This window comes from Trichechus manatus, unplaced genomic scaffold (assembly GCF_000243295.1).
Source record: "Trichechus manatus latirostris isolate Lorelei unplaced genomic scaffold, TriManLat1.0 scaffold00001, whole genome shotgun sequence".
NCBI classification, from domain to species: Eukaryota; Metazoa; Chordata; class Mammalia; order Sirenia; family Trichechidae; genus Trichechus; species Trichechus manatus.
The window spans coordinates 15,062,295-15,166,841 of NW_004443937.1; the positions used below are offsets into that span (position 1 = coordinate 15,062,295).

Sequence of the window (104,547 nt, forward strand, 5' to 3'; positions counted from 1 at the left end):
ATGCTCTTGTGTGTGTGTGTGTGTGTGTGTGTGTATGCATGTGCGTGTGTGCATGTGAGGGTGTGTGTCAAAGTGCGTGTGTGAGATCATGTGCATGCTAGAAACTCCTTTGGCAGGCTGGGAAGTCTGTAGGTTTTTAAATGTCAATTAGGTTGAAATTAACCAAACTAAACCCTCTGCGGGTGAGTCGAATCAGACTCACGTTGTTGTTGCTATGTGCCATCGAGTCAGTTCCAACTCATAGCAACCCGACGTCCAATAGAACAAAACCCTACCTTGTCCTGCGCCATCCTCACAGCCGTTCGGTTTGAGCCAATTGTTGCAGCCACTGTGTCAGTCCATCTCGTTGAGGGTCTTCTTTTTCGCTGACCCTCAACTTTACCAGGCATGATGTCCTTCTCACCTCTAAGACAGAGTGGAACTGTCCCGTAGGATTTCCAAGAAGCAGCTGGTGGATTCGAATTGCCGACCTTTTGGTTAGCAGCCGAACACTTAACCACTGCACCACCAGGGCTCCAGATTGAAATTACAGTTATCAAAATACTAAAACCCAGCTCTGTGATATGGCACTACGTGGCTTCTTTCTTAGCACCACAAGTAATGCGGTCTCGCGTGATGAACCTGAACGGTACTTTGAGATATATGTAACGCGATAAGAACGCAGCTAATGCTAAAAGGGCTTGTTGCCTGCGCTCCTACTTAAAGGAACAGGTACATTTCTATTAGAGGTTAGTAACAAGCTAAGTTGTCATTTTTGGTGTATCCATGCTCAAGGACCCCCTGATATCTTTCCAGGGAAGTTTTTCCTCTGAGTTGCTCTAGGGCACAGCCCGCAGACCCCCTGCCCTGCCCCAGGCCTGCCCAGCTCAGGCCAGCACACCACCACCACCACCCCGCCCCACTCCCCCTTGCTCGGGGCCTGTGAGACCGCCCACAGCCCCACACTCCACCTCCAGGTATCGCTGCGCATACACCGTGGCCCAGAGGAACTTCCGGATTCACCAATGGCCAGCTCTGCACGGCTCTAAGGGTAGCTCCCAGAGTGACCTTTCCCGTCCCCTGCAACTTCACATCAGAACTTCCAGCTGCGCCCCAACGCTACTCACCTTGGTGCCTGAGCATGCGGGTTCCTCTGCCTGTAACACCTCCCCTGTCTCTCTACCTGAGTAACACTCACTGGACCATCAAAGCCCACTGGAGGCAACACCTCCTCCAGGAAGCCTTCACTGACCTGGTTTAGGAGCCCCTCAGAGTGTCCACAGCCCCCTGTGGCCTTGTCATCATTACACTGACTGTACAGCATGTCATACCTGTTTCTGGGTCCAACTCCCCACCAGACTGGGAGCTGGCTGGGGTACAGTGATGAGCTCTGCAGTCAGGCACACCTGGATTTGAATCCCTTCTTAACCTTAGGCAAGTCGTGTGCTCTCTCTGAGTCCCAGCACACCTGGGTTTGAATCCCTTCTTAACCTTAGGCAAGTCGTGTGCTCTCTCTGAGTCCCAGCACCCACCTCTGTGAAGTGGGAACAGAAGCCCTCCATCCCAGGGCTGTAGGGTGATGGGATGAGATCTTAGCAGTCAGAGCCCCAAGAACAGAGCCTGGCACATGCCAGGTGCTGCTGGGTAAACGGTGATGAGATGGAGACATCTCACCCTGGCAATCAGTGGTGGTCCCACCCAAGGCAGGGCAGGCCAGGCCAGAAAACCTCTTTGCAGAAAGATTCTTGTTATGGAAATTCTTGGCTTCAGGGATGGGGCAGAGCTGCAGGCCCCAGAGAGACCCAATCCTGAAGCCAGGGACACACCTGCTGGTCAGGGGAGGGGGGCTGCTGTGTCACCCCGAGCAAGTCCCCTCAAGGACCACGTCACTCTCAATGCCAATGCCCTCCTCCATCTAGTCCCCCAGCCTCCTGACCTCTGCTCCCACTATGCCCTACCCTCCAGCCACACTGGGTCATGGTCAGGGCCCCTGGTGTGCCCTGTGAGGTCCCACAACCCTCCCTGCTACCACAAACACCTTTCTACCACACCCACCCGTCCAAACGCAGCCCTCTCCATTGGTAGAGGGCAGAGTGGTCTGGGCTGGGGCTGCAGCCACCAGGGGGCACCACTGCCCGTAGATTCGCCAGACTCCTCCCGGAGGCTGGAAGGAGCTGTTTCCAAACGACTAGGCTTTTAGAGTACCCTGGAAGCCAGGTTGGGGCTCTACTCTGGAGAAACTGAGGCAGCTCTCTGAGGCTGCAGCCCGGGGAGCATGATGGGGAGAACACCCGTCTCATAAAATCAGAGTCTAAATGAGACTGAACTTCAAAGGCCCATCCCATGCCTAGGACCTTCCAGGCTCACATACCTCCTGTGACAGGGTGATCACCACCTCCACCCAGGCTGCCCGGCCCATCGCAGGACAGCTCTGCCTGCAAGGAGAGAGTTCTGCAATGGTTCTAGCCTATTCTGGAAAAGCCAGGTGGTCTTCAGAGATCAAAAAAATTTAAGAGAACAGCTTTACCTCAGTAAGCCACAAGGAACAAGGAAGCCTGGGGTTTCCAGAAAAGCTCAAAATCTAAAAGTGTATGTGAAATTTCTCAGTGTTTACATGTTACCTCAAAACTTTTCTAAATATTCTACAGCCAAGCAATGGAGGTCCTGGTTTATGGTGTAGCTCAGTGACTTAATGAAGCAAACCTCAGGGTACCCCTCCCCTTCCCTTGCATGGGACAATGGGGAGATAGCCCTGCTTACCCATCAGCAGCCCTGCCACTGTCAGGAAGTGGGGTCACTGAGGGAGAGCTAGCTCCATAGGAGATGAGGCCACCTTCTGGAGAGCGGCCTGATAAAATGTGGCCAGACCAGGGATACCAACACCCTGTGACCCAGCAATTCCCTCCTGTTCACGTGTCAAGGGAAGTCCTCAAACAGGTCCCAGGGGCCTGAGGATGTTCACTGTGCTGGAGTCTTCGGAGGCATCATCACCAGGGAAAGTGGAGGGCCGGCAGCAGAGAGCAGCAACAGACTGGACGGACACACGCAATAGCAACTGTAAACCATTGTGCTGAGTGCAAAACAAGAAACTGGAAGACATGGATAACACAGACTGTTTCAGCCTATTAAAAATACTTGCACGGAAGAGTATAGTATGGAAAGAGAGAGAAAAGAGCACGGTTACGGTGGAGAAACCTGACAAACACGACCTCAGCCAGGTAATCAAGGTCAACCTCAACAGTGAGAAGTCATGTGGATAGTATGTATCTGTGATGGGTTGAATTGTGAACCCCAAAAAATACATGCTGAAGTCCTAAGCCCTGTACCAGTGAATGTGACCTTGTTTGGAAATTGGGTCTTTGAAGATATTACCAGCTAAGTTAACATGAGATCATAAATTAGGGTGGGCCCTGATCCAATATGACTTGTGTCCTTATAAAATGAGAAGAGGCACAGGGACAGAGACATACAGAGGAAAGACGGACATGTGAAGACAGGCAGAGATTGGAGTGACGTGTCCACAAGCCAAGGAGGACTCAGGATTGCCGGGAACCACCAGAAGCTGGAAGAGATAAGGAAGGATCTTCCCCTAGATACATCAGAGAGAGCATGGCCCTGCCAACACCTTAATTTTGGACTTCTAGCCTCCAGAACCGGGAGAGGATAAATTTGTTGTTTTAAGCCACCCAGTTTGTGACAAATTGTTACAGGAGCCCTACAAAACCAATACAGTCCCCTTGATATGAGATGATAAGAATGGCACTTTATCTCTGTGCTTTTCCTCCTGAAAATCCCATAACCCCAGTCTAATCACAAAGAAGACACGAGACAAATCCCAATGGAGAGTTTGTCTCACCAGTGCTGCCTGACCAATGCTCCTCGAAACTGTCATGGTCATCCAAAACAAGGGAAGTCTGAGAGACTGTCACAGCCAACAGGAGCCTAAAGAGACGTGACAAGTAAATATAATGTGGTGTCCTGGATGGAATCCAAAAAAAAAAAAAAACTGAACCCATTGCTGTTGAGTCGATTCTGACTCATAGCAACCCTATAGGACAGAGTAGAACTGCCCCATAGGGTTTCTAAGGAGCAGCTGATTGATTCAAACTGTTGACCTTTTAGTTAGCAGCCGAGCTCTTCACCACTTTGCCACCTGGGGCAGAAAAAAGAGATTTGATGAAAACTAAGGAAAGCAGAATAAAGTGTGGACTTCTGTTGTTGTTATCGTTAGGTGCTGTTGAGTGGGTTCTGACTCATAGCAACCCGATGTACAACAGGACTTCAGTTAATAATAATATATCAGTATTGGCTCATTCATTGTGACAAATGTGTATATTAACGTAAGACGTTAAAAATAGAGGAAACTGGGGTGGGAGTGGAGGATTGGGCTGTCTCTATACTATCTTTGCAACTTTCTATAAATCCAAAACTAGTCTACAATAAAACGTTGATCTTAAAAATGCATGCACACCAAGCCACACCACACATTCTCTAAAGCTACTCCCAACACAGAGATACACAGCAAAGATGTTAGGATGGAAGCCTGAAAGGGGGTTGGAGCACGGACAGCCCCCAGGGACAGTGGTGTGGATGAGCGCCAGCCCTCTGCCCCAAGGTCTGAAAAACGACGGAACAGAGAGGCCAGCTGAGCTCAGGTGCCTTCCACACAGCCCTGTGTATGTGTGTATAGAAATACCCACCAGCCTTCTTGACCCCCAGGAGGGAGACCCAGGGAACAAGATGGCAGAGAATCTGGCATGAACTCTCCCACTGCAGCTGTGCCATCTCGAGCTGAGTCCCAAGTTGGCTGTGCCCGGAGAAGGTGCTGGCCCAACAGGCACCAGGAAGGCCTTGGCAGCAGGGGCTGTAGGTGGGCTGGGTCCTGCCAAGAGGCTGTGGGACTAACCCTGAGTGTGTGTTGTGCCTGAGTGTGTGCGCATGTGCCCACGTGTGTGCACACTTGTATGTGCATATTGTGCATGAGTGTGTGTATGCTTGTGTGCATACATGTGTATATGTCAGAATTGTGTGTGTGCATGCGTGTGAGAGAATTGTGTGTGTGTGTGTGTGAGAGAGAGAGAATTGTGTGTGCAAGTATGTGTGGTTCCAATGCATGGTCCCCTGGTGCCCCGTGGCTAAGTGCTGTCTCTATCCAGGCTCACAGCATGCCACAAGCTGTTTCTCAAAGGGTAGATGGCATGGCCTTGCTCCAGAACCCCAGGGGCCTTCACTGAGTCTCCCACTGGGGCTTGCCACAAGTGCCATGTTGCATCTCTTCCCACTACCAACACCGCGAGCACCAGACAGTCCATGGTTTGGCCCAAGTGGCAGGGCTGACTGCGTCATTGCCTGGACCTGCTGCAGAGCACCCTGTCTGCTCTGGGCCCCACTCAACACTGGTAGAACCTTCCATGCCAACCTCACAGTTGGCCATCACTTTTTCCAGGTCACTAAGAGCCACGCTTGCAGTGAGTTTGCCCCATCCCTTGAGTTCCTTAAAACCAACAGCCAAACTCACTGTGGTTCCACGTGTTACTGAGTATAACTGCTCCGTAGGGTTTTCTTAGCTGTAGTCTTTACAGAAGCAGATCACCAGGACTGCCTTCTGCGGAACCACTGGGTGGGTTCAAACCATCAGCCTTTAGGTTAGTAGTTGAGCGCAAAGCATCTGCACCACCTAAGGATCTCATCAGAGTGTTACATCCTGTGTCCCCCAGTCAATGAAGTTGTGCCTCTGCAGCCTCCCATTCCCGCCCTGTTGATTAGGCACCACTGGTATTTCAAATGCCATTACAGTCACCCATGGTGAGCAGGTTTCAGTGGTGCTTCCAGACTAGGAGAGACTAGGAAGAAAGGCCTGGCTATCTCCTACCAAAAGTCAGCCAATGAAAATCCTATGGATCGTAACAGAATATTGTCTGACACAGTGCTGGCAGATTAGCCCCCAAGGTTGGAAGGCACACAAAATACACAGTGGCCACACCAATGGATTCGAGCTTACCAGCAACCGTGAAGATGGTGCAGGACCAGGCAACATTTTGTCTTGTTGTATACGGGGTCACCGAGAGTCAGAGCCGACTAGACAGCAGCTAATGATAATATAATACAGTGGCCTGGGGGCTGGGAGAGGAGGTGGGGCAGTCCCTGAGGGGGACTAGAAGGGGTGAGGCTTCTGCAGCCTCTTTCACCACAGTAGAGGCAGCTTCTACTAGGGAAGGGAAGGGAAGGGCTCCTCCACACCTCCAGAGGGTCCAGAGGGGTGCAGAGTCAACATCCTCAGGAGCATCCATCCCAATGTGCCTGTCCATGTTCAGGATCCCACACTCCACACTAGGGCCCTGAACTTCACACGAAGGCCTCGGCTGAGTGGTCAGACATCTCTGGAGCTCTGTGGTTCCATAAGCTGGTCTCCAGCCTACTGCTTAGCTGTGTCTGCCCGTCCATGGCAGGACACAGGTGCCTCCGTGTGAGCTGCCACTAGGCCCCCTGGCTCTCACTGTTAGCCATGAACTGCTTATTAACAGTCCGCACTCTCTCATTATCCCTCTGCAGAGCATCAACACAACTTTGCAGTAACCAACCATTATGGGTTGAATTGTGTCCTCCCCCAAAAGATATGTTGACATCCTAATCCCGGTGCCTGTGAATGTGACCTTGTTTGGAAATAGGGTCTTTGAAGATGTTATCAGATGGGTTAACATGAGGTCATACTGGAGTAGTGGGTCCTGATCCTGTGTGAGTGTTGTCCTTATAAAAGAGAAGAGACACAAAAGGAAAACGCCATGTGACCACAGAGGCAAAATTGAAGTGATGCATCTACAGGTCAAGAAACGCCAAGAATTGCCAGCCCTCCCCAGAAGCTAGGAGAGAGGCCTGAACAGATTCTCCCTCAGAGCCCTCAGCAGGAAACAACACAGCTGACACCATGACGTCGGGCTCCCAGCCTCAGAATGGCAAGACAATGAACTTCCGTTCTTAGAGGCCGGCCTGTTAGTGGTACATTTTTCCAGCAGCCCTGGGAGCCGAATGCACCAGCCACTTCTGCTGTCTTACAGGCACTGTTCCCACCCTCTTCAAACATCTGCACCACTGCACTACCACAGCCTTCCCTGCCACTGGGACATTTCCCCGGGTCACCACTGGTGGAACCTTCAGCAATTATGCTGCCTCCTCACGGCAGGGACTATCTGTGCCCCGACCACCACCCAGGGCAGGCCAGCCTCCTCATCACCAGCTGGGCAGTGGTGAGTCTGAACCAACCCCCATAGCATGGCGCACCTGGGTGCCACTTGCATTAGTCTGGGTTCTCCTAAAAGCATAGGCCATGGTGGGATTAAACAGGAAGGATTTGATTCGGGGAGATGTCTGTGAGAGAAAATGGGGAGGGAGCAGGCAAAACTGGAGAGCCATCGACACAGGTCTGACCCCGAGGGAAAGAGAGGGAAGGTGGCTGGGCAGAAGCATCCCAGCCTGCATGCAGTCTGAGGGGGGATCTGGCTAGACTGTTGGGGAGCCCTTGGCTCCAAGGCCATCAGAGGAGTCTGGTGTCTCTCTCGTGCTCCCTCGATGCCTGGGAGCGGCCAGGAGGAGTGACTTGGTGCAAACTGGGCGACGGATTTCAGAGTGCAGCAGCTGGAGGTCTGCGAGGGCTCCCTCCCATGACCATCCACCCTCCAGGCAAGCAGGTTTCTCCTCTCTTTACCATGGTCCCAACACCTCACACAGCATCCAGCACATAGCATAGAAGATGCACAAAAGGTCACCACTGAATGGCGGGCAGGACAGCGAAGCTTCATGCGTGCCCAGCAGTGGCACCCTCTGGATGCAGGTCCTGCTGCCTGATCCCTGTCTTTGGAAGGTCAGTATCCTTGGTGCTCACCCTCTCCTGGCCACACTCTGTCGGAGCTGGCTCAGTGTCCAATCACACAAACCAGATACTTCCCATTTCTCCTGCCCTCCACACGAAACGGTTGCTGCGATTGGACTGAGCGTGTCCCTCTGACAGCTTCAGGGAAATGGAACTGGACCCACATTTGCTCTCAGGCCGTTTCTCCTCACTGATTCTTGTTTCTAAGCGGAAAGAAACTTGGGACACCCCTAGGGGGCGCTCTGGGCCCAGGCTGGGACCCTGAGACTGGAGATTGATGATTTCAGAGCTGGGGGCACAGCCTGAGAGCTGCACTGGAGGCCCTGTGGGCTTCAGGCTGTCCTGGGCTCAACCCTGACAATCACTGTAGGGCCTCATGGAAAACTCCACCGCTCTCAGAGTCCCTGTTTCCGTGTGTCACGTGGAAACTCACAGGCTGCCAGCATTGAACCTGATGGTGTTTCTAATAAGAATGACACAGCCTCCTAGTCTCTGCAAAAACGGTAGACTCATGGTTGCTGTTAGTTGCTGTTGAGTCCATTCTGACTCATGGTGACCCCATGTGCACAGAGTGGAACGGCTCCATAGGGTTTTCAAGGCTGTGAACTTTCGAAAGCAGATCACCAGGCCTATCTTCCAAGGCACCTCTAAGTATGGGCTCTTTAAATCCAAGATCAACTAGATTTTCTCTTAACCAGTTGCTGTCGAGTCAACTCCAACTCATGACAAGCCCATGTGTATCAGAGTAGAACTGTGCACCATAGGGTTTTCAATGGCTGATTTTTCGGAAGCGGATCGCCAAGGCTTTCTTCTGAGGCGCCTCTGGGTGTACTTGAACCTCCAACCTTTCGATTAGCAGCCAAGTACGTTAACTATTTGCACCACCCAGGGACTCCTTTACAATCTTAGGAGCATGGAATTCTAGACTCACTGGGCCTTAAAATCTCTAAGGTCAGAAGGAAATGTTTTGCAGAGTCCCCAGGTGGGCCGGGCTCTAAGCTGGACGCCTTACGGGTCTGCTCATTTTATCTGCATGGCAGGCTTGTGGGAAGAAAGTGCCCCATTCACAGATGAAGTGGTGTCGCTTGCCTGAGGTCGCACAGGGTAAGCATGGACGGGAGGACCAAGCAGGACAGCTGCCCCGTGTCCTGTGGCATTCTTAACCCTCAACCCTGCCCTCCTCTTGAATGGAGTCCCATTTCTTACTGCCTAATACAGTGACCTTGGACAACAGGAGTGTTAGTTCTGGGTTCCTCTGCCAGGAAACAGAGGTGCAGCTGGGCCCTGAGGAGGAAGTCCCCGTTTCTGCTGCTCGTCCTCAGCACGGGGCTGGGTCAGGGAGGAGGAGACAGGGAGGAGCCAGGAGGCAGAGGCTGCAGCCATCTCCCCATCCAGGGTAGGCTAACGGGGAAACAGGCTTCATTCGGCTCACACCTGATTTTCTAAAGGTTTTCATTAATTCCCATCTTAAAATCAAGGAGTTTTAAACTCAAGTGTAGTTTGTAAAGTTGTCTTGAAAGATCAGAATGCCTGGCCACCTGAGCCCACGTCCACAGAAGGCACCGTCACGGGAGCCACACGGTTGCCCCTTCACAGGGCGGTGCTCCACTCTCTGGTTGCCCCAGTCCAACAGGCCCCTTCCCGCCTTCAGTTCTGACGGCTGCTCACAGTAAGGAGCTCATTTTATATCACGCCAGAGCTGGTGTGTACGCCAAGTATGTGTGCTCCACATGTGCACGCGCATGCACACAGACACATCCATTGTTCTGTGGACCAATTCTTACCTTTCCTAAATGTGCAGCACCGTGACACTGTCTGTCCATTACACTCTTTAAGCACTGGCTGCGACCCACTACACTCATCTCAAGACCCACAGGGGTTTTGGCATGCCATCTGGAACCCACCAGCTTGGAGAAACAGCCAGGGACAGGGCAAGAACACGTGCGTGGGGTCCTCATATTGGGGTCCGCAGGCCCATTCTGACTTGATATGCACCTTGGGCATGTCCCCTCCCCCTCAGGGCCTCAGTTTCCCCAGTGCCAGTAGTCCCCTTTGCCCCAGCCTAGAAGCCCCAGAACCCTGCACTGGAGAAGGGAAGCTGAGTCCTCACCTCCTCCAGGCCGCCCCAGTCCACTGTCTGACCTACAGGGCCAGGATGGAGTCCTGGAGAGCATCTGAGGTGACAGACAAGGCGGGGGGCACACTGGGAGAGGAGGAGGGAGGAGGAGAAGTAGGAAGAGAAGAAAGTATCACAAAGTGAGCATCTGTCTGCACTTCTGTTCTCCCATCCTCGAGGTGAGCTCCTTTTTTTAGGCTAATCGTGCAAGACGTGAAGAAACGTCCTGATCCGCACTCTGACATGAGGGCTAGGCTAGGGACCATGTGACATTCAGCCATCGTTGTCAAACTCAAACATGTCAAGGTAAGGGACCATGAGGTTTTTACTTTGTTTTTTTTTTACAATGCACATGTGCTACATTTATAGTTAAAACAAAAAACAGAAAAAAAAAATGACAATGATTTGTTTAAAAAGGTAAAGAACTAATCACAGTGGAAGATGAAACGAAATGTCCACTTTGGGACAGGTCATCCAGTTGAGTCTGAAAGCCCCAGCGTGGTAGTTTGTTTCCTTTCTGCAGTAGTCACCCAGCCTGGGTTTTCAACTCCACCTGCAGGGCCTGGGCAGTGACCTCGAAGCCATCGTCAAAGCTCCACTCAGCACACAACTAAACACACGACCCACTGCCAACTCCCTCCGTGTGGGGCATGCGAGAGGCCCAGGAACCCAAGAGGAATCAAGTCAGCAAAATTAAGTTAATTTACAAAGTTATAGTAAAAACCACCACAATAATAACCCAACCCCACCTGTGTGGTTTAGAAACAGAAAAGAGAGCTTGCCCAGTGCAGTGAGGGCAGCAGCCCAGGGCACACAGCATGGGGCTACTACAGGGGCCCGAGGCCTCGGTGGCCTTCAGGGTGGCCAGCCTCACAGGGCAAAGGTGGTGAAGAAGATGTGTATCTTGGCCAGGAAGGTGGTGACCGAGCCCTGTCGCCACAGCTTCATCTCCACGTCCAGGGCGAAGTCTCGGGGCTCGCGCACGGAGCGCTGCAGGTAGACGACGCCCGTGTAGGCGTTGAGCCGGCGTGTGCCGAAGTAGCCCTCCTCATTGCCCTTGGTAATGGTCAGGGAGATGGTGTCCCCCGTGAAGGCAGGTGCCGGGCCGATGCGGAAGATGTGCGCAGGCACCAGGAGGCCCGTCTGGAAGTTGAGCTGGTAGTGCGTGATGCGCGCTGGCGAGTTCTGGCACTCCATCAGGTCGTGGCACGTGGTCCGCTCACACTTCCTGTGGGGACGGCAAGACACGCGGGGCGTGGTCAGCAGGGCCCCAAGAGGCACGTCTGCTCCCAGGCCCTCCCACCCCTGACCATCCACCCCTACCCACTCTGCCCATCCCCGTGCATGTTATCGGGCCTTGGTGCAGGCTCACAGCCTGGGGGCCCAGGCTCAGGTGCCAGCTCTACCACTTACTACAGGACCAGTTGCCATGGAGTTGACTTTGACTAATGGCAACCCCAAGTGTGTCAGAGTAGAACTGTGCTTCACATGGTCTTCAGTGGCTGATCTTTCAGAATTAGGTCACCAGGACTCTCTTCTCTGGGTAGATCTGAACCTCCAACCTTTTGGTTAGCAGCTGAGCGCTTAACCGTTTGCATCAACCAGGGACCCTACCACTTACTAGCCAGTGTTAAGTCACATCACCTCTCTAGGTCTCTGTTCGCTCATCTGTAAGACGGGGTTAACAACAACCTCATGGTTTCACTGGAGGATGGGGCAAGTTTATAAACACGCAGCGCTTAGCACAGTACCTGACATGGTTTGTGGGCAGCTCTTGTCCATTTACATGTGCGCACCTTCCTTCTTTCCTTTATTTCCTTCCATCCACCCATCCATTCATTCACTGACCATCATTCATTTCTACCTTTTGTCATTCCTACCTTCCTTCCTATCCACTTCCTTCATTTTTATTGTCCTTTTCTTTCAAAGTTTTTTTTATCTTGCACACTGCTCAGCTGTGTAGATTCCCTAGCTATGGTGGTTTTATTGTTTTAATTTTTGTTAAATTCCGCTTCTTCCACAATAGACTCGCCCAAGCCATTTGCTCTCCTGACTTGGGAGGAGCTGCTTTTCCGGGAGGAAGCCTCTCCGAGCATGAGGGTGGAGTGGCGCCTGCTCCTGCTAGAAGGCTGGAGGCTCGGCCATGCTGGATGACGATGAGGAGAGAACATCTGTCAACCTCCAGGGTGGCCGAGGCCTCAGATCTCTAAGCATTCACAGCCACAATCCAGTCTCTTCCTGGCCCTGTGAGCCACTGTTATCTCCATTATTAAATCACTGACTAAAAAACTTCCTGCTTCCAAAAAAAGATACTGCTCAGGCACTCGGGGGCTCAGAAGCTCTGTAGAATCACTCCGAACGGAGTTCCCTAACTGGCATGCCACAAGTAACAACCTCAACAACAGCACTTATTTCAGTCAGGCACTGTGCTAAGATGTGACATGAATACTCACAACCCCCCCTGGAGTGTGCTATTATCATCCTCATGTGACAGATGGGGCACATGAGGCCCAGAGAGCTGAGGTCACTTGCCCAGGCTCCCAGACATATTCACCTGAGTGTCCCAAGATATGTGCATGTAGACACTCACCGGGGCCACAGGGGCGCCCGGTAGATAATGACGACACAGCTACACTAGGAAAGACCATGCAGTCACTCAAACCGGGAGGTGGCCTGCACGTGCTGATGTACAAGACGGCATGAAAGGGACAGGCCAGCTGCAGACAAACAAGCCCAGCTGTGCACAAGCAGTGCTGTGCAGGTTTGGTTTATGCTGGGATGGAAGAGCAGATGGACAGACCTCCACCTGTTAGCAGTCACACAAATGCCACTTACTGGAGAGGTCAGGGACAAGAATTTTTCACTTTGGCTTGTATACTTTTACTGGTTGAATATTTTTATCGGCATATACAGCCGATCCTCGTTATTCATGGACTCCGTATTGGAGAATTCACCTAGTCGCTACTATTGATGTGTAACCCCAAAATCAACGCTCATGGCCCTTTCATAGTTATTCGGCGACACACACAGAGCAGCAAAATGCAAGCTGCCCAACATGCACGTTCCCAGCTGACGGCAAACAAGGCACCTCTGCTGTCTTGCCTCAGCTCTCACACTGCAAACAAGTGTCCTTTACACCGTTTATTTAGTGCCAGGTTTTTTGCATTTTTGTGCGTTTTGCTGGCGATTTCGCTGTTTAAAATGGCCCCAAGCATAGTGCTGAAGTGCTGTCTAGCGTTATTAAGAACAAAAAGACTGTGGTGTGCCTTATGGAGAAAATCCGTGTGTGTTCTATTCAGGCTTCATTCAGGCATGAGTTATAGGGCCATGGGCCACAAATTCAACGCCAGTGAACTATCTACATTAAAATAAGGTGTCTTTAAACAGAAACACACACAAAACAAGGTTATATATCTGTGAGATGAAGAAAATGTTGTGATTAGAGGCTCGCAGGAACCTAACTCTGTATTTCCCCTGGAACAATGGTTCAGTATGCACTAATTCAGTGTTTGTGGCAACTTTATAGAACGTAACTACCATAAATAAAGAGAAGCAACTGCATCACGTTGAAATTTAAATCTGGGAAATACTTTACAAAATAAAATGGGAGACAAACTGTATTATACTAAGAACAAGAGAACATTAAGAGAATACATGTTTAGAAAAGAAAGGTTGAGAAATACAGCAAAACATCAAGAGTGTCAATCAGGCAGGCCTGCAAGAAGCTCTGTGCCTGCCTCCAGGTGTTCCCGCCCTGTGCAGGCCCCTCCCAGTGGCCTCTCAGTGCTGGACTGTGTGGCTAGTGGCAGAAGTGAAGGGATGTCACTTCCAAGGTCAAGTTTGGTCCTTGCCTGAGCTCTGTCTGATCACTCTCTCTCTCGGGGAAGCCATGTGTGAGCAGCATCTATGGGGCAGGGAACTGAGGCCTCCTGCCCACAGCCACAGGAGGGAGCAGTGACCACGTGCAGCCTGCCAACAGCCAGACCGTGGCTTCATGAGAGACCCTGAGCCAGAACCACCCAGCAAAGCCATTCCTGGATTCCTAGCCCTCAGGAACCATGAGACAGTAAATGTTTGTCATTTTAAACTGCTAATTACTGGGAAATTTTGTTACACAGCAATAGATAGCAAATAAGTAATCTGTGTATGTGTGTGTGCACACGTGTTAGAGAGAAAGTGAGTGAGAGAGAGGGGAAGGAGATGAGATTTCCTGGGAACCTTTTCCTCTGCGTACGCTATACTCTGAGCTTCCTGCAAAGCACACTTATCTGCTTTTGGTAAATGAGGACCAAGGCCCAGGCATTTAGGGGCTGTGAACAGTGGGAGATGGTCCAGGCAGGGCCTCCCCTGCACAGCACAGCATTTGTGTGGGGCCAGGCCAGGCCAGGAGGGGCACTCACGTTTCAGAAACACGGACGTAGTTTGGCGGGCACTCAAAGCGCAAGCAGCGGAAGCTGCCCTGGATGTTGTGGCAGGTCTCAGTTTCAGAGCAGTTGTGGGTGCCGAGCGCACACTCATCCAGATCTGGAGGGAGGAGAGGAGGGGCACAGTGAGGGATCCCCCCGGCTGTGGCACCCCAGCCTGAACCACCCCCACCCCTACTGGAATCCTGGGTCCCAGAGCAGCTGGTCCTGACTTGGGGACCTACAGGCTCATGAGCTACCCTGCACCACACATGCCCGTCTGGTCCCTTTTGCATCCAGCAGCCAAGGCCTTGCTTTGAAATGCAAATCATCTTATGTCACATCCTCAGATGGCATTCCAGGCTCCCAGAGTCAAAGCTAAGTCCCTGCCATAGATGCCACACCAACGGATGCAGGGCCTCTGAGCCCTTCCCCTCCCCTGGACTCCTGCAGGCTGCCCCAACACCTGGACCTCATGCCCACCTCAGGGCCTTTGCACATGCTGTGCCCTTTGCTGGAACTTTCCCCACATCATCCCACATGGCTCCTTCTCATGTTTCAGAACTCAGCTCCCAACCACCCTACATGTCCGCTCCCCATTGCTCTCCATCCCACCCCATTTCATTATTTTCCTGCTACTTGTCACAAACTGAAGCACACCTAAGCTATTCTGTACATCTGCCCTGTTTCCACCCACCCCCTACTCATCATGACGTCCAGGAGGGAAGGGGTTTTTGTCTTTCTTGCTCCGGCAGCATCCTCACTACTAGGAGAGTGCCTGGCCCAGAGCTGGGGCTCAATCCATATTGCTGGATGAAAGCACACAACCCATCACTTGTACACAGAGTCCAAGATGCACAGGTACAAATGTCCTCATGAACTGCAGACGTGCTCATGCTTCATGTACACATCCCACAAGTGCAAACACCAACAGGCACGTACACACCCTGAAGGGCACACAAGCACACAGAGGCCCATTCAGGACACTGAGGCATAGACACACATGTGACATGCATGGGCAAGCAGCTCTGACAAAGAAGCAAGAGAAGCAAGCGTGTGCATACAGGAATGAGAGAGTATGTGTATGTGTGTGCGAGAGAGAGATCTGCAGGCCAACCTGTAAGAAAAAAGGCCAAATAAATGGATACCAAAGGACCCCTTCTGTGAGGTCAGCTGCTCAGCTCAGAGAGGGCAGCCTCAGGGGGCCCCAGGTGCTGTCCCCTGGTGGCAGGGCCTGTCAGGGGCAGGGATAGAAACCCCGGGCTGCCCTGGGGGGCTCTGGGTCTTGTCCACTTCTCCATGTGGACCATGTATGGGATGGTTTCCTCACTGAATCCTCACCCTAGCCCTGTGAGCTGAGGACCACTGGCCTCCTCTGACAGAGAAGGGAACCAAGGCTCAGAGAGGGGGCCAGCTTTGCTGAAGGCCACACAGCAGGCAGCGGGGCAGCTTGGGTGGGAAGCCAGGTCTGCCTGACACCAAAGTCTGGGATCTGATCACTATGCCAAGTTGATTCCCAACAACAACATAACAATAATAACAGCCAGCCTGCACCCAGAGTTTCCTACAGGATGTCCACAACACCCCATGGGCAGGCCCTGGGACCCCATCTCACAGCTGAGCCCGGGGCACATGCCACCGCAGGGGCAGAGTGGGCTCAACCCGCAGCCTGCTCCAGACCGGGCCTGTCTGTCCCACGCCCTGCTGCAGGAGTCAGCCCACATTGGTTCACCTCTCAAGGCCTTACTTTCCTCTTGTGCAAAATGGGTCATGATCCCAATTTCCCAGGGTGGCAACAAAGACGGATGAGGGAACACATGGAAAGAAGCCAGATGGGGCGGGGCCCAGGATGGGTGGGTCACTGTCCTGTGGCTAGTTAATTAACTGACTCCATGTCAAGGGAGGTCCCCTTCTGTTCCTCAACCTATGACCTGGCCACCCAGTCGGGTGAGCAGGAAGTTCTGACCTCAGGAGCCTGGGTGTGGGGCAGGGGTAGGAGTGGGGCAGGAATGGGGTGGCATGCCCTGAGCAGGAGCTGACGGAGTTCACGGTCAGTGGCTGTGGCTGCAGCCCGGCCTCACCAAGCTCACAGAAGCTGTTGCAGGACCCCCGTGGCTGCAGCCTCTCCAGGAGAGCTCAGGCTAGGGGATGTGCAAGGTGGGGATGAGGCTGTCTGTCCAAGGATGTCATTGCAGCCTCACCCATGGCATCAGCCTCAACTCAGGTGCCCAGAAATAGGGAACAAAGCAAAAAAACACAGAAACATAGAAACGTTACAGAACACAACCTCCAGAAGAGGTCTCCAAAGGCTTTTGAAAGACCTGAGAAAACAAGCACAGTATGTCCATAGTAATTGTAATAGTCATTGCTCAAAGTCACCCCTTATCAAGTGGAGCGCTGAGAAGGGCTTCACATACACTTACCTAAGAAAAAGGCAGGATTCAAGATTATTTCCAGTATGATTTGAATTAGCATTATATTTCCTGCATGTATGTTTGCATATATACGGCATGGGAGCAGCAGTTAAGAAATCAAACGACGTACTGATTGGCCAAGTCTGCTGCAAAAGACCTCTTTAAAGTGTTAAAAAGCAAAGATGTCACTTTGAGGACTAAGGTGCACCTGACCCAAGCCATGGTATTTTCAATCACCTCATATGCATGCGAAAGCTGGACAATGAATAAAGAAGACCAAAGAAGAACTAATGCCTTCGAATTGTGGTGCTAGAGAAGAATATCGAATGTACCATGGACTGCCAGAAGAATGAACAAATCTGTCTTGGAAGAAGTACAGTCACAATACCTCTTAGAAGCGAGGATGGCGAGACTTTGTCTCACATACTTTGGACATGTTATCAGGAGGGGCCAGTCCCTGGAGAAGGACATCATGCTCGGTAAAGTAGACGGTCAGTGAAAAAGAGGAAGACCCTCAACGAGATGGACTGACACAGTGGCTGCAACAATGGACTCAAGCATAACAATTGTGAGGATGGCACAGAATTGGGTAGTGTTTCGTTCTGTTGTTCACAGGATCGCCATGAGTCAGAACCAACTCAATGGCACCTAACAACATGTTTGCATAAAGGAATGCTGGAAGGAGATGCATCTGTATATTAGCAGGAGCTGCCTCTTGGTTCAGTCACATGGTCATGTGTTCCATGAGCACCTCCACTCTAGGTGCTGGGGCACAGGACAGACATGACCCTACCTTCATGGAATGCATGCTATAGTGGGGGGATGGCTGAATCTGCATTTCTGAATCTCTCTCTGTCCTTTCGTTTAGTATTGAATAGGGGTAGGATACTAAAGGAGACAGTAACAAGCCTATTCCTTCCCCATGGCCACCCTCCCGTTTGAGCTGTAGGACCTCACTGCCGTCTAAGTCAGAACAGGGCCAGAAAGCGCAAAGGGGGAGCTGGAGGTGCAAGGAGGACTGGAGGGTGGGGACCAGGCCTCGCCAGGTCTTCTGGCCTCAGAGAGGCAGCTCCCTCACTCCCAACCTTCACATCCACCAGCAACAGAGCAGTCTGCAAGGGGGCAGGAGAAAGGGATGCAGACAGCAAGAGGGGCAGTGAGCCCAGGCACCTGCGGGCCCTGGGCTGGAGCCAGCACTGGATCCCACTACAAAGAACCCAGGTGTGCATAGCAGGCGTGTGCCCAGGACCCCGTGCTCTCCAGTCAGGCAGAGCTCAGCACAGGCCCAGGGAAGGAGGGCCAGAGAGGAACTATCCTTCAAGAGCAAAAACCACTGAAGTGTCTGGCTGAGTGTTCCACGATCAGGGCCTCAGTGTGGAGGATGAAATCACACTCTAGAAACATAAAACCACATTGCCTGCACAGCTGAGTTTATGACAGGTAAAATCCTTACCTTTTACAGCATCCACACGTATTTTTTAAATGACAAACCAGAAGGCTTTGCAGTGAGGAGACCCAGGCCAGCCTCTCAAGCCCCTGCGGGCCCCCAGGTCAGGAGCCACATGGTGTCACACAGGGCCTTTGGGATTTTTCCCCTCACAGCAGGGACAGTAAGGAATGCTAGTACACTGGGATTAAGTGCATACACAGAGACTGGGGTCACACTCACCAGGCACAGTGCTCTCCAACCTAGTGCATGCCAGGCCATTCCGCCCCACCCTACCCTGTATTCTAGTCTACAGTACTAAGAAGACAAACAGCTGCTGAGATCTACTAGATGGACTTCAGGATCCATGCATGGGTAGCAGCCACCAGCCTGCACACACCAGTCTGACTCTGTCCTCTGCTGGGCGCTGACTCTGACCCCTGGACACCAGGACCCGCCTTCATGGACCAGAATGCCACCCAGGGCTGGGGAAGGACCCTGGCCATAGCCAGACAGCTGCAGCCTCAGGAGCTCCGGGCCCTCGGCTCCCCTAGCACAGGAAGATGTGGCCTGTGGCCACCAGGAGAGGGGCAGAGGCCTCAGCTCTGGGCGCTGTAGGGATGGTTCTCCCAGGGCTGCTGAGTGTCCCTCCTGCATCCTGCCAGGTGGCTTTGAGGCCCCTTGGGCTTGCCCTAGAGGCTTGCCAGGCCTAATTTCAGTGGCCTCGGTAAACCCCGATGGGACTGAACTTAGAATCCTGGGTGTTCCAGCTTAGAAGAAACATTAGACATCACAGAATCTGGTCCCCATCTAGGCAGGAATCCCCTCTATTGTAAATTTACCAGGCAGCAGCCCAGCCCCTACCTGCATGTCCCCAGGGATAGGAAACCCCTCCCTCTTGGGCACCCCTTCCCTCCCTGAACAGCTTCCACTAGGAGAAGGCATGTGGGGCAGGGATATGCCTCCATGACTCCTTCCCCACTCGCATGGGTCCTCCTACCCTCTGGTCCACAGACCACCTGCTGCTCCTGTCCCCGGGGAGCACCGCAGAGAGTTGGGGAGAGCGACTGGGACCCCTAAGGCTGCTTTTCCCCTGCCTCCTTTAGAACTACCTACAGTACCCTCTCCCCCTCCCAGGGCAGGGCCCAGCGCTGAGCCCAAGCCCGGAAGACTCTTAGCTGGGCTGAACAGCAGGAAGACTATCACCTTCCTCATGCCAGGCATAGACCTTAGCTAATGTGGCCACCAGTGGCCTGGCCATTCTGTGCTTATGCACTTGGTGTGAGAGCTCCAAGTACAGAGCAGGCCGTGTGAGGCTCCCCATGCGGGCGGGGGGGACACTTGCTCACCCTTGCAGGACCTCCCGTTGGCTGTTACAGCGTAGCCCCGCTCTGGACACGCACACTGGTAGCTCCCGGGCACGTTGAGGCAGCGGAAGGTGCAGAGAATGCTGGCGCCCTGCGCGCACTCGTCGATGTCTGCCAGAGAGAGGAGTGGTGTCTCAGGAGCCCTGCCCACCCACAAGGCCCAGCCGCCGACAGTCTACTTGCCCCGTCGCAGCCACAGAGCTGAGAGGCCCACTTCACAGATGAGGACAACAGCTCAGAGAGGTGGCCAAGGCAACAGAGCTGCACAGGACTCCCTCCCAGTGCTCACCCCGGGACTGTTCTGCAACTTCCGCTATCAGCTAAGGGACAACAGGTGGCAGTGAGGAGCCGGGCACTCTCACAGACCTGACTTAATCTAACCCTCCATCCCCCTGAGGTCAGGGTCATTATCCCCATTCTACAGAGGAGGAGCCTGAGGCTCAGACTGGGGAAATAATTTGCCAAAGTCATGCAGCCAAGAAACAGCGTGGCTGGAACTCAAACTCAGATCTGACACTAGCATTATGTGTGACCTGAGTCTGGAACATGTGGGAGGGGTGCCCACGGGCCCCTGGGAAAGGAGAGGTACCTCTGCAGGTATGCCCATCCTCGGCCAGCTGGTAGCCCTGGCGGCAGTAGCACTGGTAGGAGCCGTAGATGTTGGCACACTCCTGGCTGCAGCGCTGGGACTCACACTCGTTTACATCTGCAGGAGACCAGCTGTCACAGCTGGGCCTTCCCAGCCTTCCCCCACCTCAAGCCTGGCCTTACAGCCTCCCCTCGGGGTAGATGGGGAAAAGAGGCCCAGGAAGGGCAAGGCACCCGCCCAGGGCATACAGCTGAGGTAGGAACAGAGCGGGGCTTGCCGGTGGGTTCCTGGCCAGCTGCTAGGAGGAGGCAGTCACAGACTGGGCTCAGACTCCCAACATGGGAACCCTATGAGGGTCCACAGCACTTGGCACCGATGTCTCCTGGAGGTGTTGCCCAGGGCACTGACAAGGACCTCCTCGGGGTATGGGGCTCATCTGGCACTACATTGGCTCGAGAGCACGCACCAGAGTATGGAATGAATGTACAAGCATGTGAGTGTATGAGAGGGTGTGCAAGTGAGGGAAGCAGCTAATGCCTTGACTCTGAGCTCTTTGCAAGCAGGGACTTGTCTCTCTATTCATTCAGTAAAGGACTACCAGGCCCCTACGATGTGCCAGGTCTGTGCTGGGCCGGGGACATAGCTGTGAACAAGACAGCAAAAGTCTCCCCCTCATGGAGCTGACTTTCATGTTGAGGGTGTCATGGACTGAACTGTGTCCCTCAAAAATATGTATATCAATTTGGCTAGGCCATGATTCCCAGTACTGTGTGATTGATTCTCTACCATTTTGTCATCTGATGTGATTTTCCTATATGTTGTAAATCCCATCTCTATGATGTTAATGAGATGGGATTAATGGCAGTTATGTTAATGAGGCAGGACTCAATCTACAAGATTAGACTGTCTCTTAAATCTCTTTTGAGACATTAAAGAGAGAAGCGAGCAGAGAAACATGGAGACCTCATACCACCAAGAAACAAGAGCCAGGAGAATAGCGTGTCCTTTGGACCCAGGGTCCCTGTGCTGAGAAGCTCCTTGACCAGGGGAAGATTGATGACAAGGACTTTCCCTCAGGACCAACAGAGAGAGAAAGACTTCCTCTGGAGCTGGCACCCTGAATTCAGACTTCTAGCCTACTAGACTGTGAGAGAACAAACTTGTCTTTGTTAAAGCCATCCACTTGTGGTATTTCTGTATACCAGCGCTAGATAACTAAGATGGGGGAGTAGATAAACAAGTAAAATAACTAGTGTTAGAAGCTGGCATGTGCCGTGGAGAGAAATAAAGCAGAGAAGGGGCAGGGGTATGTTTGCGCAGCTGCAGTTTAAGTAGGGTGATCAGAGTGAGTCACTAAGAAGGAAGGTGCATGTGGGCGTCTAGGGGAGGGCACACCAGAGGGCAGAGCACGAGCAAAGGCCCTGAGATGGGAGTGTGCTGGTGTGCCAGCACAGCGAGGAGGCAGGCAAGGCCAGAGAGGACTGTGCGAGGGGAGGGCGAGAGGGGTGTAGTCAGGTCATGCGGGGCTTTGTGGGCCACTGCCGGACCCATGTCTCAACCCTCAGGATCTGGCAACATCTATGGTGCTCACAAAAAAATGATGAAATGAATGAATGCCTTCTCTCCTCTCCTGGTGTCTAAGCTGTTTGGGGGCCAGGGACCATACCAGATTCACCTCTAGCATCCAGCCAGCCTAAGGACTAAGGAATGAATGAATGACTCTATGAACTACACAGGGGAGACAAAGGCCTCCATCCCCACAGCCCTCAGCCCATGGCCTGGCTTGGAGGTGCTCACATGTGCTCATAACATGCATGCACAAATGAGTGAATGAACGAATGGATGAGTGAATGAATGAATGAATGCATGAATGAGTGGATGCATAAATGAAAGTGACAGATTTTTTTTCAGAGCCTAATCTCATCTGACATAACCAGGCCTTGTTACGCTCTCCTGCTCCTGGACTGGGCCTGACCCCTGGGATCTCCCGCGGGCAGGTGACTGGGTAGGGGCGGATGGCCTCTCCAGGGGTCTCAGGGACTCCTTCCACCAGGCAGCAATGAGGAAGGACCTCCAGGTTGGGGAGGGGCTGGGAAAAACAGCGCCAGGTCAATGGGGCCTTTGCTCACCCCTGCCCCTTCACTGACCAGCCTCAGGGCTTCTCCCACACCAGTCCCTGATGGACCCGGCCCAACTGCACAGGCGACATGTGGGGAAAGCCCTTCACACAGTCCCTCCATCAGCCCTGAGTCCATCCTCACAAAGATGAGAGCATGAACCTCTAATGCCAGCCCGTGAGCAGGTCCAGCTTGTGGACATGCTTGGCTTAGCCCATAGTGAGTTTTTTAAAAATTTTGTATCAGCAACATGTAAAATCCAGGAGATTTCACATAAATATCTAGGCTTCTGGAATCTCGGGAAGACTAGGGATCAGCACCCAGGCCTGCACTAGAGCGGCCCCATCTGCCCCTGGGCTCTCCTGTTGGGCCCTTTCTGGGGCTTCACCCACTTTCAGCCCCTGCCTGGACCATCACCAGCTGAGACCAGAACCAGAGCCTGCTCTACTGAAGGCTGGGCCAAGCCCTGAGGCCCGAGGTCACCTGCCATCCCTGTCTGCAAGGAGCTCCCACTGGGGCTGCTGATGACAGAGAGACCCAGCCCCTGTGGTCTGTGGCAGCCAGGACCCCGCCTGCAGGGGGGAAGCAGTCTGACCTGCTGAGCCAGGGAGGGTTTGGACAGACGAGGGATGGGAGAAATGGTACAGTGGGAGGTGCCAAGGGTCAAGGTGTGAGGGTGGCTGGCGCCAGGCCTGCAGGTGGGACCAGGCTGGGTGGGGTCAGAGGTCAGGGCCAGTCAGCAGTACCTTCGCAGTGCTTGCCGTCGGCGGCCAGCAGGAAGCCGGAGGCGCAGGAGCACCGGTAGGAGCCAGGCGTGTTCTCACAGGTGTGCTGGCACATGACACCCCGGGAAGCCCAGCACTCATTTATGTCTGCAGGTGGGCGGGCAGGCAGGTGGGCAGCGTGAGGCCTCCCTCCACCCTCAGGCACCTCCCCAGGCTATGGAGGGAGCTGGGTGGGGAGAGGGAACCAGGCAGAAAGACAGGAAGAGACCAGGACAGGGGAGGCAGAGGCAAAGAGACAGGGAGGGAGGGACAGACAGAGATGGAAAGAAGTAGAGAACAGTAGAAAGCCAGACAAACATGGGACACAAAGGCTGAGAGAGGTGGTCAAGCCCAGAGACCGGCCTGGAATGCCTGGGAAGGGACCCAGAGGGGTGGTCTTGGGCAGGTCGGCACCACTCAGCAATGGCTGGCAGCAGTCACCCAGCCCAGAGATGGCGAGGTGGAGGGGAACAGTGGGCACGGCCCCCAGCCCCACATACCAACGCAGGCCCGGCCAAAGGCATCACGCTGGAAGCCGGGTTTACAGTCGCAGCGGTAGGAGCCGGGCAGGTTGTGGCACACCTGGCTGTTGCTGCAGCGGTGCACACCTGTCTCACACTCGTTCACGTCTGCAGAAGAGTGGAGTGGGCTCCTTGAGGCCTAGGGCTCCCCCTCTGCATGGCCCCCCATGGGCACTGGGGAATCCGAGCAGGCTGGGCAGGTCACAGTGGGGTGGGGGCCGGTCTTACCCACACATTTGGTGCCATCTTCACTGGCGTGGTAGCCGCGCCCACAAAGCAGTGGGTTCCTCTGGCACGTGTAGGAACCCACCGTGTTGATGCAGCTGAAGCCCGGCTTACAAGGCTCGGACAGCGACGTGCACTCGTTGATGTCTGTGGAGGTGGGTGAGGGTGATGCCACCTCCCCACCCCAGCACCTGGGCCCAGGGCCATGTGCCAGGCAGCCAGGGCAGCCAGGCCCTGGTCAAGGCTGCTGGGCCAGACTGTCCCACCCCGTTTCCCCCTGACACAAGGGGCTCAGCTTCCCAGGACCCAAAGCACCTGTGGGCAGATTCCTACATGCGTCTCACATCTGCCCCTGATGCAGACGCTAGAGTGAGATCACAGCTAAGGTCTAGGATAATTACAACACAGTGCACCTCTGTTCTCCAGTCTCCAAAAGCTATGTGTCCTACCCAGAAATGAATCCCAACACCTCACCCCAGTGTACAGGGCTCCGCCGACCTCTGTAACCTCTTCCTCCCACCCTCCGCCACGCACTCCACCGCAGCCCCACTGGGCCCCTCACCGTCTCCAACACCCCCACACAGTCCCACCACAGGGCCTTTGCACATGCCGGTCCCCTTCCCCAGCACAGACCACCCTTCATAGCTGGCTCCGTCACTGGTCCCGGCCCAAACGTCCTGCTCAGTGAGGTCCTTTCAGACCAGGTAGGCATCTCCTCTTTAAGTGTTTATCCCTGCTTGTTTTATTGTTTATCAAAGTACCTGTGAATAACTGGTACTTTCATAAATGTGTCTGCTTATGTAGTCCTCCCGAACATCTTGTTAAACTGCAGTAGCATCCCAACATCTAGAACCCTGGCACTCAGTAGATGCCCAGGAAATGTTATTAATGACTGAATCACAGAGGAACTGTTTGGAGCAGGCAGACCTCCCCACCTTGCCTTGAGCCAGGCTGGGTGGGTGGTACCAGGGCCGACTACAGGAACTCTCAGGCCTGGTCCCAGCCTGGGGGGTTTTCTGCATCCTGGGACACCAACAGGTCACACAGTGAGTAGCGTCAGAGAGGCGCCTTGGGGAGAGCTCCAGCTCCCAGAGTTGCCAGGGCGACCCCCACCAAGTCTTGATAAAGCTTTCTGACACATTAGCAACCTCCCAGCACCTCGGTTCCTCCCTAGAGCAGGGGGCACCATCTCACAGGCGGTTATTGTGAGGAGAGCAGTGTCGTGGTCTGCAGTATACTGCCTGTCGCCCAGCCCACGCCTGCCTTCCCCCCACTGCTCCCACCCCTGATGGTTCCTACTCAAAGCCTCGCCTGTCCTGCAGGGGGTGCCGGTGCCCACCTCTGCGCAGGCCAGGGCCACGCTTTCGGGGAGGGCAGGGCCTCCTGCCTCCTGGCCAGCGGCTTTTTGGAAGAGGCTGAAGTAGGGCAGGGAGGGCATGGGATCTCAGACCCACTTGGGGACCACAGCTAGGCCAGCATGTGTCAAACTGCAAGTCTCAACCCATCAGCGGAGCATGAAATCAGCCCAGAAGTTCTCAATGCGCAAGATGTGAAAACAGAAAATTTGTGTGTATCACATGCAGTCAGGGGAAGTGTTGTCTTGTGAAATCTGTGTTCTAGTTGTGTGTGTGTATGCACCAGGTCATGATACAACATAAATTTCACACTGTTGGTTGTGATTTTAAAAAATTTGTGAAATACATTCATCAAGTTAACCCCACAGATGGGTAAATTGTGGCCCCCAAGAGAAGTAAGAGCCCCAAGAGATGCCTCATGTCTCCTCCCCATTAGCCCCTCCAGGCGCCCAGCTCAGGGCCTGGAACGGAGAGTCAGCCAAAGTCAGACAGCTCATGCCCACTGCACGGGAGGGTGCCAAAGCTGGGTGAGGTGCAGCACAGCAGGCTATGCTCCCTGAAGCCCTCAGAGCATCCCACCGCCCTCCTGAAGACCCCCACTCACCCACACAGTTGCCCTCAGGGTCCTGAAGGAAGCCTTCCATGCAGCGCTGCCGAGCCTGGCAGTAGAAGGAGCCCTTGGTGTTCTGGCACGTGAGGCCCGCCTGGCAGTTGTGCGTGCCCAGTGCACACTCGTCCACATCTGCACACAGAGGCCAGCGTTAGGGGTGGCCCTCTGCCCCTCACACCCCGGCACCCTGCTCACACCACCCAAACACATCCCCGACCTCAGGCCACCGTGGTTACCAAGTTCTTCTGCACCAGGGAAGCTGGGGAGCAACACTGCCTAACTTGGCACCTGTTTGGTAGTCACAATAATCTGAGCACACCTACTAAGCTTTCCTTCTGCAACAGGCACTGTTCTAAGCACTCCTTGATGTGTTTATTTAATCCTCACAACAACCCTATGAAGTAGGTACTATGACTGCGCCCATGTTACAAAGGGGGAAACTGAGACACAACTAGGGAGGGTTGGGTGGGATTAGAACCCAGGCAGCCTGGCTCCAGAGCCTGTGCTGTAACTGCTGCCCACACTGCCTGCGAGTAGGCAGGAAGGGGAACAAGTGCTTAAACCCGAGGTCCTTGGTCAACGATCCTCGGGAGGTGGCATTGACAGCAGTAAGGCCTGGAGCTTCTGATGATGGAGGTGCCAGACCTGGGATCAAGTCACGTCTCTCACACCTGCTGTGCAGCCCCAAGTCGTCTCTCAGAAAAGATGCTGGAATACGTAGCCTGTGCCAAGGGCCCACTGCTGCCGAGCACCTGCACTGGAATTCTCCACTCAGGCCATCAGGAGGGCTGCCCACATCTGTGCTGCACTCTACAGTTTACGAAGCACAGGCCCCGTGCTGCCCCTCATGGGTCCTGCACAGCAGAGGTCATCAAGCCTTTGACAGATGAGGAAACTGAGGCACAAAGCAGAACAGCAGCACACAGAGTATAAGAAGCCCAGCTGTGATTTCCTCAGCTTTGATGGCTCCCAGACCAACACCTGCTTGTCTCTTCCATCCGTCCATCTCTCCTTTCCTCCATCTAACCATCTAAACCCCTCTCCTGGTTCCAAGGCTTCTACCATGTCCCCACAGCAGCCCGGACTCAGTAAAGCTCTGTTCTGGGTTCCAGGCACACAGAGATGAACCAGGCAGGCGGTAGGCTGGGGTGTGTCCAAGGAGGTGGCCCGGTGTTGGGAAGACGACAGGGGTCTCAGAGGGCAAGCTGGCCCTGGATCTGTCATATGCACCCACACCGAGGGCCAGGGGCTCACCTCCCTCCCAGTTTGCCCCCATGGCCCCACTCCTGGCCCCCAGCCTGACCTCGAGGCCTCTGCTCATACCTTGCATTCTCCAGGGCTCAGAACAATTAAGCATTTCTACAAGCCTCACCTCCTCAATGGCATTCCTTGGAATTTTTTAGTTTAAAAAAATGCCTCCACCACATGTGGATTAAAACCACCCCACTCCCGTCACCGGGCCTGCCAACTCACTGTCTCCTTCAGCACCCACCCCACACTCTGCTCCACCCTGAGACTTCTTTTCTGCTTCTGACCATGCCAACAGTGTCCCTCACCCTGTCCAAGGGCCTTTGCACTTGCTGCTCCCTCTGCCTGGAACACCTTTCCTGAGATCTTCTCATTGTTCACGTTCCCTCTCCGACATCCCCTCTGCAATGGGGCCTTCTCGCCCCTGCACCTAAAACAGCACCCAGCCCACAGCCACGCTCTACCACCATGCTGTGTGCCTGGGGACAGCCTCTCTCCCTTTGGGAGGTAAGCACCATGAGGTCGGAGACAAGGATAACCACACCCCTCACTGTCTCCCTGTCACCAAGGACGCTGCCAGGACATAAAAGAAACTCAAGAAGTATTTGTTGAATTGGTTGACTAAAAATCCTCCTTCTTTGAAGGCTAGAATTTTTTAGTAAAAGGGGAGGAAGTGATTCTTCAAGGGGGTTCCACCCCAATGTACAATCAGGGAAACTCAGGCATGGCGAGGAGAATAACTGGTACCTAGATGCCCAGCAAGCAGTCCCAAAGCCAAGACCGGACCTTTGCTTCCCTCACACAGACACCTCCACCTGGGCAGGAGAGCTGTGGCAGCTCTTCAGAAGGGACAAGGCTCTTAGCAAGTTAGAGCGAAGGGAGGAGGCCAACAGCTGAGCCTCTCACCTGTGCACTCGCCGTCTGTGATGGCGTAACCCGGCTCACAGGTGAGGGCCTTGTAGCAGCGGAAGGAGCCCATTGTGTTCACGCAGTGCTCGCCCCGGCTGCACGTATGCAGAGCAGTCACACATTCGTTGATGTCTGTGGGAAAGGGGGGCTGTCAGGGACTCCACAGGCAGCCAGGATGGAGGCAGAGCCAGGCCCTGCCGTCCAGGTGCTCCCCATCCAGAGAGCTGCACGTGGCCGATGCCCGCTTATCTATTCATCCATTCATTCAACAAATATTTATTAAGCACCTGCTAAGTGCCAAGCACTGCTCCTGGCACTGGCGATACCTCATGAACAAGACAGACAGAAACCCCTGCCTTGTGGAGCTGACATTCAGTGGAGAGACACAATGAACAGATAAATACGGAAACACGTAGTATGGAAGGTGGTCATGAGTCCCACGTGAAAAAACGGGGCAGGACCAAGGAAACAAGAAGGGCCGAGGCAGGGGTGTGGGGTGGTCAGGAGGGCTCAGACAGGATGACATGGGAGCAAGGATTTGAAAGGCAGACCAAGAAGATGTTCTAGGCAGAGGGAACAGCCAGTGCAAGGGCTCTGAGGAGAGAGCCTACAGGGCACATTCAAAGGGACAGAGAGGGGTCAGGTGTGGCAGGAGAAGAGTTAGGAGAGCTGAGGACTGGCTTTGACCCTGAGGACAGTGGAGCCACGGGAGGGGCCAGCCAGGAGGGACATGGTCTGACTTATCTGTAACAGGGTTCCCAGCTGCCCTGGAGAACAGTCTCCGGGGTGAAGGTGGAGGCAGGCCTGTAAGGAGGATCAGAGCACTCCAGGCAGGAGGTCTGCGGCTCACACTGCCACCCGTAGAGGTGAGCAGACGCGGTCAGACTCTGGAAATATTGTGAATGTGGAACCAGCAGGATCCACTGGTAGATGAGGGGAAGTTGTGAGAGAGGAGTGCAGAGGTCTCGACAGGTTTTGGCCTGAGCAGTGGGACAGGGCGGGTGCCGTGGACTGGGATGGGGCAGGATGGGGGGAGCAGGCGAGCAGGGCAGATCTGAGCCCTGTGGCCCTGTGAGGTGGAGAGGCACCCAACTGGACATGCCCAGGGAGGCTGGAGACCCGCATCTGAGTCCCGGAAGGCTCTGATTAGAGATGTTAATTTGTGGTCAATGTATAGATGGTAAAAGGCCCAGCCTGGCTGCAGTCACCTGGGGGAAAGGGCGTACAGAGAAAACGCCAAGGACCAACTCTCAGGACACTCCTGGGACAAGCCGTGGGGAGGGGAGAAGCCAGCAAAGGAGAGAGGGAAGGAGCACTGGGGAGAAGGAAAACCAGAGAGTTCACCAACTCAAAACTGGCCCCATGCTGTATGGCCCACTTAGGTGAAATATCCCAACAGGCAGACGCAGAGAGACAGGAGGTGGAGCAGTGGCAGCCAGGAGGAGCGAGAAATGGGGAGTTATGGCTCAAGGGGCACACAGTTTCTGTGTGAGGCGAGGAAAAAGTTACAGAAATAGAGGTAATGGTTACATACATGGTGAATATGATTAATGCCAATTAATTATACACTTAAAAATGGTTAAAACGGCAAGTGTTATGTTAGATATTTTACCACCATAAAAAACAAGAGAAACCTCTCCTTCAGGCAGGTGCTAAGGATACGTGGACACTGGCCCAGTTGCTTCTCCTAGGAGCTCTATCTGGCAGGGGAGGCACATCATTCATTCACTGGACACACACAGCCTCTGCCTTTGAGGGGCTGCTAGGCTCACCCGCCAAGGTGGGGTGAGGGTGCTGGGGTGAAAGACACTAACCCTGAGGGCACAGGGCAGAGAGCCACACACACTTGGGGTCCTGGACTATTAGTCACTTCTCAGAGGCGGTAAGGTTTGAGCTGCATCCACAAGGATGACTGGGGGGTCAGGTGGAGAGGGAGGGGCAGGGCCGTGAGAAAGGAGACCCACCCAAACCCTCAGGTGAACCAAATGGTGTACACGGGAGGCAGCTGGGGGTGGTGGGGCAGGAGGGAAGGTGGTTTTCAAGCAAGGCTGGGCTGGACACGATGAAGACTTCTGACATATAGGCTGGGTTAACAGGGAGACGTTCCCAGGGTCCCAGAAACACCACGGGAGGAACCACGAGGACAAATAACAGCGCCACCATTAACTGGGGCTCATGACGCGGTGGGCAGCTCCGACTTACAGATGAGGAAACGAGTCTCCCAGAGCTCGCATGTGGCAGCAGCAAGAGTGGAACCCGGAATACCAGGCCCTGAGCCCCCGATGGGGGGTACCCTTTCCCCACCACCCAGGCACTGCTGCAGGGGTGGGCTCCAGAGCTAGGGCTGCTGCCCTCCATCTCACAGGCCATCCACCTGCATGCTTTCCCTTGTGCCAAGTCAGTCCTCAAAGTGCAGGGCACAAAAGGCAAATGGCAAGGCCCCGGGGAGTCCCCAGCAGTGGTCACACATCTGTTAGAAGATCTCTAGACTCAGCCCCACTCAATCCTGACCCACTTCAGCTTACACACCTCCAGTGATGGGGAGCTCACTTCTCCGCAGGCTGCCTCATATCACATCCTTGCTGAATCATACTAATGATGCCAAACACTGGCAAGCACTTTACATGGATTAATTCACTGACCCTTTGAGGTGACAGCTACCATCATATCATTTCACAGATATCGAAACTAAGGCTCAGAGTGGCTAACTGACTTGTTTAAGGTCTTACAACCAGAAAGTGACCGCACCACGACATGCAGACGCTTCAGCAGTCACCAGCCTCCTCACTCACAGTCTGGTTGACAAACCTCTGGAGTGAACGAATGAACCACAGACACTAACAGATGCTTGTGGGTGAAGAAGTGATGGAAGGAATGTGTAGCAGGTGCTAATGGACGACAAGTGAGCATGACAATGGAGGCACTGAAAACTTGGGCAGGATGAATAGAGGGACAGAACCAAGAGGATGACACTAAGGGCTAATAAATTTTGCTGAATGGAATGTACCTTCGCTCTTTGAACCCAGAACCCATTACCAGCTGCCCAGGGACCCCTTTCAATACAAGGCTTGTGCCCTGGGGAACTCAGGGAGATGGGGCCCTCAAGATACACAGGGGAGCATCCCCTCAAAGTGGTAAGACGGAAGCATTTCCTGGGCAGTGGTGCCCGTGTCCTGGGCAGTGGATCAGCCTTCCAAGACACACACTCACACACACGCACGGTCCGAACAGGAAGAGGCTGCCCACCCATAAGCAGATCAGAAAGGTGCATGTTGTGCCAGTGGCCAGAGGCCAAGGGCAAACATGTGTGCAGCCAGTGCCATGGGCCCGTCTACTCCGCGGCGGAGGGCGAGCAGGGGACACGTTCAGGCTGGGCGCAGTCCACAAGCGCAGAGAAGACGCCGGGGGCCCCAGATCCCGCTCTGCACTGTCCCCACCTCCAAACCCTTGCTCAAGCTGTTCCTCCCATCCTGATGCCCTTCCCACTGCCAAGTCTGTCCATCCTTGGAGACCATGCAAATGCCCCCTTCTTCAGGAAGCATGTCAGATTCCACAGCTAGAACTACTCTTCCTTTGCCTGTGTCTCTGCTGTAGTGTTGAGCACAGTCTGCCCTGAGTCCCTGCTACTTTGGGTCTCTCTTTGGGACCAGGAACTCTAGGAGGACAGAGGACAGGGTTTACATTTTCTCTGTAAACATCAGACCCACCTAGCCATGTAGGAAGTTCAAGTCCACGCTCCTCATGCCCACAGTCCTCCAGCCACACAGGCATCAAGAGGTGGGAGGGAGAGTCCTTACCGAGCCCTAACCAAGCCAGGCCCAGGCCAGACGCTAGCATGAGCCTCACCTAGTCCTCCTGGCCCCACAGCCCAGCCAGCAGCATCACCCCAGGTGAGAGGGGAGAAAATGGAGGCTCAGAGAGGAGAGCCAACTTCTCAAGGTCACACAGCAAACAGACACCAAGCTGGAGTACACAGCCGGGCCTGTCGGACCCTAGTGTCTGTCCACTTGCCTCTGGATGCATCTAGATAATGTAAGCAACGGACATAACATGCTCACTGAGTCCCAGATGCCTTGCTCACTGCACACACACCACATAACCTCAGAACTACACCCAAACAGGGGATCGTTGCCCCCACTTGCAGATGAAGAAGTCCTCTGCCCAAGGCCACAGAGCTACTAAGGGGGTGGAGCCCCACTTTGGAGGCCAGGCCCCAAGTATACTATCCTGCTGCCCAACTTGCCTGACTCCCTCATTTACTGCGTCCCCGACATGGTCAAGGGCCCAGCCGGGCCACACATCCAGCTGAGCCATCTGGCTCCAGGCACGTCCCTAGGAAAAGCAGCCTCCAGGAGAGCCGGGGCACAAGCGGGACAGGACACCAGGACACGGAGCACGTGACACGGAGCACAGGGGTGTGCTGTGCTGAGAGCTCATATGCAAAGGGGCAGGCCCTTTAGCATGTGGCTGAAGAGTGGCATGGCTTGCACGGTACAGAGCAGAGAGCCGTGACGGTGGGCGGCAGGCAGGGGCTCTCGCTTACCCACGCACTTCCTGTGCGCGTTGAGGATAAAGCCCTCCGCACACAGCACTGTGTGGTTGACACAGTAGAAGGATCCCAGGGTGTTCACACAGAACTGCCGCCGGCTACAATCATGAGCACCAAGCAGGCACTCGTCTCGGTCTAGCGTCAGCCACAGAAGGAAAAACAGAAGGGCCGTTAGAGGGGTGTGGCCTGCCACGGAGCATCTAGTAACAGGTAGGGAAACTGAGGCCTGGAGAGGGGGAGGGCCCTGCCAGGGTCTCCCAGCCTATCAGTGGGAGAGCTGGACCTTGGACCAGTCTGAGTCTGTAGAGAGATCTCAGAGCTGCAACCCACTGCTCATACTGAGTAGGTGGTGAGGAGGGACTTAGAGAGGGTGGGCAACCTGCCCAAGTCCACACAACCAGACAGGACCAGAGGCAATCCCCCACCCAGTCTCTGGACACACCCCACCTCCAGGGGGAGCCTAAGGAACCATGAGTGGCAGGGGTTGCAAACTCAAGTGCTGCGGGGGCCAGGCTAGCAACAGAAAGGGGAGGAAGAGCTGCAGGGTCTGGGCTCTGTCCAAAGGAGGACTGGGACATGGGTCCCTATGGCCAGATTTTGTAAAGTTTCAAGAGAAATCCAGAATCTGGAATTGAAAAAAAAAAGTTACTGAACTTCTCACGGTTGGCAATGCATTTGAATATTTTAAATCAGGCAGAGGGAAGCAGGACTCCTTTGCGGGCCAGACTGTGGCCTCAGAATGCCAGTTTGCAGCCTCTGGCCTGGACACCACCTTTTTTTTCTTGCAAGGGTCCCCTCAAGGAGGAAATGGAGGCCTGGGGAAGCATGGGCCCAGACCAGCCACACAGTCAGCAGGAAAAGGGCTGTGCCAAGCCCAGGGCCCCACGCCTTGCCAAAGCCACACCCACTGAGGTCCACTGCTTGGCTAGGTCCGGAGAGAACTCGTAGCTTCAGGGCAACCTTCTGGTGGATAGGCCCTAGGAGATGGGGGACGAACCCCAGAGGGCACAGTGCAACCTGAGCCTAAGCTCTGTCCCCATGCCATTTGGGAGAAAGGGCAGCCAGGTCACCACCAGGCTGGGTGCCCCTGGGCAAGTTTCCCACCTCTGTGGCATGAGAGCGTTCATCCACATCAGAACACCAGCATCAGTCAAGAGGCTGACACAGGATGTTGGCTAATGGCAGGAGGTGGGCATCTTTCCAGACAGACTTGACCTATTTAGCCATGGATGCACACCAGGGTCATGTCTCCTGGGCTGACCTGAAGCCTTCCCTGGACCCCTCTGTGCCTGCTCGGCCCCCAGACATGAGGATGAAGTCCCTTAGGCTGGTCCTTGAGGTATTGTTCTCTGTGGGAACCAACCCCGCCGGGCGCGGGTATCAACCCAAGGACGCATCTTACAGCTGGGAGGTCCCAGCCCATGGGCCCCACCAAGACCAGACCAGACCCACTCTCCCAGCTCCTGGACAGGTCACCGGGTAGAAAGGATGTGCTTGTGGACCCTCCAGGGCCCGAGTGGCAGAGGCAGTTCATCGTCGCCAATTCCATCCTCCTCTTCCTCGTTTTAGTAAGGGACGAGCACTGTGGCATCCAGCTAGACACTCTTCTCCCCCAGCCTTCCTCCCACCCAATCAGGGGCAGGTGGAGGTGAGGAACGCCACTTCAGGTTCCTGCCCCTCAAACCACCAAGCTTCCCTCCTCTTTCCCCACCCACAGCTGGAACATGGACACGTGGTTGCAAACCACCTTTGACCACGCAGCTGGGGGTAACACTCGAGAACGGGGCTAGGCAGAGTGTGGACCGTGAACCCACAGCATCAGCATCACCTGGGATCTTGTCAGAGATGCAGATTCCTGGGCCCCACCCCCCAGACGTCCTGAATCAGAATTTCTGGGGGTGGGGCCCAGGAATCTGCATTTCTAACAAGGTCCCAGGTGACTCTTGACACCTGTGAAGTCTGAGACCACTGCTCTAGGAAATGGCAGCGCAACCAGGTGGAGGGAACCTAGATTCCAGACAGCCCCCCTGCACTGCCCACACATCTCTGCAAGGTCACCTGGGAGGGAAGTTACTGCCATCTTCTTTAAGCTGCTAGACTCGGGTTTCTCATCACAGAAGCCAAGCCTGTTCTCTAATACGGCCAGTGTTAGACCTCAGCCACCCTGTCCTCACTCAGCACCATTCCCCGCAAGGCCAACTCAGGCTCGCAGTCAGAGGGCGGCCCCAGGGCACTCACCTTCACAGGACACGCCATCGGCCATGAGGGAGTAGCCAGGAAAGCAGGAGCACACGGCTGTGTCCCCAATGATGCTGCACACCTGCTTGCAGGGCCCGTTGTCTGGAGGAAGCGGCACAGGAATCAGAGAGCTCCAGGCGGTGGCCTCGCCCCACGCTCCTCATCACCCCAGCTACAGTCATTAGCCCATGGGTCAGAGGCCGGCACAGAGGCCCAGTGAGGGGAGAGGCTCCCTTTGATGACATGCTGTGAAGCCCAGGGGCCAGGCCTCATCCAGGTCTGCGACAAGGTTCTTGACTCCTCCCGTAGGACCCCAGCACTCAGATCAAAACCTCTCCCTCGAGTTATAATGAGGACAGTGAGAAGGAAGAGAGAAGCCAGCGGAGGAGGAAGAGAAAGCAAGCAGAGATGAGGAGAAAGAAAGAGAGGAATGGAATGAGGGAGGAGAGCAACAAGAGAAGAGAACTTTCTATGCATCTCCCTCGGTTCCGCCAGCACGGCTTGTACTATCTCAGCCTTACAGCACCTGAGATGAGAAGCAGCGACTGGCTTGCTCAGGGGCTCGTGTACAGGAGGGAAAAGCACTGGACTAGAGCACAGGTCAGTCTGCACCAAGCCCTGCCACAGGTGGCTCCTCACCCAACCAGCCTCCAAAGGAGAAGCACCCCACTTTGGCAGGAAGCCATCTTGCACCCTCCCAGGCCCAAGAACTCCCACCTGCCAGCAGCCCAGACCCTCTATGTCCCAGGGCCCTACCCGGGAACACCGCCCCCCTCTGCTTACCTTTGCAGGTGTTGGGTTGTGGCAGGGGTAGTGGGATTGTGTTGGGGGCCACTGGGAGTGATTGTGGCCTCGCTGCAGACTCTGCCGCAGCCTCCGGCTTTGGGGGATCATGATCTGTGACAGGCAAAGCAGACACAGAAGAGCAGAGAAGCGGAGGTCTCGTCTCTTCATCAGACTCAGGCACTAACACGTGGAGCCCTGCTCATGCCCTGGGCACTCGACAGAGATCACTTCACTTAACCCTCCCCATTTTACTGAAGGAGAAACTGAGGTTCAGAGATGTGCCTCAGGCCGGGAACATCTCACAGCTATTTGGGGCTGAGTGGGAGGAGGCTTCCATAACAACAGACAGGAGGAGGCCACGAAGAAGGGGTGGGGGGGAAGGTTTCTAGACAGTTGGCAGGGAGAGAGCCCTTTGGGACCAGTGGCTGGGGCAGCCCTCTAGGCTCCTGCTGGTGCCGACCCCATGGGCCCAATGCTGGAGACACAGCCTGGGTTTGGCTCTGAGGGCCGCTAGGGTCCCATCCCTGAGCTTGAATCCAGGGCAGGGGCTGAGGCCTCTGTCTGCAGGGCCTCCCCCATCCTCACAGCCAGGGGTGCTGGCTCCTAAAATTTCACCGTGTGGGGTGGCAGGGGGTGAAGTACCCCGCAGTCCTCCTTCCTGTTTTGCCGTTGCTGTTTCTGTCCCAGGAACGCTGTGCTCCACTGGCAAGACCAGCACCCCCCCAGCCCTTGCCCCAGCTGCCCGGGCAGGCCTGTACCTGGACGGCAGGTGCGGCCATCACCCTGCAGCGAGAAGCCAGGGAAGCAGGCACAGAGGTAGGAGCCCACGGTGTTGATGCAGAGGTGCTGGCACAGCTCCCCCGGGAGGAGCAGGCACTCGTCCTGGTCGTCGCCCGGCAAGCTGTTGGGCAGCTCAGCCTCTGTGTCCAGCGACAGGGCCTCCCGGGCACCCACCTCTGCCTCTGAAACTGGGGCGGGGTCAGCACTCATGACGTAGGAACAGGTCAGAGTGAGCAGGTAGCCGACACCATGGCACCCGGAAATCAGTACAGGTCCTCATCAGAACCTTCTGTGTGCCCAGCAGAGACAGCATGGGTGAGGGTTAGTGGGATGCATGACGGATGGGTGGACAGATGGATGGACAGGGATAGATGGACAGATGGGTGGATGCGTGGATGGATGAGTGGGTGGGTAAATCGGTGGATGGGTGGGTGGATGGATGGACAGATGGAAAGATGGGTGGATGGGTAGGTGGATGGATGGATGGATGGATGGGTGGGTGGGTGGATGGATGGACAGATGGAAGGATGGGTGGGTGGATGGATGGACAGATGGAAAGATGGGTGGGTGGGTAGGTGGATGGATGGATGGGTGGGTGGGTAGGTGGATGGATGGATGGATGGGTGAATATACAAACAAATGAATAAGTGAACGAATGAGCAAACCTCCAGCAATAAGAGCAAACCCATCAGAGCCAGAGCCCAATCTTCATCATCTTGAACCCCCGGCAATGTTATGGGGCCAGGCCCACAACAACACTCAGGAAGCACCTGAGTGACAACAGAGAGGACCTCCCCTAACAGGAAGGGCCCCCCAAATCTGGATTCCAGTGGGTTGGGACTTGACCCTGACTCAGGCCTTCCCTTACTGTCCACCTGGGCAGCTCTTGGTCTTTGTGCCACTGTATTCTGGGGTGAATCCCACCTCCTGAGGCTGCAGTGAGGAGCAGGCAAGATAAGAAGAGAGGGCCGGAGACAGAGCCACTTTGGGAAGCTCTTCATATTACAGCCATGGGGTCAGGACTTTAGGGGAAGGCCCATGGCCTCTCCAAGGCTCTGCATCGGCCTGGTGCCTCAGCCCTTCCCACCAGACCCCTCAGCCGAGCCCTGATAAGCTGTTGCATGAAGTCACGTCTAAGGAACGTGTTTCATATTGAGGGTGTTTACGTTAAGCTCCAGCCCAATCAGCCCTGGCCTGGTGCCTGCAGGAGGGGCCGCAACAGCCAGCATTCACTCGTGCAGAGACCCAGCACCACAGGTGGGCAGCAGACAGATGTGGGCCCGGGGCTCCTTGGCCCAGCTGGGGGCTGGGCAGCATCTCCAGGATTCAGGCTTAGCTTATCCTCATGAGCACAATCCTCACAATGACCCAGCGAGGGGAAACTGAGGCTTGGAGGAGCAAAGTGATTTGCCCAAAGACGTCACTGTCTACATCCACTGAGGCCCAGGTCACCTACCAGGTCCTCACAGGAGGACACCAGCATGAGTCTCTGGCTCTGGACCCTGCCTCGCCCTGCCGATCACCTGCTTCCCCCCACCCCCACCCCCACCTTAAGAGTTTCCCCCTAACTTCATCTTGAACCAGACTCTTCTGGGTCCTCACCTGGCATTCACGCCAGTGCTCTACCAGTCCCTTTACAGCCAACCCCAGCAAGTGGCATTTCCCTGGACTAGACTTAGCCTCTGATCCTGTGTTAGCTGGGGGAGGCTGGCCAGTCCCTCTGTCTTGGTTAGTTCACCCTGATGGCCTGGTCCAACCTCCACAGGCCTGCTCCTGCCCCACCCTGCTGGGCCTACCACAACATTCAGGAAACTCTGTGCCCCAAGGAGTGAGCTTCTCTCCTAGGAGCCCCTCAACCCTGCAGCCTGTGGACGATCAGCATCTCACTCCCATGCACAGATTCCCAACATCTTGCATCATAGTGACAGAGATCTGGTAAGCAGTGGGGCTGGGATTGCTTTTAGGTCAGCCGGACTCCAGAGGCCACGACTTTAACCTCAGTACTAGGACTGCCTCTGTGGTTTTAATTCCCAACCTCGGAAGTGCCCAGGACATGCCCACAGGGGCCCCAGATGGTCTACAGGGCTGGAGAAAAGGCTGGTGGTTCCAGGACCTCCCTGGCCAGTCAAGGTTGAACATGTGGTCACTGCAGAGGAAGCCTGCCAGGACTTTCAAAGCACCCAGACCATGGCTGCAGGGCCCGCTGCAGCAAGGATGCCCACTGACTCGCTAGGACACCCTAGTCAGGCTCCCACAGGCCCCCTCCCCACCAGTGGAAAGAAGGCTAATGGCTACAAGCCCAGAAGACAGCCCTGGCTGTCTGGCTAGAGTGACAGAGGCTGGATATGACAGCTGGACAGCGACCACAAGCACAGGGAAGGTGGGGAGAGAGCAGACACCAGGGATGCTGACTCTAGGCCAGGTGCAAACATAGACTCCAGCTCACACGGGCACCCGGAGGCTCACTGGGGCTCTAGGCTCCCACACACACTGCCTAGAGCTGCTCAGGGACAGGCTCTGGTAGGGGCACAAGGGTGAAGGGCACAGGCCTGGTGGCCCTCAAAGGGCTCTAAGGGTGGCAAAGGGGCAGCCAACAAATAAACCCATTATTTGTTCATTTAATCATTTGTTAGTGCCTCTTCTGGGCCAAGCACAGGGCCCAGCACTGAGAATGCAGAGGTACAAGACAATTCTGGCCTGAAGGAACTGATCAGGCAAGTGGGGGAAATAATAGTGCATTCTCTGGGCCTGGTTATATATACTGGGGACACAGGAATGGATAGGTGAGAGGGATGGAGGAAGCAAGGGTAAGTGATGGAATGGGTGACTGAAAGGCTTGCTGGCTGGCTGGAGGGTAAATACATGAGCAGATACAGACGAAGGATGGATGGATGAATAGATGGATGGACGGATACATGAATGCATGGATGGATGGATGCATGGACAGGTGAATGAGTAGATGGGTGAGTGAGCTGATGCGTGGATGGGTGGGTGAGATAAAGAAATGAGGGGATGAGGGGATGAATGGGAAAGTGGGTGCATGAATGGGTAGGGGGACAGGTGGAAGATAGATGAGATGGACGGATGAGTAAAACGATGGATTGGTGAGTAGACGGATTGATGGGGAGGAAGACACGGACCTGTAGGTGGATGAATAAATGGGAAGGTAGGTAGTAGGTGGATGGATGGATTGATGGATGGATGGGTGGGCGTGTAGGTAGTTGTGTGGGTGGAGGAAAGGTAGATGAATAGATGGCTGAACGAGTGAGTGAACAGATGAGGGGATGGGGGATGAGTGGGGGAAGGTATATGGTTAAATGGACAGATAAACGGATGAGTAGGAAGATGTATGGGTGTGCAGTTAGACAAAGAGATGAGAGGGTGGCTGAGTGGATAGTGGAAAGTAGAAAGGTGATGGGTGGTAGGTAGGTAGTGGTTAGATGGGTGGATTGATGAATAGAAAATTGAATAAGATCACCATCTCAGAAGTTAACGGGACAGAATCCACAGTCAAAGGCCAAAGAAGAACCTCATCTAGAATAGCACTTGCATCTCAAGCGACAGATGACAGCGGAGCCAGGGCCCACAGAAGGCCAGAAGGCACCCAGCCTTGGCTGAAAGCCCCACAGTTCTGCCCCCCTCACCCAACTGCCCACACTCCCTGGCCCGGGGGGCAGCACCCACCTCTCTGTGGTATGGCTGCGGGCTCCGGAGGCCTGCGGACCTCCGGCACAATGAGGGGGTCTTCGCCCTCACAGCAGGAGAGCATGACATGGTTGCAGGGGTAGCCCAGGTTCGGGTTGGACTGGCACAACTGGCCCTCGCCCCGTACGCGGAGTCCCAAGCCACAGCAGTCACAGCATTGCTGGAGGGAGAGATTCAGCCATCACTGCCCACTCACCGCTCCCTGGTGTCTGGTCACACTGGACTTTCAGACTCTCCTATCTCCTCCATGGCCTGTGAGCCTGTGCGATCACTCAGGGTTCCCGGGTGCAGCCTAGGGCCAGGCTCAGGGGACGGGCTGGTAAGTGGGGTGGAATTAATCTGTGTCTTGTCTCTTCTGCCTTTTTTTCCACATCCCAGCTCCCAACCAGGTCTGAAACAGAACATGGCTAACACAAGTTTTTTTGAAATAATAAAGGGCCTCTTGTGGAAAACCTACAAATTACTCCTCAGCTATATCCATTATCTCCTCATCTTTATCACCTTTACCAGTTCTATCCAGGCCAGCTAAAAGATAGCATTTGCTGGTGTCCCTGGCAGTTAGATATGGAAGTCAATGGGTGGAGATTTCAGAAGAGCTTTTTAACTGGGGCTGACTCAACCTGTAGGTATATCCTTTCTGCTCTCCCATTCCTCAGGAACACCTATGTGATAGCTGGAGCTCCAGCAGCCATCGTGGGCCATGAAGTAACTTTGAAGATAGAAGCTACAAGCTAAACATGACTTAGAAGAAAATAAAAGAAGCCTGGGTCCCTGAAAATATCATTTATATCTATCCCACCCCAAATTTCCAAGTTCCAAAACTAAATCCTTTAATTTGTTTAAATTACTGTGGTAGATTGATTACAATTAACAGCCCAATTATTCACTATTCCCTGTGTCCACTGTCTTTGCAATTGATATTGTCATATGCACTGCTCCATCCTTAAAGCCTAAAACAGGGCCTGGCACACACTGGTACTCAATGAATATTTCTTGAATTAACTGATCAATAATTAACAACTGATGATGTTTTCTATGCAGATGATGAGTCCTCACCCCTACTGCCAGGTATGAATGTCACCCCAATAAGCAGCCCAAGCCTTCGGCACTCAAGGACCTTCAGGTCTAGCCCAGCCTTCCTCCCCCATCTCAGGCTATAAACGCCTGGGTCCAGCTTGCCTTATACAGGGAGATGCCACAGGTGTCATTGTCCTCGGCCCCACAGGCCTCACCCTCCTTGGCTGCCAGGACGCCAGCCATGCAGGTCTTCTCCTTCAAGTAGAAGATGCAGCAGTGCTTCTGAGCTATCCTGCAACAGAGGGCATGCTCAGCCCCACCCAAGGGCCCACCTGCACAGGGTACCAGCATTCCCCACAGTGAGCTGCTCCAGGGGGGCTATAGGCTCCACTGCACAGAGAGGAGGCTGAGGCTACAAGAAGGGACATCCCCTCCCCAAGGTCGCACAGCGAGTAGACACCAGTGCTGATAGCTGGGGCATTGGCAGAGGCTGGCAAACCCTGCCAAGCCAGGTGGGTTTCATGTCTTGACTCAGCAAAGAAGACTTAGGCCTGAGTCCCACCGGACACAGCACAGTGTGACCTTAATCAATGAGGAAGAGGGGTTGGCACAGAGTCCCCCACAGGACCAAGAACGACATGGAGAATCAACCCCAGGAAGGGCTGGAGCAGCATAACCTCTAGGGCCCTGGCCCCTGCCTCCTAATCCCTGGGGCAGAGGTGGCTCAGGAGCCAGAACCAGGACCCCAAGGCAGGAGAGGGTCCCAGGAGGCTGGTGTCAGCCCCATTGTGGAAGAGCACCTCCCATCAAGGGCTGTCCAGGGATAGAACCAGTGTCCGTGAAGGGGTGAGCTTCTCATCACAGGAGGGATGCAAGCATGCAACAGGGCTGCTGTTATGGGTTGAACTGTGCCCCTCCCAGCCAAAAAAAAGATGTGTTCAAGTTCTCAACCCTGGTACCTAGTTAACATGAGGTCATACTGGAGTAGGCTGGGCCCTGATCACTATGACTGATGTCCCTATAAAAAAGAAGAGACACAGAGATCGACAGACACACAGGAAGAACGCCACGTGACAACAGAAACAAAGATTGCAGTGATGCAGCCACAAGCCAGGAAATACCTGGGCCACCAAAAGCTGGGAGAGACAAGGAAGGATCTTCCCCCAGAGCTTCAGAGAGAATATGGCCCTGCTGCCACCCTAAATTTGAACTTCTGGCCTCCAGAACTGTGAGAGAATAAATTTCTCTTGTTTTAAGCCACCCAGCTTGTGGTATTTTGTTACGAGGAAACGAAGACAGCCGCTCAGCTCAAAACTCCAGGGGTTTGGATGGTGCATACTTTTATTACTGAGTAGCCTCAAATTAGTAGGCCAGCAGAAGGGAGAGGAAAGGGACAAGCTAGAATTAAAATTTTTTCTAAAGAAGGCAGGGTGGGCTGGACATTAGGAAACACGGTGTCTAATCCTGGCCATGCTGTCAATTAATTAGCTGTTTGCTTTGCGCGAATCATGTCACCTCTCTGAACTCCGTCTTCCTTGTCTGGTAAAATCCCTGGAGAAAAGAGCGTAAATGGCTGAAAAGCTCTCCTCTGGGAGCTGGCAGACAGAGGTCATGGGTATAAATGATAGCTTTGCTGACAACTCCAGACTCAGAGGGACAATCAGCACGGGCAGCAGAGCAGGGTCGGGAGAGGCCAGCCTTTGGGAGGTCCAGGGTAGCAACATGGGGAAAGAAAGCAGAGGACCTCTGGCTCAGAGCCAAAGAAAGACACAAGCATGGGCCAAGCACTGCACAGCAGGAACCACAGTGTGTGGTGGGAGAAGCACCTAGGTGTTCTAGGCAGGAACAGTCCTTTAAACCTTGCTCGCAACTCTACACCCCTTTGATAGTGCTCAGTAGGCCGGCTACTGACTCATGTGGTTTGTTGATTTTGGGGACCGGTCTTGGGCTATCCAGATGGCCCATAGCAGCCACATCCAAGTGCCCTTTTGCACCTGGAGGCACACAGAGCAGGGGCTGGAGTCCAAGGCCAGCAGGGATCTGGAGGGTCCCACCTACCTGCAGACATCATCCTCCGCACCACTCTCAGGGATGTCCATGCATTCGTCATTATCGATGCCCCACTGCTGCCCGGCTGCACAGCACGTTTCAATCAGGTCCTTGGTGGAGACTAGGGGTGGCAACACAGGACAGAGTCACCACCCTGAGCAGGCTATGGTTCCAAGGGATCTAGAGTCACTGAGAGCAGGAGATGCTGTGGGGGGCCATCCAGGTCCCCTTTACTGGACAGGGATTTACCCCATCCTCTCTCCCTCCCCACTGCCACGCACCTTGGCTGCTTACAGCTCGTAACTGTAGCCCTCTTTAGAAAACTGCCTGCGGGGTTCAGTCCTCCATGGGGGGTGGGCATGGGGCGAGTACAGCCAACAGCTGACTCCCATGGGGGTACAGGAGCCCAGACACTTGTCTCAAAGTGCCATCACACTCCAGAGCTCCCTGTGGGATCAGGCTGAGGCTGGACTGCAGCTGACCCGGCTTTGTCCAGCTCCTTCCCTGTCTCACCCTGACAGGGCTTCCCAAACAAACACACACACAAGAATCCCTGTCTCAGGCTCTTCTTCTAGGGAGCCTGGCCTGAAACACCAAGACAGGGCAAGAGATAAAAAAAACACAACAGTAACAATGAGGGAGGTTTAAAACTCACTAGGAAAGCTAATGGGAATGTATTTGTGACTAGGATGGATGGGGATGTCGGGGGTAGATAGATCTTCTTAAAACTCAAAGGCATAGACCATAGGTTAAAAAATAGATGAATTTGACTCCCTCAAAATTAAAATTTTCTGTATAGCAAAGAACTCCATGGACATGACTGCTAACAGATTAGGAGATACTTTTGGAAGGTCTAAAAACTGACAAGAAATTATTGCTGTTTAGAAAATATAATAAACTCCTGAAAATTAACAAGAAAAAGCGACATCCCAAAGTATAAGAGGCAAAGAATATGAATTGACAACGGACAGAAGAAATCCAAAAGGCATATAGAAAGGTACTGAAACTCATCTTTTCAGAAAAAAATTAAAACAAATTAAATTAAATACAAATTAGCACAGCAATAAAATATCACTTTACACCGATTAAACGGGAAAACATCAGAAGGCGGGATAAATGCCAAGCCGAGCTGGAACGCTGGGGCCCAGGGGTGAGAACAGAGACAGGAGCAGCCAGTATGGAGGGTGATCTGCCATCCCTTACACAGTCAAGCACATGCATGGTCGAGGACCCCGCAGGTCCGTCCTGGGTGCAGATCCCAGAGAAAGCCCCACCAGGCCCATGTGGTGAAAGGTAAAAGGGTGTCCATTTCCGTGTTATTTGTGGAGGAGGTCTGGAGGCAGCCTGGATGTCCATTACCAAGGGAGGGGGTGGGTAAGATTTGGGGATGCCCTCCATGGAGGGCTCTGCAGCTGTGAGAAACAGAAGACCAGATGTGCACCCAGCAACATGAAGCTGGACATGTGCACACAGCAAGGGGGGGCAACAAAGAGCATTGAGAAGAGAAGGAAACCCCATGAGATCCAGCACGCAAACTGAAAATAGCATGCACAGAAGAACAGTGCACCTTTTGCAAGAACACATAAGAACAAACAAAAATACAAATTAAACAGAAACTTGGTTCTGGCATGGGGGAAATAGGTATAGGAACAAGAATCCAGGAAGAGGAATAGGGGAAGGGGATAAAGGGAATAAAATGCATAAATAAAGCAAGAGGAAGCCTTGCAAAGACCATGATAAGGTGCCAGGGCATGAGGAGCATAATTAACTGAAACATTTGCCCCTGAAGTCTGGAAATGAATTACATTCATAAAGAACACATGAAGCTCCTCTAGAATACCTACATAAATGCTGAGGGCAGCAGGGTGTAGTGGGAACACTCTGGAGCCAGACAGACCTGCATCCACATCTCAGTGCAATCCTTCACAGCCATGTGAGCATGAGTGGGTCGTTTCTCCCTAAAGACTCAGTGTCCTTCCCGGTTATGAGGATTTAATGGCTACACAGGTGAGCAATCCAAGTGAGCAAGCCCTGAAGGGCTGAGGGAGAGATGTGCCAAGGGGTGTCAGGAGCCTGCAGGGCTCAGGGACAGAGTGAGAGCTACTAAATATCGTCAGCATCCTCTGCTCGTGGACTTGGCAAGTAGTTGAGCTTTTCTAAGTTTCAATCTCCCTTCTCTAAAGCAGGGAAAATAAGCTTCAGTAACAACCTGAGGGCTGTTCTGCGGCACCAGGAAGAATGAAAAGAATCCTTGACAACTGGTGTCTACCAGAAACAAGTAGCAAACATCACACTCAATTGTAAAGCATGAGACACATCCCCACTGAAGTCAGAAATATGACAAAAATTCCCACTGGCACTGCTGTTGTTTAGCCCCATCCTAGAGATACTAGCAAATGCAATAAAAGAAGAAAAAAGGAGGTAATAGAAATATTAGAAAAGAAGAAAGAACAGTCCTTATTTCAGGTGTTATGGCTTCATCCTCCTAGAAAATCTAAGGGAATCAAAATTAGCAAAGTATTGAAATTAATAATTAAATATGGTAGCCAAAAAGAAAATCAACATAATAAAATTAGCGGTTTTCCTATATATTGGCAACAATTAAACAGAAAAGATAGTAGAAAAAAACTCCTACTCAAAACAAAGAAGTGTAGAAATCTATATATAGTAAATGTGCCACATCTATATGAAGAAAAGTTTTTAATTTGTCTAATGGATATAAGGAGCCCTGGTGGCGCACTGGTTAAGAGCTCAGCTGCTAACCGAAAGGTCAGCAGTTCGAATCCACCAGCCACTCCTTGGAAACCCTATGGGGCAGTTCTACTCTGTCCTACAGAGTCGCTATGGGTTGGAATCAACTTGACAGCAACTGGTTTTCAGTGGATATAATGGCAGATTTGGTTAGAAATACATACCATGTATCTGGATGGGAATAGCCAATACCTTAAAGATGTTGATTCTATATCTAATCTACAACTTTAATGTAATCCCAATCAAAATCCCAACATGGTTTGTCACAAGATTTGACAAACTGATTCTAAAACTCATTTAGAAAAGAAAATGCTTAAGAGTGCCCAAGAAAATTTGCTTAAAAGAAGAACAAGGAAGGTGGGCCTTTATCTACTAGATATCAAACATATTATAAAGTTCTAAAAATTAAAACAACAAGACAAGGAGACCAATTGAACAGAACAGAGTTCAGAAACAGAACTATGTACGTATGGGAATTTAGTATATGATAACTCAAACTCAGTAGGGAAAGGATGGACTATTTAATACATGATACTGGGAAATTGGTTATTCATTTGGAAAAAAAAGATTCCTACCCTCCTACCATACACAAAAATAAATTCCAGATGGATTAAAGCTGAACCTTAAAAACAAATCTAATTTGGAAAAGGACAGCAAGAATGGTTGCACAACTTGAAGAATGTATCAATGTCACCGAACTGTACATGAAGAAATTGCTGAGGTGGTGTATGTTTTGTTATGTTTATTTTCACAGTTTTTTAAAAAAAAATCTATAAAGTTAGTATTAGAAGAAAATAACTTTATAAAGAGGGCCTTCTTCAGAAATAAAATCCTCAAGCATAGAGGGAAATCTTTATACAACTGACTATATAATAACATGAAATATCTGTATGGAAAGACACCACACCCAGCCATCAAAGCTAAAGTAGCCCTGCCCAGTTACTCTCTTATCACATCACTCACTTCTTAAAATCTCCTCATAGCACTTATCACTCTATGAAATTCTTCTGTATATTTATGGGTTTGCTTTTTCAGTTGTCTATTTCCTCCTTTGCAATGTGAGCTCCAAGAAGACAAGGGTCTCATCTATCAATCATTCATGGCCACCATGCCTGGCACACGTGGGCGTTCAGTGAGTGTTTGTTAAATGAATTACTGAGACACTGGGCAGCTGAGGACCACTGCACACAAGGGCAGGATCAGTACTCACCCTCTGAACATAACACAGCAGAGATGGACCTGGCCCGGGACTCGGGATCCCTGGAACCAGGCAGAGCCCAGCCTCCATTCACCTGGATGCCCACACAGCCAGGTTATGAGTCTCTGTGGTCACCGAGAGTGATGCCCCCAGGCCATGCTTAACTCTCCTCATGCTCTGTAATACTCCCAGTGATGGAGAGTTCACTCCACTTGGGCAGCCTGCCCATTCTTTGCACAGCTCACACTCAGAATGTTCCTTCTTTTACTGGACTGAACTCTGTTTTCCTAAGCCCTCTGCAAGACTGCCTTACAGAGATTTGGAGTTTGTGACAGATCTCTGGGTTTTAGCCAGAAGAAATGAGATGGGTGCCTATCGGGACAATAGGAACGGCTGAAATACACTGTGGGCCAGGTGCAGGTCCAAGACTTTAGTCCTTGTAAGTATAAATTATGAGTGAGTACTGTTACTATTCCTATTTCACAGATGAGGTAGGGGATTAGAATTCTAAACCTCAATTTCCTCTCTTCCCTTCCCCTCCCCAGGCTTCAGTTCCCCCTTGTCTGTAGCATGAGTGACTTGATGTAGCTGATCCTGAAGTCCTCTCCGTGACTCTAACCATCACCAGGCAGAGAGGTGGCCCAGCTTCCATATGGATTGAACAGTGTTCTCTTCCTGCCCTTCATGATCAGATGACAGTTTTCAGCCTACGCTTGGCAGACTTCCCACCATTCTCTCCTGCCCTTTTCTACCCCAGCTTCCCTCCTTTTCAAACAAAGCAATTCAGGGGCCACCCACTCAAAGCAGGATGAGGAATTTATGCTGGGGCCAAGTGTGGCATTGTTCAGCACTGTTCAAGATATGGTAGGTAGGGCCAAGCAAAGCCAACAAGATGTGTGCCCCCTTATCTCCTCATCCAGGGCCCCATCCCCTGTCCCACCCCCATCCTTCAAGCTCAGCTCAGATGCCCTCTCCTCCAAGCCGCCTTCCCTAACCACCCCTTGCTCTCCCAGCCTCTGTCTCTCTCTCTCTGGTTCTCTTTAAATTCCTGAGCACCAACCTTTACAAGTTCCAGCCCTGGGGTCTCTTCTCTTCTCCATCTACACCTTTGCCCTGGGTGATCTCATCCCAGGCCTGAGCTCCAAGTACAGACAGACCCCAACTTATGACGTATTTAAGTTACAATGAACTGCACTTAACAACCATCCAGTTTTTTGTTGCCTTTCTTTTTTTTTTGGTACATCTTATCCTTAGTAATTTACAGTGAAAGGATTAGCTTACGTTTTTCTAAACTAAATCAGGGGTTTCAGTTGCTTGAAAACATGGACTCAAACATTCATTGCTTTGCTTAAGTGATAAGTAGATATTGAAAGAAGCGAAATGGTACCACGAAATAGATGAAGAAAAAAAGAAAAGGACCATACAGACAACTCTCACTAATTTTCTGACTAGAAATGCCATTCCCATCTCCAAGGATAATCCAGATGATCCAGAACTTTCCACAAGTGGAATTATTACCACAACTAACACAATGCCAGTGTCATCCAACTCTTCTTCATCGTCAGGGTAAATTTTTATGATTTGTGTATTTTTTATATATATATCTGTATTAAAATATATCTGTAAGTTTATATGTAATGTTTCCAAACCCTAAAGACAAATAAGCTGGGATTTATAAAGATACTGATAATAAAAGGCAATAATAATGAAAACTAAAAAAAAATAAAATAAAAAAGAATGAGGTATTTGATTTATGTCAGAACTGACTTACAAAGGAGTTGCTGGAACAGAATCCCGTCCTAAGTCAGGCACCACCTGTACCATCTTCGCTTTGCTCCCTCAGCATTTCTGTCTCCAGCCCTCATGTTCTGCGCACAGATGCAATGGAACCTCCATCTGATGTCTCACTGGTATTCTGCCTGACTCTGTGCAGCTCCTGAGTTTCCCCCAACCACCACCTAGAACTTCGCTGCATCAGTAAAGGGCTCCATCATGGTCGGGAGTCCTCCTGGACCAACAACTCCATCCCTCACTGTCCTCCTCCTATCCATCACCCACTGGTGCCACCTCCAAAATGCATCCAGGTGCATCCACCCCTCCCCTCATTTCTGCCACCATCTCTTGCCTCGACAGACTCTCTGCTCTCATGTCTGTCCTCCTCCAGTACATCACCAGGCCACAGTCAGAATGATCTTTCACAAACATAAATCACATCAGGTCATTCCTCCGCCTACAAGCCCCAGTGGTCTCTACATACCCCCTCCCATCTCCTTTCTTTGGTCCCCTCTCTTACGTACTTTTCTCTACTCCTGGAACTCCTCAGGCTCATTCCTCACCCAGAGCCTTTGCACTTGTTGCATTCTCTGCCAGGAATCCTCCTCCCTCCCCCATGCCCTGTCCCACCCTTACTCTCAACGAGGCTAGTAGCTTCCCCTCCTTCTGGAACCTCAGCTCCTCAGAAAGGACCTCCCTTGACCTTCACTTCTAAACTAACCTCCAACCCAACCACTTACCACATCACGCTGCTTAGTTTTCCTCACTATGCCTGGCCTTCACCAGCCCTGAATTGTCTCAGGGAACCCTGGAGCTCCACAGACCCCACTGGAAAGCCACTGCCCTACAGATAAAGTGCTCTCCTTGCTGGGACAATCAGGGCCTCCACGACACAGCCCCAGCCTCACGTCCCAGCTCTTACCTCTGCACCAGCCACGCATGCTTGTTCTTATTGCCATGCCCTTGCACATGCTGTTCCATACGGGCAAGTCCCTTCCTCTACCTTGTCCAGCTGGCAAATGTCCCCCTCCCTATCCTTAAAGAGTCAATCTAAAGTGCCTCCTGTCTCTCTATCCACCAGCACCCACGTCTGTCCCAGGCAGAGCACACAGCCCTCCTCTGGCCTTCCTCTCAGTAGCACACACTCCCACCATGTTGTCACTCTCAGGTGACGGGCTTACCTCAACCACCAGACTGCGAAGGTTTCACAGGCTGAGGATGGGTCTAAGTCATTTCAGGGTCCCCAGTGTCCTCAAAAAATGTGGAGGTAGCGGGGGTAGACCAGGCCTTTGATGTCCATCATCTCATTGGAGACTCACCTCAACAACATAAAGTCGGTAGGACCGTCTCCATTTCTCAGACACGTCTCAACAGAGGTTCTCAGAGTTTAAGACACATGAACCAAGGGTGCAGGGTTAGAAAAATCAGGACGGAGAACTCAAACCCCAGCCTGTCCACTTCCCTTCACACTCCCTCTAAGAAGCATTTCTACCGTGGGTCATAGGGATGAGCAAAGGTGTGTCTTTACCACCACTGTGAGCCAAGGGGGCTAGTTGGGCCCACCACTCACTCCTCTGAGCCTCTGTTTTCCCACCTGTAAAATGGGCAAAAGACCCCTGTGGTGCTGTGGTTCCCTTTTGTGTGGCCTTTCTCACCATGGTCTTGTAACTCCCATCCAAGTGACTGGGTAGGACTGTATGCAGATAAGGTAATTGTAGCCTACCAAGGCGACTGGTCAGTTTTGCCATCCCTCTAGGCTTAAAAGAGAGCCAATTCCTGAGCAGAGGAAGGATCCCACTACCACCGAGGAAGAAAAGCCAGGAGCAGAGAGCATCCTTTGGACCTGGGAGACCCTCCTAGACCCAAGAGACAGAGAGTGAGAGCTGTAACACGGAAGGCATCAAGACGGTGAGAAGCAGCAGCAGAGAAACAGCAGCAGCAGAGGCAGTAGAATCAGGAGACCGGCAGGAGACGGTGTGGTGGGCTTCCTGGCCCACAGTGCAAGAAAGCTGAGTGCCTTCGGCAAGAGACTTGCTGGTGGAGTAAGGTGCCTCCGGGCACTGGGTGGAAGTAGGTTTGTTAACCCATGGAGCTAGAGTTGAGCACCTTTGGGTCAAGGCTTATTGGTGGAGTAGGGTGCCTCAGGGCACTTATCAGCAGAGCTAAAAGAACTTCATAACACTTGCCCAAGCAGGAAGCAGGGTAGAGGCTAAGGGGCCAAAAGAGCTTCATAACACTTGCCCGAGCGGGGCAGAAGCCAAGGAGCCAGAGAGAGGCCTGCCTGCGGGCACGGCTGAGAAGAGGCTGTCCTGATCGAAGAACTGTATCCTGAGCATTCCTGAAACTGAACTATAACCTATTACTTACTTCCCTAATAAACCCCATAATCGTTAAGTATGGTCTGTGAGTTCTGTGTGGCCATTGCAATGAATTATTGAACCCAGCAGAGTTAGAAAGTGCCGTGGGAGGGACAGTTGATGTCAATTGGTAAAGATGGCAGAGAGAGGAGGCATCTCTGACCTCCGCCTCATAGGAATCAACCTTGGGCTGTTGATCTTGATTCTCCCCCCGTGTGAAGAGAGAGGCCATCAGACGCGCCCACACACCATTTTTACAACCCCCCACTAGCCCCTACCTCACAGAGTAGGGAGTGGGACGTTTCAGTGTCTATCCAGTAAAAGCAAACGGCGGTGCTCAGTAAACATTACCTTCCTGTCCCCTGGTACACAGAAGGTGTTTACAACTATCTGAATGAATACAGTAACAAACTAAAGAACAGACAAATAAATGGGTGAACAGGACAATTTTCCCTTTAGCAGAAGACGCTGCTGGAACTTGCAGCAGTGCCCAGCCCTGCCTTTTCTGCTTTCCTCTGGGATTTCACAGACTCCCCAGTTTCTGGCCACTTTGCCACTTTGCACGAGCTCAGGCTGAGAGGGCATATGGCCTTCCTTGCCTACCAGTTACAGGTGAAAGGAGGTGAAGGTGGCATCTTGCCGTGACAGCAAGAATGCTGGCCCACCGGGATTAACAGGACATGGCCCAGCCCCGTCCTGGTTCAAGACCTCTCCACCCCAGTGTACGTCTCAGAATGAGGGCTGCCAGGGCCCTGGCCGCAGGGAGCATGCCACCCTTGGCCCCGGCAGGAAGCCCTCCTCTGGTATCCCTGGTGGCGGGGGGAGAGAAAATCCACTTTGGTAAATGGTTTTCCACCATCTAGTAAAGCCAAAATGTGCAAGCCCAACAACTTGGTCATTTCCCCCTTAGCTACATGCCTGCAGGCACCTGCAGACCGCTGCTCACAATAGCCCCAAACTGGAACAACCCCAGCGCCCAGCGCCCAGCGCCCAGCGCCAGGAGGATGGATGAACAAACTCTGCTAGTCACACAATGCACACGAACAAACGGCAACCACACGCCACCAGGCAGATGAATCACACAAGCATGGTGCTGGGGGGAAAGATGCAAGTCACCAAAGAAGACTACATGCTTCCTTCTATATGAGGTTCAAAAACGGGGAAAGAACGCAAAGTCAGGCTGTGGAGGTGCTAAAGCGGTAAAGAGGAAGAAGGAACTCATGACGGCAGAAGTTAGGGCTGCGGCAGTTGTGGAGCAGAGAGGTATGACCTCTCTGTCTCCACTAATTGGTGCTATGCTGGTGCCTGCTCCAAACGTTTCTGCAAGCTGTCCACACGGGCTCCACATACTCTTCTATATGCAAACACGTCCCATAAAATCATTACTGAAAAAGGTAGTAGGATTAGAAAATTCTAAGGTCAAAGAGAGATCGATCGATAGGTAGACAGACAGATGCCTTCGAGTCAGGTCTGAATCCAGGCAACCTTTTGCACAACAGAATAAAACACTGCCTGGTCCTGCGTCATCCTCACGATCACCAGCATATTTGAGTCCATTGTTGCAGCTATCGTGCCAATCTATCTCACCAAGGGTCTCCCACGCCCTCCTTGATCCTCTTATTCACCAAACATGATGTCCTCTTCTAGCGACCAATCTCTCCTGATGTGTCTAAAGCAAGTGAATCAGACAATGTTCTGTTGTGATCCATAAGATTTTCATTAGTTAATTTCCAGAAGTAGATCCCCAGGCCTTTCTTCCTAGTCTTAGTCTGGAAGCTCTGCTGAAACCTGTCCACCACGGGTGACCCTGCTGGTATTTGAAATACTGGTGCCGTAGCTTCCAGCATCACAGCAACATGCAAGCTACCACAGTACAACAGACTGACAGATGGGTGGTGGCTAAAGTCAAAAGACTCTTTTAAAACTGCTATTCAGCACTCCTCCTTCTAGAAACTTAATCTACTGAGAGACTCAGGAGTGGACACAAACACGCACATCATGGATGCTCACCAAAGCCATGTTTGTGACAGCAAAGGTCCCAGAACAACCGAGATCTCTGTCACAGGGCAATGGTTAAATCATCTGCATATCCATCCAATCTCACGCAGGTGTTAAGAAGAATCAGGCAGTTCTGCATGCACTTCTGTGGAACAGTTTCTGAGATGTGCTGTGAAGAATTTTAAAAGGCACAATACTAAACAGTGTGTACAGTAAGCTATCCTTTGTCTTTTTAAAAGTATGCATGGACATGCATGGAGTACTTCTGGAAGCAGCCCCAAGAAACTGGTCATCGTGGTTGCTTTTGGGGAAGGACCTGGCCATTGGCAGAGAGGGAGGAGTCTGACCTTTCACTATTGACCCCTTTTTTATTTTTATTTATTTCTTTTATCCTGCAGGTATTGCCCATTCGAGAAACATTGTGTTATAAAAAGATTCCAAGATTCTGGGGATGCTAACCTCCTTTGATCACAGAACAATGGGTACCCTGATACCCCAGCAGGAAGTCATGATCACTCTAGACAGTCTCCTCTCCGTGACATTAAATCCAGAGAATTCCAGCTCTGGAAACTCCAAAGAACAATTCCTATACCTGCAGGAGGGTGAGCAGCACGCACCTCCACCAGGCTCCCTGTTTGGACAGGATGTTTGTGGGGCTTGAGCAAACAGCCCAGGCAGTATCAGCAGTGGGAAGTGCCGCCAGTCTTTGTGCTCTTTTGGGGAGTGACCTGCAGCCCCCGGGGCCCCTTGATTCTTTTTATGACACCTGCAAGGTGGATAAACAAGAAGGGTCCGTGAGCTCGGCTCCTTTCTTCCAGCCACACCAGGCCTGACCCAGGAAGGATCACAGACACAGGCTTGGGAATGGCTGAGAAATAGCAGAGCTGCTAGGCTAAGGCCCTGCCCGAGCCCACTCAATTCACCCGTGGAGATGTCGTCCTCGATGCTCAGGTTGGGGCAGCCCCAGCCCCCCTCCTCCATCATCCAATTCTACTCCCTTGATCTACACTATCTTGCTGCTTTGTGGGAACATGCCCTGTCCCACCTTCCCGAGTTGGTACTTGTCCACCTGCTCCCACCGCAGCCTGGCCAGGCCATGGCTCAGTCACTCTGGCCTGACAGATCCACTTGTGGGGCCCAGACTGAGCCTGTTTCATCTCATCAGCTTTAGGAGGAGGGCACAGCACCCTCCCTATCATATAGATGAGCAGAAAGTGGCTGAGAGCAGTGCAACAGCAGCCCAAGGGGCAGAAGCAGGGTTTTAACCTGGGTCGCGTGGCCCCAGAAAGCCAGCTCCACAGCACCACTCCAAAGGAAGGAAAGAGGGAGGGAGAAAAGGCGGAAGCGGAAGCTCGAATTCCTCATTCAGCCCCAACTATTTCATGGGAAGCAGGGCTCACCCTGCCACGCCCTCAGGCCCTTCCCCAAGCCCAGCTCTTAGCTCCTCAGAGAGGGATTCCAGGTGCACAGTGACATCTCAGCTGCCCTCTGCCCTGGCTGACACAGGGCTGAGGCTGAGAGCCCTCCCTGCTGAGTGGGGCTTAGAACCAAGCCTGACCCTCCAGCTCTGCAAGCCCAGTGTGCCCAACACCCAGGCAGGGGCGGTTTCTTGGCCAGCCTCACAACCCTCGACTGCCCTGGGTTGGAGGCTAGGACTCCTCTTCCCACACAGAGCAGGGGTCACTGCAGAAACTGCCACCACCCAGTAGGGAAAATCAAGGCCCAGAGAAGCAAAGTGGCGTGCCCAATATCTCACAACTGAAAAAACACCAAATCCATTGCTGTCGAGTCAATTCTGACTCATAGCGACCCTACAGAACAGAGTAGAACTGCCCCATAGCGTTTCCAAGGAGCACCTGGTGGATTCAAACTCTGATCTTTTGGTTAGCAGCCGTAGCTCTTAACCACTGCACCACCAGGGTTTCCAAGATCTCACAAGGGGTCCTTAAATGGCAGGCTTATTTTGTGAGAAGTCGGGGTCTCCTGAGTCCAGGAATGGTGGGACATGGGGTCTGAGGACAGAGACAACCACATCAGAGGGGACTGAAGCAGACTCAAGGGGACAGCGCCTGCCTCCTCCCTAAGCAGACCCAGGTATGGTGCCACCTGGGAAATAAAGGGCTCTGACCACATTGTGTGAACACAGCCCCAAACACCCAAGGAAGGTGGGCAACTGGTGGCCACGCCAAGGACCTGGGGCCTGCAAGTTTTCCAAAGGTCTCAAACATGTTTGACCCCTGGCCCTGGGAGAAAATTGCAGTGGCTCCAAAATCCACATAGAAATAGAAAGATGTTCACTTACAGGTCTATACATTTTAACAAGATACCAGCTAGTCAACTGCATCTCTGCTCAACTCAACTCTGAAATGGAGGTAAATGGCCTGTTACAAAAATTGGTAGAGGAAGAACAGTATTTTAAAACTGGGGCTGCTTCCGACTTTGAAGGGTGAGAAGGGAAGAACTCAGTCCTGGTAGCGCAGTGGTTACAATGCTCGGCTGCTAATCGAAAGGTCAGCGGTTCGAACCCACCAGCTGCTCCAGGGAGAAAGACGTGCCAGTCTGCCTCTGTAACGATTTACAGCCTTGGAAACCCTATATGGCAGTTCTACTCTGTCCTATAGGGTCACTATGAATGAGTCGGAATTGACTTGACGGCAATGAGTTTGATTTTTTGGTGTTTTTTTTTTTCTTTTATTGTGGGCTATGACAAACCAGTAAAACCAGTTGCCAGGGAGTTGACCCTGACTCATGGTGACACCATGTGTGTCAGAGTAGAACTGTGCTCCATAGGGTCTTCAATGGCTATTTTTTCAGAAGTAGATCACCAGGCCTTTCTTCCATGGTGCCTCTGGGTAGACTTGAACCTCCAACCTTTCAGTGAGCAGCCGAGCATGTTAACCACTTGCATCACCCAGGGACTTGGTGGGCTATGATAAACCAAAACCAAAAAAAACAAACCCACTGCCATCGAGTTGATTCCGACTCATAGTGACCCTATAGGACAGAATACAACTGCCCCATAGAGTTTCCGAGGAATGGCTGGTGGATTCAAACTGCCAACCTTTTGGTTAGCAGCCGAGCTCTCAACTACTGCACCACCATGGCTATGATAGGACTTTTAAAGATGTTACCCCACTTAATTCTCCCCAACAGCCCTGCAAGTTACAGACAATTATCTTCCTCTTATAGTTGAGGAAAATGAGACTCAGAGAGGTTGAGCTAATAAGTGATTGAACCAAGATTGGAACTCTGCTCTGCCCAACTCCAAAGCCCAAGCTGTTTTCTGCCTCAAACTGACTTTAAAATATTTCCATGTGATCTATATCACAATGTGAGTTTGTAGGTTAACTTTAACTCACACCTGACTAGTTAACACTTGAAGGACTTTAATGAAGATTCAACACTCCAGAGGTAGATGCTAAATTCAATGTGAATCTTGTCATCCTGTCTGTGATGATTGCAAAAAGAGTCACAATTCCTTGTAACTCCTTCCATTAGGGGTGGCGTGTATTTCCCCACCCCTCAAATCTAGGCTGGTCCGTGACTAAGTTGCTTTGCCAACAGAATACCATGGATGTGAAACCTGAAGAGGTCTGGCAGCTTCTGCTCCCTCTTCTCTTGGGACCCTGCCAAGCTGCCACATGAGCAAGTCTGGGTTAGCTCAATGGAGGATGAGAGACCACGTGGAGCAGAGCTGAGCCATTCCAGCTGGCTCCCACCTAGACCAGCTGAGGCAACTGCAGACCAGCCAACCTCCAGCTGAGCCCCCAGCTGATCACAGACATATGAGTGAGCCTAGCTGACATCAGCCATGCCTGGCACAGGTCAGCAGGGCCCAGCCCAAATTGCCAACCCACAGGATCATGAGCTAAATAAATGGTTGCAAAAGCTAGTTAAAATGCTAATTGAAATTCGAACTGGAGGGTTTGCTGATTCACATAAGGGATGTCAGAAATCATTTCTCTGGGTGAAATGAATCATGTTGAAGACAACTGATTTGCTAGAAATATTGTATAGGAATGTCACTGTTGCATAAACAGGGGGTACAAGAATCTGAGAAGGTCATCCAACACACCTTTGAAGAGAGGCTTCAAGTGGAGATCTCCCTTTGATACTATGCTTCCTCATTTCACAGAGGATTTTAATATATAATGATATAATAATGATGATATAACCAAAAAGGCAGCTGATCCCATCATGAAGATTCTGCGGCATTTGACGAAAGGAAGGTGCTTGTCAGCGAGGGGCTGGGCTGCCATGTACTGTTAAGCAGGACATGGACTGCAACACTGGAAGCGTGATATTTCCCTACACTTACAAGAAAAGACTATATAGCTGTTTCTGCATCTACTTGCTAAAAAAAAGTCTGTGTGCGTCACAGGACTTAGCCTGAGATCCACTTTCCTAGTACTAAACCACCTGATAGTGAGGTTGCCTGCAAGATGACCCAACAGAGAGGTTTTCAGCTTCCTTCAGTAATCTAAGCTGCCAAAATTCATTAAAAAGAACCCAACAAATGTGAATTGTCACATTGGCCTAAGTCACTGGGCAGCATGTTCTCATTCTACTACTTGAGGTTGGCCTTACAAGTAAATTGAAAATTAGGACATACATGTTTTAGTACCATTCCATCCCAGATTAGTACCTAACTGCACTTTTTTTTAAAATTGCACTTGCCACCCTCAGAAATAATAATGTTTTTTAAAACATATATAATTTAAATGGATGGTAAGAGCCAGGTTTCTCACTTTTAGAGAGGGATGTAACAGGCAAGAAAGGAAGGCTAGAATAAATCTTGTGGCACTGGATTAGAGTTGGAGACATCAGTATAAAAACTCATATTTAGCTTAATATTTACACAGAAGGATAAATATAGAAACAAGTATAGATGTGTACATGCATGAGTTAGTATTCATATATATAATTCCTTGTTCTGTTTGCTGACAAAGCTGAGAAGCAATGACACCCCTGTAGTAGTGAGCACACCCAGTGTCTAGATTTTGGTTTCTAAATACCATTCTCCAATAAAAAGAACCATGGCTCCATAAAAAAAATGGCTAATTCTAGGGCTGAGGCAGGGAAAATACAAGATGAGCCTATAGCTTCTTGTACTATCAGGAATGAAGGGAGTGCTCAAAAAACAAAAGCATGGGGCATGTCAAAAGGGACACAGGAACCAACATGAAAGAGTTTCCAATGGGCAAAGCTGGAACAATCTGAGCAATACAATAAATAACATAGTACTGGATTACAACCCAAAATATGAAATAAATATACATGAGTCCATCATGATATAATTAAATTACTGAATAAATAAATGGGGGAGAAGAGATAAATCTTCCTTACAGAAGAATCCCAAATAATATACATAGATACTCCTTCCCTCAGTTTGATCCTCCCTTCCCCCACAACCTTGAGAACAGGCTGGATTAGTGACTTGCTTGCAAAGAACAGATATGGAAAAGAGGAAAAAGGTAATTTTATAACTGAGAAACTTGGTAAACACTACCTTAACCAAATGATCAAGTTAATATTACCATGTGACTATCATGTACCCACTGATAGGATATGATGAGAAGGGCATGTCATCTCTAAGGAAAAAAATCAGACGAACCCATATCATAGGACATTCTTCACACTACCTGACTAGTACTCCTCAAAACTGTTGAAATCATGAAAAACAAGGAAAGTTTGAGAAAGACTACTCTGTCACATACCAGAGGAGACTAAGGAGACATGACAACTAAATGCAATGTGATGTCTGGACTGGATCCTGAAACACAAAGGGACATTAATGGGAAAACTGGTGACATCCAAATAAATTCTGAAGTTTAGTTAACAGTAATATACCAGTGTTGGTTACTTAGGTTTGACAAACGTACTATGGGAATTTAAGATGTTAACAACAGAGGAAACTGGGTATGGGGGGATATGGGAACTCTGTGTATTATCTTTGCACATCTTCTGTAAATCTAAAATTATTCCAAAATTAAAAGTTTATTTAAAAAAATGTACTGAGAGTTGCTTGTTACAAAGTAAACATAGAAATATTAGAAAATAAAATGTTAAGAGTAAAATGATTTACAGTAGTATCAAAAACATCAAATAGCTAGGAATGGATTTAATTAAAGATTTGCAAAACCTCTACACTAAAAGTTACAAAACTGCTGGAAAAAAATTAAGAAAGACGTAAATAACTGGAGGTATATACCATGATCATGAGTTGGAAAACTTTATACTGTTAAGATGTCAATTCTCCCAAAATTGATCTACAGGTTCAACATAATACCAATCAAAATTCTAGCAAGTTTTTTAAAAATGGAAACTGACAAGCTGATTCTAAATATACATGGAAATGCAAATGACCTAGAATAACCAAACAAATCTTGAAAAGAAAAAATGGAGCTGGAAAGCTTCACTACCAGATATCAAAAATTACTATAAAGCTACAGTAATCCAGGAAGTGTGATACTGGCGCAAAGACAGACAATGGAACAGAAAAGAGAGTACAGAAACAGATCTACACACAGACAGTCACTTGATTCTTGACAAAGGTAACAACGTAATGCAGTGGGAGAAAGACCGCCTTTCCAACACATGTTGTTGGGTCAACTGAATATCCATTAGGGAAAAAATAATAATAATTTTGACTCCTACTTACATCACACACAGAAACAAATTCCAGATGGACTAAGGATCTAAATGTGAAAGGTAAAACAATAAAAAGTCTAGAATACTACATAAGAAAATATCTTTATGACCTTGGAGTAGACAAAGATTCCTTAAACAAGACACCAAATGCACCAACATAAAAATTAAGATCAATAAACTGAATTTCATTAAAAATTAACAACTTGTGCTAATCCGAAAACATCACTAAGGGAGTAAAGGCAAGTTACAGAATGAGTTAAGATACCTGTAACTCAACAAAGGACTCACAACCAGAATACATGAAGAACTCCTAGAAATCAGTAAGACAAAGACAACCCAGTATAAAAATGGGCAAATGACAACAAATGGACAACAATAATATGAAAATTTGCTCAACATCATTACTTATCAAAGAATACAAATTAAACCATAATGAGATACCTGTACACATCCACCAGATTGGCGTAAATCAAAAAGAATGACAACGTCCAGTGCTGGTAAAGATGTGGGGCAACTAGAACTCTCATTCATTCTTGATGGAGATGTTTAAGTTGGCAGTATACTTTCGAAAACTATTTGGCAATATCAACTAAAGCTAAACATACTGTATGATGCAGCAATTCCATTCTTAGGTATATAGTCAACAGAAATGAATATATAAGTCTTCCAAAAGACACGTACAAAAATGTTCACAGTAACTGTACACATCAGGGCTAAAAGCTGAAAACAACCCAAATGTCCATCAACAACAGAATAATCTATGATTTATTCATACAATGAAATAACGAGCTGTTAAAAACATGAATACTGCTATATGCAATAACATGGATGAGTATCAAACATATTATGTTGAGCTAAAGAAGCCAAACAAAAACAAGTTCATGCTGAATGGTTCCCCTTATATAAAATAAACTCAGGAACAGGCAAAATTAATGTCACTGAACTGTACACATGGAAACTGCTGAATTGGTGTATGTTTTGCTATATGTTTTCAACAACAAGAACAACAAAAAAAGAGCAGGCAAAATAAATTGATGGTGATAAAAGTCAGAACAGTGGTTTCAATGGGAGGGTGGGAGGCACAGCAACTGACTGAGAAGGGCCACCAGGAAACATTCTGGTGTGCTTGAAATGCTTCATATCTTGTAAAAATCACTGAGCCAGAAGCTTTGGGAGGTGGTAGCCAATCTGTCCAATGGCCTATGGACAGACCACCCCCCCCCACCTCCCTCTATGACCTCCCAGGGAGCAGGTGAGATATGCATCTGTCATTGGTATTTTAATAGGTGATTTCTGTTCAGACTTTTACAATCAATTAGAAGCCGACTCTGTGCAAAAAGAGAAAAGCGGTTGCACAAAAAACGTGCTGCCCTGATTCAGAAGTACAAAAATTCTTAGCTCTGTTCAAACGGAGCAGCATCATGAGACAAGGAGAGTTGAATGGTGGCCAGCTACCATTACTGAACATTTTGATCAAAGACTCCATAGCAGAATCCTGATCAAAAGGGGGAAAATGCAGAACAGAAATTCAAATTTTCACAGAGCCATGAAAGTTGGATGAGCCCCTGAAACTATCACCCTGAGATAATCTTTAAACCTTAAACCAAAAATATCCCCTGAAGTCTTCTTAAAACCAAACAATAGTTTAACTAGTAGAAAATGTCTTCCTCAAGCATTATGCTCTTTTTTAAGAACGATCTACATGGGATCAAATTGACAACAGCAACTCTAAAGATTAGATAGGAACCTGAGGGGGCAATTAATTTATGTTAATGGGGGAGGAACAACTCAGAAAAAAAGAGTGAGAATGGTTACACAACTCGAAGAATATAATCAATGTCACTAAATTGTACATGTAAAGACTGCTCAATTGGTGTATGTTTTGCTGTGTATATTCTCAAAAACAACAAAAGAAAAAGAAATCAGCATCATTTTAATACCACCCTAGAGTCACCAGAAATATGGAACCTGGAGGAAAGCTGAAAACCTGAATGGGGCCAACTCCATCACTGAGGTTGAAATAACTTTCCAAGAATAAGAACAAAAAGAGAGTGAAGCACTCAGGACACAAGCAGTGGATGGCTCAAATCATAAGAATGATCCAGTCACTACATCATTCCAGAGTCATAACACCACAAACATCTTTTCCAAAAGAGTATGTGCCCAAGGGTCGACCCCATGTGGCCCCTCACCAACTGGTGGGCCTTCATCTAAAAGGAGAGCTCTTCCTCCCTCCACCCAGTCTCCCACTTGGGCTACTAGGCCATGTTCCCTTAGGCTCTTCCAAGATGAGGTCCATTGTGGCCCCCAGATCCCTTCCCTCCTCATGCTCCTGGAAGAAGCCTCTATGGATCCCTCCTAGTCCCCTGAGCTGGATTTTCCAGTCACCTTCATCGTTTCAGGGGCAATTTAAACTGCAAACCAACCAACCATTTGGACTTCCAGAGCTTCACCCAGACACTTGGGATTTTTTTTCTTCTCTTTAGAAAGCATTTTGAGTTATCTTTTTCATTGTTAGTTTAAGAAACTGTGGCTACCAAAGAGACTATATTTTGCTCAAAATGACATCTGATGGAATTTTGGTACTTGGAATAGTGTTTTGTAATATTAATAGACGACTCTTTTAAATGACTTAATTGTATTTTATTGCTCTTTCTAGATAGTTTAATTCCTAATCCGTTATATACACACACAGCTTAATAAAAGCTGTTTAAGGCAATTTTGGCTTTCCCAGACCTGCATTTACTGTAAAAGAAATGCAAGCATAACTTTCTTTTTACCTTAATAAATTGTTATTAATTTTTTTAAATACAAAAATAAAAATATCCCGTTTTTTAAGAAATGAACACGTTTTTTCTTAGAGGCAAACAGGAAGCAGGGAACCAGTGCTGTTCAGCACAACTTCCTGCTAAGCCCCAGGTGACTATGCGGGCCAGTGTTTACCCAGAAGTCCTGCCTGGAGAAGGGGCAGCTGCGTCAGTAGCAGGTCCCAGATGTGGCTCTGCTGGAGCAAGCGAGGGCCAAGGGCCAAGGGCCACGGGGTCTGGTGTTGGAGTCTGTGACCATAGGTCAGCAGTTCTCTTCGGGAGGCCCAGGGTTCCCAAAGGGGAAGCCACGGGACCAGACTGGGCCCCTTCCAGATCCAAACTTCAGGGACTCACCCAGCAACTATCTATTTCTCTTTCTCCCTTGCCTACATGGGTCCTGGCCCCGCCAGGCCTGTCCTGCCTAGACCTTGACCAGGCACTGACCAAGCTGATCTCTTCACCCTTCCACCAGCGTATAACCTCCCTTTGTCCCATTCCTTCTGCAGCCTGCCGAGTGACTGGTCACTCTGGATATTACAGTTAAGCCACTAGAACTGATAAAAGACCCCAAGGAGAGGTCAGCAGGCTAGAGCCCCTACCCCATGCCCAGCGAGATATCACTTCCACGCTGGAAGGGGGCCATCAGCTGGGTGTGGACAGGAGACAGAGCTGGGAAGCCGAAGACTAGATTCAGAACTTGCTCGGCCCCTCTTTTCCCTCCTCTAGGCATTTGGCAGGAAATCAGGGTCCCTCACCATCACTCACCCACTGCCAATGCCCAAGTAGGAGGGAGCAGGAGCACAGACTTCTCTGATCAGATTTCCACCCACGGCCCAGATCTGTGCCCTCGGCACCAGGCTCAGAAACCCCACTGTCAACGCTGCATCGTGGCCTATGTGGTGGTAACTCGATTTAACGTCTCCAGAACGAAACCCTGGTTGCCTCTCACCACTGACCTGAGGCTGCCATCTCAGGGCGACCCCTGCCCCCATGCACAGGGAGAGCCCCTGATCCTTACTGACCTGTACCTGCATGGCCAACCCATCCTGAGTCCACTGTCTACGGGCCATCTATCTCAGATCCCGTCCCACTCTGCTGGCCCTACTCTTCACAGAGGAAGGCTGACAGAGTGGGGGGACACTGTGGTCCCTCCCAGGCAGGGGCTGCATCCTCTGAGGCCACAGTCCCACTCCCATAAGTTCCCACACCACCACCCCCACACCACCCCCGCTCAGGCCTAGGGAGCCCAGCTCCCCGGTATTGCCAGGCAGGCACTGCACTGTCCCCTGGTGGTCTCGAGCCCCACCCTCACTCCTTTGAGCATGCCTGTGTCCTGCAGGCTAGGAGGAAGGTCTGGGAGGAAAGCATGTAGGGTCAGAAGCCAGGACTCCTGGGACCCTGTCCTCTGAGCTTCCTGTGTCTTTAGCCAGCTCCTCACCAGTCTCGAGGCCTCTGTGCAGTACTTCTTGCATAATCAAAGTGTGAGGGGATGGGGGATGTGCGCTCTGCTCAGCTCAATTGTGATGGCAAGCCGGGGACCGCTGTGTGCTTTGCTGGTGCTTGAAAATATTTGAATTAGTTGCCAACATTTACAAATTGGGAGCTTTTGCATGAAACTCCAGATTTCAGGCTTCTTTTGGAAAATCCAGTATGTCCACACTAGGCCTCTGCTATCCTCAGCAATGACCACCACCCCTGGATTCAAGGACCAGTCCCCGGTCCCCACGGCCCGCACCAGCCCAGATGCTGCTTCACTCCCAGGCCCCCGGGTTTGCCCTGAGTTAGGCAGCATCCCACCTCCCGTATGCGTCCCAGGGGGAATGGTCTTCACCTTCTGGCTGCCCTGGATCCCAGGCACCCAACACTGCCTGGTCCAGAGCACGTGTCCGTAAGTGTCATGAATGAGAAGTGACGGAAGCAAGACAGGACAGCTGCTCTCTCTCGGGCTCCAGGGGTGCTCTGTGCCCAGGCAGTTTCCTGTGGCCAGATTTTGCTCTTCCAGTGCCCCCCACCACCACCACCACCATATGGATCCCAGAGAATCCCAGAATCCTAAACTTTGTGCCAGGGAAGAAACCTGGGGCTGGGGCAAGTGCAGAGCTTGAGGCCAGCCAGCCCTGCCCTGGGCCCCACCGGGCCCCGCAGGCCAGTAGTAGGAGCAGTCATGCCTTGGTGCACTGACACGAGGGCAATACAATTCCCGCTGCGTAGCCAGTGGCAGGAGTGCCTGGTGCAGAGGCCGAGTCAACGCCTGCTTCCTTGGCCTCAGGGACCTCAAACTGTTTCCTTGCCCACCCTTGCCTCAGCCACTTCCTCTACAGGAAGGGAGTAAGGAGGGCACCCTCTCGGAGGCATGTAAGGTGATCGGGAGGGCACCTCCATTGTGTCAGCAACAAGACAAGGGTCAGAGGAGAAGATGCCCGGCACCACACCCTCTGTCCCCCTCATTCTCATGTCCAGGACAGTGCCCTGGGTTCTGCACAGTCTCCAGCGCGGCCTCACAGCCTAGCTGTGTCATGGCAGAAAAGGTTTCTGGATTGCAGCGTTTGCTGACTCAGTTGGCAAACAAGAGCGTAGGGCTGGGAGGAGCAGCCAGTGAGGAGCCCCCACGGCACATCTGGAGAGGGTTCAGAGATCGTCATGGGGGTGGGGGCAGGAAGTGAGCCCTGACACATCCCACCAACCTCCCCAAGCCTGGCCCCACTGGCTCTTTCACCACAGGGGACAGCTTCTAGCCACCAGAAAAGCCACACATCTGTTTGCTTAAACACAAACACAGCCCCTCTCTCCCACCCCCAGTGTAGGGACCCTCTGGCAGGGAAAAGAAAGGAACTCACAGCTGGCTTGAGCCGCTCCCTGTGCTGGCCTACACTAGCTCACCGCTCCGCAGTAACCCTGGCGATAGAGATTACTCTCTCCTCTTACAGATGCAGAAACTGAGGCTCAGAGAGGGTGAGCTGCTTGCCAGAGGTCACACAGCCAGGGCTGGCAGAAGCAAGATTCATACCTAGGACTCCAGAGGGCCAAGGTGGGCATGACTTGCCCCAGTCCTGCCTTCCCTGCATGGAGACCCTGGTGTGGACAAGGGGGTGGGCAGTTCCAGCAGCTAGCCACGCAATACTGATCTTAGCCTGGTGGAAGCCCCCCTCAAAGCCCCAGATGCTGCCGGACAAAGGACCCAGAGGTCACACAACCCTGGGCCAGCTTGGAGGGGGTACTGTAGGCAGACGACACTGATACTGTCCCCATAGCACAGATCCCTGAGCTCCAGTTCATGGAGGCGCCTAGGATTCTGGAGGGCTCGTGGGCGGGAGGCCAAGGTTTCTCAGGCTTGGTTCAGCCTCAGGAGAGGCACATCTGCTGCCTCAGCCTGGCCATGTGAATGGCAAGCTCCCTGAGCCGGCAGCCTCTGCCCACCAGGCAGCACCCCCCAGGACTGGGATCGCAGCAACCAGGACACCACCTGGGAGTAGAGTCTTGCTGTGACTAGACCCCCCACTAGGTGCCTGACACAGGCTGTCTTCCCGCTGAGAACACAGCTCTGGAGGGAGTTCTCAGTAAGCCCGCTTACAGATAAGGAAACTGAGGCCTAGGGCAATTATTAGCAATTTGCCTATGGTCACACAGTTGGTGAGGGGCAGAGCCAGCCTCAAGTCCAGGGGCCTTGTAACAGGCCCGCCTAAGGACCCAAGCAAGAAACTCAGAGACATTTGAGGCATCAATAGACCTGGGGGGTCGGTGAGGTCCCCATCACTCACTTCCTGCCAGGTTGTTGTGGGGACTGAGGATGTATGTCAAGTAACGGCCCAGGGCCTGGGGCCTGATGCTTAGGAGACAGCAGTAGACTGGCTGACTGCTCTGACCACCCACTCCTCCTTTCCTTCTTCCACCCACATCGAGAGGAGTTCTTGAATCTGGCCTCCTTGGGCTGGCCTCTTGACTTGCTCTGGGCAACAGAACATGGCAGAAGCCATGGTTCTGTGAGTTCCAAGCCTTGGCTCTACTCCTTGTGCATGTCTAATCCTTCTCTTGGACCTCTGTTTCCACCATGAGAACAAGTCAGGGCTAACTCACCAGAGGACGAGAGAATGCATACAGCAGAGATGCCCCATTCCAGCTGAGGCCATCCGGGAGCAGCCAGCCCCCAGCTGAGCCACCAGCTGACCAGACATAGGTTTGAGCCCAGCTGACACTCAAACGTGTGAGCAATAATAGTTTACTGTTATCTGCCATGGAGGTTTTGTGTTTGTCTGCTATTCTGCATTATTGTGGCAATGATAATAATAATTTATATAGTGACCAAAATATGTTCCCAGCAGGAAAGGCTGGAGCAGGTTTGTGACAGTGGCACGAAGACTACACCCCAGCAACCATGGCCCTGGTGGTGGGAATGTAGCCACTCAGATGTGACAGGGAGCCGCTGGACAAGCTGGATAAAGGATAAAGCACATATGCAAGTTAAAACCATTACAAGAGGCTGTATTTCACCTCTCAAATTGGCAAAGTTCAGAATATCTTACAGAAAGCACCCGGATAAATTTTCTCCTCACCATTTAACATACCATATACTTTATTTATCATGTATTTCCCCCTTCCAGAGGGGAAGCTTCATGAGGAAAGGAGATTTTGTCTGTTTTGTTCACTGCCATATCCCCAGCACCTAGAACAGGGAGGTAGGCATTTGATAAATATCTGTTGAATAAATAAAACGGGGAAATGTATTTCATGCATTGCAGGTGCAAGTAAAAACTGGTACACCCTCCTGGGAGGACAAGTGGACAATGTCAACCACGATTATAAATGTATGTCCTGTAAAGGGGGCTCTTTTGGGGGCTATCATATCCTGCTTCTTAATCAGAGAGCTGGTAACCTAAACCAAACCATTTGCTGCTGAGTCAATTCCAACTCATAGCAACTCAATGTGTGTCAGAGGAGAATTGTGCTCCACAGGGTTTTCAATGGCTGATTTTTCACACGTAGATTCACCAGGTCCTCTTCCAAGGTGCCTTGGGGTGGACTGAACGTCCAATCTCTCTTTCATTTAGTAGTCAAGCACATTAAGCACTTGCACCACCCAAGGACTCCATGCTGGTCACACTTCCGATAGGTGCACTTTATATTGGCTACATTTCAACAAAAAGTTTACAAAGAAAAAATAAATTCACGTAGCCGCTGGGCTGGTGATCCCATGCTGGGGTGTGAAACAAAAGTGTGAGCTCAAATACATTCACTGTAGCATCACATTCTAATGGCAAAGGCCAAGAATGTCCAGCAACAGGGGACAGTTAATAAAAGATGGATGTGCATATAGTGGAGTACTGGGCAGCTGTCAAACAGAATAAGGGACTCTCCACGTACCAAGAGGGAAGAGCTCAAAGATAAGCTGTTAACTCGAAAAAAGCACGGGACAGAACAGTGTGCAAAATATGCTAGTAATTGTGAAAAAGAATATGTGTACACACCAACATGCTTATATCTGTTCTCATGTTTGGTTCTGGGCCTTTGAAGGTCCTCAAGACCCTCTCAGGGATGTATGAGGTCAAAATTATTTTCATAATAACACTAGAACATTAATTGCCTTTTTTGTCCTCATGCTCCCACAAGCGTACAGTGGAGTTTTCCAGAAGCTACCTAACAATGTGATGATGTCATCACTCTAATGGCTAATGGAATGTGTGCTTGTGTATTCTTGTGTTTTCTAGAATTTTCTAAAGTACACTCATGAAAAGATACTCAACATCATTAGCCATCAGGGAAATGGAAATAAAAACCACAATGAGATATCACTTCATACCCACTAGGATAGCTATAATCAAAGTCAGATAACAAAAAGTGTTGATGAGAATGTGGAGAAATCAGAATCCTCATAGACTGCTGGTGGGAATATAAATGGTGAAACCACTGTGGAAAACATTCTAGCAGTTCCTCAAATGGTTAAATATAGAGTTACCATATGACCCAGCAATTCCACTCATAAGTGTATACCCAAGAGAAATAAAAACATATGTCCACAGAAAAACTTGTACACAAATGTTCACAGCAGCATTATTCACAATTGGTAACAGATGGAAACAACCCAGTGTCCATCAACTGACGAACAGATAAACAATATGTGGTAAATCCATACAATGAAATATTGTTGTTAGGTTCAGTTGAGTCAGCTCCGACTCATAGTGACCCTATATACAACAGAATGAAACACTGCCCAGTCCTGCGCCATCCTCACAATCATTGTTATGCTTGGGCCCACTGCTGAAGCCACTGTGTCAATCCAACTCATTGAGGGTCTTCCTCTTTTTCGCTGACCCTCTACTTTACCAAGCATTATTATTCAGCTACAAAAAGGAATAAAGTACTGGTACATATTACAACCCAAACCATGGTGTTTTCAATCGCTTCGTATGTGTGCAAAAGCTGGACAAATGAATAAAGAAGATCAAAGAAGCCTTTGAATTATGGTGTTAGTGAAGAATATTGAATATACCATGGACTGTCAGAAGAACGAACAAATCTGTCTTGGAAGAAGTACAGCCAGAATGCTCCTTAGAAGCAAAGATGGCAAGATTTTGTCTCACATACTTTGGGACATGTTATCAGGAGGGACCAGTTCCTGGAGAAGGATATCATGCTTGGTAAAGTAGAGGGTCAGTGAAAAAGAAGACAACCCTCAACAAGATAGACTGACACAGTGGCTGTAACAATGGGCTCAAGCATAACAACAATTGTGAGGATGGCACAGGACCAGGCAGTGTTTCATTCTGTTGTATACAGGGTCGCCAGGAGTCGGAACCGACTCAGCGGCACCTAACAACAACAACATGTATTACAACACGGATGGACCTTGAAAACATTATGCCGAGGGAAAGAAGCCAGTCACAAAAGACCACATACTGTATGATTCTATTTAGAAGAAATGTCCAGAATAGACAAATCCACAGAGACAGAAAGTAGATTAGTGGATGTCAAGGGCTGGGGAAGGGGGGAAGAGGGAGTGTCTGCTAGCGGGTATGGGGTTTCTTTTTAGGGTAATGAAAATGTTCTAAAACTAGGTTTTGGTGATAGTTGCACAAGTCTGTGAATATACTAAAACCACTGAACTGTACACTTTAAATGGGGGAACTTTATGGCATGTGAATGACATCTCAGTAAGGATGTTTAAAAAGAAAAAAGGAAGGAAGAGGGAGGAGGGGGAGAGCGGGAAGGAGAGAGGGGATCGGGGAGGGGGAAAGGGGGGAAAGGAGGAGGAGAGAAAATAGTGTTAGAAATTAAAATAAAGAAACCTACCACTGGCCTAACGTTGGCCCTAGGCACTCACCATTGTGGAAGGGCTGTCAAAATGCACCCTTGACAAGTACCACCTCCAGGGCAGGCAAATGAAGGAAGGGCCCAGCTCTGGGCAGGAGCCAGGAGTCCACTCCTCTCCACTGAGGGACTGGACCCCTGCACTGCTTACTGTGACTTCCACAAAAGCCCCCCTCCCAGGACACCAGTTTTCTCTCCCATAAAACGGGGTACACCACCAGACTCTCTTGAGGCCCAGGGGGTGGAATTCTGTGCGTCTGATAGCACTCCCAGCAGGGGCCCCAAACCCAGCTGCCAACAGGGCTCGGCAGGCAATGTGACCCGAGGAGAGCCAGCCTGTCCTGTCTGAAGGGGCAGCTCTCCCAGCTTCCCCGATGCTGGCCTGAGGATGCAGGCCTAGTATGGGTACAACTTCCAATTTTTCAACCAAAACCAGAAAGCTGGATCTTTTGTGAAGTCTCCCAGTTTGTAAATGCTTGCCACAATTCCTAATGCTGAAGAATGTGTGGTACAAGAGGAGCATGTACACAGATGAGAGGGGTGTCCCCAGAATGGCGGGACAGCTGGTGCCGCGGGGACAGTGTGACATGGGGGGCCCTCACTCCTCACACGGGGCCAGGCCCTGCTGGACACACATCATCCGCTTCGTCCTCAGAGCAGCCCCATGTGCTCAGAACTGCTATCCACGCCACTTCGCTGATGAGAAACTGAGGCTCCGAGGGGTGAAATTACAGCCCCAGGTCACAGAGAGAATGCGGGTGGGCCCTGGCACATGCCATCTTCAGAGCCCCATTACAGGGAGGCCAGCACTCTGCATCTGGTACACAGGGCTGGCTGATGTCATTTCCGCTCCAGGGCCTCGGTAACCACGCTCCATACAGGGACTTGCCCGAGGAAACACAGGGCTGGTGGGGACCCAGGCCTCTTTTCCACCTGTCCACAGCTACCCCCAGCAGGGCCCTACACAGCCCTGGAAGTCGGAGATGTGCCATTCAAGACCTTCACAGGGGCCTGGAGGGGCCCTCCGCTCATAGTGGGGGTGAGGAGAGGAAGGCTTGGCCGAGTCTACCTCTAAGCCTCCTGGCAGGGCTCTGCTGCTGAACAGGGCCACGGCCCTGGCACGGCCACCCCACCCACAGCTGCTCCAGGACCTTTAGCCCCTGCAGGACGTGACTGTCTCACAGGATACAGGTTCGGGTATCTGGAATCCTGGACCAGCTCCCCCTGGGTCCCTGGGCTATGATACAAACTGGACACTCCCACAGGCCAAGACTGGAGAGGAAAGGCAAGGTGGGTCATTCCCTCCTGCTCCCCAGAGCCACAGCCTGGTGATTCTGGAGGACCCTGGAGTGCTGGCTCCAGGGGCTACAGCCCTGCTTCCAGCTTGTCCTCCCTGCCCCCAGAGGGAGCTCTGCAAAGCACAAATCAGATCATGCAACCCCCCGCTTTATACCTTTAGTGGCTCCCCATTGCCTTTGGGACAAAGGCCAAAATCTTTACCCTGAGAATAAACACATCCCCCATCCTCCCAGCTGCTTCTCCTATCAACTCCTCACCAAGTCCCCTCTGACTGCAGGGCCTTTGCAAGTGTTGTTTCCTCTGCCTGGAGCACTCTCTTCTCACTGCTCCCCACATACCAACTTAATACCCCTCACCCTCCATGTCTCCTTGCAAGCATCACTTCCTCCAGGAAGTCTTCCCTGATTTCCAGGACGAGTCAATCCCCTAGACAGGTGGCAGAGCACTGGACCTCCGCTCTGCAGCCCACACCACAGCTCACATCTTCACATCTGCGGGACTGTGGATCCTTTATCTCCCCCACAAAACCGTAAGCTCCCTGAAGGCAGGGACTCTGCTGGGCTTTGCTCAACATTGTACGTTCAGCATCGACCACAGTCCATGCACACACTGGGCATTCAAAAGTGCAGATGAAGAAGAGAATAAATACTGGAGAAGCCTGGGTCACCGCTTTCCATCTGTGGCCTGCCCTCTCTGGAACTCCTTTTTCTCTGCTGGAAACGTGAGTGCCAACCTGATAGGGCTGCTGGGAGGATGAGGGGGCTGATGGATGCAGAGTGCTAGGTGGTGTCTGCAATTAATTTAAACAGTAACTAGAAGTTTAAAGAGCTTCTCTGATAACCAGAATGTCAAAGTATTCAGAGACCGCACCCCTGGAGATTCTGGTCAAGTGAGGCCCCGAGGAGGAAGGGGCCTCTTTGCTGCCACGCGTCCTGAGGGACCACAAAGGTGGTACTAGAGCCTCTTCCAGGAGGGGCTGCCACTAGCTCTCCCAGAGCCTCAGACCCCGAAGGTAAGCCTGGCTCCCTCGTCTGTGGCCCAGGAGGGGCCAGAGAAGGGGAGGGGGTTCATGGTTCCCTCCATTGTGCCAGCCCAGAGAGAAAAGCTGCCCTCCCAAAGCCCCCTGAGCAACAACAGACATCAGACCCCTTCTTCTCGGAGCAGGGAGCTGGGCATGTGGCTTCCATTAGGCCACATCTGGACACACTCAAAGCCAGGGATGGCCCAGCCGAGGCAGCCTGGATCTCTGGCACAGCTCTGGCTCAACGGCAGGACCCCCGCCTGAGTTAGGCCTGGGGCACTGGCTCCTTCCCCAGGCAACACGGCTGGGGGGTCCCTTCCACTCCAGCCTGCCTCTCCACAGGCTCCACTGCTAAGCCAGCTACCTCCCCAGTTTCTCCCCACTGACAGCCCCTCTACCACCTAGGACCCATGCCCACCCCCGACAACTGCATCCCCACGCCCAATTCCCCAGGATGCTCAAACGGGCAACCCAACTCCCCCAATCAGCCTCCTGTCGCCCACCCTTAGTTATCACCACAGACAAATCTGTTTGTTTTTCTGTTTAATATCCTCGTCCTCCATCAGGCCACAAACAGGGAGAGGCTGGACCTGTTCCCTGGCATGACCCCCAGCACAGAGAGTTCAGTAGACATCTGCTGAAGAAAGAAGTGGGCGGACTCAAGAATGGATGAATAATATCTGCTAACATTTTTAATTACTCAGCAAGTACTAAGTTCTGTGCTGAGCATCTGGTATGCATTACCTCATTTAATCTTCACAACAGCTCCACGAGGCGGAGACTGAGCTTCTCCACTGCTTTACAAATGCAGAAACTGAGGCACAAAGCAGTTCAGCCTCTTGCCTGAGTCACACAGGTAGCAGAGGCAGGTGGGCAAGTGGGAGGAGAGGTGGATGGGGTCGTGGATGACAGGCTGGCCCTGGTTTTTCAGGCAGTGCCTCGTCTTGGGTTCCATTTGGATGCCCCCTGCCTCCCATACCTTCCCTTCCTTCCACATCCCTATCCACGCCCTGCTCATTCTGCCCTCCGGGCCTTTGCATGTGCTGAGCCATCAGCCAGGGCAGCCCTCAGACGGGAGAGGACCTCAATCTTTCAGTAGCCCTCACTAAGGGCCACATCCCGAAACCCATCTGAGAAAGCACAGGGCAGAGAAAAAGCTGGGGCTTGTGAGAACAAAGGCCCTCTCCAGGGATCCAAAGGCCTAGAACCACAGCGAGGCCTCTGGCAGCAAGAGGCAGGGGCGAAATGGGGGCTGCGGCTATTTTGAAAACCCTGGAGTCTCACAGCCCAAACAAGCTGCACCCTGCAGGAAGCCAGCCCGGAAACCTACCCAGGCCCACGTGCACTTCATTAGCACTGCCCCCAAGCCCCAAGCACAGCCCCACACACATACCCCGCAGGCCCAGGGCTAGTGAGGAAGCCAAGGAGCTGCCCTGAAGCCCAACACCCCTGTCCTAGCAGGCTACCTGCAGCTGTGTGACCTGTGGCCACTAACCCCACCTCTGTGACCTCAACTTCCTCAGCTTAGGACAGGGATATTGAGCCCACCTCTGGTCTTGTGGGGAAGATGAAGTCACAGAAACAGTACCTGGGGCCCTGTAGGTGCCTAGCCAGGTACATACCCCCCACAAGCAGGCTGGAAATAGGGCCATGCAGGCCACAGAGCTCCCCAGTTTTTACTCCTCGTTGCAGGCACACAACTGTACCCAGAACAGGGCCCCATCAGTGAGGGGAGCAATGACAGATGAGGACATGTGGCCAGGCCAGTAAGAGACTTGCCCAATGCCGCACAGCTAGGGTGGCAGCGTGGGCAGATAGGAATGCTGCAGAAATGCCCTTGCCTCCAGGAAGCCTTCCCAGATACCACCCGGGTATCCCTCCTGGTGGGCCAGGGCCACACTGCTCCATCTCTGCCCCCGAAGGGGCCTTCCAGGGCCTGCACACAGGACGTGTGCTTGGGGAGAGACAGGTAACAGACAATCCCCAGGGCACACTCAGAGCTGGGGGGTAGGCAAGGCAGGAAGAAGAGGGGCATCAGATAAGACCCAAAGCCCAGCCCAGGGCTGGGAAGATTCAGGGAAGACTTCTTGGAGAAGGTACTCCCTGAGCTGGCTACGGGAGCATATGAGCAAGTACCTGGCCTCTAGAAAGACAGTGTGGGTGTGCTGGAAGGAGGGAAGACTGAAGGAGGGGAGTGGTCAGAGCCTGCTCCATTGATTCCTTCATCCACTCAATGTTTACAGAGCATCGACTGTGTGCCAGGCACTGCTGCAGGCACTCAGGCACAGTACTGGATACGGCAGACGGGGTTCCTGTCTGTGTAGGCTAACATTTTATTGGGGAGACAGGCAATACACAAGTAAACAAGTAACTACATGCTCTCACATCAGGCCCTGCTAAGAGAACATAAAGCAGAGCAGAAGGAAGGGGTGGCAGGCCTCCTCTAGCTGGTGGATCAGGGAAGCCCTCTCTGGGAAGGTGACACAGAGCAGAGAGCTGAAAGAAGGGAGGGGTGAACCACAAGGATATCTGGAAGAGTATTTCAGGAAGAGGGGGTGGCAAGTGCAAAGGCCCTGGGGCAGGAGGGTGCCTGAAAGGAGGAGGGACAGCAAGGAAGCCAGAACAGATGTGCAGCGCCTATGGCCCGGTGAGGACTTGGGCTTCTACTCTGAGTGAGGCAAAGCCCTGGGAGATTCTTAGCGGAGAAGGGACAAGGTCTGACTTGTGTGTTAATGGGATCCCTGGCTGGAAGGGGTGGCAGACCTGGTAGAGAACCAGGATCCCACAAGGAGCCCCCACAAGAGACTGCGAATAAAGCTGTGCCCAGAGACCTGTGTCAGGAGGAGGCCAGGAAGTGAGCTGCTGGCCACAACAGGTCTGTGCTCAGCATTCCCTGCTGGGCCCGCCCTGCCCCTGAGCGGAAACCTTCTTCAGGAACCTCCTGGCTCTGATGAGGGATGCCTGAGGGGCCCTATCGGGTGGCCTCCTTCCCCCTCCCATTCCATCCCCACAGAGCTGGGCCTGGAGAAGCTCCATCGCAGAGCCTCCTGCTCGTGCCATGCACGGCCTGTGCCAGGCTTCCTGGACAAGGCTCTCCTCAGGCCTGGCTCCCCCTGTCCCAGGCAGCTGTGCAGAGATCTGGGGCAGTGACCAGAGCCCCCAAGGCTGCCCCCCTCAACAGACAAAGTACCCTGGAGAAACAAGGAAAGGGTCTTACCTTCAGGGCTGCCTCTGGGGACAGAATGGACAGAGTTGGGGTCTGTGTCCTCCTCTGCCCGGGGACGGGACAGAATCTTCGGCTGCTTGGGCACCTCCTGGGTTGGGAGGTCCTGGGCTACCTCCCGCAGTGGCGTGCTCAGGGTGGTGTGGACGCTGGGCTTGGTCAGGTCTCCAGGAGCACCCAGCGTGGGGACAGGACCTGCTATGCCAGATGCCAGTGCAGGCCTGGCTCCCTCCTGCCCTGCGCTGTGGGTGGTGGGCTGAGCGTCGGGGATGAGGTTCTCTTCAGGCCCTGCCCTTGCTTCCGCTCCCACCTCCTGGACTGGGAGACCCAGCTCGGCTGGGCCTGCATTGGGTGGCCCGTCCAGCCCCTTCAGGCCACCTGCTGCCAGCTGCTCCATGACAGTTCTTTCTTCCCTCTCCTCCTCCTCCTCTTCTTCCTCCTCTTCTTCCTCGCTGTCCTCAGTCACTCTCCTGGCTTTGGCCTGAACAGGGGCCGGGGGACCCAGCGCAGCAGCTGCTGTGGGCCTGGGGAGGGCAGCTGGCCAGGGTGTCGCGTGGATGGCAGACAGGGGCTGACCCCCGCCTTCCAGAGCAGCCGGGGCCCCTGCGCCTGCCTGGAGCTCACCCGCCAAGGTCGCTGCCTCCACCGCCTCACCCTCGGCAACCTCCTGGTCATAGCTGTAGGGGTCTTCATAGTGCCGCCCGGCGTCACCCTCCTCGGTGTCTGAGAAGTTCCCGGTGGTGACGGTGGCGGCTGGCAGGGCCTTAGCGTCTCCGTTGCACCCAGGCAGCTGGTAGCAGATGAGCTCGCCGCCCGTGTCAGGACAGTGGCAGGCCCGGCAGGGCGGCAGGTGGACAGTGTGGCCGGCAGCATACTTGCGGCCCATGTGGACACAGCCCACCTGGCCGCACTGTGGGCAGCTGTCTGCGGCCACCACAGCTTCGATGCAGTTGGGCGGCAGCTCCGGGCACAGCATGAACTGGCAGCTGATCTTGCCACCGCCTGGTGGGCAGAAGCACTCGGTGCTGCCGAAGTCCACGAAGTAGGACTGGCCAGCAGGCACGCGGCCGCGCAGGAAGCCACCCTGCAGGCAATCGTAGTACTGGTAGCCCTCACAGGCACAGCCGTGCTGCACACAGGTGGCACAGCAGGCACCTGGCTCCAGCGCCTCCTCAATGCAGTTCTCTAGCAGCGGGCACTCGATGCCCGTGCAGTCCTTCGGTGGCGCGGCCTCGCCTGGACACACCAGGGCCAGGACCAGGGCCAGCCATGCTGTAGCAGGACCGCAGAGCAGCACCATCGTCCCACAGCCAGCTCAGGCACACCTCACGCCGGATGGTCCCCTTCTCCTTGAGGCCCTGGGGGATCAGGAAGGAAGCCTGTTAGTAGCCCATGCTGGGCCCAGAGCACACACATGTGCACACATTGCAGATCTGGCACGTGTGCATACATGTGTGCATTTGTGCACACACACGTGTTCACCGCTACATGTACACACACCAGCATGTATAAGCACTTGGACTTAGCCTCAGGTGCCTTCATTCATATGTGCACACCCCAGAAGCCATAGGTACAACCTTTCCCAGCCCAGGCGTGCTTCCCCTACTCTCTCAGCCCCACTGGCTGAGGTGTACACAGACTCTGCCACACGCATGCTCTTCCACAGGCCAGATCACAGGGTCGCCACAGCACCCCACACCTGCTCACTCAGCCAGCCACTCAACCCCCACCCCCATCTCCATGGTGACACATGCCCTCAGTCGGACCCTCCTGCCTAGTCACACACATACATGCACACACATACACTGCAGACTCAAATGCAGGGCATACACACATACATGCATACACACACACACACACAAGGCTGTCCCCTTGCTCACAGTCACACTCCCAGACCAGGGCTCACGTCCAGCACGACATGGACACACTGGGCCCCTCTCATACCTTCTATGACAGACATGTGTTACATGCATGCCACAGCTACTCACATATCCACCTCCATCACCCCTACACAATCACACACACTGTCTCACACACACCGCCACACCCACATGCCAGGACGCACACATACACACAGCCACCTAAATAATTTCTCCCCCTAAAGAACTGCCCAGAGGCCCCGTGGCTGCTGGCCAGAGTTGGCCACCAACCCAAGATGCTGGGCAGGAACAAGCACCTCCCCAGCTTTGGCATGTCAGCCCCACCCCCTGCCCTCAGATCCAGGGCTCAGGAGCACCCCATAGTGTAAATTTAGCTCCAGGGGATGTTCCTGGCACCCACCTAAGCCAGATCAGCAAACATGACCACCGTTCCCAGAATTATCCTGAACACCTTACTGTCCCTAACGCTCCCCACCTCCACATATACACACACCCTATGTCCTGTCGGTTCTCCCTGCAAAAGCTCTCCCCTGTCTCCTCACCACGCCTGGCCCCAGCTCAGGCCTCACCTCCCATCTGCCCCAAACACGCCGGCCGCCTCCCTGCCCTCCCCCACTCCACTCCTCCCTTCCCTAGGAAGCCAGCATGATCTCCACAGCAGCTGATCCGACACACCCTGCCCCAAAGTCCCATCACCAGCAAGCAGCAATAAAGGTCCAAACTCCCGCCCAAACCTGCTTTCAAGCCCAGAGACGCCACCAGACCTCCCCTTCCCCTGCCCGCAGTCCTGAGACTCCCCAACCCCCTCCTCATCATCCTCCACAAAGCGCTCCTACGCCACCTTCTCTCAGTCCTCGCCACTTTCACCCTGAGAAAGCCACTGGTTCCCACAGCCCCAGTGACTCTCAGTGGCCAGGCCTGCCCCCCACCTCACAGAGGCTCCTCAAGTCCCAGACAAGGGCCCTTCTCCACCAACTCTAGGCCCCAGCCCAGCCCCCAGCCCAAGCGCTAATGTTTACACGTCACTTTGCTAAAATGGTCTGACTGAAAAAGAAAAAAGACAATGAAGCAACATCACTAGTATTTAAATGTTTGTAGTTTCAAAGCTAAAAACATTTTTTAAAGTTTCTGAGGAAGAAGAGAAGGGAGATCAAGATTTAGCTGCGGCTGTTTCTAAAGAAAGCAGCTCACGTGCCACCGGCCTACCAGGGCTGGGCAGGGCAGCAAGGGCAGGGCAGCAAGACCTGAGCCCTGCTAGGTTCTGGAGGCCTGAGAGTCGCAAAGACTGGTCACAGAACCTGCTGATGGGCTGGATGGCAGGGGAGAAGAGAGAGGTCAGCCCAGGTCCCCACACCTACAGCAGTCCCCTCCCCTAGGGCCCAGCACAGCAGGAAGGGAGAAGGCCTGCCAGTTCGTGAACCAGTCCCTCCTGAGCACTTACTGTGTGCCACACTAGAAAAGGACATCGTGGTTGGTAAAGTGGAGGGTCAGCAAAAATGAGGGAACCCCTTAATGAGACGGACTGATACAACGGCCATAACAACAGTCTCAAACATACCAATGATCATGAAGATGGCAGAGGACCAGGTAACATTTCATTCTGTTATACATAATGTCACCACGAGTTGGGGCCAACAACAACACCGTGTGCCAGGTACCACCTAGGACCTGGGGACTTGTTGGTGAGTAAGACGAGCTTTGTCCCTGCCCTCCTGGAACTGGCATTCTGGTGGGGGAGGCAGATCATAAACCCACAAGCTAATCACCAGACAACTGAAAGCCAGGTAGTAAGGAGTACAATGAAGAAATGAAGGAATGAGAGCAGGGAAATGGGTCAGAAATGACTGTGGGGGGTGGGGGGAGCCTATGTAGCAAGGGTGGTCAAGGAAGGCTTCTTGAGGAGGTGACGCCTGAGCTGAGACCTGAATGGAACCATGGAGTCACAGCCACATGACTATCTGGAGGCAAAGTCGGCACACAGAGGGAACAGCATGGGCAAAGGGCCTGGGGCACGGTGAGACAAGAAGTCCCTGAGGACAGCCCACAGGCTGGCGTGGCTGGGGCAGGGCAGGCAAGGGCAGAGTGATGCCCAGGCCAGGTGGGACCAGAGGCCAGCGGCTGGATGGGGCAGGGTGCCTGTCTGTGTGGCTGGAAGGGCCAGGACTTGGGAGTGACAGGATGGGGCTTTCTAACAAAGGGGTCTGTTGGTGGTTGTGCTGAGAACAGTCTGCAAGGGAACCTGGGCAGGAGGTGGGAGGCAAGGGATGGGGAGAGGGGCTGGAAAGGGCACTGATCTGGAAGGTGGAGTCACAAAACCTGCTGATGGGCTGGATGGGGTAGGGGAAGAGAGGAGTCAGGAGTAGCCCGGGTCTTTGGTCTGGGAACCTGGAAGGAGCTTCCACTCCTGAGACAAAGAAGGCGGCAGAAGGAGGGCTGGAGGGGACAGGACCTTCAGTCTGGGTGTGAGGAGTTGGGGAAGTCTAGGAATCATCTGAGTGGAAATGGCGAACAGGCCGCTGGAGACAGTAATCTGTGCCCAGGCGAGGCTCAGAGGCAGGCCCGGGAGCCCAAATGTCGTAGTTACCTAGTGCTGCTATAACAGAAATACCACAAGTGGGTGGCTTTAACAAACAGAAATTTATTTTCTCAGTTTAGGAGGGTAGACGTCTGAATTCAGGGTGCCAACTCTAGGGGAATGCTTTCTCTGTCAGCTCTGGGGGAAAGTCCTTCTTCTCTGGCTCCTGGGCAACCTTCATGTGGTGTGTACCCATCTTCCCCCATCTCTGCTTGCTTGCTTAATCTCTTGCATATCTCAAAAGAGACTGACTTAAAACACACCTACGCTAATACTGTCTCATTAACATAGCAAAGAAGACCCATTCACAAATGGGATTATAACCACAGGTATAAAAACAAACCAAACCCATTGCTATCAAGTCAATTCCGACTCATAAAGACCCCATAAGACAGAACAGAACTGCCCCATAGGGTTTCCAAGGCTGTAATCTTTGCAGAAGCAGACTGCCACATCTTTCTCCCTAATAGTGAATGATGGGTTCGAACCGCCAACCTTTCGGTTAGCAGCCGAGTACTTCAACCACTGTGCCACTCTTGGGATGCACTGTTCATGCATGCAATGGGTGTGTGTCCATGAGAATGGAAAAGCAAGCGGGGGGTGGGAAAGAAGGTTTAGGGCTTGGTCTGGAAAAGGTCTCCTTCATGAAATGGCACTGGCCAGGGTGGGCTAGATGGCGTTTCTGTACCACCATCACCCTCCCCGCCCCCGCCATCACCATCAAGAAGGACACTTCTTATTGGATTGCAGACCCAGCTCTCCCAGAGCCGGCTCCTGATCCCAGTCATTTGCAGCTCAGCTTGGTGGGAAGGGCATGTCAGCCCTTTTGGCCCCCAAAGGGTCTCTTGGTCATATGGATTGAAGTGTATCCCCCTAGAGCGGGGTCTGCAATCCCAACGAACAAAGGAGTGTCCCTCTTGACGGTGATGGCGGGGGGTGGTAATACCTTAAACCCTCTCTTCCGCCCCCCACTTGCCTTTCTACTCTCACAGGCACGTACCCATTGCACGCACATGTGCATGCACGCTCGCACGCACACAGGCATGAACAGTGCATCCTGAGAAGGAAATAGAGTTTCATGAGGGCAGCCAAGTTCTCCCAGATTTTCTCCTGGAGGAACCTGGTTCCCAGCCAGCCCCGGTCCTAGCTACCCCACTGCCCACCCCATGATTCCCTCATCTGTCTGCCCACCCTCACGGTCTCCCAGGGTGGCCTGGCCCTGTGACCCCATCACGTTCTGTCCACACCCACGATATCCCAGATCTCAGGTTCACACGTGCCCCACCCACCCTAAGCCCAGAAGAATGATAAAGAACAGACCCAAATCTCCATTCTTCTGGCTTCTGCTGTGTGACCCTGGGCAGGGCCCGGGCCCCTCTGCTCCTCAGCCTCTGCGCCTACACAGTGAAGAGGTTCAACTCCACACCAGGCCTGGGGCCCTCGGGCATTTCCTAGCCCAGAAGTGCATTTTGTTTAGCCCACACAGTGGGTTTTTAAAGTTTTAAATTAGTTACCAGCATTTAAAAACATTCATGTACAAATTCAGATTCCCAACTTCAGTGGAAAACAACTATGCTTGGGCCACACTGGGACTGCCGCTGGGTGGGAGCCACTCATCAGGTGGGGTGTACGCACCCCAGTTTCCCATGGAGCCCCCCTGCCTCTTCACTATCACAGCCTTGACTGTTTGAATTCATGGCCCCTGGGCCAACTTCCCCGGGTCACTAAGCTGCGAGCCCCATCCTTCCCACCGTAGTCTCCAGCTGGGCCGCCAATGAAATGCCTGCAGGGCTGCTCAGAGTTCCCCCACCTGTCCTGTCTGAAGTTGTCTGGAGGGGGACAGTAGGACTGGATGGGAGGTGGTCCAGGTGAGGTGGGGGAGACCAGGCCCTGTGGTGGCTCATTCTGGAGACATGAGCCTGAGGGGCCTGGTCCCCCAGCCCTCATGTCTTCACAGCTGTTCCAGATGGGACATGGGCCCCAGGGATGGGGGCAAACACAGTGGGCCTCAGCTCCATGTGGGGAAGGCTTTCTTCCCATCAGGGCCATCTCGGGAGGTAAGTAGCAGGGCCAGGACACTCACTTAGCGAGGAGGCGGGCACAGGCTCCATACTGCTGGTGCCACAGATCCCAACACTACCCTCCCAGAGGCTCTAACTGCTCTCTCCCACGGCCTCTGGGCCCCTGGGCCCCTGTCTGAGGCCTCCCCGTGTTCGGCTTCTGCAGAGACCCCCACTCCCTCCCTGCGGGGTCGGGGTGCTGAAGAGGCCTGCCCTCCCTGCAGGACACCCCCCTCCTCCCCTGCACAGCCAGCCCCTGGGAAGCTGGCTGCTCAGTGCCTGCAGCGCCCAGGTCACAGAGGCAGATGCATTTCCCAGAGCCAGCCCCCCAGGGGGAAGTGCCTTGGGAATCAGAAATGCTGAGTAAAACCACCACAAGCCTCCCCTCACACCCGTTTGACTGGCAACGTCAAGAAAGCTGGATAATACAGCACATTAGTAATAACCGTAATGACGGTGTTATTATTGTAATGCCCAGCTGGCCGAAGTGAAGCACTAGTTGGAGCAGCCACCTGATCCTGAGTGTAGTCCTCAAAGAAATGGGCCCACGGCAGTCACTGTGGCACTGTGCTGGTGATGGCAGCTGGTGGCAGGGGGAGGCCACCATGCCAGAATTTTCCAGATGCCCAGACCAAGATCCCCTCCCTGCCCTTCTCCACTTGCTCTGTTCCAGCAGGCTCACCTCCACAGACACATCCCCACATCCCTGGGGTCCCCCTGCCCAAGCACCAGGCACGTGAATGAAGCTGCTCTGGATGTCCCTATCAGCCCAGACCCTGATGAGCACCACCAATGACCCCCAATGACACCCTGCAAAACAGAGAAAAAAGCCTGGCCAAGCCCTGCCTCAACGAAGTTCCTGACCAAGTTAAGTGATTGCTATTGTTTTAAGCTGCTAAGTGTTGAGGTAGTCGGCTGTGTAGCAATAGATAACCAGAACAAGTGGGATCTGAAATCTGCACTTAAGAACAGACAGATCTAGAGGTGGGACAGTCTATGGACAAATGGCCCAGGCCTTGCAGCACCTAGGAAAAGCAAGCGGGAGAGAAAGTGCTCCAGATTAAAGAAGACCCATGGTTTAACCACCAAATGCATACATGATTCCGACTGGAACCTGGCTTGAACAAACCAACAGACACCTGAGGGAAAGCTGAGGACTCTGAGGGTGGACTGAGTACATAACGCCATCAAGGAACAAGAGCTGATTCTGTTAGGGCTGCCACAGTAAAATACCACAGTTCTGGAGACTGGGAGTCCAAGATGAGTGTAACGCCATATTGTCTTCCTTCTGAGGGCTCTGAGGGAGATCTGTCCATGTCTCTCTCCTAGCTTCTGGTGACAGCTGGCAATCCTTGGCGTTCCTTGGCTTGTGGATGCATCTTCACATGGCTGTCACCTCTCTGCCTCTGTGCTTCTTCTCCTTTTTTATAAGGACACCAGTCACAGAGGATTAGGTATGACCTCATGTTAACTGATAATACCTTCAATGACCTATTTCCAGACAGGGTCACATTCACAGGTATAGAGGTTAGGACTTCCACATTTTTTTTTTTTTTTTTGGAGGGGAGCACAATTCAATCCATAACAGTTGGCGAATGCTGGCATTTTTAAAGGTTAATACTTTAAATACCATTATGTCTGTTACATGCTCTAAAACGATGGCAAAATGTTAGCAATGATTAAATCGAGGTGATGGGTGTCTGCGTGATGGGTGTCTTTGACATTCGTCATAATAAAGAGCCACATGGACAATCCGCGCTTAGGTAAAAATGGAATATGTTAAGGGGCCTTTAACATGCAGCGTCTGTGGAAGTCTGTCCAGTTACTGTGGTGAGTCTCTGCTCTCCAGAGCTCAAGTAGCCAGGGTAGGCTCAAGGAAAGAACACACAGAGAGCGAACTGAGCTGCAGACATCTGGCTGTCACAGCTCTTGCTGTTTGCTGGTCAGATCTCTGGCTGTGGATGGGATGGGGGGGATACTATACTGGGTGGCAGGGTTTAAGCCTGGATTAGGTCCTCAGGACAATAACTGGAAAGAGGACAGGACAGATCAGCAGAGATCAGGGGTCACACTTGGCCAGAGTCTCTTCCCAGGAAGTGTCTGGCTGGAGACAGATGACTGAGCATGCCCAACAGCACAGTCAGTCTCACATGCCTCAGCTGGTGGGACAAGCTCCCCAGAAGACGTCCCCACTGATATGTGTTAAATTGTGTCCCCCAAAAAGTTACGTCGAGTGCTAATGCCTGTACCTATGAATGTGACCTTGTTTGGAAATAGGGTCTTTACAGATGTAATTAGTTAATGCAAGGTCATACTGGAGTAGGGTGGGCCCTCATCCAATGACTGGTGTTCTTGTAAAAGCAGAGAAAAGACACAGAGATAGAGAGGGAAGACAGCCATGTGAAGATGGAGGCAGAAATTGGAGCGATGCAGCCACAAGCCAAGGAATGCCTGGGGCTACCAGAAGCTGGAAGAGGCAAGGAAGGATCCTCTTCTAGAGGCTTTGGGGGGGGACGTGGACCTGCTAACACCTTGAATTTGGACTTCTGGCCTCCAGAACTGTGAGAGAATAAATTTCTGTTGTCTTAAGCCATCCAAGTGTGTGGTAGGAAACTAATACACCCACTCTCCACAGACTTGCCACCAAGGGGCGCCTGGGCATGGGCAGGATGGGGAAAGGGGGTATCTGGCATACCAGAGTCAGAAATGCCCCCTCCTCGCTGCCGTCCTCACTGTTGCACTTGACCACAAAATACACACACACATCCTTACAGTAAGGGAAAGCCCCTCCTTCAATAAAATAAACCTGGCCCCCACCCACAGTAGGCCCCAGAGGAAAGCTGGGAAGGACCCTGGAACATCAAGGACACCTGGGGTACATTCACTGCCAGTGCCACCACTTCTAAAAGTGGGACCCTGCCATAGTGGGTGCACAGGCCTGGCCTTAGATAACATCAATCACAGAGTAAGAAAGTTCTTTCTTTTTTCAATTCTTTGATCTTTCTGATTCTGCAAGAATAGGGTTACCAGATTTAGCAGTATAACCATGGAGTTAAATTGGAATTCCAAATAAACAATGAATACATTTTTTATTTTATTACACATTTTATGTCCCATGAGATAATAACTGGGGCATGCTATGGGTTGAATTGTGTCCCCCCAAAATGTGTGTCAACTTGGCTAGTCCATGATTCCCAGTATTGTGTGATTGTCCACCATTTTGTCATCTGATGTGATTTTCCCGTGTTGTAAATCCTACCTCTATGATGTTAATGAGACAGGATTAGGGGCGGTTATATTAATAAGGCAGGATTCAATCTACAAGATTAGATTGAAGCTTGAGTCAATCTCTTTTGAGATATAAAAGAGAGAAGCCAGCAGAGAGGCGGGTACCTCACACCACCAAGAAACAAGAGCCAGAATAGCATGTCCTTTGGACCAGGGAGCTGCGAAGCTCCTCGTCTGGGTAAGACTGATGACAAGGACCTTCTCCAGAGCCGACAGAGAGAGAAAGTCTTCCCCTGGAGCTAGCACCCTGAATTCAGACTTATAGCCTCCTAGACTGTGAGAGAATAAATTTCTGTTTGTTAAAGCCATCCACTTGTGCTATTTCTGTTACAACAGCAGTAGGTAACTAAGACAGGGCAGACTTACACATTCATCATTTCTCTGAAATTCCAATTTCCCTGGGAGTCCTACATTTTATCTGGCAACCCGAGACAAGAAGAAAGCCTCAGGCTGGTGCTGGTATGGCTTTCAAACTTCTTAAGTACTTGCAGAGGAGCTCTCTTTTAAATAACAGGCAACGATATCAAAATACTGGGACTTTCTAACAGCTGGGGATGGCAAGAGGGAAATAAACATGTAAGACACTTGTAAACACACAAGTAATCAAGGCCACCTTGTCCACCCTGCGGTCACCTCTGAAGGCAACCACTGTCTCCGGACGCCCCTCCCAGAAGCCAGGCCTGAATGGCACCCTCTCCCCACAAGTCCAACCAGAGGTCAGCTGCAAACCAGCAGTCTCAGGCCCATCCGGTCATCAATCATGTTTGCAGGGGCCACAGGGTACTTTCTAAATTAGCTGCCAATATTATACAAATCAGAGAATTTTACCCTGAGGCTGGGCTTTTAACTTCTCTAGGAAAATCAGAAGGTTGGGCCACACCAGGCTACCCTCTGCCTGACAGCAGCGGTCCCTGGTCTAACCCAGAGCCACACTCATTCTCTGCTGGTGTCATCAGGCCCCCTCGTTCTGGGACTCTCCTAGGCCCCGAGTTTCTCCCATCCACACCAACGGAGACAGGAGCCCAGACGGGGGCTGCCCCAGGGTCCCCTCCTACATATCCTAGACTCCTGTGTTAGGACCTGCCTCTTCTATAAACAGCAGACACTGGGAATTTTAGGTCCCTTCCAAGGAGAGTCCTCGGGTGGCCCGAACACTTTAAGTGCTCGACTACTAGCCAAAAAGTTAGTGGTTCGAACCCACACAGAGGCACCCTGAAAGACAGGCCTGGCGATCTGCTTCCAAAAGGTCACAGCCTTGAAAACCCTATGGAACAGTTCTACTCTGCACATATGGGGTTGCCAGGAGTTGACTCAACAGCAACTAACAATAACAACAATCCAAGGAGGCCACTCCAACCCATGCAGCCTAGTAGGTATCGGTATGTCGATCAGACTCGAATCCAATCCAACACCCCCAGTTACACAAGACAAACTACGGGAGCAGGGAGTATGGGTCTTGGCTGCATGATCTTAGGTTGGGCTCCCCAGAAGCAGAGCAGGGCCAGCAAATGCCCTAAGGCAGGAACACGGTTAAGATATCGTGGGGCAGTGAATTAATTAATATGGCCCTTCTGGCCACAGTCTTTGTAACTCCCACCAAATGACTAGGTGGGACTATGCAAATGACGTGCTTATGGCCCACCAAGAGGACTGGATAGCTCGCTAATAATGTAAATAAGGTGCATGGCACCCTGGTGGGGGTGGGACCATGCAAATAAGGTGTATGGAACTCTAACAAGGGGGTTGGTCAGTTTTGCCATCCCACTAGGCTTAAAGGGAGACAAGGCGGGGGGATTGGGGAGGAGCTGTAACACGGAAGACAGAGAGGGGCAGCAGAGGCAGCAGAACAAGGATAGAGAGGGAGAGCTGTAACACCAGAGACAGCGAGAAGCAGCAGCAGCAAACGGTGGTAGCAGAACCAGGAGACCAGCAAGAGATGGCGCAGTGGGCTTCCCAGCCTACAGAGCCAGAAAGATGAACGCCTGCAGGCAGGAGGCTTGAAGGTGGAGTAGGGTGCCTCCGGGCACTTGGTGGAGCTAGGTTTGCTGACCCACGGAGCTAGAGCTGAGTGTTTTCAGGCCGAGGCTTACTGGCAGACTGGGGTGCCTTGTAGCACTTACCAGCAGAGCTGAAAGAGCTTTGTAACACTTGCCTGAACAGGGTAGAAGCCAGGCCCAGGGGCCGAGGGCGAGAGAGAGACCTGCCTGCAGGCACGGCTGAGTAGAGGCTGTCCTGATGGAAGAACTATATCCTAAGTATTCCTGAACCTGAACTGTAACCTGTTACTTCCCTAATAAATCCCATAATCATGAGTATGGTCTGTGAGTTCTGTGTGGCCAGTGCAATGAATTATCGAACCCAGGAGAGAAGTAGAGAGTGCTGTGGGAGGGACACATGGTGTCAGAATTGGCAAAAAGACTGCAAGGTAGAGGCACGTCTGACCTCCGCCTCATAGGAATCAGCCTCGAGCTGCTGATCTTGATTCTCCTTCCCCCTTGTGAAGTTAAAGGAGGTCAGCCGCCACCATGCCATTTTTACACACGCTGTGGTCAGTGTGGCCGCTCACAGGGAACAAGGAGATAAGGAGAGCAGCAGAGAAGAACAGGGGATTCCTGCGCATGTGGTTTACTGGAGTAGAGTTCTCGTGAGAAAGGGAGAGAGGGACACCGGGCAGGCAGGGGTAGAAGCTGGGCAAAGATGTGGTCTCAGCTGGAGTCCAGCACCAGCCTGGCCCCATGGGAGCCCTGCAGTGTGAATGGCAACACAGGATGGCCCCACTCAGAGGCACAATATTGTGTCTCTCTCCAGAGATCACAGCAACTAGAGGGAGGTGATACCTGTCAGCCAAGGTCAATCAGATGGGGAAGGGCTCAGGTGTGAGCCATCGGCATCCAACACCTGCAGCAGCTGGGGCCTGAGTGCACCTCCAGCTGAGGGACCCCACCAGGGCACCAGCAGTGGCTGCACTGTCTACACGCACAGACACACGGGCACACAAGAATCTCCACTCATCCGATCAAAAGTGGTGAAACAACTGGGTCCTAGAAACCGTCCAAAGGCTATGTTTAATTAATAATTTAGTCTGAGATCACCCCAGGCCCAGGAAGATAAGAAAGCAATTTATTTAAAAAATAGTAATAATAACACATGTGCACTGTGGATCCAAAAGTGAATAATCAAACAGTAGAGACAGGAAAGTGAAGAGAGAACTAGACTGAAGATCTAGCAAGAAATGAGGGCTTCCACTGAGACTCCCCTTAGTAGTAAGCTTCCTGGCTGCCAAAGCCAAAAGGGAAATTAGACGGTAGCCTAGTACTCCTTGTCTGATAAGAGGAGGTAATCTAGTTCACTGGGAAAAATAAACTTGTTATTGGCACAGATGTGAGCAGGGATTTCAGCTGCTGATCAGGTTCATATTTAATATCATTTCCTCAGTGCCGGCACATGTCAAACACTGAACTGTACATTTCTAGGAACGTGTTTTACTTATTTAACCATGATCTACAGATGAGGAAACCAAGGTCCAGACTGAGTAAAACATCTACGCAAGTTCACATCACCAATAAAGATGCTGCAGGGATTTGAACCCAGGTCTGTCTGATCAAGGGGATATGGCCCAAGTCCTTCATTTGGTAGATATTTGTAAGTACCTGCTACCTACAAGATCCTGTTACAGGAGCTGGAATATGGACATGAACAAGACCAACAAAGGTCCTACCCTCAAGCAGGTAACAATCTGGAGGTGGAAACAGACAAGGAAAAAATAAATAAGGAAACAGTGAAGTGATGGGAAGTGACTGGGAGACTCCTTTGGCAAGAGTGCTCACCCAGCAGGTAACATTTCAGCTGACATCTGCCTGGCAAAAACGTGGCGACCATGCAAAGAGCTGAAGAGTGGCATTCCAGGCAGAGGGAACAGCATGTGCAAAGACTCTAAGGCAGGGACAAGGCTGACACACTGTGGCCAGTGTGGCAGCTTACAGGGAACAAGGAGATAAGGCAAGCGGCAGAGGAGAACAGGTGGGGGGCATGAAAATTAAGGAAGAAGTCTAGAAGAGGAAGTGATCAGTAGGTCATCCACATCCAGTACCCCAAGGAATTCAGCAAAGCATCCTGTACATTTAGTGGACACTATAGGGTCGCTATGACTCGAAATTGACTCAACAGCAATGGGTTTGGTACCAGCAGGGTGGTGAGGGCCACCGCTAGGTCAGAGTACACTAGAGATTCAAGAAAGAATTGCAGACATCCCTTTCAAGAAGTCCAAGAATTCCTTTCACAGAAAGTACAAAAACGGATAAAATCTAAGCTACACCACTTCGGAAATGCAAACATAGGAGGCAAAACTAGAGAGATAAGCTGGAGTCATTACCATAAAAGTCTGGGTGGTGGGTACCTAGTGGAGGGAGGGTGAGGAAGGACCACAGGGCCTCAGGGGCTGGCAATGTTCTTTCTTCCCCTGGGTGGTGGTAACACTAGGGTTTACTTTACCATCACTTGTTAAACTGCATACTGATTCTTAAGTATTTTTTGTAGGTGTATTTTTATTTTTTCACAATAAAATACATTTTTTTTTAAGAAAAAAAGAGCCAATTGCAGTAGTCCAGAAAAAGGACACAAAGGTCAGGAGAGAGTGTTGGCAGAAGAAGTGGAAAGGGGGGAATGATGTGGAAAAGAGTCACGAATTCGCCAAAGAAAAGGGCTCAAGTTTGGCTTCCACCTATAAAGTCCTACTTTCTTTCATTTCCTCGCAGACAAAAGCCTTAATCACCGATGGCATGATTTGCAAAAAAGACAAAATAACCATGAGAGGAAGGTCTTGGGGCAGGGGGTCCAGGGAAGGGCTCTGTGGTCCTCTTAGCCAGAGGGAGGCTTGAGCGACGGGAGAATCGGGCAAGGCTGAAGACACAGATGGTGGTGGCGTGAAGTCCCCGATGCAGAGCAGGGCGCCTGGACCCAGGATGAAGGGGAGACATCAGCCTCTAAGCAACCATGATACAAAGCACTGGCTGGGCAACAAGGCCCCAAGGAGGGGTTCCAAGGGGTGCTGCAGCCCCCTCGTTCCTCTTACACTTATCAGCCATTGCGGATTTCCTTCAACAGGGTGAGCTCATTAGAACACTGGGAAAAATAATCCTTCAAGTGGAACAGCCAGGTTTTCTCCCCTCCCTTCCCTCTCCTCCCTAAAACAGAAAAAAGAAGTGAAATGAATTTTTTAAAAAAATCTCCTTAAACCTTGAGTGAGAGCCAACCCTCCATCTATAATCACTAATCTCATTACCAATGTAACCAGGTGAAAAATTACAAAGATTAATGCCCATGACTCATAACCAACCTTTGAGAAAAGAAAATGTTGCTTTTGGCACCAAGAGGGAGCTGATATTTTCCTTCCTCACAAGTCACTATGCTGAGAAGAGGAAACACTCCCAGGGCGGGAGCGATGAGAAACGGCCCTGCCCACTGCCAAGACTGAGCTCACCAGTTCCCACCTGATGCTCCCCACGGTCTCTCCACCTCCACCCAGTCCCGGTGAGGCGTCGGGTGTCATATCCTTGAGCCCTTCCTCCCCCCACCAGGTGCCCTCCCTCCAACTCGCCCACCGTCCTGGCCACTGGGGTCTTATCTGATCACCTCCCACCCCTGCTCAAAATCCTGAATGGCTCCCTATCCCCTCTGGCTCCTTTAGAAATCTGGCAAAAGCTATGGATAAAATACCTATGATCCGCCCCCCAAAAAAGAAAAATATGAACAAAACTCTGTAGTGGACGTGGGTTGGGTTCTGACTATCCATCATATAATCACTCCAATACTTCCAGCAACAGCCCCTAGATTTCACGTGGGGTCCATACCAGCCCACTCTCACTCCAACCTGGCCATCCCCCTGGCAACCATGCTTAACTCAGGAATGGACACCAGGCCAATTAGAGCCCATGAGAGACAATTCAAGGACTTCTGGGTGAGATACTGGATCAACAGCATCTCTCTTTTCCACTGTATTAGACATGAGAAGATTTCATGTCAAGGGTCCCTGTAGCCATCTTACCATCAGGGGAGGCTGTCCGAGGCTGAAGCTGACTCAGAAAAAGAACAGCCAAGAGATGGAGAGAGAAACAGGGTCACAGTGATATCCGTTGAACACCTGGTCAAGCCATGCCTGAGCTAGTTGAAAAGCTAGACTCTGCAATGACATAAGCCCATTTTGTTGAAGCTAACTTGACCAGGTTTTCTGTGACTTGCAACCAAGAGTCTTGACAAACATATGGACATATACTGACATCATTTTAGAGGTCTTACAGACTCCAAGGAGCTCACTCATGGACCCCAGGTTAAAGAAAGATCCCCCAGCCTAAGAAAAAAAATTAAACTCCTTCACTGTCTAGCCCCCACCACCACCACCACTTATCTTTCCTAATCCGTCTCTCTCTGCTGTCCTCCATGTACCCAACTTCTCCTAAACTAGAAGACTGGAAAACTCTCTCTGGTTTCCAAACCCTCGTCTTTGCTCGTATCATTATCTCATCCCAGAATGCCCTTCCTCCTGAATCTCTGCACACCCAAATCCCATCCCCTTTAAGGTTGAGTCCCGAGGGACGGAGGGAGGAAAGGAAAAGGGAAGGAAGGAAGGAGCATGGATGGATGGATAAATGGATGGAGCATGGATAGATGGATGGATGGATGGATGGATGGATGGATGGATGGATGGATGGGTGGGTTGGTGGGTAGATGGATGGCTGGGTGGGTGGGTGGATGGATGGTGGATGGATGGATGATGGATGGATGGATGATGGATGGGTAGATGGATGGATGATGGATGGGTAGATGGGTGGGTAGAAAAGGGTTGGGTAGCAGCAGATAAAGGACAGATGGAGAGATGATGGACAGGTAGATCAATGGATGAGTAACTGAACTGGTGTGTGAATGGACAGCTGACAGTGGACAGATCATGGAGAGATGATGGTCGGTGAATGGTTGGTAGATGGAAGGCAGATGGATGGGAAGGTCAATCAGTGGATCACTCATCCAGCAATAAGTGAACTGGCATATGGATAAATGGAGGAGCTGATGGTGGTGTTGAGTGATAGGGGTGGGTAGGTGGGGGGGGGGTGGATGGGTAGTAGATAGAGGATGGATGAATGGTAAGATGCTTTAGTAGATGAGTAGATCAGCGTGTGGATGGAGGGCTGAAAGATGGATGGAGACTGGGTAAGTAATGGAGCAATGAGCAAATGGTGGGTAGGTAAAGGAATAGGTGGATCAGTAAATAGCTTGGTCAAGCTACGGAAGTTCTCTTGCTGCTCAATTCAGTACTCTTCCCAACCCCCTCAGGAAAAACCCAGAACAAAGCCTACTGCTCTTCCACAGGCCAGCATCTCAGACAGTCCTTGTGCAATGTGAGCAGCACACAAAGCTGAGGCACTGAGTCAGACTGGCCTGAGCTCCATCCCCAGTGAGCCACTGCCCAGCTGTAGCTACAGACAAGAGACTGCCTGACTGAGCCTCATGTTCCCCATCTGTTACATGAGAGCAACCATCCTCTCCTCACAGGACACTGTGAGGATTAAAGAAAAATTATCTATAGAGGCTAGCACAAGACATGGTACGGTTAGAGTTGACCATAACTTCCATCTTATTAAAAAACAAAAAAGCGTTCCAGGGACTAGAAAAAGAAAGGTGGCTCCCCCTCTCATTTTATAAGACTAGGAAAATCCTGATACCAAAAGCAGACCTGGATACTACACGAAAAGAGAATTATAGGGCCAGTTTCACTTACGAATCTAGCTGCCAAATCCTAAAGAAAATATTAGAAAATTGAATCCAGCAGCATATTAAAAGGATGATAATATATTGTGACCAAGGAGGGTTTACCTCAGCAATGCAAGGGTGGTTCAATATAAAATCAGTTCGATTCACTTTGTTAATAAAATAATAGAGGCAAAAAGAAAAATTCTACGTGATCATCTCTCTAGGAGCTGGCAAAAGCATTCAATAACATTCAACATCTTGAGATTAAAAGTTTTGAGAAAAATGAGCTTCGCCTGGAAAAGGTAATCATCGACTAGGCTCATATGGGAGCTGGCCCCTCCCAACCAGATACTGAGAGTGAGCTCACCCATCTCCTCTCCCACGGAAAAAATTGGCCTCTTTTTTTTTTTTTTTTTTGGAGGGGGGCTGGTTAATGCCTTGCTCAAAGCAACACAAATGGTGGGACTTGAGACAGTGGGATATATACTCTGGAGTTCACCCTCTTCCAGAGCCTCTCTAACACCTCCGGGAGGCGGCATCTTGGCTCAGCCCCTCCTCACACCTCCAGCCGCTAGAGGTGAGTCCTGGAATCCAGTATGGAGTCATCTATGCTGAGAAGCTGAGCAGAGACAGAAATGCGGGTCCATGGAATTGAGGGGAGTCCTGAGACAGGGGCCTGGACCTGGTTTCCACCCTTCTCTCTGGGCTCAATCAAACTTTCTCTTACTTTCTTTTTTCCTTCTCCTTTTAATAGATTTTTCCAAGGGAAGCCTAGAGACCGAGATGCCCTTCCATGAGAAATATGTTTATATGAATGTGAGAGAGTGTTTGGGTAAGTGTGAGAGTGTATGTGTATACGGGGTTTTGGGTGTGTGCATGAAGAGGGTAACTGAGTGTGAACAAATCTGTGTGCATGTGAAATCTATGGGAGTGGGTGTGCATATACAAGGCATGCAGCATGTGTGACTGTGTGTGTGCGCATGTGTGAGGTACGAGTGTATATGAACTGTGTGTGTGGGATTGTGAGCGTTTTTGTGTGTGTGCAGGAATGCACATGCATGTGCTGGGGCTCCTTCACTTGGTGGTTCTCATCCCTTCTCCCTTGGTCCCGCCACCATCTCCAGCCCGAGCCAATAGGTCACTGTCCCCAATATCCTGACAATTCCCTCTCCCTGGCCTGTGCTGGCCTCCTCAGTTCTTCAATGACTTGCTTCCATCACCCCATCAGACCCCACCACACTCCACAGGACACAATTCCTCAAGTCCAACCTCAGTGCAGACAGCCTTGCCGATCACCCAATCGTTGCTTGTAACAGCATGCTGGAAAGAAGCATCCTGCTATCAGCCCCATTTCACAGAAGATCTGTCACCCCTCTGACCAAATAGGATACTCCTTAAAGGCTGGGGCTGGGAGCTTCCTTCCCCACACTGAGGAGATAGATTTTATAGCAACATGTATGCCTGCATGTCTGTCTCTGCAACTGGACTGTGACTCTCTGAGGGCACGGATCCTGGCTCTTGCTCAATCCTGGCACACAGATGGACACAAGAGGTGCTTTTGTTGGCTGTGTGGATGGATGCATATGTGGGTGGGTGGGTAAATGGGTGGGTAGATGGATGAGTGGATGTGCAAATGGGTGGATGGATGGGTAGATAGGTGGGTGGATGACATGTGGACAGGTAGATGGGTGGATGGGTAAGTGGGTGGATGGGTAAGTGGGTGGATGGGTAGATGTGTTCATGAGTGTAGATGGATGGGTAGGTAAGTGGGAGGATGAATGAATGGAAGGATGGGTGGATAGGCAGATGGCTGCAGGGGTGAGTGGATGGGTGGACAGCTGCATGGATTGGTGGGTGGATATATGGGTGGGTAGGTGGGTGGTTGATGGATAGATGGATGGATGGAATGGTAGGTAGATGGATGTGTGAATGGATGGGTGGGTAGATAGCTGGGTGGGTGGGTAGAGGGGAGTGAATTAATTAATCTCTATGGGCATGGGGCTGACATAGAGCATGGGCTGAGTTGTGAACGTAACTGTCACAAATACTCCCAGAAGAGCTTCAGAGAGGAAGAGAAACTTGCCTGAGTTCACCTGGTAAGCCACTGGCTAAGCTGGGAGCCTCCCACTGTAACAACCACAGGTACCCATCCACCCTTCATACACAAGTATGTTCACTCTCATGTCCTCTTTTTAGCCTTACAAAGGTCTGAGGTTCTAAACTGGGGGTGGGAGTGGGGAGAAGAGAGACAGGCAGAAAGAAACCGAGACAGAGAGACACAGAGACTGACAGAGACATCAGTCAGGGATACAGAAAGCAGGCAAGACTCAGAGATTCAAAGACAGAGAGAGAGAGGCGAAGAGAGACACAAAGAAGCAGAGATCGACCAAGAGTCCTCTCAATACCCTAAACAATGTTTTTTTCAAAATATGATCCACTATAGCTGGAAGTAGCACCTTTGAAAAATCCAAATTCCTGAGCCCCATCCTAAACAGACGAACAGACTCTCTGGTGCTGAAGCCTTGATCTGCATTTTAAACACCCTCCAGCAGGTGATTAACTCTAATAAAGCTTAAGAACCACTTCCTGGGAGCAGAGCACCTATTGGCAGTACACGACTATACATCTGGATGGACCCCACCTAAATTTAGAAGAGCCCGTGCATATAGTAGGCACTCAGTAAATATTATTCTTATTGTTATGATTACTTAGAATGAGCATTTGTTAGGACATGCTAATGGGAAAGAAGAGCTAGGTGGAAGCCTGGCCTCACCTTAAAAATACACAACACTTAGGTGTTCACACACCTTGTCTGACGGCTTTTCTCCTGCCCGGGATATTTGAAACAATTTGAAAGGGAGGGCTGTACCTCATCGAAAATGACGGCTGAAGCACAGTGATAACCGTTTTGTGTTTGGGTCTGACTCAGTTGCTCTGTTTCTCACTCCTTTCTTGTGGTCAACCATAGGCATGATATACAATGAAAATAAAGTTTACAAATTGAATTTTACTAAAAAGAAATGGAGGATTAAAAAAAAAAAGAAACAACAAAGAAGCAGAGATTGACAGCTAAGCAGACAGGAACAGAGACGAAGACAATGGAGGCAGGCAGCCGGAGCTGGCTCGCAGCAGACCAGGGCTAGCTGCTAACATCAGGCATCTGGAAGGAGGCATGGAGCCAGCAAAGCGGCAGCCTGGCCCCTGCATGGAGGAGAGCTGGTTGCAGCAGCTTGGCGGCTTCCTCAGGCCTCCACCGTGCCAGGGCCCCCATTTATTTACATGGTTCTGAAATTGAGGAATTTGTCAGGGCTGCCAGTGTAGCAACTGGCCGGGCCTGGGCCAGGCTGAGCATAGATAGAGGGGAGGAGGCCCAGGAGCCGTGGAGGCTCACCAAGGTGGTTCAGCTACCACTGTCAAAGCACACGGGCAGGGAACAGAATTAGGCTCCAGACTTCCAGAGACCAGGGTCCTGATTTGAACCTGGACTGCTGGGCAACTTGGAGCATGCGACCCTCTGAGCAGCAATGCTTTCATCTGCAAAACAGACCAATCACCACAGCCTCTTAGCAATGCTAGCAGGATTCAAGGAGATGATACAAAGGCCCATGCCTGGCAAACAACAGGCCCTATATAAATGTTCAATAGAAAAGAAAAAATTACCAGTTACTCTAACCCTCTCAGAGCTCCTCAAGCTTGCCCATTCCTTTGCAAAGTCTGTTCCCCCTGCTAGGCACACCCTTCTTCCCCTTAGCCAACTCCTATTCATCCTTAAAGACCCACTTCGATACCTCCTCTGAGAAACCTTTCCTCGGAGTTCACTGCCACCTCTCTGTGACTTTCTGGCACTCTATAACATGGAGTTCCTGGACCTTTACGTTCAGAGACATGAAAGATGAGAAAAAGATGTTTACAGAAAACCTGCAGACATTACCAGGCTTTCTTTGCCCACATCCTCACAACTTGGGATAAGTGTGGTTGGGTTGAAGGTCAGGACACAGCAGTCACCTCTCTCTCTAATGTGAATTATCGCCAGATCTAGAATAGCTGCTATCACGTACACTAGAATGTCCTAACAGTCCCTTAGGGATGAAGCTACCACATGACGTAAGGACAGGAAAAGAAATGTACAGGCCAGAGATGTTGTGGGAATCCCCTTCTCCTGGACGAGCACCCGAAACGTCCCTCTGGGGAGCTCCCCTCTCTCAACCCTAGGCTATGTGGTCTCTGTAGGATGGCCAATGGGAGCATTCCTTCCTTACCCAGTGACTGATCAGGGACAGTCACATGACCCAACCTGGGCCCATGCTGAAGCTCCTAGAAAAGAGGGGCTCCCTTACTCTGGGATTGCTGAGCTAGAGGGTGTGAGCCTAGAGCTACTGGGGCCATCTGGCTAACACATGGGCAGAGCCTGCCTGAGAATAACGTCAACACAGACAAAGCAGAGCAAGAAATGGAGACATACTTGTAGTCCTGGGGGCATCTTTAGAGCCCCTGGATACAGCCAAAGGAGCCCTGGTGGCTTTGTGGTTAATGAAGCGTTTGGCTGCTAACTGAAAGGTGGGTCAGAATCCACGCAGTGGCTCCATGGGAGAAAGATGGGGCAGTCTGCTTCTGTAAGGATTTACAGTCTTGAAAACCCTATGGGGCGGTTCTACTCTGTCCTACAGGGTCGCGATGAGTCAGAATCAACTCGACAGCAGTGGGTTTGGTTTGGGTTGGATACAGCCAGGTCTGACACTATAGCTCGTGTACATTTAGTTACATGACTTTTTTACTTAAGTCATGCTTTCAATCACGTGCAACCAAAATTATTCTGCCATTTGTGACAAGAAAGCAAGAATAACAACTTTGTTGTATTCGTGGCTGACATGACCCCAAGTATGTTTCTAGAATTACTAAACCTTGTCCCTGCAGCAGACACCTCTTGGGGTGGCAGCCTGGATCACTCAATCCTCATTCTCAAGAGGCCCCAGAGCCATGTCAACACCGTGGTTACGTGACTCCACCCCTGACCACAGCTAACTGGCCCAGACTGGACATTTTACCCAAGCTGGGCCAATCAGAGCTCTTCCCCAGGATTTTAAACTAGAACTGCAAGACCACTTCAGGTGGAACAAACTATGTGCTAAGAGGTCTCTAAGCAAAGGATGACTACATTTCCTGCCATGTAGTAGAAGCCATTTTGAGAGAATCAAACTGGCTCACAGAGAAAAGCAGAGCTGAAAGAAAGATGGGGAGAGTGTTTTGATGGCACTGGGGTCCCTAGCGGCAGCTTTCCCCGGGGGCCAGCTGGTCACAGTCCTTCTATGATGATGGGATGGAGCCCTCTGCTTCTCCTAAGTGGCCTCAGACAGAGAAGCCCCAGAGACAGAAGCCCCACTCCCAGCAATGAATGAGGATGACAGGTCCCACTTCTGAAGCCAAGAGTGGGGAATCGCTGTGAGGGGCTGAGCCAGGTCATGGGTGGGCTACAGCACTACATGCTGAAGCTCAAGCAACCCCCCTGAGGTCTGGAGCCCAGGAGGGGTCGCGCCTCCATCCTGGGAAAGCACATCTGGATCGGCAAGTCCTGCTGTGGGAGCACGGGAGGGGGGAGGGGCACTTCAGGCCAGGCAGCTGGTGCCACCACATCCCATCCATCCTCAGTGGTCAGTTACATCAGTCTCTTATGATGGCATGGGGCTGGGTACTCAGCTCAAGAAAAACATGCAGATGGGGTAGAGGAGTGGGGAAAACTTTCTCCCATGCCAGGTCCTGTAGCTAACGAAGGGGCCGTTACTGTGGGTGTTACTGTTACCACCCGTGAGACTAATATTGATGACCTTGGCTCACCTAGAGCAGCACTTTACCATCTACCCAGCGCTTTCCATCCAGCAAGGCGGAGGTCCCTCACCTCCTCCACAGCCTGGGTCCAGACCAAACTTGCCAGGCCCCATCACCCTCTTCTCTCAGTACTGGCACCCTGGACCTAAGCCCCAGCCTGTGACAGGTCCAGCTTCCAGCTGCTGTTCCCCCGGCACTGACTCCAGGCCTCGGACTCCCCAGGCTAAGCCATCTCCAACCTCCAGGACCCTGCCCAGCAGCAGGAAAGTTGCAGGGCTGGGGGTGTAGAGGACAACTCCAGTGCCTGCAAGAGAGTGGGGATCAGCCGCTATCTGGGAACCAGGGACTTGGACTAGGAAAAGCTATCCCTGCTGGAGTGGCCGGGAGCTTCCTCTTACGGCCTCGCCCAGGGCCCCAGCACAAAACAGGAGGGCCCAGAAAGCAAGAAGAGGTCCCCAGAAGATGCCAGGGGTACAATGACTCAGTCAGAAAGCCTTGAAAGTGGAGCCAGAGAACACCTCCATGTAGTACCACCGTGCCTCTAACATCTCTCTGATATTCCTTTTTAACAAAGACAGGGCAGGACTCAGGCTCAAGTCTCTGGCAGGGAACAGAAGGTAGACAGAATTTCAAAGAACTGCTTTGTTTTTTGTTATATTTATTTTTATGGGTGTTTCTGATTTGGGATAAGAGATCCTGATTTCCACCTACAGTTGCAATAAAAGGTCTCCTTTTAAATAAGTATAAGTAAAACAGGTAAGGGACTTAAGGAAAATATTAAGTTTAATGTAAAGGGCAGGAGGTAGGAGGATATGGTGGTATGCCAATCGTCATTTTATCAAGAAGCCAACACGCAGCTGGATTTTCCCAAGAAAGCGCAGAAGTACTCCCTCTGGGGAAGGCCTCTGTTGGCCCCTCAGACTGAAGCCATCAGGGGTGCTGGCAGGCCCCTGACAGACAAGGTGGTGAAGTTAATTTGCTTCCCACAGATATTCAGGGGAACAGATAAGGAACACAGAGCTGTTCAGTGAGAGGCTGATCCCCCAGCTGCCAAGGCCAAGGACAGTTGTCTAAGAAACCACAGCTGGGGTGTATGTGTGTGTGGGGGGTGGGGCTGGGAGGGTGGGGTGTGTGTGGTGTGGGAGGGTAGGGATGCGTGGGTGCATGCATGCAAGGTGTGTGTATGTGGTGTGGGGGTGTGGGCTGTGTGGGTGTGCATGCAGGCTGTGTGGTTTGTGTGGTGTTGAGGATAAGGTGGGGTTGGGGGTGTGTACACGCAGGGTGTGTGTGGTGAGGTGTGTGTGGTGTAGTGTGTGTTGTGTGTGTGATGTGGTGTGTGTGTGGTGTGGTGCGTGTGTGGTGTGATGCGTGTATGCGTGGTGTGGTGTGTATGTTGTGGTGTGTGTATATGTGTAGTGTGTGAGTGTTTGTGCATTTGTCTGGGGCCATCAAACATCTGGGTGTGGTTGTGCCATAGAGGTGCTGACATATCTCAAGACCACCCGGCCCCTAGGGTGGGCCTGATCCTCTGGGATTCCTGCCCTGCCTCCTCACTGGCCCTAACATCATTCCCTCCCACCTGCCCCCAGGGGTCTGTACTCTCCTGTTCAAAACCCTCCCATGGCTCCCAGAAGGCTATTGCTCAGGCTGAAGGACCGGGACCCGTGGGGAGCCAGGAAGGTGTTTTCAGGGGTCTCGAGAGCTGTCTACTGCAATTTTTTTTAATGTTGGTTTTCATTCTGAGGAGACTCTAAGAAGAATAGAACTTTCTGGGTTGCCTGAAGGCTCACTTGGTGACCAAAGACTGGGCCGGAAGTTCAGAGCTGGGATGTGGGTTTGTATCTGGGGACCCATTAGCACCAAAAAGCCTCACCTTGTGGTTGCGGACTAAGGAGGGAAGAACTCAGGGAGGCTTATCAAGAACAGGTGTGCCCAATCAAAGGCCAAGGGCTGCCCCCGAGGCAAATATCGTGTTATGGATTGAACTGTGGCCCCCGAAAATGTGTGTCAACTTGGGTAGGACATGATTCCCAGTATTGTGTGGTTGTCCTCCATTTTGTGATCTGATGTAATATGGGTTTGGCTTTTTTTTTTTTTTTTGGTAAATTCTAAGCTGTATGATGTTAATGAGGCAGGATTATTAGCCGTTCTGTTAATCAGACAGGACACAATCTACAGGATTAGCCTGTATCTTGAGTCAATCTCTTCTGAGATAAAAAAAGAGAGAAGTAAGTAGAGAGGAGAGGGACTTCATTACCACCAAGCAAGAAGAGCCAGAAGCGAAGTGCATCCTTCAGACCCAGGGTCCCTGTGCTGAGACACTCCTAAACCAGGGGAAGACTGATGACAAGGACCTTCCCCCAGAGCCAACAGAGAGAGAAAGCCTTCCGCTGGAGCTGACACCCTAAATTTTGACTTCCAGCCTCCTAGACTATGAGAGAATAAATTTCTGTTTGTTGAAGCCATCCACTTGTGGTATTCCTGTTATAGCAGCACTAGATGACTAAGACATATGGCTTCTCAATGATCAGAACAGAGACAAGTGAGAGAGGTGGACCACACACTCAAAAGACTTAGCTAACTGATAACTTGCCAACAGCTGTGCCTGGGGCTGTCCATCCTTCAGTCTTCACAAACCCTACACAGGAGGTCCTATCACCAGTCCCACTTCACAGGGGCAGAAGCTGAGTTTGGGAGCAAGAAAGTGCTTTTCCAGGGTCACAGGATTTGCAAGGTGACGAAGATTCAGGCTCAGACAGGCACACCAACCCACTTCGTGTCCCCACACACCCACTGGGCCCCTCACCCCACCCTCTCCCACATCAGCATCCTTCTCATGCATTCCAGGTCATTCCTCGCCACCCAATGCCAGCAGACCCAGAGGGACTGTCCCCAATTCACAGATGAAGAAACTGAGGCCCAAAGAGGGGAGATGGCCTAGGCTGTCCAGGTCTGCCTGAAGGCCAAGGCCTCCCCATGGCTGTGGCAGGCAGTTTTCTTGCTCATGGGGCGGGTGGGTAGTCACTGTTCCCCACACCCGTCTCAGCCAGGCCAAGGCTCCCAGCGTCCTGTGGCCTGGCCCTGGGGCAAGCACCCACTTCTTCACTGCAATCTGGGTGGGGATACACTGGCCACCTCCGATCCAGCCCTCCTCAGAAATGCCAGGCTCCACACCCTCGAGGAAGGAAGTAACCTTACCCCCATCCAGCAATTTCCTTGGAACAATCTCCATATTTAAAGAAAGGCATTTTTGCAACATTCCAAATTCCAACAATGGGGAGGACAATGGTGCACAGTTATATATACACTGACCCGAGAAAGGCACGGGAAAGGATCAGCTCGAAGGAGGTGTGCTGAGAGCAGGGTGGGCACGTCATTGTGACCCGAAATAACCAGGGAGTTGTTCGCTGGGCCAGGGCTCTGTGGCTGGACAGACCTGCGGACCTGCGTCCCACCTCAGCTCCTCCTCCTTACTCATGGGTCCCAGACCAGGCACATCCTCTATGAGCCTTAGTTTCCCCATCTGCTAAACGGACACACTGCAAAGTCCACTGTCCTATCACCAGCACAGGTCTCCCAGCCTGCAGTCCTGCCCCCTCCAGTCCAATCCCCACACCTGGACTGCTAGAGGGACCTGTGAACCCTGCCAGTCTGGCCATGCCCCTCCTCTTCTCAGAAGTGCCTCAAGGCCCCCATCGCCCACTTGTTCTCAGACCAGGATTTGAGGTCCTCAGTAGTCAGGGTGCAGGCTGCCACCCCAGCCTCATCTCCCACCTCTCCCCTCCCCGTATCTACCTTCTCCAAGAAGCCTTCCCTGACCATCCCCCCGGGTTCAGCTGGATACCCCCTTGGTACCCTCAAAGCCTCTGTGCTCTTCTCTGTGATGACCCTGGCCAAAGTGTTCTGGAACTGTCTGTGTGGGCAGCACCTGGTACAGGGCCAGCCACACCAGAGGCTACAAAGAGAGAGCCCAAGGCCCTGGTGATACGTCCCTGGCTCAGAAGTTCAAGAAGCCTCTGTCTGGGAGACCCCAATGCCAGCAAGCCGGGGTTCCTAATTCTCCCGAGTGAGGCTGCCTCAGCAGCTGCAAATCCACCACTTCCACTGCCCCTCACAGCCCGGCTACAGGTCCAGCCCTGCAGCCCCAAACCAGCCTCTACCAGGGCACAGGATCAGCCGGTCGGTTCCAGTCTATCAGGAGGGGCCCAGGGCTGCTGCAGCCCCAGTCAGACAGGCACGGGGGGACAAAGCTGCCTGCTGCCCACACCCCGACCTGCGCTGCCCACACCTTGACCTCCGAGGGTCCCATGGGCATCCCCGTCAGGTGAGAACCTTTGGTGTCCCCCTTGCTCCTCTCTTTCTCTCTCACTCTATGTGTAGTCTATCAAGAATTCCTGGCAGCTCCACCTTCAGTCCAGAATCACCTAACTCAAAAGCTAAATCGGACCTTGCCCCTCCCTGTAACAGAGCCCTCCAGCACTCATCACAGCCAGAATGAAACGGAAAGCCCTCCGTGGCCCCTGGCCCACCTCCGTCCCAGCACCTCCTCCAGCCACCCCCTTGGCTCCCAGGGGTCCTGTCCTCCAGCCGTTCTAGGCCTTTGTACTTGCTGTGCCTACTGCCTGGGCATCCCCTCCCCCAGCTACGCCCAGGGAAGGGTCCCTATCTTCACCTCCTCATAGAGGCCTTCTCTGACCTCTACCCAAAATAGCCCATCACCAAACCCAGCTCTGTCTGTCCTTCCTTGCAGGCATGGCCAGCCCCAGAGATTACACATCTATATGTTTCCTGCTGTCTCTTATCAGGGGCAGGCTCCACATGGGTGGAGAACATTGTCTTGGTCATTGCTTTATCCCCAGCACTTAGAACAGTGTCCAACACACAGCAGGTGCTCAATAAATATCTTTTGAACGAGTGAATGCGAGAACTCATTTTCTCGTTGCAACAACCCTGAGAGATATGGATTATGACACTCATTTTACAGATGAGGAAACTGAGGCTCAGAGAGGTGAAGTGACTGCCCCCAAGGATGCACAGTCTGTGCATGTCAGAGGTGGGATCTGAATCTTGTCAGACTCCAAAGCCAGAACTTTCCATTACACCTGGCTGCTGGCTTCTCCCTCCTCTGCAGCCAGCCTGCTCTGGCCTCTCTGGGGTCTGGAGCCTGTGGCTAGGCCCCCAGTCAGTAAGGCTAACTGGGGAAATAGGCTTAGGATAGAAGGTTAAATGCAAGGCAGTGGAATGCTAAACCCTGTGCTGCCCACCCCAGGAAGTGCCAGCAATTAAGCTACCCGGAGGACACACACCTAAACGAAAAGAGGTTAAGAAAAAGTGGGAGGGATAAAGTGGGCTTTTTCTCTCCTCCACTTGCCAAACTTTGCAAAAACTGACTTTGTCACCATATAATTTTAATCACAGTGGAAACTTTCTTATAGGAGGCCAGGGAGAAGTCAGTCCATTAGACAACAAAGTCAGTAAAGCAGATTTTAAAAACTACCTTAAATACTTAAAACTCACAAGTGAACATTCACCTACCAACTGCTTTCTAATTTAGTGTCAGGAACAGGTAATGCAGTGACATGGTTCAAAAACCAGAATGTATAAAAAGACATATGCATTCTTTTGTATGTGTCTCACCTCACCCTTGACCCTCTCCTATTCTGCCCTCCCCACCCCACCCCCACCCTCACCCCCACTTTGTGGAGAGATTAGAAGACCACAAAAGATGGTAAATGCTTCTGGAAATTATTTTATTTTCTTGTAT

The 104,547-nt window shown here is 51.7% G+C and overlaps 1 protein-coding gene across 2 annotated transcripts; it reads right to left on the minus strand.

The window, feature by feature from the left end:
* Positions 1-10,278: 10,278 nt before the first annotated feature.
* Positions 10,279-76,714, minus strand: FBLN2 (fibulin 2). Of its 2 annotated transcripts, XM_004368371.2 has the most exons (17): positions 75,409-76,714; positions 43,044-43,155; positions 41,148-41,277; positions 39,948-40,128; positions 36,242-36,451; positions 35,481-35,594; positions 34,698-34,799; positions 32,454-32,594; positions 27,908-28,042; positions 25,748-25,885; positions 23,792-23,935; positions 23,543-23,671; positions 23,025-23,150; positions 20,162-20,278; positions 19,555-19,683; positions 14,363-14,486; positions 10,279-11,190 (listed from the first exon to the last, which is right to left on the minus strand). In XM_004368371.2, the coding sequence occupies exons 1-17, from the start codon at positions 76,712-76,714 to the stop codon at positions 10,833-10,835; spliced, it is 3,696 nt and encodes a 1,231-aa protein (XP_004368428.1). In that variant the 3' UTR covers positions 10,279-10,832. The 2 variants fall into 2 exon arrangements, with proteins under 2 accessions (XP_004368428.1, XP_004368429.1); XM_004368372.2 differs by lacking the exon at positions 32,454-32,594.
* Between the last annotated feature and the right edge of the window lie 27,833 nt (positions 76,715-104,547).

Bases quoted from the DNA above. Each gene is read 5' to 3' on its own strand.
- FBLN2 (XM_004368371.2), bottom strand. From the start codon at position 76,714: ATGGTGCTGCTCTGCGGTCCTGCTACAGCATGGCTGGCCCTGGTCCTG. The intron at 43,156-75,408 runs GTAAGACCCTTT...TGCCACCCCTAG, and splicing joins CCCCAGAGGCAGCCCTGAAG to TCTCCACCAAGGACCTGATT. The intron at 34,800-35,480 runs GTAAGCAGAGGG...CGCTTCCTCCAG, and splicing joins ACAACCCAACACCTGCAAAG to ACAACGGGCCCTGCAAGCAG.